The following is a 144,179-nucleotide window of genomic DNA, read 5'->3' as shown; positions in this document are numbered from 1 at the left end:
CTTTTTGTGGTGGCAAAGAATTGGAAATCAAGGGGATGTGCAGCAATTGGGGAATGGCTGAACAAGTTGTGGTATATGAATGTAATGGAATACTATTGTGCTATAAGAAAAGGTGAGCAGGAGGGTTTCAGAAAAACCTTGAAAGACTTATACAAGCTGACGGAAAGTGAAATGAGCAGAACCAAGAGTACATTTTATATAGTAACAGGAACACTGTGCAATGATTAACTGAATAACTGAGCTTTCCTCAGCAATACAATGATCCAAGACAATTCCTTGATGGAAAATGCTCTTCACATCCAGGAAAAGAACTGATGTAGTCTGAATGCAGATTGAAGTATACCATTTACACTTTCTTCCCCCCCCACAATTTTTTTCCCTTTTGGTATGTTTCTTCTCTCATAACAAATATAGAAATATGTTTACATGATTGCACATATATAACATATAAAGTTGCTTGCTATCTCAGGGAAGAATAGAGAAAATTTGGAACTCAAAATTAAAAAAAAAAGAATATTAAAGAGTGAGCTCTCAAACTCATGATATGATCACTCCAAAATACATCCAAATAATGCCATAGGACAATTCCTGGAGCAGCAAACCCCACAGAAGAATCTGCTGAAATCATCTTCCAACCAAGGATGGCTTGGAAGGTTGGAAGGAGGGAGCTGCTGTGCTGAGACAGGAGTGTAGCCCAACCCCACATTCATCCTGACACAGATCCAGTCCTAGGAAGGCCTCTCCAGAGAAAGAGACCCCCCCCCCCCCAAGCCTCTGAATCAGCTGCAGCACCAGTGTCGTCTAAGCTCACAGTCTGGTGAGAGGGCTGAGCCCTTGGCAGGGGGGAGACTACAGGGGTCTATGCTGGTGCTGAGAGTGTTGTTTAAAAATCTAAATGTGGGCTCTAATCTGTTACCCCAGTTTTGGGGGAAACTGGCTAAAATCACCGATAAATTCACCAAGAGTTTAGGCTTTTAAGGATTTATTAAAGCTTGAGTCTATTCTGTATAGCCAGAGAGACAGAAACCTTTCCTTTCCTAACAGCCCACGTAAAATTCTGCCACCACGCCAATGTCTCAAACCAAAAGAGGAAGATTTCCTCTGCCAGCGTCAGCTTCCTACTTCCTGTCCTCCTCCCAGAAATGGGAGGTTCTTCAAGTTGATTGACTGAGAGTGGTCTCACGTTAATGTAGCAGTCCATAGCCTCTGAGAACACGCCTTCTCACGGTTGGCTAAATTTAAATTCAAGATCACCTTTAAGTGGGTACTTAGTAGTTCCTCATTCACACCCAATTCAAACACTACTAAGTCAATCAAGTCAGACCCTTGGGCATCTACCAAATTCCATTATTTTAACACATGAGGCAGAACTTGGATTTTTCACCCCTACTGGGAACCAGGAGGTAGGCTTGAGTAGCAGTGGCCCAGATGTGGGAGGGGCACAGTCTCGTCACCACAACATGCAAAGCTGGTTGATTAGCAAGTTGGTCTGGGGTCATCTATGGACCAGGGAACAGGCCAGGCAAGTGAAGAACCTGATCCTCCTTAAATCATACCACCTGGGACCTCCTAAAGCTTGGGACAGTGCAGCCTGGAAACAGTGCCCCACTTTAAGGAGCTAAAAGTCAAGTAAAAGAAAGGCAAGATGAGCAGACAGAGAAAGGTGAGGACCACAGAAAGTTTCTTTAGTGACAAGGAAGATCGAGGTGCACCCTCAGAGGAGGATGGAAATGTTAGGGCCCCTATATCTAAAGCTTCCAAGAAAAATAAGAATTGATCTCAGGCCATAGAGGCAGTCAAAAAGGACTTTGAAGATAAAGTTAGAGAGGTAGAGGAAAAAATGGAAAGAGAAATGAAGGTGATGCTGGAAAGACATGAGAAAAAAGTCAACAGCTTGAAAAGCCAAATGGAAAAAGAGATACAAAAGCTCTCTGATGAAAATAATTGCCTAAGAATTAGGATTGAACAAATGGAAGCTAATGACTTTATGAGAAACCAAGACACAATAAAGCAAACCCAAATGAATAAAAAAATAGAGGGCAATGTGAACTATCTTCTTGGAAAAACTGCTGACCTGGAAAATAGGTCCAGGAGAGAGAATCTGAAAATTATTGGTCTACCTGAAAACCATGATCAAGGAAAGAGCTTAGACATCATGTTCCAAGAAATTGTCAGGGAAAATTGCCCTGATATTCTAGAAGCAGAAAGTAAAATAGAAATTGAAAGAATCCACCAATCACCTCCTGAAAGAGATCCCAAAAGGAAAACTCCTAGGAATATTATAGCCAAATTCCAGAGCTCTCAGGTCAAGGAGAAAATATTGCAAACTGCCAAAAAAGAAAGAATTCAAGTACTGTGGAGCTCTGGTCAAGATAGCAAAAGATCTAGCAGCTTCTACATTAAAGTACCTGAGGGCACGGAATATGATATTCCAGAGGGCAAAGGAATTGGGATTACAACCAAGAATCATGTATCCAGCAAAACTGATCAAAATCTTTCAGAGGAAAAAATGGGACTTCAATGAAAATGGAGGGAGTGCCCATGGCAAGGAGAACATGGGTACATTGAAATATTGAAAAGGAGTCATTATAGCTTCTGTAGTTACTGTTTTCATAATTCTTACCCAGAATTAGTTCCTGAGACTATATAGGGTTTGGTTTGGGTTTTTTTGGGAAATTTTAGAAACCCTTTTCTAAGAAGATAGATACTTTTCACAGCAATGGGTAGAGGTTGAATTCTTAACCAAATAAGGGATAGAGACAATAGAGAAAACAAAATAGATAATTACATAAAATTGAAAAGCTTTTGCATAAACAAAGCATTTGAACTATACATGAAGAAAATTGGTTGACTGGGGGAAAATCATTGTATAAAATATCTCTGATATAAATAAACTATAGAAATACGACCATGAAACATTACCAATAAGTAAATGATCAAAGGAGATGAACAAATAGTTCTCAAAAGAATTGCATACCATTAACAACCACATGAAAGAATGCCCTAAATAAGTAATAAGAGAAATGCAATTCAGAACAACCCTGAGACTTCAGTTTCCACCCTGAAAATGGGCAAAAATGACAAAGGATACGAAGAGTCAGTGCTGGAGGGGTTGGTGAAATACTGGCATACTAATGGGTTATTGGTAGAGTTGTAAATTGGTACAACCATTGTGGAAAGAAATTTAGAAATATGCAAAGAAAGTCAATAAAATGTCCATATCAGAGGTTCCACTACTAGGCATATACCCCCAAGGAGATTACTTATAAGAAAGCCCCCATATACAGCAAAATATTCACTTCTTGTGGTAGCAAAGAACTAGAAGAAAAACAGTAGATGCCCATTAATTGGAAAATGGGTAAACAAATTGTGATACATGAGTATGATGATGGAATAATACTGTGTTGTAAAAACAATGAATACAGTACAATACAACAAATAATAAATGTAAAAGTATGGAAAGACTTAAATGATGTGATTCACAGTGATGTAAGCAGTCAATAAAGCAATATGATTATAACAATGTAAATGGTATGTTGCTTCAAAATCATCGTCTTTCACATTGTTTTTATGATTTATTCTTTGACCCATTTGTTATTTAGGATTTCATTATTTAGTCTTCACTTGGGTATGTGTCTTTTATGCTCTCTGAATTTACTTTTTGTGTGTGTGTTATGGGTTATGAAGAATATGTGTTTTTTTCTTCCTTTTTCATATTTATTTACAACATCTCTTGTAAACATTTCATGTTGTGCTGAGAAATGTATATGCTCTTTAGAAGATGACATGAGTCACTTAGATATAGTTTCTGGATTGATTTTTTTCAATTCTCCATTTTCCCCTTTTGTTTGTTTTTCTGTTAATTAGTCCCAATTGTTACTATCTTCTTGTAATTAAATTAATTTTCCTTTTGTGAAATGTTATGACATTTAGAGCATATAAGTTTAATATTGATATTGATTTATTTTGTATAGTGCCTTTCATTATAATTTCCTTGTCTATATATTATTAATTTTTGTTTTTATCTTACATTATGATTGCCACTCCTGCTTTTTTGGGTTAACCTGAACCATAGTAAGTTTTGTTCCAGCCTCTCATATTTTGTTCTGTATTTATCTTTACTTTTTTTAAGGTTTTTTTTTTGGATGGGAGGGGGAAGCAACAGATAGTAGAATTTTGTTTTCTTATCCAATCTGTCACTCTTTTAAAAAACTGATTGTTTCACCATTCACATTTAAAGTTATGAGAGTTAATTTTATATTTCCCACTTATCTTTAATATTGCTTTTTTCTGAATTAGTATTTTTGTTTGTTCCTCTTCCTCTTTTAAGATAGTACTCTGTCTAAGAGAACCCTATTCTTAAAGGCTCTCTTCCTCTCACCTTCAAGCCTCTCATCTCCTGTTTGTCACACTTTTCTCTAATTTTGGAGTTTTACTTATCTTATTCTTTTTTTTCTTTTATTTAGTTATCTAATTCTTCCTCTCTTTTTTCTCTCAAGTAAGTATTTAAATTCTCCTCTTTCTCTTCCCTTTAACTTCTTTTATTAGTTTTTCTGTACCTTTTTCTAAAAAGGATTTTTTCTCCAGTCCTCTTCCCTTTCTATCCTAAATTTTTATTCTTTGATTCATGGTCTTTATACTCATTTCTTATTTGGTCTTTTTGTGTTCCTCAAGGAATTAAAACTTTAAAGTACCAATTTTCAGTTCCTTCTAAATGTCTGTTATTCCCTTACAGATCTTGCTCCCTTCCTCCCGTTTTTCCATCATGCATACCCTCAAAAAAGAAAATCAATTCCTCTAGGAGACAGTGAGATTAGAAGGATTGCCTCATGGTAAATACTTCTCTTTGTCACTGATCATGTGTTCCAATTCTCCATCTTGTCTTCCTGATGATAATTTTCTTCCATTTGCCATATCATCTCTCTGGGTCCATGCCTTGCCACCCTTTTGGAGCTAGTTGCCCCCAGGAATTCTGATTTTCTCCTGAGGCAGGATGTTGGTTATAGAAACATAACACTCTAAAGGGAGTGGTCTCTCTGAGCACCAAATCCCAGCAGATTATACCTATTGTAAGGACCCCATAGCTCATTACAGACTTGCTCTCTCTCTCCAGGGGGACCCCTTTGAATCACCGAATCCAAAGTTTACTCTTTCCCACTGTTTCAATCCCTCCCTTTGCCACCTCACTCATTCTCTCATAGTTCTCTTGTCTTCCTAAGAGATTGTAGGAATTATTTTCCCTTCATTATTTATCATTGACTTGATTATGGTTCATCACCTATTCTCTATCTTCTACCCTCCTCCTCTTTCTCTCCCCTTTTATGCATTACAGTTTAGTCTTTTTTCTTTTTTCTTTGGTGGGGCAATGAGAGGTAAGTGACTTGCCCAGGGTCACACAGCTAATAGGTGTCAAGTGTCTGAGGTGGATTTGAACTCAGGTCCTCCTGAATCCAGGGCCAGTGCTTTATCCACTGTGCCACCTACTGCCCCTACAGTTTAGTCTTACACAATACACTAATTCACCTGTAGGGAAGGGAAGGGAAGGGAAGGGGAAAAGTTTAGACTGAAGTATTTCAGGCCTGTTCCTTGCTTCTCCTATTTCTTTAAATTCTGCTCTCATCTTTAATCCCTTTTGTACTTTGAGAAATACCTCTTTATAGTCCCTTGATTTTTATTTTTTATTTTTTTGCAGGGCAATGGGGGTTAAGTGACTTGCCCAGGGTCACACAGCTAGTGTTAAGTGTCTGAGACCGGATTTGAACTCAGGTCCTCCTGAATCCAGGGCCAGTGCTTTATCCACTGCACCACCATTTAGCTGCCCTTTTATTTCCTTTTTTAACCCAATAGGTGTTTTTCTATTTTTGTTTTTGTTTTAATAGTCTCAATAGATGGGGTAATTTATTTTATTTCTTTGATGGTTGTATTTATTTATCTTGTGCTTGCAAATTGAATAATTAGCTCACTTTTTTTTTTTTTGGGTGGGAATTAGACAACAAGCATTTACTAAGAACTTACTGGGCATGGAGCTAAGCACTTGGTATACAAGGTCAGAGTGTCTCTGTGTTTTTGATCTCTCTTTACTTAGGCCTGGTTTCTAGGTGTCCTGTCATCTAATTTAAACATTTCAATTGTTGATTACCAGTTAGGGTCTCTGTGACCTGTCTCTGTTGATGCTGAGGGTTGATAGAGACAAACCCTTTTGGTTACTGTGGGGACCAATTTTTAATTGGGGAGTGCTAGCTAAGCGGCTGGCGGCAATATTGGGGCAAGAAAGGAAACCGGCAGCCTCCCTCAAAACAGAACAAGATTTATTTTAACAAGAACAAACTTAAAAAAAAAACCACACATAGGATCAGTAGGATCAAGGGAAAGGAAATAAAAATGGGGGAATGGAAATTATAATACCTGAAAAATACCACCACCCAGGAATCAGCTGAAAATATGCAGCAGAATGCCTGTCGCTTTCCAGCTTCCACCTAGAATACCCAATTCTCCTCCCCCAAACCTAGAAACACCCCACACAGTCCCAGCCAATGGGATGGCTGCTCTGACAGTCACATGACTGTCCTCACTAGGCTTCCAATCATTATAATTTTGCCAGGCCTATGTAGGCGTCGGCGAGTGGTGATGACTGAGGTGCCAGAGCCCTGGCAACGGCTACAACCAGTGGGTGGAGCACCGTGCGGTTTGCCGAGCCCCAGGCCAGTGCTCACCCAGGCATAAAAACCTCAAATAACAATTCTTTGCATTACTGTAAGAACACAAACCTTAGTTTCTCTGTTAACCCTTTTAGATACTATTAAATAAGGACTCAAGCCTCAGTTTATCTGTTAATCCCTTTTTGCCTCCTCCATCAGGCTCAGGTTTTCAGGGTATGTCATTTTGAGTTGCAGCTTGAGAACCTTTGTTTTTCAGAATGTATTATTCTATTCCCTCCTGCTGTTTCTTTTGGGTACAGAATAGTCTTGTGTTATTTGAATTTCCTTTTCTTTATGTTTGAATGTATTTCTTCTTGCAGAACTTGTTGTTTATCATTGGACTAAACCACTATGTGTCTCAGAATTTGCAAGCGTATGTTGTTGTTGTTGTTGTTGTTGCTGTTGTTTTTCCTGGTAGCAATCTGGACTCTTTTGATTAGTGTTTTGTCTTCTATGTTTAGGAGTTCTGGGTAGTTTTCTTGTATCATTTCTTAAATTATGGTGTTCAAGTCTTTTGGCTTTTCACATTCTGGGAGACTTATGATTCTTAAGTTGTGTCTATATAATGTATTTTGCTTGTGTTCATGTGTTATTTTAACATTGCTTTTCCTTTCAGATTGTCTTGTACTTTAGTATAATTTTATTCTGAATCATTTGTTCTCTATTTTGCTTCTTTGGAGAGATTCAGCACTGTGGACTCAAGCTTCTTTTTTTTGGCGGGGCAATGAGGGTTAAGTGTCAAGTGTCTGAAGTCAAATTTGAACTCAGATCTCCCTGAATCCAGGGCCAGTGCTTTAAAATCCACTGTACCACCTAGCTGCCCCCGAGAGTGTAATTCTTTATTTAGGAGTACCTGAGAACCTCCATCTTTCCCCCCATAACAGTCAGATGAGGGCCCAGTGTGTTTCCAAACTACAGAAGCTGCAAGGATATTGCTGAGTGGATCCCAGAGCACAAATCTGTTGGTTGGGTTGGGTGCCCTACCAGAGCTTGGGATAGGGAGCGCTGAGTGAGCAAAGCAGAGATTAGTGTCCTCTGCTGTTAATACATAAGGCTGTTACCTCATTAGATTTCTTGTTGTCTTGGCCAGCAGAAACAGCTGCAATTGCGTTTACCTCTTGCTCCTTAATTCTTCTTTTGGGGAATTTCAGAGTTAGTAGAATTTGGAGAAAATGCCTAGTCCCTCATCTTGTTGGTCACATGACCCAGAAGTATCTCTGAATGTGTGATTTTTGTGGTAATCAACAGCTTCATCTTCCCTCTATGCAGAGAAAAAACAATCTCAACTCTGCTGTGTGTCAATAAAGTTTCACTAGTTTTGTTTGCTTTTCAGGGGTTCTAAGGTAGTGTGATTAATTGGAAGATGAGGTCTTATCAGTTGCTTCTGCTCCTAGATTAACACTTTGTGATCTTGGAGCATTAAACTTTATTAAAGGGGTAAGGAAATAATAAAAAAAAAAGGGAGAAGGGCACAAAGAAAGTCTGATGTCCACCATAATGAATATATTGTTCAGTGCTGCATAGAGACAGAGGTCTACTCTCAAGGCTTTGAATGGAATCTACAAAAACATTTTCCCAGAGATAGCTTCATCTCACTGGAAGTTTGAAGAATGGTCCTCACAGCTCAGAAAATGCAAAGTTAGCAAATGGCAAAACAAAGACACCATTATGTTTGTTCATGGCCTGAATTTCTTTTTCCCCCCTTTTTTCCTTTTAATTATTATAGACTTGACAATCGTCAACAAATGAATATTTCCACATACAAAGAAGAGAAATAGAAGATTGTATATGAAACTGAATGTCCACTAGCTACAGATATTTTTGTGTATGTATTTTGTTTACAATTCTGATTTCAACACTTTTCTTTGTGAGCCTTCTTCCTTCTGCTCTCTTATGTATACACCTTAATGATTTATTGATGCTTCCTCCTTTTCCTTTCTTTTTTAAAATTTTTGTCTAATCATGTTGTTTTTATTATTTTTGCTGTTAATACAGTCTGTTCTGTTTATACTTTTTCTTATAAATCCAACCTGGCATGACCTGAATTTCTGATGTAATTTTAAATTTTCCTCTAGACCTGAAAACCTGATAACCACATAGGTTTGACAAGATATCATATGTGAAGTGTTTTGTAAACCTTAAAGCACTATAGAAATATTAGGTAATTGTGATATAAGACAGGCTAACATTTACTCAAGGGCTTTTGTTCAGTACTTCATACATTAGGGTATATTCCATCAAGGAGATGGATCAGCAAGCAAGTACAAAACCTAAAAACAAGACACTGAAACTTGGTCAAGAAATATATGTCTATGTGATTTCATGCTAATTAAAGAGATTTTTATTTTTTATTTTCATAGCAAATGTTTGACTTTAAAGCAGGAAATAGACTGTTCTTCCCTTCTTTTTTCTTCTCACATGCTTAATATTTCTGGGACTATCAACTTCCAGACTTTGAATGGTTCATTAGTGCAGTTCTAATCACTTCAAAAGATGCCTGATATCTCCCCTTGGCCCCCACCCAGAAATTTAGGCTTTCACTTCTCTTCCCTTATTTCAGAATCACTAATGAGAAAGATGGTGTTCTGAGGTGACCAAGAATGCTACAGAACAAATTTGGCTAAATATTTTTACTTACCAATTAAGGTCTCCCATTGAGGAAACAGTATCTTGGATTCCAAATATTAATAAATGGACTCTACTTGAGGTGGCTAAATTGTTGAAGATGAGAGCCCTTTCCTTGGCAATAGCAATTTTTTTTTTTAGTGAGGCAACTGTGGGTTAAGTGACTTGCCCAGGGTCACACAGCTAGTAAGTATTAAATGTCTGAGGCCAGATTTGAACTCAGGTACTCCTGACTCCAGGGCCGGTGCTCTATCTACTGTGCCACCTAGCTGCCCCGGCAATAGCAATTTTAATCATATTATTATTATTATTATTATCAAGAATTGTAAGGGATTTTCAAGATTGTCCCATCCAGTCTTCTTATTTAATAGATGAAGAAGCTGAGTCTCAGAGAGGGAAATGCTTGCCCAAGTTTACGCTGGTAGTAAGTGACAGCAAGTGTTTGAATTCAGGTCACATGAGTCCAAGTTCAGCACTCAGGATTGAAGGAGAAGGAAGATAGGCCATCACACACTAAGCCTTTCTCTCAGGGTAGCGTGTGATAGGCAAGTCACCTAACTTCTGTCTGCTTGTTCCCTCACTTTTTTGTTTTGTTTTGTTTTGTTTTGGTGAGGTAATGAGGGTTAAGTGACTTGCCCAGGGTCACACAGCTAGTAAGTGTCAAGTATCTAAGGTGAGATTTGAACTCAGGTCCTCCTGAATCCAGGGCCGGTGCTTTATCCACTGTGCCACCTAACTGCCCTTCCCTCACTTGTAAAATGGGGAAAATAATAACACCTATCTCACAGATAGATGTGAAGGTCAAATGAGATGATAACTGTAAAGTGCTTAGCATAGCACCTGACACATAGTAAGCACTATATAAATGTTAGGTACTACTACTATTTATTTATTTGTTTGTTTGATTTGGTGGGACATTGAGGGTTAAGTGACTTGCCCAGGGTCACACAGCTAGTGTCAAGTGTCTGAGGCCATATTTGAACTCAGGTCCTCCTGAATCCAGCGCTGGTACTTTATCCACTGTACCATCTAGCTGTCCCTAGGTGCTACTATTATTAAGGGTTTGGGAGGTTGAATTGGAACCCTTTTGACATTTCCATTTGTGATTTTAGTACAGCTTTGTCTTTTGTGGCATTTTTTTTTTATTCTGGCCCCAAAGTATAAAGAAGCCAGTGAAGCAAAAAGGAAAAAAGACTGAATTTATTAATTTCCCTTCTGGTACCTCCTTGGCTGTGCTGGTGAATGTTCTCTGTTAAATGTCACAACCAGAAGGTTACCTATCAGTTAACCTAGAATGGTTCCTTTACTGCACAGCTAAAAGACAGAGTAAAATTCTTTTGCCTCATGGCATTGGGTCAAGGGAAACACTCTGAGAACTATGTCTAAAACAAACCGTGGCTAGGTTGTCACCAGGAGAAAGCCTAAGGATAAAAGGAAGTATAGAATATGGAATATGGAGCATGGGAACTTAGAAAAACTCAGGAATCTCTGATCTGAAAAGGAACCACACCTCAAAAGTTATCCCTTCACTGAGTTCTCAGACAACAAAATATAATCTCAGCCTAGAAACTATGCTTTTAGATTTGCTGGTGGTAACTCTTATTGTAGAAGCTCAAAACTGCTCTCATTAAGTGGGCCCATCACTGGATAAAGACAGCTGGATCTGGTGGTAATTAAAAAGCAAACAGGCTTGCCCGGAGGGGAGCAATTATGATTAAAATAGCTGTTGGTATAAACAGTGGCTCAGCATGCTTTTGATTTACCAAGGGAACATCATGCTTTTGTTGAGAGATTTCTGTCCTCTAATGTAACCAACTGTAACAGGGACTTATGGTCAAGGTGATCACCTCTTTTTCTATCTGCTTACTCATTTTCCTTATTCTCATCTCAAGTTCTAAAGCAATCAAGGCATGTGTTTTGATATCTCCTTATTAATTACTGAAACTGTAACATCTTTTTTATTTATTAACCAATTAGCTCTGTACTGTACCAAAACAGTTTGTTAAATATTTCTTACTCTTTCCCCATAAGCTTTAGGTCATCCCTCTCTTTCTTAAATAAACCCTCTAATTTTCTAGGCTTAAATAAGGAGGAGAGGGGAACAAGTATTAAGTATCTACTATGTGCCAGGCATTGTGCTTAATGCTTTACAAATATTATCTCATTTGATCCTCACAACAACCTTGTGATCAATGTTATTATAATGTAGGGGGTGGGTTTAATTGATTGACTTGATTGTGAAGCATCCCAAAGAATTACAAGACTCAGTTTCCCAAGTTTTATTGAAAGACTGCTGACCACAGGGTGGGTGAGTACCCAAAGGAGATAGGTGTCTCCAATAGGGGGAAGAATAATAGTTATATTTATAGTGAGAAAAAGTAGGTTATCTCCTCATTATCTTAATCTCCTCCTTGTGGGAGGTTCATGGGAGGTTTTATCCTAATTTGGACTTCCTGGGGTCCTAATGATGTTGTGGGCTGAAATTTGGGGTCAAATTGATCGTGAGTTGTCGCAAAAGACTCAGTGATTCAGTTTCCCAAGTTTTATTGCAATACTGTGAGTGATCACAGGGAGAGAACCAGAATAGTGGATAGGTATCTCTCAAATAAGGAAAGGAAAGGAAGAGATTATCAGTCTCATTATAATAATCTCCACCTTTGGGAGGTTCAAAGGGGGGTTTATCCTAATTTGGAGTTCCTGGGGTCCTAAGCCAACCCCTGAGGTGAGTACCTTTTTCAGTAGAGGTGTGTTTTGGGGGTTTACATGTCATAAGGTGTATCTGGGGACAAATTTGGCCTTTTCTGCACGTCTCTTTCTGGTTCCCATGCTTAGTTTCAAAACATCTTCATTTTTCATTAGAATTTTTGTAGCCTGTCATTTTATTTAAGGTCTTCATGGCCTAGCTCCTTCTGTTCCCGTTATGGGTACAGATTACTATGGGTAAGATAACCTAGCATCCTGACTTGTAAGTTATCCATTAACTGGGATCTGAATCCCTTTTAGAGCTAATATCTGAATTGACACTTACTAGCTGTGTGACCCAGGGCAAGTCACTTAACCTTCATTGCCCCACAAAAACAACAACAAAAAAACAAAACAAAAAGAATATAAGCTTCTTGAAGACAGGGACTGTCTTCTTACTTGTATTTGTAATCCCATGCTTAGCACAGTTCCTGGGACATAGTAATGGCTTAATAAATGTTTATTTTACTGAGTCCCCCCAAGGATGTAGCTCCTGAAGAGCAAAGGAAGAAGTTGGTGTTGAGGTCAATGCCCTTGACAAGACTTTAGGTACCATCAGTGTGATGATTATGCTCCTTCTTTGGGCCCCACATCTTGTTGGAGAATCAGAAAGCAGTTGCTCAATGACCTCTTTGAGGAAGAAGTCTTCAAGACAACTGAGTCACAGAAATGAAGTAGGGTCTCTCCTATGGCCAAAATTCTCTAACTTTTTGGCTTGATTTTTAAAAAACTTTTTTATCCCACACATTTATTGAGCAGTTAATATGTGCAAGTGATTCTGTTTATGCTAAGCTAACTTTTGGGCCATCTGCAAGCAGCAAATCACCAAACCAGTCAATCAGTATTGAATTACTCTTGTGCACCCAGTGCTGTCCAATGGAAAGAATGTATCTATCTGGTCTGCTCCTATCATCACCTCTCTTCACAAAGATTATATTACTATATTTTCTCTGAGCTAAGGATGACATGCTAAGGTATAGTACTTGAGTGCAGCAATGTTAAAATTATGGCGGACAATTTCCACTGAAGAAAAGAGTACCCTATCCAAAAACATGAATTCCTTGGATAAGCCCTCAATAGAAATAATGTGAAATGTCATTCTATCTGTGTCTCTGGTGATTCATATCAACTTAGTCCTTAATTTGACCATCTCTTCTTTTTGTGGGGGGGAGGGATAACACTACTGCCAACTATTCCTTTTTAATTCCTCCCCAAAAATAAACCTGTAAGCGCTAAAATTAGCCTCGGGAACCCTGAATGGCTCCCTGCCCCAGCCCCCTCCCGGGGCACACAAGCCTTGTATGCCATTCCCCAGGTTCTTCTGCTCAGTGGAGATGCGCACAAAAAACCTCAGGGACATGCCAACTTCCTCTGTCCAGCCCCAGCTCCCAGCACATGTGGCATGGGGATCTGCTGCAGCCCTGGGGCGGCCAGCCTGAGTTTCACCTGAGAGAGGAGGTTAATAAGAGATGCGGGGAGATGTAAAAGGGGGGCTTTCAGTTAGGAGGGGAGGACGCTAGAAGAAGGGTTGCTATGGTGAAGCGGGGGTCACTACAGAGAGAGAAGTTAGAAGATGGGGATGCTACAGGAACGCTACAGAGACAGAGAAAGTTAAATGAAAGGAGAGACAACGAGACGAGACATAGTGAAGCAGAGGAGCGGCTGACAGTGAAAGAGCCAGACCAGAGAAGGAGTTTGGGTGGCAGGCGAGAGACACGCAGGGGGATAGGCAGCAGCAGAGTTTGTTGGCCAAGGTTTCAGGTTGTATATCTTGCTTTCCTGTATTCTTATTTCTGAATTGGTTCTCATAAATAAACCCATTTGCTTTAATTGAAGAAAGAGGCTTCCCAATAATTTTCTTATCAATTTGGGAGAAGCAGTGGGAGAATTTATAAATGACCCATACTAAATTAAGAGCAGTCAGATAGCCAGCCAGGAGTTTACAGATTAGGTCTAGCAGTTAAAATAAATTTTACATTGAATGGCAACCACAAAGGGATTTATGAACTAGTTATAATTTTTCATATAAGTCCAGTTATAAATTTTACAGATTAGAGATTGGTTATAGTTAATACTTTTTTTCCACAAACCATAGTCAAGATTAACAAATCCACACATTTACCATGTCCAAAAAGGTCTCATTCTGTACCAAATTCTATCATCTGTTAGTTTTTTGTTTGTTTGTTTTTTGTTTTTTGCAGGGTAATGAGGGTTAAGTGACTTGCCCAGGGTCACACAGCTAGTAAGTGTCAAGTATCCGAGGCCAGATTTAAACTCAGGTCCTCCTGAATCCAGGGCAGGTGCTCTATCCACTGCACCACCTAGCTGCCCCCTATATCATCTGTTAGGAGGAGGACTATGCCTAGTCCTCTGGAGTTGTGGTTGATCATTGTACTGGTGAGAATTATTAAGTCTTTCCAAGTTTTTTTTCTTTATACTATTGTTAGTGTACAAATTGTTTTCCTACTTTTGCCCATTTGATTCTCATCAGTTTATATAAGTCTTTGTATAAGTTAGGTTTCTCTGAAACCATGCTGTTGTAGACAACTCTGTAACAAGCATTAGTAGTTCAGGTTTGATAATGCAATGAAATGATGCACTGGTAAGTTATTTAATAGTTAATTATAGAAAGTTTATGTTGCCCTAATATAGGAAGGATATACAGTAAGAATACAGTAGCACTTATAGTCTCTGGATGGGACTTCACTCATCTTCATATGGAAACACATTTTTGTCACCAAGGGAAGAACATGGTGACTCATAAAGCCTAAGGGTCCTCTACTGTATATTGGTGGGACTTTTCATGCCTTTAGGTGACAAGGAGACTTCAACAATCAGGTCCCTGGAGAAGGACAAAAGGGGGAAGAAAGGGCCTAACCCATATTTGGGGGAAATGCTGGTAGATATTAATCCTTCACGCATGACTTTTGTCATTTGTAATGGAATGCTATTTTATACCATGGTTAGCTCAGCCATTTCTCAATTGTAGGTCTCTCCTTATGTTTCTAGTTCTTTTCTACAACAAAAAGAGCTACTATATTTTTGTATACGTGGGTCTTTCCTCTTTTCTTTTGATCTCTTTGAGTTATAGGTTTAATAGTGGTATCAAAGTTGTGGATGAAAGGTTACACACAGTTTAATGATTTTTTTAGTTCCAAATTCCTTTCCAGATTGGACCACTTTATGTCACCAACAACACTGTGCCAGTTTGCCCATCTTCCCACAAACCCTTCTATTTTTTTCCCATTTTTCCAATCTAGTTGGTGTAAGGTAGGACTCCAAAATTGCTTTAATTTGTATTTCTCTAAGTAGTAGAGAGTATATTTGGAAAAATTACTTGTTCATATCTTTTGACCAGTTATCAGGAATGTTTTTCATTATTATTTGTCTTGGATATGAGACCATTATCAGAGAAATTATCTGTGTAAAGTGTCCCCCCCCCCCACCAATTAACTGGGCTCAATATTGAGTGAAGTTGTGTTAATTCCAAAGAAGCATTCTATAGAGAGACATCCTTCAAGAAAAAGCATCTGCAAATTGAACCATACTATTTCTATTGGGTTTTTTTGTTGTTTTTCTTTTTTGAGATTTTTCCTTTTTGTTCTTATTCTTCTCTCATAATATGACTAATGCAGAAATATGTTTAGTGTGATTGTACATATATAACCTATATCAGATTACTTGCTGTCTTGGGGAGGGGGAAAGGAGGTGAGGGAGGGAAAAAATTTGAAACTAGAAATTTTATAAAAAAACAAATGTTGAAAACTATCTCTAAATGTAACTGGAAAATAATAAAATATTCATATGGAAAAAAATAAATGGACAGACCACATGTAAAAAAGAAAAGAAAAGAAAAAGCATTTGTTAATTAGCCTGCCCATCAGTCTGTGGCTCACACCTCCCCTAATCAGGCCCTCTATCACGCTTTTTTTTTTTGCCCTGCCTTACTTATTTAGGAGAACCGAATAATAGTCCAAGAAGCCCTTAAGTCTACAGGTGTTTGTGTTTGGGTTCACAAGGAGTTTTGAGAAGCAGAAGAGAAAATGCTGTTTTTCAGAGCCAAGAAGGTTGGATCTGGTGGGGTAAAGGAAAAGGTACAGATAACCTGCAGATTCACAAAGTTGGTCCAATTATCACTTGAGAAGGACAGAAAAAGATTCAACACTAGGCACTGGCAGAATATGTGGTACTGACAATATACCAACCTCTGCCTACTGCTCAGCTTCTACTTGAACCTATCCCTGCAATGCCCATTGGCCAAGGTTTCATTAAGAGTAAGGTGATTGGGGCAGCTAGGTGGCGCAGTGGATAAAGCACCGGCCCTGGATTCAGAAGTACCTGAGTTCAAATCCGGTCTCAGACACTTGACACTTACTAGCTGTGTGACCCTGGGCAAGTCACTTAACCCTCATTGCCCTGCAAAAAAAAAAAAAAAAAGAGTAAGGTGGTTGGCAGGTCCTGAGTTTAGACCTGAAAATGGCCAAATCAATGGCACATGGAGAGAAACAAGGGCTCTTGGGTAAAGGAGCATGTCTCTCTTAGAGGCTGAGCTCACACTAGGGGGACAAGGAACAAGCCTATCCCGTCCTCCATGCTCAGACAGGAAGTAGGCTAATTGGTTGGTTTGACTGTACTGCTGGGTCAGAGATGCTTTGTGTGTCTTTCTCTTTGTAGGACCAAAGGTCCCGGGCATGACCCATTTTCCCTCCCTTCCTTTTTCCACTATGACATCCTACAGTGCTTCCACTGTCTGCCTTAAGGCTGGTCCCTAAGGAGTTTTTGCTCCCAGGCCCCAACCCCATAGATGCATAGGTCAAATGTGTCTTCCCTAGTGAAGCGGGGAATGTGTCTTCCCAAATATGAGGTGGGAAAATATCTATAACTTTAGTTTTATAGGGGTGTTATGTGGGAAGGGACATAATTCAATCTGCTCCTAGGATGAAGAGTGGGCCTCGAGAATGTTCCTGGATTTCTGTTCCACACCTCCTCTCCCCACCCTACCCACCTGGGTCTTCAATTAATCCAGAAGTTCTCAGTCATGGGCGAGGAAGGTTACACAATTCCACCCTTGTCATAGAACTGCTTTGGGGGTGGGGGTGGGGGGGCTATCCCTCCTGTAAGAGCTCATAGCACCACCTGCTGGCACTAAGTGCAAATCATAGAGCATACAGGCCACTGACAGACTGTTCTTCCTCTGTTACTCGGATTTCTGGTTTCAGCTTTTCAGTAGAGGGAATAGCCAACATGGAACAGTTAGTGGTGACAAGAATCAGCCTTATCTCCAGGGAAGTTACCTAAGTTTGAGCTGGATGTTTTTCCTCCTTTCAGATCTAGTTAACTGGGAAAATTGGATAAGTCTTAGAGTTGGGTAGGATCTCCTCAGGCCACACCCTCTTAGGATTCTGAAGAGTTAGCTCCAAGGCCTGGGGAAAGAAAGTCAGGCATGTAGGTGGGAGTGTATGTGAGAAGTCCTGTAGACATAATCTAAAACCGTTTTGTAACCACAGATGATGATAACCATAGCAAACACTGATCCCTCTAGGGCTCTGACCACTGTCCCGTTCAGGTTAACTTTCCAGAAGTTTGGCTGGGAAAAAGTGCTAAAGCACAATAGCTTGAGGGAATGGGAGTATCAAGCACAAAGATGAGGGAGATCTGGGCATTTCTATAGATAGTGGGGAAGGAATTAATGGATAAGGAGAGATTGGAAATTAAAGAGAAGAATGGCTGAGAGGGTGAGTTCCTGGAGGAAAAGGGATGAATTTATTAGCCTCGGCAAGAAGAAGGTTCATTCATTTCTTCATCAGAAACTGGAGCCAAGGAGAGAGTTGGGGATGGTGATGAGGACTGAAGTATAGGGTGGGAGAAGTAGGTCTTCTGATGGATGGACTCTTATTTTCTTATTTTCTCTTATTTAGGACATAAGGTTCTCTGCCAAGAGGGAGGTTATGTCATGACTTGCAGTAAATTGGATTTAAGTGAGGGAGGGCTGTGCAAGATCACCAATCTCACTCTCTCCTCCGGACCTATATGGCTCCAGTGGCAAGATATATATCGGGGTGACTAGAGATGGCCCCAGATGTTTTAAGGCAATTGGGGTTAAGTGACTTGCCCAGGGTCACACAGCTAGTAAGTGTTAAGTGTCTGAGGCCAGATTTGAACTCAGGTCCTCCTGAATTCAGGGCTGGTGCTTTATCCACTGCACCACCTAGCTGCCCCTGAGGTGAGATTTGAACTCAGATCCTCCCAACTTCAGGGCCAGTGCTCTATCCACTGTGCCACCTAGTTGCCCTGTGATAGGGAGTTAATAAGGAAAGAACAAAAACATTGTTATTCAGCAATAAGCACCAAGTTGAGATTAGATAACAGAAATTATGACCTCAGTTGAGAAAGTCTCATGATTTTCTCCAGGAATGTTTAGCAGCTTCAAGTAGGAACAGAGAAGGCAGTTGGTAGGAGTGACCTAGGATTAGGGTTTGAAAATGCATGACTGAATAACAGGACAAAGGGGCAGGGGATTTAAAAATAGTTGATAGCATATAGCTGAACTGGTCAACCATGAAAGGGATCAAGACTGAAAAGTGGGAAGGGAGGCCATAGTAGGGGCGATGAGCTATGAGAAAAGAGAAGGACTGGAGGCTATGGAGAAAGAAGCCTGGGTGAAGGTTAGAATAAATTGAAGTGAGAAGTTTGATTAGATGGGGTTAGGGGTCCCAGCTCTGAGCATCTTTGGTCCTTTGGCTGTCCTCTTCCAGGCAGAGCTCTCTCTGGTGGAGAGTTGGAGTAAGCAGTGGATAAAGGCACTATTTGGGCCAGGGTGGACAATACTGGATGATGTGTGGGTAGAGCTGTGAGGTCAGGAATATCTAAGGGGAAGGAGAAGGGGAAATCTAAGGAGCAGGTAAAGAAGTAGCAAAGATGGAGGACTAGGCTAAAGTAAGTTATGGGGAAGAAACTAAGGAGACATCAAGCTGGGGGCAGTTTAAAAAGCTACTCTAGGGGCAGCTAGGTGGCGCAGTGGATAGAGCACCAGCCCTGGAGTCAGGAGTACCTGAGTTCAAATCTGGCCTTAGACACTTAACACTTACTAGCTGTGTGACCCTGGGCAAGTCACTTAACCCCAATTGCCTCACTAAAAAAAAAAAAGAAAGAAAGAAAGCTACTTTATCTCCAGGATAATTCACAGAGAGATACTGTGCCTATTCTTGGGCTCCTGAGTATATTCTTTCCTGTCCCCTGTCCTAGCAATTTCTGATCCAGTGCCTGCAGATCTTGTCTCAGCAACAGGATGGCTTGAAGAGGCACCTTATGTAAGGGAAGCAGGTGGTGTATCCATTCCTAACATGGGCAGCTCTAGATATGGGGCACTTGTGAGTACCAGTGATTCCATCCTCTTTCAGAAGGGCCTTCTTCACTGACTATAAACTCTTCAAGGATTATTTGGACAGTGTCCATGGCAGCTCTGGCTGTTGACCTACCCCCAACAAAACCAGCATCTCAAGCAACCCACATATCTTATCTGGAAACTGCCTCCATGTTGGCCAATCAGCTACTGTTTACTTGTTCCTTTGTTTGAATCCTACATAATGTGTAAATGACAGACACTCAAGGGGGAGTGCATCACTCTCTTCTTCAGCTCTCCCCTCTGTTAGATAACTTAATAGACTTCTAAATTATTTCAGTTTGGGGTTTTGTTCTCAGATAACAATTGGTGTCAGAAGTGAGATCTCAGATATGGTTGACCCTAGAGGTGAGATTCCACTTAGACATACCCATTCTGCACAGTGAGAACTGGGTGAGTATTCCTGTGGTTTAGGTGAAACATAATTAAGTTGTTCCTGCCCCAAGATAGGTCTTAGGACTGAGGACTACAGGTGTCCAGGAAGCTACAGGGCTGTGTACCTTTTTGACCTGGGGAATTACTCAGGAGGATTAGAAGTAGCTTGAGCAAATGAATAGTCCTTTTGGAGTGATCAACCAAGAACTCTGGGGAGTGGATCCTCCATCTGTTAATTCAGCCAGTCCTCCAATAGATCTTTCCCTTTTTCTCTATCTCTCCTCCTTCTTTTCCTGTACTTCTCTTACCTTACCATAACTGTTAGAAAATAAACTGTATACTTAGTCTGTGATTATAGGCTGGCAGCAGCAAATGCAAGGGCTGTCAGTTGAACCATATGACCTGCTGGGAAGGAATCCTTTATCTGTCTAATTGATCGAGTGACCAAGTAACATCTGTCCTATGTTCATTCACTTAGGATGACCCCAGATTAATTAAGGAAGTTCTTATATGAATTAGTCAAAATAAACTGTTGTCCAGGGCTGAGCCATTCTTAAGGTCAATGCTTATACATTATAAGTAGGGAATCTGTCTCCCTCCCACCCACCATGAACTTCTCAGGCAAACCTTTTGCTTGTGTCCTATCTAGTGCTGATTCTGCTACCTTGGAAGATTTCCAGAAAGACTGAGGAAGCCAGAAAGATTGCTGCAAAAAAACCCAGCCAGAGAATTTAGAATGCTGAGAAACATTAGTGAAATGCCATACTTGGAACAGTTCTCTAAGCTTTCTGTAATCTGCTGCTAAACTCTCCATCTCAGTAATCAGGGACTTACGCCCACTTCAGACTTTCAGCAGGAGATGAGGCTTTAGGCAAAAACAAAACAAAACAAAAATCTGTAAGATACTTTCTGTCATTTCAGTCCTGAACAGATTGGGGTTACAAATAATCAGAGAAAGAAAAAATTTTCCTTGTGTGCAGAAATTTGTGGTACTGTAAACGAGAGACCAAATATGTAACTGAAATGTAATATATTTGCTATAAATTTCCAAATTATGGCTTGAAGATTTTTGTAAATGCTGATATATATTTTAAGAAAGAGAATGTGAAATTACCACTGTAAATCTTTGGAAAAGAGCAAAATGAAAGCAGTGGGCTCCATCATTTGGGGTGTTGGCAGATAATCATCCTTGGGAAAATTAAGATTTTGAAATGATACCATTTATCATTGTAAATCCAGATTTCATTGAGTTTGTCCTAAAACAAAATTATAATGTGGTCCCATCTAAAGTGAGATAATTGTAAAGTTTGACCCTCTGTAGGGAGATCAGACCTTAATGAAAATACACTTGATATTTGGCATAAATGTGATATGTTTAGAAACTGTATAAATAAGAATTAGAAGTGTAAGTACTTTGTACTAGGTTTTGAATGTGATTAGTATAGAATGCCAAAGTGACAGATGAATAATGTGATTTCCTATGTAAGATAATTTGGACATGAGTACAACCAAATTGATATTGTTTGACTAGCAAAAAGTTTTTTGGTATGTTTTTAAAATACATAATGTTATTTATGTTATTGTTAGGATTCTAATTGTTCTTATATTATGATTTTTTGGAAAATAATTGATAATTAATGCTGTTAATTTTAAAATTGATGCCCAGAGGCTGATACAATTGTATCATTGGACAATTAACTTCTCTTTTGGTAGAGACTGTGGTCTTTATGGGTTTTTTTTTCTTCTTTTTTTTTTTTTTGGTGGGGCAATGAGGGTTAAGTGACTTGCCCAGGGTCATACAGTGACAAGTGTCTGAGGCTGGATTTGAACTCAGGTCCTCCTGAATCCAGGGCTGGTGCTTTATCCACTGTGCCACCTAGCTGCCTCCCTTTATGGTTTTTTAAAAGAAAAAACTGTCAAGAATTTAATTGGCCATATTTTCCTTATGAATAATAAGATAATTACTTAGAGTTTGGGAAAGTACCACAGACTTGCAAATATCTATGAAGTTCTTTGGAGACTTGCTGATTTTCATTTCCTTGGATCTTTAAACTTAGCCAGGTCATAAATCCTATTAACTATGAGAAAAGTTGCTGAAAGAATGTTATAAATTTCTAGAACAATGAAGTGGTTTGACAAAAAACTAGGATCTCTCACAGATCAAGTAAAGGAGCTTACAAGTTTATTTTATAGTTTTTTATCTAATAGATTGTTTGGTCATTGCTTATGAAAAATTTTAAAGTATGCCGGAAATAGCACATATTGAAGTTATATCTTTGAGTCAACTTAGTATTGACAGATCCCAGTTTTAGAGATTTTATTTTGCTTTAGGAGTAATATGCAATATTTTAAGAAGGATACCTGTCAGACTCAAGGATTAAAGTGGCCAGCAGGTTTTGGGGGGGTTTTGAGCGAACTATCATGTATTCATTTTATATGTAATCATAAAATGTGATTATTATTCTTACTTTCAAATTATTTATTTCTGCTCCAAGGTGGATTCAAATTGAAAAGGATAAATAAGGTACATATGTGCTTACTGTTAACTATTATTGCAAACAACATGTGAAAAATAATAGTAGGTATACCAAGCCCTAAGATCTGATGCAAAATCTCTTAAGATTATAATTTGATTTTGTTTGGAGTTTTGATTTCAGGTATGATTGTCTGAACTGTCATTAAGCCAATAATCTACCATGTAAGAGAAATGCTATTCACATGGAATGTGGTCTAAGAACTGCTACAGGTGCCTGGAAAGATTAAGAGGATGACCTTACAAGTGTAGTGGTAGGATCTTCTTGACTCAATTTCACATTGTGTTATTTTCTTCTGAACAGGAAATTTTCCCACCTGGTTAATTCCAAGTCTGACTATTGACAAATTTCTCTGTATGAGACATAAGACCTTTATCTGAGAAATGGTCTATACATTTTCCCCAATTTTCTGCTCTCCTAATTTTGACTATATCAGTTTTATTTCTACAAAAAGAATGTGGAAATGTTCTGTATGACTAGCTGTTCCAAAATAAAGGCTAACTATGACTCTTACCTGAAATCAAACAGAATAAAGTATGCTTTATGCCTATGTCAGGTCAGTTTGTACCCTTGAAGGGAATAGTCTTGATATTGTTATAAACATGTCCTTCCTTTTTCCTCTCATAGCAAAATTCTATAACAAGGGAAGGTAAACTATATAAAGTTTAGATATATGATAAATTCTGTTGATGCAATATTCAACATCTCTCAGTTTCTATAATGGGAGGCAAGTATGAAATATATTACTTATTTTAATTTTTCTATTGTGAATTTGTGGTTACTTTAGATCCTTAAAGTATCCATTCTTTCTGGGTAATTTGAGGTTACTTCTTCACCCTGAGAAAAATAATAAGATTAGACTGTTTTCTCTATGAACTAGAATATCTACTTATACACACACAGATATGTAGATTGTAGAAAGATAAAATTGGCTTTCAAAATGACATAAAGTCAAATTTAAATAATTAGAGAAATATTAACTGTTCATGGGTAGGCAGAGCCAATATAATAAAAATGGCAATTCTACCTACCTAAATTAACCTACTTAATAAATGCAATTCCAATTAAATTACCAAAAAAATCATTTTATTGGGACTATTGATGAAATATACTATCCACCTCCAAAGAAAGAACTGATATTGATTGAACACAGACTGAAGCATGCTATTTTTCACTTTCATTTTTTTCCTTTTATTCAAGTTTTCCTGTACAAAACGACTGATATGGTAATCTTTTACTTAATCACACATGTGTAACCCATATCTGATTGCTTGCCACCTCAGGGAGGGGGGAGGAGAAGGAAGGAAGGAGAACTCAGAACTATAAATAAAAATGTTTATTATTTAAAAAAAATTTATCCACCTAGAAAAAAATACAATTTATTTGGAAGAATAAAAGGTCAAGAATATCAAAGAAATTAATGAAAAAAAATAAAGGAAGGCAGTTTATCAGTACCAGATTTTAAAATCAAATTATAACGCAGTAATAATAAAAACTATCTGGTACTGGCTAAGAAATAGAAAAGTGAATCAGCAGAACAGAGCAGACATACAATACATGGTACTAAATGATTATAGTAATGTTGAATTTGACAAATGCAAAGATTTAAGCTTTTGGGATAAGAATTAACTTTTTTTGGGGGGCGGGGCAATGGGGATTAAGTGACTTGCCCAGGGTCACACAGCTAGTGTCAAGTGTCTGAGGCAGGATTTGAACTCAGGTACTCCTGAATCCAGAGCCAGTGCTTTATCCACTGCACTACCTAGCTGCCCCTAGAATTCACTATTTTATCAAAATTGTTAGGAAAACTGGAAAGCAGTCTGGTAAAAATTGGATATAGACTAATATCTTACAACATTTACCAAGATTAGATCAAAATGGATATACGGGGGTGTGGGGGGGCAGCTAGGTGGTGCAGTAGATTCAGGAGGACCTGAGTTCAAATCCGGCCTCAGACACTTGACACTTACTAGCTGTGTGACCCTGGGCAAGTCATTTAACCTTCACTGTCCCACCCCAAAAAATGGATATATGACCTAGATATAGAGAGATATAATAAGTAAATAAGCAGAACATGGAACACATTACCTGTCAGACTTATGAAGTATTTATGAATAAATAAGAGAGAAAGCACTGTGAGATGTAAAATGGATAATATTAATTACATTAAATGAAACAGTTTTTATAGAAATAAAACTAATATAGTCAAGATTAGAAGGAGAGCAGAAAATTGGGGAAAATTTTTAGACCATTTCTCAGATAAAGGTCTTATGTCTCATACAGAGAAATTTGTCAAATTTATAAGAATACAAGTCATTTCCCAATTAATAAGTGGTCAAAGGATATGAATAAGCAGTTTTTTGATGAAGAAAGCAAAGGTACTATATAGTCATATGAAAAAGTGCTCTAAATCATTACTGATTAGAGAAATGCAAATTAAAACAATCTTTTTACAATCATTTTACACCCATCAGATTGGCTAAAGTGATAGAAGGGGAAAGTGACAAATGTTGCAGAGGATATGGAAAAATTGAGACACTAATACACTTGGTAGAATTATGAACTGATCAATCATTTTCGACACCAATCTGGAATTGTGCCCAAAGAGTTATAAAACTATATATATACTTTGACCCAGTAATATTATTATTAGGTCTGTTTCCCAAGGTGATCAGGGAAAAAGGAAGAGAACCTATATATTCTAAAATACTTATGCCAGCTCTCTTTATGGTGGCAAAGAACTGGAAATTGAGAAGATGGCCATGAATTTGGGAATGGCTAAACAAGTTGTAGTATATGATTATGATTGAATACTACTGTCCTGTAAGAAATGATGAGTAGGTTGTTAGAAAAACATGGAAAGACTGGCATGAAATAATGGAGAGTGAAAGGAGCAGAACTAAAAGAACATTGTCTATAGTAACAGCAATATTGTTCAAAGAATAACTGTGAACAACAAAGTTAATCTAAATATTATAAATACTCGTATCAATTATAAAGGACCTATGAAGGAAGATGCTATCCATCTCCAGAGAAAGAACTAATAAATAGAAAAATGCATAGTATGGTTTTATACACACACACACACATACACATCTGTGTTAAATGGTAGCCTTCTCTAGTGCTGGGGTGGGGGAAGGCAAGGAGGGAGATGGTTCAAAACTTTAAAAGGAACAAAAAAATTAAAATAAAAATTTAAAAAGGAACAAAGATAAATATAAGAATATATCCATAAGGTTTGAACTCATTTTCACCACATGAGCTAGTTAATGGAAAATCATAAGAGGAACACCCCTCTAAAACCGCCTTAGGAGTGAGGCATATTCCAGAATTTCCAAGAGAAAATCATTCCAATGATTATATGGTTACATGGGACAGCTAAGACTCAGGATGAAATGTGATGATAAAATAAGTTTAATCTGTAACCTGACTTAGTTTACCCACAGGGTTTGTTTAGGTTTGTTTCCTTACCGGATATATGAGACTTTGACTCTGATTAAGTTTGTTCAGAGATTGTGAATTTGTCTTTTTATTTTTTTTTAACTTTTTTGCAATAATTGTTGCCATATGTATTCTTTCAATGCCTGGGAACTCTCGCTGTATTTTGTAGTTTCCAGGAACAAATTTAAATCCCCTGCTGCTTACCCAATTTGATCTTACTGACTACGAGTTGCCACCAGTCTGGTTCCTAATCTAATGCTCTTTGAAGGAATTCTATCAAACTCTCGATAAAATGATCTTGACCTAGCTATCTTCTGTGATAGCGCTTCTGCTAATTTATGAATGGTGGCTTTAAGCCCCCAAGGCGGGAAACTGTGGGAAAAGTTTATCACATTGTTTGAACTTAGCTCTTCAAGTCTGAGAAACCAGACCCGTTGCTTAGAGACCAGGTTTGTTTAATGCTTAACTCAGGACCCTAGGTTATGCGGATCAGAAACCCAGTCAAATCTGAAGATTGATGCTAGGACTGTGAGCAGTTTTCTCCCATTATACATCTCAAGCAACCCTTATGTCTTTCTATAACCTATAGACACTCAGGGGAAGTAGAGCGTCCCTTTTTCAGCTCTCTTCTGCTGGATGACTTAATAAACTTCTTTCTAAATTATTTGTTTTGATCTTTTCTGCTGCACTCACTTTTTGGGGGGCTGGGGTGGGGCAATGAGGGTTAAGTGACTTGCCCAGGGTCACACAGCTAGTAAGTGTCAAGTGTCTGAGGATGGCTTTGAACTCAGGTCCTCCTGAATCCAGGGCCAGTGCTTTATCCACTGCACCACCTAGCTGACCCCCTGCACTCACTTTTGATGCAACTGTGAATTGGTCCAACTATTTTGAAAAACAATTCAAATGTTATGAAAAAAATTACTAAAAATTTCGTAGTCTTTGATCCAGCAGTCCCACTACAGTTTATACAGTAAAGTCAATGAGACAAAGAAAGCTTTCAAATCTGAGGGCAGCTAGGTGGAGAAGTGGATAAAGCACCATCCATGGATTCAGTAGGACCTGAGTTCAAATTTGACTTCAAACACTTGATACTTACTAGCTGTGTGACCCTGGGAAAGTCACTTAACCCTCATCCCCCCCCCCCAAAAAAAAAAAGAAAGAAAGAAAACTTTCAGATCTACCAAACTATTCGTGACCATGCTATTTGTAGCAGCAAAAATCTAGAATCAAATCACATGCCTATCAATTGGGAAATGCCTGAAGCAGACTGTGGTATATGAATATGATGGAGAGAAAAACTTTATAACAATTAGAGTGATCCAAAAGTGCAATTTCAGGAGATAATAGTTTCTGCCATGTTAGAGGCTTTTAAGCAAAAGCAGAGGCCATTTATCAGGATGCTACAGAGGGTACTTTTGTTCTGGTAAGGGTTAGATAAGATCGCCTTTAAAGTCCTTTCCAACTTTTAATATTCTGTGATTCCAGGGCAATATTATTTTATTGTGCCACAGGCAAGAATTCATAGAAACAGGAAAGACGTTTGAATGGATGCAAAGAAAACAGAACCAAAAGAACAAGACACACAATTATTTGCAATCATATAGACAATACTAAAAACAACAGATTACAGGTCAGATGAAGTGGTCAATGTTGGGTCCGTGTGACTGATGTTAAAATAATCTTCCTTACTGTAAAAAATAATAAAATAAAAGAAACAGAAAGTTATATTGCTACTCATCACAATCATTACAGGAGACAGATTTGCTTAGTTGGTTCTGGAAAGGTGCTCTATGGGAAGTTTTACTGTAAGTTGCTGCTGATGCATCAAAAAAAAAAAGCATAAATAGAAATTTTATTTAAAAGTTGCTTGTCTAACATGACACAACATGGGCCCCTTCCTTTGGTAAGAATGAAAATATATGCTCTAAGGAGCCAGGTATGAATCAGGAACCTCAGCCAAATGGCCCAGTCTTCTGAGGAAGGTCGAGTTAGGAGCACAAGAAACTCCAAAGGTTTAAAATGGCCATCTATTTTGGAAGCCTCTCCTCTGATGGTGTGCTATGTCCCCCAGTGGCCAGGACTTCTGATCAATCTCTGACTCCTGGGGACCAATAACGTCATTCTCACTAGATCAGGGAAGGGGTCTGTGCTGTGCCTAGGACCTTTCTAACACTCTCTTTCTATCCCCACATACTGCTCCTGATTAACAGGCAAACCCAGAACTTAGAGGATCTGACTCTCTTTCCATCCTCTCCTAGCCCCAGGCTTGGCTCCTTTCCACTGAGAAAAGAAGACTCCCTTAGCCTGGAACATAAAATAAATTCTAGGGCTTTAAATTACTTTATACATTTTTAAACCATTGTCCTTCTTTCTTAATTAAAAAAAAATACATTTTAGGGGCAGCTAGGTGGCACAGTGGATAGAGCACCAGCCCTAGATTCAGGACCACCTGAGTTCAAATGCGGCCTCAGACACTTAACACTTACTAGTTGTGACCCTGGGCAAGTCACTTAACTCCAATTGCCTCACCAAAAAAAACCCCAAACCACGTTTTATTGATATTTTCTGTTTCTTACATTACTATAGTATCCATGGCTTCCTCTCCTTCTCAAAGAGCAATCCCATATGACAAATAGTATTTTTTGGAGAAGGAAAAGTCAGTACAACTGACTGATACATTGAAAAAGTCTAAAAACATGTGCAATGTATATAACACTTGTGGACCCCTCACCTTCATGAAGGGAAAAGCTGGGGTATCTGTTTAAATCTCTTCATTCAAGTCTTGTTGAACTTTTAAATTTCATTATATTTACTTTTGATTTTTGGTATGTAGTTGCTCTTTCCGTTTCTATTGTGGCAATTATTGTGTATATTGTCTTCTTGACTCTGCCCACTTCACTCTGCATCAGTTCATATAGATCTTTCCATACTTCTCTGTATTCATTACACTCATCATTTCTCATGGCACAATAATATTTCATTATATTCATGTACCCCAATTTGTTTATCTATTTTCAATTGATGGCATCTTCTTTGTTTTCAATTCATAGCTATCACAAATAGTGCTACTCTAAATGTTTTAGAGTATATGGGGACTTTTTTCTTATCAATGGCTTCCTTGGGTTATAACTTTGGTAATGGAGTCTATGGTTCAAAGGATATGGATATTTTAGGTACTTTATTTGCATAATTTCAAATTGCTTTCCAAAAGCAATCTTTGTATCTTTTTGCAGCTGCACCAACAATGTATTAGTGTACCTGTCATCCCATAACCCCTCCAACATTAACTATTGCCATTTTTGGTCATTTTTGTTGATTTTCAGGGTTTGAGATAAAAACCTCAGGGTTGTTTTGGTTTGCATTTCTAGTGATTTGGAGCATTTTTTCAAGTTGTAAATATTTTCAAGTACTTTTGAGAATTGTTCAAATCCTTTGAACATTTATCTATTGGGGAATGGCTATTGGTCTTAAATATATTTATCAATATTTATATATAACATAAAGTGGGAAAATATGGGCCCCCTTCAAAAGCTGATTGAAGCTGTCTAGAGAACAATTACTGTCTGGGAGGTGAATTTCAGCTGGGAGAAGGGTGCTTACTAATGGCTCCTTTCCTTCCCCCTCCCCAGCAATCAGAATCACATGATGAGAGGGACCCAGGGCTGGTCATGTGGGGGAGGAATTTAGAGGGCTTTTCCTGTCTCCCCTCTGAAGAAGAAGGGAAGAGTTTAGAGGGCTGCACCTTTGACTGTACTGCATTCCAATTGGCTAGCATTTGGCACCAGTGTCTTGGAGAGCAGACTGTGGCTGGGGAAGAAGGGAGGGGCCAGCTGGGTTGAGATAAAAGGGATCCTGAGTCTCATGCTTGCTGCCATTTCCTTTAGGGAGCTGGCCCATTCGAACTCAAATGTATAAATAAAGACCTTTGATACTTCTCCAACACTAAGTCCCAGAAATTTTTAAATAGGGTTTCTCACAGATAACAAACCCTTATTTGTTTCGTTTTTCTTTGTTTGCAGGGCAATGAGGGTTAAGTGACTTGCCCAGGGTCACACAGCTAGTAAGTGTCAAGTGTCTGAGGCTGGATTTGAACTCAAGTCCTTCTGAATCCAGGGCTGGTACCTTATCCACTGTGCTACCTAGCTGCCCCCGATAACAAACCCCTATAAGAGAAATTTGATACACAGATTTTTTCCTATTCAACTACTTCTCTTTTTATCCTACATGCATTACTGTTGTCTATGCAGAAACCTTTCAGTTTCAAGTTCCCTCTTCTGCTGGAAACATAGTATTATGTTCCTTTCCCATCAGATTTCCACCTTCGACACGTTTGGCAAGGGGGGGGGTGAGGAACTCCCTATACATTTTGAAGGAAATTTCTTATGGATCTCATTATTGTCACTTGTCTGCTGCATTTATTCACTTTTCTTGCATTTCTGTTGTTAGTGTTTGAGAAGCAAATAATCTTTGTAGTTCTAGTTTCTTTCTAAAAATGTTTCAAACTCTTTATTATTGAATGTCCATCTTTTGTCCTGTATAGTTAAGCTCAGCTTTGTAGGATCCTTTTCCTAGTGGGTGTAAAATGGTTTTGTGTTATTTTAATGCCCTTTCTTTTGTATTTGAAAGTTTTTCTCCTGATGGCTTACAGAACTTGTTTCTGAATTGCTAAATTTAAAAATGATGTCTTGGAATTTGCAGCCTTGGGTTTTTTTCTGGAGGCAATCTGTGAATTCTTTCAACTGGAATTTCATTATCCATGTTTAGAACCTCTTAGTAGTTCTCTTCTATTATTTCCTTCATTATGGTGTCCTTTTTGTCCTGTCCTGTTCTTTTGGGAGATCTATGATCCTTAGGTTGTTTCTACGCAATATATTTTTGAGTTCAATATGTTTCACTTTTACAGTAAGCATATTTGTTATGGGCCCATAGCACCCCAGAAGTTCTCTGGGGCACATCAAAGAACCTTCTCCTTGAGAAACTAAACCAGAGGCCTAGAGAGATAAGTGGAACCAGATCAGAGTGAACTAGCTCCGTGACCCCCATACTTCATTCTAGTCTCCCTCAACCCTGGGGCGATAAGAATAGGTGTGGCTGCTTCCTTTGTGTCCTGAGATGGCTTGAGAGATCTGCAGCCACCCCTCACTCAATTCCCCCAGACACCACCAGTGGGGGATGGTCCTCCCTCACTAAAGGAACTTTCCAGTCAGATGGTCAACCCCATCAGTCCTCTATAAAAGTACTTGCCAGTCTCCTGCTTGAGGAGATTGGTACCTCAGAGCCACCCTCTCTGTGCCATGCCTTTCCTCCCATGAGAAGTCTAAGGACTTCTTTCATGGTTTCTCTTCCCTTCTCTTCCTCATCTCCAAAATAAACTATTCTAACTGCTTTTGTGTGAAAGAGGGTGTAATTCTTTAAAGAGGAATTCCTAAGGACACCAAATCCCTAACCCCTTTCCCAAACCCTTTACCCCATTTTCCCCATGACATTTTTGGCGCCCAAACATTGAAGGGTACGGGAAATTCCCTCTTTCCTCCTGGCACACAAAACCTGGAGGGTAGGAACCTCCCTTCTGGGTTTCCTTTCTCCCTCTCGTACCTGACCCAACCTCCCATTTGAGTCACAGAGAGGTAGAGATGGTCAGCTTTTGCATGTGACAGCGGAAGGGCAGCCTGGGTCTCCCTCCCTCACTAAAAGCTCAGCCAGACATCTGGACCACGCTTGGCACACAAAACCTGAAGGTAGGAACCTCCCTTCTGGGTTTCTCTTCTCCTCTCACCTGACTCAATCTCCCATTTGAGTCACAGAGAGGTAGAGATGGTCAGCTTTTGCATGTGACAGCATACCGGCAGCCTGGGTCTCCCTCCCTCGCCAAAAGCTCAGCTAGACGTCCGAACCACACTTGGACCCTCGGACTCCATGTTTCTGGGTAAGAAATTTTGTGCTCGTGTGTCTATCCCTTGCCAGTGCTCTGCCCTTCCACAAGACAGGCAGCCAGCGCCTCTCTCCCTTGAGAAAGCTCAACCTAACATCTGAACCACATTCAGACCATTCTCCTTAGACAGGATGATATCTGAGTACAGCCATGGGACAGAAAGGGAGTTTTCCAAAAGGTTCACCACTGGGGTGCATCCTAAGAGATTGGACTAAATTAGAACTTACAAACTTGATAAAGAGATGCATGATCCATTATTGTAACACTGTCTGGCCACAGTATCTGCTGGGTCTCAAGAAAACTGACCTGTACATGGAACCTTTAATTATAAGACCATTTTGCAACTGGACAAGTTTTGCAGGCATGAAGGGAGATGGACAGAGATTCCATACATATTGGCCTTTACGGCTTTAAGCCAGAAGCCAAAAGCAAAGGATGAGGTCCTCTTGCCGGTAGAAAATCACTGCAAGTCTAAGCAATTAGCTAACCCTTCAGGCACCTCCTCTGGGACCCCATCCCCTCCTGCTCCTCAGATTCATTCCATACCTGTTTCTCGCTTCACTCCTTCCCCGCCTGCTTCCATCCCTATGGGTCAACCGCTGTCATACCACTCCATGACTGAGACTCCTCTTTGTCCACTGGCTGATTTCAGAACCAATCCCCTGTGCCCTCTACAGCTGAGCTCCGGCCACACTGGGAGTGGATGTCAGTATTTCTCTATTTGCCCTACCCAACACTGGTCTCCACAACCTATCCAGCCATACCCCTGTCACAATCTGGGGGAGCTCCAATACGTTCTCTATTCTCCTGGTTTTTTTTTTTTGTTGTTGTTTTTTTTGGTGGGGCAATTGGGGTTAAGTGACTTGCCCAGGGTCACACAGCTAGTAAGTGTTAAGTGTCTGAGGCCAGATTTGAACTCAGGTACTCCTGGATCCAGTGCTGGTGCTCTATCCACTGCACCGCCTAGCTTCCCCTATTCTCCTGTGTTTTTTCCATTCAGCAGCTGATCCCATCTGCTTTACCTAATATGCAGTCACCTATACCCATTCCTCCAGTCTCCTTTACCCCATCTCCATCTACTGCAGCCAAAGACTTCTACCCCTCCCCCACCTACCTCACAGACTAACCTGCTACCTCCACCCGAGCCATTAGCCTCCTCATCCCCTCCCCAACCGGCTTCACCCAGGCCCGTACCAACATCTTCCACTGCTCCCCTGCTTCTATTAAGGGAATTTCCCATTGGGAAGGGTACAACATTAATGCATGTTCCTTTTTCCATGAGCAGTTTATCTCAGATTAAAGAGAAATTGCGGTGTTACTCAGAGAACCTCACAAAGTTCATAGATGGCTTTAAGTCTGTGACTGTGCAGTTCGACCTTTCCTGGACCGATTTGCACATTATTCTTGCCATCTGTTGTACCCCCGATGAGAAAAAACAGATTTGGGACCTGGCGGTACAAGTCAGGGATGAATACTCGCAGGTTGGAAATTGGGCTGGGGTTCCTGGAACTACAGCTGTTCCAGCTGTAGACCCCAAATGGAACTATTATAACAGGGAAGACAGGGCTCATAGGAACCACATGGTCACCTGCCTGGTTGAGAGAATGAGAAGGGGAGTTAAGAAAAAAGTCAACTATAAGAAGGTGAAGGAGATCACACAGGGGCCTGAGGAAAACCCAGCTCTTTTCATGAGTTGCCTTGTGGACTCTCTGAAGAAATATACCAACCTGGACCCAGAAAGCGATGTAGGAATAACTGTCCTCAATATTCATTTTATCAGCCAATCTGCTCCTGACATTAGGAGAGAACTCCAGAAAGTAGACTAGGTCCTTCTGAATCCAGAGGTGGTGCTTTATCCACTGCACCACCTAGCTGCCCCCTAAGGAACCAAGGATGCCTAAAGGCAGTGTCATTGTCCCTGACCAGTCCACTTATATCAGTCTTAGTTCAGGCATCTCCAAAGGATTTTGGCCAGCCAGGCCAAGGCTTCTTGGTGGTCATTCTTCTTTTTTTTTTTTTTTTAAATTTTGTTCTCATCAAAGAGCTCCTTGTGTGGTCACATTAGTGCATACTATTTTTATTTTTTTTTTGGTGAGGCAATTGGGGTTAAGTGACTTGCCCAGGGTCACACAACTAGTAAGTGTTAAGTGTCTGAGGCCAGATTTGAACTCAGGTCCTCCTGAATCCAGGGCCAGTGTTCTATCCACTGTGCCACCTAGCTGCCCTGGTGGTCATTATTCTTAATGCTCCATAGCATAATCACATCTGACTCCAGTTGCTGAATACTAGGGGATAGTTTACTTCTTTATCTCACCAGGTCAATAGGGGAACTCCCTCCCTGTCCCACTGAGAGGACTAGAGGCAGGCAGCCTAGAACAAGCACAGGGAGCCAGGGATTATCTTCTTTTACATTTGTCTTTATCCCTTCCCCCATCCTTCCCCCACCTGAGGGCAGTGACATAATTTCACCCTTTCTCTCATGAAACTTTGAAATGAGCAGGAGTATGCTGATGATTTTTTAAACTGCTTTCCAAATATATATGTGTGTGTGTGTGTGTGTGTGTGTGTGTGTGTGTGTTGTAAGGGGAGTTTTAAAAGATCCGCCAGGTTCATTAAGCCCTATAAGGGGCAAATTTAATATGGGAAGAGCTGCCCTCTCCCCAACTGTTCCTCCCAGACTAATAAGAAACGAGATTAAAAAGCCTCCTTTCAATAAAAACAAAAAAACAGGGTTTATTGATGTGGAACAAATGTAGAAATAAGGACAAAGAAAAGTAAGCTTGACCACCGGACTCTATCTCCCTGCGCGTCCACCTTTAACTTTCTCTCTTGCTGTGAACTCTTCTCTCTCCCTTCTCCTTGTCTCCCCCCCACCCCATCTTCTCTGTCCCCCAGAATAAAAAAACCCTTCTCTCACAGGAAACTTGGGCCGACCACCCATATACCCCAAGCCAATTTGATGGCAACTCTAGGGGCGGCACCCAAGGCCGGCCAGGGCATGGGGCTTCCCTGTGCACCCCCGCTTGGTGGAGGGAGCTGGGGCTCTGGTTTTCTGTGCATATCCCCACTGGGTGGAGGGAGCAATGAGGGGCGCCTGAGGCTTGCAGGGCACGCCTGAGGCTTTCTAATTCGTAATCAATTCTTACAGTATATACATACATATGTATTTATTTGCATGTATGTGTATATGTATATATGCAAGACACTTTTAAGCTTAATCTGCATTATTAATATTTTTCTCTATCACTTTCTTAAATCTGGACAATTGAAAAAAACCACATACAACCAAATAAATAAAGCTCAGATTTGTAGGTTTTACCTATTTCTGAGGTTTCAATTGCTCATGGTGAAAACTTAACAATTGGCTCTCTCTAGCTGGTTCAAGCTAATTCCAGCACAGCCCTGAAAGTGAGTTATGAGATTATGCTTTCCTAAAAGGACATTTAAGTACATCTTGGAAATATCCAGCCACAGGGCTAGGGGGAGTGGTAGTGGTGATAGAACCAATATTAGTTCCTCCTTACCACAACATGAGTTAAGCTAGATTTTCCCTAAAAGACAACAAAGCTAGGACTTGATTGTTCTGGGGCTGGGGCAAGGCTCAAGCTGTGCCTTCCCTAATATAGCTTCTTGATAGTCTCTTGAGTGGTTGCCTAGTCACCTAGGGGTAGAAAAGGGCCCATCCACATAGGGTCTGTCTTTCAGATTTGGTGGATGTCCCAAGATCTTGAGTCATCAATATCTTGCCCTACATTTCCACATGGAGCCAAGAGTGGCCCACCACCAGAGCTAAGTGTTACTGTATTCTTATTGCATGTGTTTTCTACATTAGGGCCCACTAAACTTTTTTTTTTTGGTTATTTGTTCAATGACTTAAGAATGACTAATTTCTGTCCATCATTGAACCTGAACTAAAAGGGTGCCAGCCTGAATTAGGCGAGCCCCTAAAAGGGGAAAAGATTTCAGACCTTACTAGTTAAGGTCAAGTGACACTGCTCAGGAGTCTTAGAGACTACATTATTGATTTTGTTTTCTTTGTAGCAAGGAGTCTGGGGAGTCAAAATTTTAGGTTTTAATAGGAATAGTAGATTGTAGCATACATAGGATTTTTTTTTTTTTAGTGAGGCAATTGGGGTTAAGTGACTTGCCCAGGGTCACACAGCTGGTAAGTGTTAAGTGTCTGAGGCTGGATTTGAACTCAGGTACTCCTGACTCCAGGGCCGGTGCTCTATCCACTGCGCCACCTAGCTGCCCTATATGTAGGATTTCTAATGGGTAAGTAGTTTTTTGGGGTTATGTAAAATTGGGGAGATTAGGATTTCAAATGGGATGTAACATATGCAACCCAGATATCCTAGTTTGGGGCAGTTTTCCCAACAGCACTATGGTGATTCATGCCATATATGTGGAAGGAGATGTCTGACCGGTTGAAAGACTGAGGCAGATACTTTAAAGAAGGAATTCGAGAGAAGATGAGAGAAGCAAGTTCAGACTTTTGAACCTTCACTGAAAAGCCACTGCCCTGTGGGGAACCCAGATTCCAGTCCCTGACTTTCAGAGCTTGCAACCCTAGAGATTGCCAGGCTTACCCATATGAGCTCTGTCTTTGCTTAAACTCACCAACAGCTAAAGAGCTAATTTACTTTGTTGTATTCTATTATTTAACCTAATTTGTATAACTTCTCTAATTTCTGCTTATTACTTATTTTGATGAAAGGTATACTGGCTATTTGTGATGGTCTTTTGTGTAACCACTGTTTGGTGGGAAGGACCTAAGCTGGCTTCCCCTTGAAAGCAATCAGGAAAAGTGGTGCTTATAATAGGCCCCAAAGCATCCCTAGACTATAATATTTGAGGTATGGCCTTCTAGCTCTATGTCCATCTTGAAAATAAGTGAAAATGGGACAAATGGGACAAATGCCCAATCATAGGTCTCCTCTTGCATCTCACAAAGGCAGAAATCTGAGTTTCCTTTGAAGAGAGGGTAGACCAAATCTCAAATCAGATGTCTATCCATCTCACACAAGGGCCAACTGAAATTATTTTTAGCTATCAACCACATATATCTTTAAAGCTTTCTCTCTCTCTCTCTCTCTATATATATATATATACATATATAATATATACATATATAATATATCTATATATACATATTATATATATATATATGTTTTCTTTTTTTTTAGTGAGGCAATTGGGGCAAAGATACTGGAATGGTTTGCCATTTTCTTCTCCAGCTCATTTTTACAGATGAAGAAACTGAGGCAAACAGGGTTAAGTGATTTGCCCAGGGTTATACAGCTAGTAGGTGTCTGAGGCCGGATCTGAACTCAGGTCTTCCTGACTCCAGGCCTGGCTCTCTATCTATTGTCACCTAGCTGTCCTTTTTCCTTTCATAGCAAATTTCCATAATCCAGGCAGATGAACAGTAAAAGTTTTATAGTTGCAATACAAAATCTATTAATTGAAATATTAATACTAAAACATTTGATTTACTATAGTAGGATGCAACTATGAAACATCTAACTATTTTTAATCTGATTTTGTGGTCAACTCCATATCCTAAGAAACTAAGTAAATGAGTGTTTAGACTTACCATGCCCTTGCTAATAGCTATATATTCATGTATAAGACTAGGCCCTTGAAGTATGTCATTCTTTCAGGATACTATGAGAAAAGGAGACACAGACATACATATATATGAATGTATGTATCCTCAAAAGAGAGGGATAGGAAAAGATGTAGAAGATTTTTTTCATTTAATGGCGTAGTGTTGGGTATGGGCAGGGGCTCAGATGTATACCTCTCCTGTACCTCTGAGATAACAACTCGATGCTGAAGAAAGCCACTGGTAGCTCCAGGGTTAAAGAGATAGAATTTATTTGTTTGTTTATTTTCATCTATCTGTCTGTCTATCTATCTATCTATCTATCTATCTATCTATCTATCTATCTATCTATCTATCTATCTATCTATCTATCTATCTATCTATCTGCAGGGCAATGAGGGTTAAGTGATTTGCCCAGGCTCACACAGCTAGTGTCAAGCACCTGAAGTCACATTTGAACTCAGGTCCTCCTGAATCCAGGGCCGGTGCTTTATCCATTGCACCACCTAGCTGCCCCTGATAGAATTTATTTCAAGGAGACTGACTTACAGTGTCCAGGTCAGCCAGTCAATGTTATGTGAATTCCTGTCTAGTTCCTCCACAACCTTCCCTGATATTTATACATGTAAGTTATAAGTATACTTGGCAGAAAGCCTTCTCTGTTTGTGCAAGCACAAATCAGAGGTAAAGGGGCATGTTTTCAGGAGGCTGATTGGTCTAAATGTTGCATGACTTCCCCATGCTTGGCTAGGATACACTGAATATACTTTAAGGGCAGCCTATAGGGCTCTTCCTTATTTGGATATTCCAATATGCATGTCTTGGATCCCACACTCCACCTATACTTCCTTGGGAAACTATTAATAAGAAAGTCTAAGACTGTCAAGGACCATCTAGCTTTGTGGTAGTGTGACTAAAAGATGCACATGTATACATATCTCCCCTTATGTAATTGGGTGCATGAGAGGTCATATTTTTCCTTGTGAGACTAGACCATACAGCTAATGCCATGGTGCCCTGCAAGTAGTAAACTTTGAAAAAAAAGATAAGACTGTTTTCTCTAAGAACTAGGATACATACATGATTGGCTTCCAAATGTTTCTAATGGGATATACAGGCCTTGAGTATGTTTTAGTAATAAGTTCTCAAAATTGGATTAAGGATTTTAAATCTAAAATTGCTTTAATAATTGTAAAGAATTTTTAAATCACATTTTCCCCCTCCTATTTTGAGGTATCTATGTGATAACATAAAGAGACAAGACAAGCCCCTCGTGGATCCTTTTAAAAGATTCTCCCTTCAATCTCTTGATAGCATTGTCTATACCAGATTTGGGTAAAGATAGAAAGAGCGAGTTGTATGTAAAAATGGAAATTCTCTCAATTTTCAGGTGAATTGTGGGCTCCTAATTTGATGTTCTTCTTATAACTCTGTTGTTATAATAGGGTTTGATCCATAAGGTTTGAATTAATTCTTATCACATGAATTAGTTACTGGAAAAGCAAATTTAGGAAGCTATACTAAATTGTATCGAGTCTTATTACTGGCAGATTTTAGGAGAGTTACCTAGGAATGTCTACAAGTGACTTTGAACCAGAGAAACAGATCTACTAGGAAGAACCCCACTGAGAGCTGCCCTGAGAACAAGACCTTTTCCAGATTGTCTAAGGGAAGATGTTTCCAGAGACCAGACCGTTACATGTGACATTTGTAAAGTGCTGATTAAATGGATATTGGAAGTTGGTTACTAGGTTACAAGGAGATTTAATTTTATTTAGTATTGATGATCTTTATTGTATTACTATGGCTTTTTTTTTTTTTTCCAAAAATTGGTGTTTATGTTTGCCTGGAAGAGAGATATACCCTAATTTCTTTCATTAGGTGCTTGGAATCAGGGCCATTCCTCCCGTGACTTTTTGGTTAACTGAAAGTTTTCTGTTTATCTGACCAAAACCTGACATGTGGAATAATAATGTTAATTTTTACATCTTCCCCAGGTGGAAGCCAAAGGGAAGTTTGAAGCTCCCCAAAATGATTTCGTTACTACTCTTGTTAACTGTACAAAAAAGAATTTCCCTGACATTGAATTTTCTAGTTTACCTTGATGATATGTAAATTTCCCCTCTCAAATTAGTCTGTGATGTACCCCCTGAGTTTAAACTGTAACCTGACTTAGTTTACCTATAGAGTTTAATCAGTAAGGTTTGTTTTCCTTAAAGAATATATTAGATGATGACTGCTTAACTCAGTTGGTTCAATTAGTATGACATTTAAAAAACCATGGGATTATGATTTTTGTATTACTCATAGCCATAGTACACTTATTTATTTATTTTTTTTGGTAAGGCAATTGGGGTTAAGTGACTTGCTCAGGGTCACACAGCTAGTAAGTGTTAAGTGTCTGAGGCTAAATTTGAACTCAGGTACTCCTGAATCCAGGGCCGGTGTTTTATCCACTGCACCACCTAGCTGCCTTCGCTTATTTTCTGTTGTAAATTTAAGTCCCCTAGTTTATAGGCACTGATGCCTGCTCACATTGATTCAAGCAGCAGAGATTAGGATGATGCATTTGAGGATACAGGGTTGAAATAGATCCAATTGTGGTGCCGCACCATGAGTATGGTTAGCACCAAAGCAAGGATATTGTGTAAAATCAGTCACTAATGGGGGCAGCTAGGTGGCGCAGTGCATAAAGCACTGGCCTTGGATTCAGGAGGACCTGAGTTCAAATCAGACACTTGATACTAGCTGTGTGACCTTGGACAGGTCACTTAACCCTCATTGCCCCCCCCCACCCCCCCAAAAAAAATCAGTCACTAATGCAGAGTCATTCTGAAGTGACCTCAAGTTTTAACCTTGCTTGACTTTGGCTAATAGCCTGCAGGAGAGGGGCTTCTGCACGCACACTAATCATATTTCTTTAGTACCAATCTCATCTCCCTATAATGCTGCAATAGGAAAGGAGCTGAGGCCACACACACCATTTCCTTATTGAAAAGCGTTATTAATCAGTATTGTCTTTCCTTTATACTGAAGTTGTTTATCCCCATCTATAAAAGCTGGGTGCAGTTTGAATCGTCAGGACCACACCCAACACTGCTGCAGTTGTTACAGTTGTAATGCAGTTGTTGAAAATTTCCTGAGTTTACCTTATTAATTTTAGGGCCAGGCCAGAACAAAGATTTTTTTTTTTACCTTTTAACACTCCTAGGATACATTCTATATAATTTGATTCAGAAAATTGTTTTGAAGTTTGCTTCTTTATACAAAGTTATTTATATATTTTAAATGGTCTTATAACTAATGCTTTAGTATTTTTTTAAAAGAGCCCTGCTATTGAGCACAATAAAAGGTATATATTACATCTTTTTAGATAAAACATATGTGGCTCCTTTTGAAAATTGTGGGTAGTCTTTAGTTATCAAGGTTTTCTAAAAAGAAAATCAGCTTCTTTGTACTTAACCTCTCCTTTGCCTGAACAGTATTTATTTCTTCATTTTGTTCTAATCCTGTCCTCATCTCATTTTCTTATTGTGATATTTTTAGATATAGTTCAAGGTGCTAGGAAAGCCAGGGCAAATTTATCTAGCTTTTAAAAAAAAATCCTCCACTCCCTCATTCCTGCAGACCATGCAACATTAGGGTCTCTGATTATGTAATAATCACACTAATTTCTAGGTTTTTCCATGGTGAGATATTTTGCTCCCCTGTACAGTGGGCCTCCTCAAGAAAGTCTGGCCCTTGTACCAATCAGACTACCTAAAAATTATTTTACAGAGCTAGAAAAAATAATAACAAAATTCATCTGGAAAAACAAAAGGTCAAAAATATCAAGGGAACTAATAAAAAAAATGCACAGGAAGGTGGGCTAGCTGTACCAAATCTGAAGCTCTACTATAAAGCAGCAGTCATCAAAACTATTTGGTACTGACTAAGAAATAGAGTGGAGGATCAATGGAATAGGCTAGGCACAGGAGACACAGTAGTAAATGATTTTAGTAGTGTACTGTTTGATAAACCCAAAGGCTCCAGCTTCTGGGATAGGAACTCAGTATTTAACTGACAAAAACTGCTGGGAAAACTGGAAGATAGTATGGCAGAAATTAGGCCTAGACCAACATCTTATACTAAAATAAGGTCAAAATGGGTACATGATTTAGACATAAAAGGTGATCCATAGGTAAATTAGGAGAGGAAGGAATAGTTTACTTCTCAGATTTATGGAAAGGAGAACAGTTTATGACCAAACAAGAGATAGAGAATATTAAGAAATGCAAAATGGATGATTTTGATTACATTAAATTAAAAAGGTTTTTTACAAACAGAAACAATGCATCCCAAATTAGAAGGGAGGTAGAAAGCTGGGAAACAATTTTTATAGCCAGTATTTCTGATAAAGGCCTCACTTCTAAAATATATTGGGAACTAAATCAAATTTATAAGAATCCAAGTCATCCCCCAATTGAGAAATGGTCAAAGGATATGAACAGGCAGTTTTCTGATGAAGAACTCAAAGCTATCTATTGCCATATGAAAAAATGCCCTAAATCACTATTGATTAGGGAAATACAAATTAAAACAACTCTGAGGTACCACCTGACACCTATCAGATTGGCTAATATGACAAAAAAGGAAAAAAAAATAAATTATGGAGAAGCTGTGGAAAAATTGGAACAATAATGCATTGTTGGTGGAGCTGTGAACTGATCCAACAATTCTGGAGAGCAATTTGGAACTATGCCCAAAGGGCAATAAAGATGTGGATATCCTTTGACCCAGCAATACCACTATTAGGTCTTTTTCCAAAAGAGATCATAAAAAAGGGAAAAGGACCCACACATACAAAAATATTTATAGCTGCTCTTTTTGTGGTGGTAAGGAATTGGAAACTGAGGGGATGCCCATCAATTGGGGAATGGCTGAACAAGTTGTGGTATATGAATGTAATGGAATACTATTGTGCTGTAAGAAATGATGAGCAGGCAGATTTCAGAGAAACCTGGAAGGACTTACATGAACTGAAGCTGAATGAGATGAACAGAACCAGGAGAGCATTGTACACAGTATCAACAACATTGTGTATTGATCAACTGTGATAGACTTGACTCTTCTCAGCAATACAATGGTCCAAGATAGTTCCAAAGGACTCATGATGGAAAATGCTCTCCAAATCCAGAAAAAAAGAACTGTGGAATCTAGATGCACATTGAACCATACTATTTCTATTTTTTTTGTTTGTTTTTCTTTTTTGAGGCTTTTTCTTTTTGCTCTAATTCTTCTTTTACAGCATGAGTATGCAGAAATGTGTTTAATGTGATTGTACATATATAACCTTTAATCAGATTGCCTGCTGTCTTGGTGGGGGAGGAAGGAGGGAGAAAAATTTGAAACTAGAAATCTTATAAAAACAAATGTTGAAAACTATCTCTACATGTAACTGGAAAATAATAAAATAGTTTTATGGAAAAAAACAAAACAAAACAAAGTCTGGCCCTTCTAAGGTTCCTTTCTGCTCTAAAATCTTGATATGGGCCTGGGATAACTCAGAAGTTTTCTCCTTGAGAAGCAAAACTAAAGGAAAGACACACTTAAGAAGTAAGGGGAGATAAATCCATTAGGTGTGGCTACTACCTGAGTGCACCCGGCACCCCACCTCTTATTCAAGCTTCCCCCACCCCACCCCAAAAGGAACTTTCCATTGTCAGGTGGTCACCCCATCTTTCCTCTATAAAAGCTTTGGCCTTTCTTCTGTTCTGGGAGGAGAAAGATGTCTCTAAGCCATCTCCTCCCCTGGAGGCTAAGTCTTTGATTTCCCTCTTGGTCACTTTCTCTAGCGCCCAATAAAGGAGCATTTTAATTTTAATTGGACTATGTGCCAAAGAGTAATTCTTTACAGAGGAACACCTAAGGACCCCCACCACCTATTTTTCCATGACAATCTTATCCTATCAATTCAGGACCCAGGCTTCCCTTCCTCTCTCTTTCCTCTTTTTCCTTTCCTTTCCTTCTTTTCTTTTTTCTTTTCTTTTCTTTTTGTCTTTTCTTCCTCCTTTCACTTACTCTTTCCTTGGTTGTTTTTTTTTTTTCTGTGCCAAGTAGACACTCAGTATTTAGTGAAAGGACCTTATTAAAGGTGGAATGAGGGTATTTTGGACTGGTGACTCTAAAATATGTCATAATAATAATGTGTCTAATGTGTCATCCTGGCCTTTGAGCCACGAAGAACTCTGTTCATCACCAGACACATGACTGGCTATGAAACCCTGGAAAAGTCATTTAATCTCTAGATGCTCTAGTCAATTCCCCAAGATGATGATTTGTACAGAAGGTGCTGACTTGCACCGGTAGTGAGAATTCCCTCATCAAGGAGTTCCCTAAACCAATGAAATCACCCATCCGGGCTCTATCCCCTATCTTATCTTTGTTGTTGTTATTGTTGTTGTTGTTGTTTTGTTTTTTGTTTTTTTTATTTTTTTTTAATTTTTATTTTTTTGTGAGGCAATTGGGGTTAAGTGACTTGCCCAGGGTCACACAGCTAGTAAGTGTTAAGTGTCTGAGGCTGGATTTGAACTCAGGTACTCCCGACTCCAAGGCCAGTGCTCTATCCACTGCGCCACCTAGCTGCCCCTTGTTGTTGTTGTTTTAACTTTCAATATAATAACAAGTCCAAGTCCAAATCACTGCCCCTATCCCTAACTAGTCTAGAAGCTGTGGGTTCAGGAAGGAAGGAACTTTGAAAAGCAATGAAGGAGTATCAGCTGATTTTCCTTCTCCCTTTGAAAAACTGCTTCTTAAAAGAGAAACATCAGCAGTGAGGCTAATGACCGAGTTATTAGAATAGGAAATGCAGCCAAGTGGAACCTTTCTATAATGAGAGAAAGGAGGGGCTTGGGCCAAAGTGGAGTCTCACTTGTCAGTAAGAGTGAAAAAGTCATTCATCTCTTTCCTTAGGCCCTGAATTTTCTTCCCCAGGCATTACCAGCACTCACATTGAGTGGCTATTGTGGGTGGTTAAAGAAATTGGCTGCATAAGTCTCTTTTTTATTAGTACCTCAGTACCAGCTCATGGCATTTCTGCCCAGGTCCCTGACAGAGATATTACTGTAAGATTGCAAGATTGGCCTTTGCCTATATTACTCCCTCCCCACTCTTCCTTCCTCAGCTTGTATAAGTTGAGAGTCTTTTCAGATATTTAGCCATCCTAAGGAATGGTTGCTGAGATACAGGAGGCTGGCACCCTACAGTGTGCCTCCCTAGTTTCAGCTACCACCCCCACTTTTTTCATAATTGGGGCTTAATTTGTGTACTTTTCACATTGAAACTGTAAATTGGAAAATGAATAGAAAAGGAACATTTCTCCCAGCCCCAAACCAGCAATCAAGCTGTTCTGAACAATCTGCTCTGCACAAAACCTACTGTTTGCCAAGTAGATTTTATAAGCTTTGAGGATCTTCATTAGTACAAATCTCTTAGAAACCAACCCTTGGTTCACATGTAAATCAGAAATAAAAGAACTGAAAATTTAAGTCAAACTATGGCTCTGGAAAAAGGAAATGACAATGAAAGGAATTTAAGGGGAGTTGGAAAGGGTGGTGGTGTTGGAAGCTGTTCTAAATTGAGGTCAGAGAAGTAATCCCTGGGCTGCCCAAAGCTTTGAAATGCAAAATTTTTTTTATTTTCCCTTTTGGAATAAAGGTTTTCTATCATTTTTCCATCTCCCAGTCTTTCTTCAAGGATTCCTTAGGTTGAGGCTCTTACTCCTTCCCCAAACACTAAGACTCTTATTTCTCCCTTGGCAATACTTTTAATTTGCAGATCAAAGTCCATGGGGAGGAGACCGAGGGGCAGGGAAAGAGCAATTATTTGAGGTGAAAAGAAATTAAGACAACACTAACAACCAGCTTTGGAAAACCATTTTAAATAGTCCAGTAAGACAGAAAGCTGGTTTGGGCAATTTGTACACACACACACACACACACCCTTCTCACAGGCATCCACTCCATTATATTGTCCTATCTATTTTGTATCTCTTTATTTGTTGACATGATGCTTCTCTCCAGCAGGAACTGTTTTATTTTTCCATCTTTTCATCTCCGTGCCTATACTTAGTATATTAGTGTCAAATTGAAGTCGGAGAGAAGAGATAATGGTGGAAAATACCAGTTAGGCGGTCAGCACCAGTACCCATTTTCCCTGACCTTTAGGATTATCTGTTCTACTTATCTCCTCCTCTTGTTGCAGGAGTTGGAGAAATGAGTCAGTTCTACTGAGGAGACAATCTGAAATATTAAACTTTAGAACATTATATGGCTATGACATGTTAACAATTAACTCTGTGATTAGGGCCTTACTGCAAAAGAACGTCAATTAGACTTGCCCTAATTTAGTAACTGATTTCTATTTTTGTCAATCTAATTCAAAAACCATTAAGCACCTGTCTGCTTAAAGCACCCCCTGTGCATGGCACTAGGGGTACAAAGACAAAACAAAACACTCCCTGAATTCAAGGAGCTAACCTGAGTAGGGAGAAAGCAAGGAGAGAAAGGGAGGGAAGAAACCACCACATGTACAGAGATAAGCAAATACAATAAATAATCAAATACAAATATCAAAAAATAAACACAAAGTTGGAGGGAGGGGAAAAAGAACAAGACAGGAAATTAGGAAAGGGCTTTCTAAGTGACTGTCCTTGAGCTGAGCACTAAAGGGAGGTAAGGGTGGAAGAAGGGGAATTCCAGTAGTGGGCCTATAAAAAAGCATGGAGGGGGGCAGCTAGGTGTCGAAGTGGATAAAGCACCAGCCCTGGATTCAGGAGGACCTGAGTTCAAATTTGATCTCTGACACTTGACACTTACTAGCTGTGTGACCCTGGGCAAGTCGCTTAACCCTCATTGCCCTGCCCCCCCCAAAAAAATTTTAAAAAGCATGGAGGTAGGAAATGAAATTTCAGGTTTAAGAGCCTCTAGAAGGCCCTTGTGGCTGGAAATACAGTATTTCTTGAGAGTATCATCTAATTGTCCCAGAAAGATACACTGGAACCATATTGTGATAGGTTTTAGCACCAAACAGAGGAGTTTGTATTTATCCTAGAACTGGGAGCCACTGAACCTTCTTGAGCAGGTGCGTGGCATGGTCAGACTTATGCTTTCAAAATATCAAGTTGGCAATGATATGGAAGATGGAGTACATTAGGTAATACTGGATGCAGGGATCTCAACTGGCTTTTGGAATACTCTAGGAGAAATGGCATAAAGGTTTGAACTAAGGTGCTGGTTGTATGAGTAGAGAAAAATGGCACAGATGCAAGATTGTATCTCTATGGAATAAAACCCCAAAGACTTGTCCACTGTACTTTAGATCTGTTTTGCATATACTTATCTTTGTACACCTTTGTTGTTCAGTCATGCCCAACTCTTCCCTGACCCTATGCACTTGGGGTTTTCTTGGCAAAGGTAACTGGAATGGATTGCTATTTCCTTCTCCAGTGTGTCACCATTTTATAGATGAGGAACTAAGGTAAATAGGGGTTAGGTGACTTGCTTGAGGTCACACAACTAGTAAATGCCTGAGGCCAGATTTGAACTCATACCCTCCTGACTCCGGGGCCAGTGCTCTAGCCACTGCCCTTTGTACATGTTGTCCATGATAGAAAGTGAGATACTTGAAAGCAAGGACTATCATTTTTGTCTTTGTATACACAGTAACTGGATTAGTACTTAATATATAGTAGCTGCTCAATAAATGCTTAAATTGGATCTAGGAAGAGTGAAGAGTCAAGGATGACTCCATGGTTGGGAACCAGAAGGGTTCAGGAAGGAATGATACCCTGATAGAAACAAGGAAATTAGGAGGAGGAGTGGGTTTTGGGGAACATGCTGAATTTTGTGTGTCTATGGGACATACAGGTAGGGATATACAACAGGCAGCTGGAGATGGGGGACTAAAGCTCAGGAGAAAGAACCAGTTATGTAGATTTGAGAGTCCTCAATATAGAGATGATAGTGAACCCAAAGTAGTGAAGATATATTGTAAATACAGGTTCTTAAAGTTAGACTAGATGTTTGTAAATTCTACTTTGCTATTGACTTATTTTTTTGTTTGCAGGAGAGGTAGTATGCCATAGTGCATAAGTGAGCTGGTCTCTAAGCCAGGAAGACCTTGCTTCATGCTCCTCCTCAGACATGAACTGGCTCTGTGAAACCAATTTTAGCCTTCAATCTCTCAAGGTCAACTTTTTAAGATTATGAATTGCAAAGGGCCAATCTGCATTTGTAGAGAGAGTTCTCTCAGTTAGGAATTCCCTATAACAATTAAACACAGGTACGGCATTGATCTCTCTCTCTCTCTCTCTCTCTCTCTCTCTCTCTCTCTCTCTCTCTCTCTCTCTCTCTCTCTTTGTTGATAACTGTTTATTATTAACAGGTGTTTCAGTGAATTCCAAACTCATTTCAGTTGCCAAGGGCGGGGGAGAAGATGCAGCTACGTGATCTTGTGACATGTTAAAATGATGCTTTTGGGTCCAGACCTGGGGAGTGACCCACAGCTGGCAGAAGGAAGCAACCATCTTAGCCCATCCCAGGAAGTGGCCCAGGGAGAGGGTGGAATAGGGCAGGCAGCAAGACCCTTTCAATGCCTAATTTCTCCAAGGATAGACTGTCAGGAAGAAACTTAAGACTACTTCTGAGTTGTCTAGAAAAGAGTTCTTAGGGCCTTGTGAGATGTGGTGTTGCCACTTACTGGAGGTTTTCACATTAAACTTGTAGGCCTTAAAGGTAGGACCATCAAGTCGATTTCTTCTTCTTTTGTTTTTAACAGTGGAGGAAACCAAAGCTGAAGGAGGTAAAGGGATTTGCCACCCAAGGTCACTCAAAGAAGCAACTGAGGAAGATCCCTTTCCACTAACCCAAGGTTACCTATGGGCAGCTTTGGGTCTGAACTCTAACCTTTTTATAAATATGACACAATTTCAAAAATACATCGTCTTTGATTCTTATAGTACTTCAAAGAACACTGTCTTCTAACACTTAAAACTAAGTTTCCTTTTCAAATCTTGACTGCCCTAAGTTGGGAGAGATGCCCATACAATTTCACTGTATATATCATATGTATTTTACCTTTCAAAGCTATAGCTGCTCAGATTGTTGTAATCACTGTATACAGGGACTTTTCTTGTGAAACAGTGGATTTAAATGAGAATTTTCTATAGGTTAGCTTTTCACAATGTACCATTTTTAGGCTAGTAATTAAAAATTCAATAGAAGAACTTGCTGAATGTGCATATAGGAAACCCTTCCTCAGCTGGGAATAATCTATAGTCTTTCAAATACTAAGTATTCTAAGAAATACACTATGAGGAATAAAGAAGGAACAAGTTATAACACCATATAATGGAGCAGAAATATGCTGAATGTTTCATTGAAACACATCAGACAGAAAAGAGGAAGTATAGTTTAATTTACTCCAGAATAAAAACATTCCAGTTTCAAATTCCTCTCTAGTATGTATTTTAAGGAAAGGAAACAACCTTTTACAATAGAAAACTAGTCTCTTTGATACTGACACAATCTGTAGAAATGGGAACATCACTTGATTCAAAAAGGTTGCCTCAGTACCTTTATAATTAAAAAAGACTCCATTACAATCATAAAATCTTAAGAGCTTGAAAAGAACAGAACACTTATCCCAACACTGTCATGTGATGATGATGCTGAAGTCCAAGATCACTGAGCAACTAGATGCACTGACATTTTAGAATGTTTTCTTTCATACAACTTATTAAAACTGGTACCACATCCTTCCTGTTTGTTCAAAACCTAACTATACAAGTCATTCCTTATGTGTACACATTAATAATTAATAAGTTGCTTTTCAGTTGGAATGCTGTTTCACTGTTTTCTTTAAATATTTAGCATGCCATATTGTATAACAACAAACGTCTGTAAAGGCTCAAAACAAGACATCAGATTCACAGATTCAAAAAGTATGGCACAAAGGTGCTGGATACATCACAGGATTTTAAAAAACATTCAAAATACTTGATATAAAAAAGTGGATTTACTGGTGTCAAATGTCACTAAAACTCATTTACACAACATGTATATAAGTAATTTAAATATGAACATAAAAATCAAGGGAAAACTACTGCATAAAACCCCCTCTTTAATAATTAGCTCTATGTCCTACTAGCAAATATCTGGGTATTACTTCTTTTTCAGGTATAAAATGTCCTTGCAAGAAGAATCCCATTTCACATTCACAGTACAACTGGAATTACATTCACAATGGTCACAATGGCTGCTCTGTGCCAGGTTTTCTAAAATGAGGTAGGTAAAAAATTCAGGCGTTTCAGATGGCTAGGACTCATTTGTTTTAAATCTGCTCTTTAAAACTGCATTTAAAATGTTAACCATGTGGTTTAAAAAAACTTAATGAAGTCCTTGCCTAAAAAGAGAATAAACATTATTTCAAAAAAGGCAGACCATTATAAAATACGGATTCTTCTCTTCATTTAAGAACAAAATAAAACTGACTTCCCAACCCACCATATCTCAGGGCCAGATGACATGGACTGACCTCAAAGAGTCATTCACTGGTTTTGACCTAGGAGTATGGCACATAGAGTCCCAACAAACACTGAGTTATTCAGTTAAGGGATCAGACCAGCTGCTGCCCTTTATGACCTTTCACCCTTAGTACCCAGGATCCGACAGTTCTAAATAAGAATTGAATGAATTTCTAAATCAGGAGTGAATTCTCCGAGGATCTGACACCCGCAGGAAATTCGGGCATGGATGGACCAGCCCAGCACCGTAGGGACGCCTGGATTGGGGAATGGGGGGGACCAGGTATGGATGTCTTGGGGTGGTAGGCCAGGCGGTGGCGGCCAGACCGACGACTGTGACACAACGCGGGGCTAATGGTTCTGGAAAAGGTCAGTGCCTGGCCAGCGTTTGGACCCTGTGGTGGAGATCTGGGAGGAAGCCGACGGGAAGGCAGGGAGGCCCGGTCTGGCCTTGGCCTTCTTGCGGGGCACCATGGGGGAGGCGCCTACAAACTTACTGAAGGAGCCAGACTTCCTAATGCCGCGGGCCAGGTCCTGCAGCATCAGGTCATCGGCTAGCACGCCCAGGAAGGCACTGGTGGTGGAACTCAGAATGGAAGCGGCCACCTGCACAGGCCTCTTGGCCTGGACGCCGGGCTCGGTGGGGCTGCGCAGGGCGGGGTCGCCTAGCAACAGACGCTGCGCGTAGGAGGCTCCGGGCCGCAGGTACTGGTAGGCGCGCCGCCCGCTGTGGTCACGGACGCGCACCTGCGCTCCGAAGCGCTCCACCAGCAGGACGGCCACGTCCTCGTGGCCGTGCAGGGCCGCCAAGTGCAGCGGGGTGTAGCCGCCGTGCGAGCGGGCGTTCACGTCGATGGGCGCTCCCCCGCGGCGCGCCACTTCGAACAGCTGCAGCGCCATCTCGCGGTCGCCGCTCTTGGCGGCCCAATGCAGGGCCGTAAACCCAGACATGAAGTCGCGCTTGGCCGCCAGGCTCCCATCCCGCAGCAGCAGCCCATGGAGCTGATGAGTCCAGCGGCCGCCGGCCGCTATCACCAGCCACTCGTGCTCGGCTGGCTCCAAGGGCACGGTGGACGGCGGCTGCGGGACGGCGAAGGGCAGCTCCTCGGCCTCGGGGCTTAGCAGGCGCGGGCCGGCTCGGGACAGACGCCGGAGGTGAGGGGACCGGCCGCCCCCCAGCAAGAGGCCCAGGCCCGGCTCCTCCACCGAGAGCCGCCGCCGCAGCCGCGGGGAGTCCCCCGGTACCCGCAGCAGGGACGTCGCCGCCACCACCGGCTCTTCCGACAGCTGCCGCCGCAGGCCCTGCTCCTCTGCCCGGATCCGGCTCACCGTCGGGACGCAGCGGACGGGCAGCATGCAGGGCTTCCGCGGCTGGAGGGGGGGCAGCCCCCCGGGAGCAGCCGGGACCTGTGGAGGGGCGGCGGGCGTGTCACTCGACGGCAAGACCGGAGCTGGGGCGACCGCAGGGGCAGCGGATTCTTCTTCCCGGGCTGGGGACGGGGACCGCTCCTCCGACGGCGGGGACAGAGGAGAAGCGAGCTCCTGGGCGGCGGCTGGCCCCGAGGATGCTCGAAGGGGCCGCTCAGCCTGAGGGTCCGCGGCCGGCTCGTGGGCCTCCGAGGTCGGCGGGTCCTCCGAGAGCGGGTCCTCCGGAGCTTCGGTGGGCGTCGGGGGCGCGGGCCGTGGGTCGCAGGAGGCGCGGGGCTTCTTGCGCAGCACCACGAACTTGACTCCGTCCAGCTCTTTGACCACCGCCACGTCGTTGACAAACTGCTTGAAACGGTCCCTGCGGGCGGCCCGGCCGCCCGGGTCCCCGGCGTCCAGCAGCGGCTTGAAGCGACTCACGAGCTCTGAGTTGCGCACCTTGCCCCCGCGCTCCTGCAGGAAGCCCAGCACAGCCGCCTGGCTCACCCCCGCGGCCGCCGCTGCTGCCGCCGCTGCCAGCGCCATCCTTGCCGGCCTCGGGGCTTTCCGGACCCTCTCCTGGCCTTGGCAGCTCCCTCCCGATGGCGGGCCCCTCCCCCCAGCTCTCCTGGAGCCTGCTTCCCACCTGTCGGCCCTGGCTGGCAGCTCCTTCCTCGGGGCGCTGTTCCCAGTCTCTGGCAGGTGGGCTCTGTCAGAGTAGGATGTCTGCCGGGGAGGGGTGGGGGGGGGGAGGATCCACAGCAGAGGAATCTGGGAGTTGTAGTCTGGGAAGGCTCAGGCTTACCTGGGTTTTAACCTTTGCAGTGCTCCCCTCCCTTTAGAGGGTGTTTACACCTGCCCTAGGTAGACCCAGGGATTCTCTTTCCTCCTGGTTTTTTAGTTAGCTGTTTACAATTCCAATGGGTGCTGAAGCTCTGCCTACTCTTGACGGTTTATACAGACCGAGCTGTGAATTGGGAATACCCTGACTTCTCCCCTTCCAACCCTCTGGGAATTCTGGCGCACCTTAATGCCTACTCCCCCTAAATCCCCTCATAATTGGTTGCTATTCCCCAGGGAAGTCCAATAACTTTTAAGTGCCAAATGTCTTTATTGCCTCCTTACTTATTCATTTAAAAAATTAAAAATGGATATAAATGATGCTTACTGCTGCCTATAAGGTAATGTGTCTGTATTTGTTTATGTCCGAAAGAATATTCAGGCTTGATCAAGACAGTCTGTTAATATATCAGGTAACTATAGAGATGTTAGGTTAGTTTTAAATCACTCATTTTTAGTTATACTCAAGGCACCTCAGGAACCCATGTACATTAAAAGAACTCTGAGGGATATCACCTAACAACTATCAAATCATCCAAAATAGTAAACGATTTAAAAAAATTCAGTGTTGAAGGGGGCAGCTAGGTGGCACAGTGGATAAAGCACCAGCCCTGAATTCAGGAGGACCTGAGTTCAAATGTGGCCTCAGACACTTGACTAGCTGTGTGACCCTGAGCAAGTCACTTTACCCTCTGCCCTGGAAAAATAATTCAGTGTTGGGGGCTGCAGGAAAAATCACTATTATGGCTGTAAGGTGATCAGAATGTTTTGGAAAGCAATGTGGAATTATGTACGTTTTAAATTTCTCATATTCTGTGACCCAGCAATTCCACTATTAGAATTATATTGTATAAGGAGGTTGATGACAGAACGAAAAATCCTATTTCTACACCATAGAACTATGTAAATAGCAAAATACAAACCAACAAAAACCCACCACAACCCCCCCACACACACACAAACAAAAAAAACAAAGAAAGAACGAGAAAAAGAAAAAACAAACTATTCCCAGAAGGGGAATGGTTTAATTAAGTTGTGGTGTGTGAATAAAGAGAGGCCACTGAGTAGAATGGGTGTCTTAGCTTTGGAATCTGAAAGACCATACTAGCTGGACAAGTAACAACTTCTCTTCTCAGTAGCAAAGGCCACTTTATGAGATACCAATTACAGAATAGCTGCTGATTTACATCAGTGGAAAAAGTTTCCACATCAGGGAGTTCACTTCACTTAAAAAAAAATCATAGGTTTAGTCTCTCTCTGTCATTAATTTAGTGAAATATTATATGATAATTAGCAATCATGAAAAATTATTTTTAAACTGAAGACTTTGGAAATAATTTAGTAAAGAAAGCAGATCCCACAACATCTCTCTTTCTTTCTTTCACTCTATCTCTTTCTCTGTCTCTGTCGCCTTTTTCCTTCTATTTCTCTCCTTTGAGGGACAAGGTTCACACTGATACCACGTTCATTTTTTTTTTTTGGAGCATTATCATGAAGTTTTGGTGTTTTAAAAAATCTCATTGAAGGCAAAATGCTTTGTTCTTTTGGTGTTACTGAGCATAAAGAAGAAAATGTACCTTTGAAAAAGAGAATTACCAGGATTAATCTACCATGTACTAATAAGAAGCTTAGATTAGGATGGTACTGATAGTAATTTGGTAGTTATTTTTGATTAATAAATCAGTTACAGCATTATATCATCTATAGATAATCTTAAATTTATTTCAGCATCCTTAAAGAGCCAGCTCAGATCTCTCATCTCTGTCAACCCTAGTTATTTATGGTAATCCTCCCCCATTTGAACTCATATGGCTTATGGGTAGGTAATAGAATTTAGAACTGGAATTTACTTCAGCAAGCTTTTATTAAATCCCTATTGGGGTGGAGCCAAGGTGGCAGAATAGTGGGAAGCAGTACAGCTTATTTCCCCCCCCCCAAACATTTCCAAACAGAACTAGAAAATGCACCAGACCAAATACTGATGGGGAAGTCCATAAAAAGTCATGATGAGTCATTTGTCCACCTCAGATCGGCATAGGGAGACAGACAGAGATCTGCAGACACTGGGGACTAGCTCAATGCTGCCTGGGTGCCAGCACCCAGAGAAAAGCTGTGCACCAAAGCAAGACAAAGTCCTAGAATACCAGGGTACCTCCAGACTCAGACCAGAACACTGCACTGGCAGCTTTGTTATCCACTCCCCACGGCAAGTGAGAAGGGGACTTGTACACAGTGTGTCATTCCTAGGGAAACACTGCACTGCATCAAAAAAAGAAGAAATTCAAAAGCAAGCAGCAGCAGTGTGGCTTATAGCTCAGGAGTAGAGTGGAGCTCAATTCCAGCATCTAGCCCTGCCTACAGAAGAATAACTGAGGCAGGAATCCCAGACCAAAAGAGAGCCTACCATTGCATCACTCAGAACCAGAAGAGTTGTTGAGACCCAAATCCTAAAGTCAGGAATTTGCAGAGCTCAGAGCATGGAGGCAGCAATGAGATTTTGCTCTGGATCAGACTACTTTGAGAACATTGAAGCTTATAAATCTCTAGACTGTCCTTGAGATCCTGGGTTAAAAAACATTCAGTACCCAAAGAAAACAGAAACAGGACCAGCCTAGATCTTCCCTCTAGAAGTATGGCAGATTTCAGCCCTAGTATTACATCTAAAGTCAGGAAGTAGAATGGAAGCAGATAGCAGAATGGATTAAAAACCAAAATCCTACAATATGTTGTTTTGGTTTTGTTTTTTTTTTGGGGGGGGGGCAATGGGGGTTAAGTGACTTGCCCAGGGTCACACAGCTAGTAAGTGTCAAGTGTCTGAGGCCCGATTTGAACTCAGGTACTCCTAAATCCAGGGCCAGTGCTCTATCCACTGCGCCACCTAGCTGCCCCCAATATGTTGTTTATAAGAAACACATTTGAAGCAGAGAGATACATACAAAGTAAAAGTAAGGGGCTGGAATAGAATCTATTATGCTCCAACTGAAGCAAAGAAAAGCAGGGGTAGCAATCTTGATTTCAGACAAAGCAAAAGCAAAAATAGATCTAATTAAAAGAGATAAAGAAGGAAACTGTCTTCCTGAAAGGTACCGTAGACATTGAAGTCATATCAATACTTAACATATGTATGCACCAAATGGTATAGCATCTAAATTTTGGAAGTTTAATGAGTTACAGGAGGAAATAGATAATAAAACTATACTAGTAGGGGACCTTAACCTCCCCCTCTCAGAACTAGATAAATCTAACAAAAAAATAAAGGTCAAAGAAGTTAATGAAATGAATAAATTCTGGAAAAGTTAAGAGATGATAGATCTCTGGAGAAAACTGAATGGGAATAGAAAATATACATTTTTTCTCAGCAGTACATGGCACCTACACAAAAACTGACCATGTATTAGGATATTAAAACTTCACAACCAAATGCAGAAAAGCAGAAATAATAAACATCCTTTTTCAGATCATAATGCAATAAAAATTACATTAGATAATGTACAATGGAAAGAGATTAAAAATTAATTGGAAATTAAATCATATAATCCCCCAAAACAAATGGATCAAAGAACAAATCAAAAAACAACCTATAATTTTATTAAAGAAAATAACAACAAAGAGATAATATATCACAATTTATGGGATGTAACCAAAAGAGTACTTAGGGGGAAATTCATATCTCTAATTGCTTACATCAATAAAATAGAGAAAAAGCAGATTAATGAATTGGGCATGAAACTAAAAAAACTAGAAAATGAACAAATTTAAAGTCCCCAATTAAGCAACAAGTTGGAAATCCTGAAAAATCAAAGAAGAGATTAATAAAATTGAAAGTAAGAGAACCATTGAACTAGTAAATAAAACTAGAAGCTGGTTTTATGGGGAAAAACAATACAATAGATAAACTATTGGTTAATTTGATTTAGAAAAGGAAAGAAGAAAACCAAATAACTAGTATCAAAAACAAAAGGAGTGAACTCACTACCAATGCAAAGGAAATTAAGACAATTGTTAGGAGCTTTTGTGCCCAATTATATGCCAATAAATTTGGCAATCTAAATAAAATGGATGAATACTTAGAAAATATAAATTACCTAGATTAACAGAAGAGATAAAATACTTAACCCAATCTTAGAAAAAGAAATTGAACATACCATCAATGAACTTCCTAAGAAAAAATCCCAGGACCAAATTGATTTACAAGTGAATTCTACCAAACATTTAAAGAGCAATTAATCCCAATACTATATGAACTACTTGGGAAAATAGTTGAAGGAGTCCTACCAAGTTCTTTTTATGAGACAAATATGATGCTGATACCCAAACCAGGAAGAGCCAAAACAGAGAAAGAAAATTATAGACTGATTTCCCTCATGAATATTGGTGAAAAATCTTTTTTATCTTTTTTTTTTTTTTGCAGGGCTATGGGGGTTAAGTGACTTGCCCAGGGTCACATAGCTAGTAAATGTCAAGTGTCTGAGGCCGGATTTGAACTCAGGTACTCCTGAATCCAGGGCTGGTGCTTTATCCACTGCGCCACCTAGCTGGCCCCCCCAAATTTTAAAATATTAACAAAGATATCACAGCAATATGTCACAAGGATCATAATCTATGACCAGGTGGGATTTATACCAGCAATGCAGGGCTGGTTCAATATTAGGAAAACTATTAACATAATTGACCTTATCAATAACAAAGCCAACAGAAATCATATGATTATCTCAATAGATGCAGAAAAAGCCTTTGATAAAATACAGCATCCATTCCTATTAAAAACACTAGAGGGGACAGCTAGGTAGCACAGTGAATAAAGCACCGACCCTGGATTCAGGAGGACTTGAGTTCAAATCCAGCCTCAGACACTTACTAGCTGTGTGACCCTGGGCAAGTCACTTACCCCTCATTGCCCTGCCCCCCCAAAAGCAACAACACTAGAGAGCATAAGAATAAATGGAACTTGCCTAAAAATGATAAAGACTACTTATCTAAAACCATCAACTAGCATTATCTGTAATGGGGCCTTCCCAATAAAATCAGGGATGGAGAAAGGATGCCCATTATCACCTCTTTTTACTATTGTATTAGAAATGTTAGCTATAGTAATAAGAGAAGAAAAATAAATTAAAGGAATTTAAATAGGCAATGAGGAAACAAAAGTATCACTCTTTGCAGATGACATGATGTTATGAAAATCCTAGAGAATCAACTAAAAAACTACCTGAAATTATTAACTTTACCAAAATGGCAGGATACAAAATAAACCCACATAAATCATTAGCATTTTTATATGTTATCAATAAAGTCCAGCAGCAATAGGTAGAGAAATTCCATTTAAAATAACTGTAGGGGGGCAGCTAGGTGGCGAAGTGGATAAAGCACTGACCCTGGATTCAGGAGGACCTGAGTTCAGATGTGACCTCAAAGACTTGACACTTAATAGCTGTGTTACCTTGGGCAAGTCACTTAATTCTCATTGCCCCTCTAAAATAAAATAAAATAACTGCAGACAATATCAAATACTTTGGAGTCTACCTGCCAAGACAAGCTCAGGAACTATATGAACACAACTTAAAACACTTTTTCACACAAATAAAGTCAGATCTAAACAATTGGAAAAATATTAATTGCTCATGGATAGGCTAAGCCAATATAATAAAAATAACAATCCTACCTAAATTAATTGATTTAGTGCCATACCAATTAAACTATCAAAATAAATATTTTATAAATCTACAAAAACTAATAACAAAATTTGTCTGGAAGAACAAAAGCTCAAGAATAAAAAAGGAATCAATGAAAAGAAATATGAAAGAAGATGGTCTAGTCATACCAGATCTCAAACTGTATGATAAAGTAGTATTTATCAAAACAATCTGGTGCTGGCTAAGAAATAGAGTGGTGGGGGCAGCTAGGTGGTGCAGTGGATAGAGCACTGGCCCTGGAGTCAGGAGTACCTGACTTCAAATCCAGCCTCAGACACATAACACTTACTAGCTGTGTGACCCTGGGCAAGTCACTTAACCCCAATTGCCTCACAAAAAAAGAAAAAAAAAGAAATAGAGTGGGGGATCAATGGCATGGAATAGGTACAAATTACACTATAATAAATGACTATGGAATCTAGTATATGATAAACCCATATATCTAAGCTTTTGGAACAAAAACTGATTATTTGACAAAAACTGCTGGAAAGACTGGAAAACAATAAGGCAGAAACTAGATATAGGCCATATTGTTAATGTATACCAAAATAAGGTCAAAACTAGATATAGATATATTTGTATACCAAAATAAGGTCAAAATGGGTTCATGATTTACACATAAAGGGTGATACTGTAAGCAAATTAACAGAGCATGGAATAGTTTGTCTGTAAGATTAATAGACAGGGGAAGAATTTAGAACCAAAGAAGATATAGAGAGTATTGTAAAATGTAAAATAGGTAATTATGATTATATAAAATTTAAAAGATTTTGCACAAACAAAACCAATGTGACCAAGATTTTAAGGAAAGCAGAAATCTGGGAAATAGCTTTTCTATCAAGTATCTCTGATAAAGTCCTCATTTCTCAAATATATAGAGAATTTAGTCAAATTTATAAGAATATAAGTCATTCCACAATTGAGAAATGGTCAAAGGATATGTACAGCTTTCAGACAAAGAAATCAAAACTATCTATAGTCATTTAAAAATGCTCTAAATCACTATTGATCAGAGAAATGCAAACTAAAACAACTCTGAGATAGAACCTCACACTTATCAGAGTGGCTAATGTGACCAAAAGGGAAAATGTTGGCTGTTGAAGGGAATGTGGGAAAACTGGGAAGCTAATCCACTTATTGGTGGAGTTGTGAAGGAATCCAACCAGTTTGGAGAGCAATTTGGAACTATGCTCAAAGGGCTATAGAATTATGCATACCCTTTGATCCAGCAATACCGCTTCTAGGTTTATATCCCAAAGACATTAAAAAAAGAGAAAAGGACCCATTTGTGCAAAAATACTTATAGTAGCTCTTTTTGTGATGGCTAAGAATTGGAAATCAAAGGGATGCCCATCAATTGGGGAATGGCTAAGCTGTGGCATATGATTGTAATGGAATATTATTGTGCTATAAGAAATGACAAGATGGATTATTTCAGAAAAACCTAGAAAGACTTACATGAAGTGATTTATACTGAAGCAAACAGAACCAGGAGAACATTGTGCACAGTGACAGCAATATTGTTCAGTGAAGAACTGTGAATGAGTTAGCTATTCTCAACAATACAACGATCCAAGATAATCCCAAAAGACTAATGATAAAGCATACTATCTGACTCCAAAGAAAATTGTTGAATACAGACTGAAGCATGCTGTTTTCCACTTTATTTAATTTTTCCTTTTATTCTAGTCTTCTTATATAAAATGACAAATATGGAAATGTTTTACCTAATTGTACATGTATAACCTATATCCTATTGCCTACTGCTTCAGGGAGGGGAGGGAGGGAAAAGGGGAGGAATAGAATGTGAAACTCAAATCTTTAAGTAAAATGTTAATTTTTTAAAAGTCAGGAAGTAGTCTGGAAGAATAAACAAACAAGCAAAAAAAACCATCATAAAGAGCTATTATGGTGGCAGGAAAGCTCAAGGTACAAAATGAATGAAAGAATGACTCTAAAATATCTACAAGCAAATCCTTATAGAAAAAAACAGCTTGGGCATGAATTCAACTAGAATTCCTGAAAGAGGTGAAGCAAGAGTTTTAAAAAAAGTTAAATTTTTTTTTGACAAATGAAATGAGAGCTCATAAAGATGGAAAAGAAATGAATTATGCAGGAAAGAATTGAAAGAGAACTAACAGCTTGGTGTAAGAGGTACAAAACTACTCAAGCAACAAACTCCCTGAAAATTCAAATGGCTCAAATAGAAGCCAGTGTCTCCATGAGGCAACAAGAAATATTTTTTAAAAGTCTTCAAAAGACTGAATATATCTAAGAAAATGTAAGCTATTTCATAGCAAAAACAAATGACCTGGGGCAGCTAGGTGGCGCAGTGGATAGAGCACCGGCCCTGGAGTCAGGAGTACCTGAGTTCAAATCCGGCCTCAGACACTTAACACTTACTAGCTGTGTGACCCTGGGCAAGTCACTTAACCCCAATTGCCTCACTAAAAAAAAAAAACAAAAGAAAAAAAAAAGAAAAAAAAACCAAATGACCTGAAAAACAGGAGGAAAAAAAATTTCAAAATCATGAATGCCATGATCAAAGAAAAAAGCTCAGACAGCCTCTTTCAAGAAAACTGCTCAGATTTCTTAGAATCAGAGGGAAAGACAGAAATAGAATTTACCAATTACCTCCTGAAAGAATACCAAGATGAAAACTCCCAGGAATATTATAGCCAAAAGTCAGCATTTTTTTTTATTTTGTGGGGCAATGAGGGTTAAGTGACTTTCCCAGGGTCACACAGCTAGTTAGTGTCAAGTGTCTGAAGCCAGACTTGAACTTGGATCCTTCTGAATCCAGGGCCAGTGCTTTATCCACTGCGCTACCTAGCTGCCCTAAAACTCAGCATTTTCAAGTCAAAGAAAAATTACTGTAAGCAGCTAGAAAGAAAGAATTCCAAATAGCAGGGAAGCCAGTCAGGATGACACATAATTTAGCAGCTACCACTATAAAGGAGAATATTGCAAAAGGCAAAAGCAATGGACTTACAACCAAGAATACCTTACCCAGCAAAACTGAGTATAAATGGAGTAAAAATGGGTCTCTAATGAAATAGAGGACTTTTGAGCATTCCTGATGAAGAGGCGAGGGCTGTGTAGAAATTTTGAAATTCAGACATAGGCTTAAAGAGAAACATAAAAAGGTAAACATGAATAAGCAATGATAAAGGACTAAACAAGGATAAACTGCATGTGTCCCCTCTGAACTCTATCATCACAGGTCATAGAGAATCTAATTAGACAAGTCTTGGGAGTGGTTCTGTTGTGTCTTAATCTTAAGAGAAGGATGAAAAAAGTGGGGAAGAGGAATACTATAGGTGAGAAAAAGGAAGGAAAGCTAGGGGGAATTTTCTCACATAATTGGAATGTAGAAATCTATACAAACAAGGAAGATGGTGGTGGGAATGGCCAACGTTCAAATCTTACTCTTGTCTGAACTGGTCAGAAGAAGGAAGAATACACACACAGAGTTGGTTACAGAAATAGGTTTCTTTTCTTTTTTTTTAATAATATATTTATTTAGAATTTTCTCCAAGTTACATATAAAAACAAATTTTCACATTGATTTTTTTCTTTTCTTTTTTTTTTTAGTGAGGCAATTAGGGTTAAGTGACTTGCCCAAGGTCACACAGCTAGTAAGTGTTAAGTGTCTGAGTCTGAATCTGAACTCAGGTACTCTTGACTCCAGGGCCAGTACTCTATCCACTGTGCCACCTAGCTGCCCCTCACATTGATTTTTTTAAATAAAGTATTTCATTTTTTTCCTGTTACATGTAAAGATAGTTCTCAACTTTTGTTTATACAAGCTTTCCAATTTCAGATTTTTCTCCCTCCCTTCCATCCCTCCCCCCCCCCCGAGACAGCAGGTAATCTGATATAGGTTTTATATATATATATATGCATACATACATACATACATATATATACATATACACACATAATAACATTAAACATATTTCTGCATTAGTCATGTTATAAGAGAAAAATCAGAGCAATGTCAAAAACCCTCAAAATAGAAAAACAACAGCACCAAAAACAAAAGAAATAGTATTGTTCATTCAGCATCTATACTCCACAGTTCTTTTTTTTTTTTTTTTTACTGGATTTGGAGATCCTCTTCTATCATGAGTTCCCTGGAACTCTTCTGTACCATTGCATCAGTGAGAAGAATATAGTCCATCACAGTAGATCAGCACACAATGTTGATGATACTGTGTACAATGTTGTTCTGGTTCTGCTCTTCTCACTCATCATCAGCCCATGCAAGACCCTCCAGGTTTCTCTGAACTCCTCCTGCTCATCGTTTCTTACAGCACAATAGTATTCCATTACATTCATATGCCACAACTTGTCCAGCCATTCCCCAATTGATGGGCATCCCCTCAACTTCCAATTCCTTGCCACCACATAAAGAGCAGCTATAAATGTTTTTGTACATGTGGGTCCCTCTCCCCTTTCCATGATCTCTTTGGGGAAAAGACCCAGTAGTGGTATTGCTGGGTCAAAGGGCATGCACAGCTTTATCGCCCTTTGGGCGTAATTCCAAATTGCTCTCCAGAATGGTTGGATCAGTTCACAGCTCCACCAACAATGCATTAGTGTTCCAATTTTTCCACAGCTTCTCCAACATTTATTATTTTCCTTTTTTGTCATTTTAGCCAATCTGATAGGTGTCAGGTAGTACCTCAGAGTTGTTTTAATTTGCATCTCTCTAATCATTAGAGATTTAGAGCATTTTTTCATATGGGAATAGATAGCTTTGGTTTCTTCATCAGAAAACTGCCTGTTCATATCCTTTGACCATTTCTTAATTGGGGAACCTCACATTGATTTTTAAAAACTTTGTGTTACAAATTCTCTTCCTCCCTCCCTCCCCAACCCTCCCTAAGAAATCAAGCAATTCAATATAACTTATACATGTGCAGTCATGCAAAAACATCTCCACATTAGTTAGGTTGTGAAAGAAAACAGACAAAATAACTTTAGAAAGAGAACTGACAAAAAATTATACTTCGATCTGTATTCAGATACCATCTGTTCTTTCTCTGTAGATGGATTGCATTTTTTATAAGTCCTTCTGATAGCATCCTGCTCATCATTTCTTTCACAGTTACTATTGCTAACTGTATTACCCTTCATCCTATTTCCTCTCCTTGATATTTAGTCTATTTTCTATCTTTTTTCACCCTATTCTTCCTCAAAAGTATTTTGCTTTTTACTGCCCCCTCCCCCAATCTGCCCTCCCTTCCTTTACCTGTCCCCCCTTATTCCCTTTCCCTTCCACTTTCCCTCAGGGCAAGATATATTACTATACCCACTTGAGTGTGTATGTTATTCCCTCTTTGAGCCAATTCTGATGAGAATAAGGCTCATTCACTCCCCCACTCCTTCTCCATCCAGAAATACATTTCACTCAACAGTGAAATAGAAGAGGGGAGGGGAAATTAGAAGGATCATAAATTAAGGGAAGGATTAGCCCTAAGCAAAACAAACTAAGGATGTATAAAAATACTTATAGCTCATCAGATTGCTTGCTGTCTTGGGAAGGGGGGAGGGGGGGAGGGAGGGAAAAAAATTTGAAACTAGAAATCTTATAAAAACAAATGCTAAAAACTATCTCTACATGTAACTGGAAAATAAAATACTTTTATGGAAAAAATACTTATAGCTCTTTTAGAAGTGGCAATGGATGGGAATCTGAGGGGGTGCTCATAAATTAGGGAATAGATGAACAAATTATGGTACATAAATGGGATCTAATACTATTGTTCTGTAAGAAATGATGGTTTCAGACATCTATGAACTGATGCAGAATGAAGTGAACAGAACTAAGAGATCAATATAAATAATATCAACAATATGATAAATACAAAGAACTTCAACTTTTATCAGCCATGATTCCAGTAATGCATAATGAAACATGCTACCTACCTCCTGATAGGTCAAGGACTCACAGTGTAGAATGCGACTTTTTTTTTTTTTTTGGACTGGCTAATGTGGAAATTTGTTTTGATTGACTATACATATTTGCAATGGATTTTGTTTTTCTTTTCTCAGTGGGGGGTAGTGGTGAGAAGGTGGATTTTTGCTGATAGAAACAAATATTTTGGGGGGCAGCTAGGTGGTACAGTGGATAAAGCACCAGCCCTGGATTCAGGAGGACCTGAGTTCAAATCTGGCTTCAGACAGTTGACACTGACTAGCTGTGTGACCCTGGGCAAGTCGCTTAACCCTCATTGCCTCACACACAAAAAAGAAAGAAACAAATATTTTAAAAACTGATATTAGGTACAAGGTAGAAATACTAAGATAAAATGGAAACATTCCTACCCACAAACAAGTTATACTGGGGATAGGGAAAGAGGGAGGAGGGAGAGAAAAATAAAGCATGTACATAGGTAAGTCATTACAAAGTATATATGAAATAAATATAATTCTGTGGGGAGATAGGAAAGGTCATATAAGAGGTGCTATCAATTAGATCTGAGCCTTCAAGGGAGTTAGATATTTTAAGAGGTTGAGATGAGAAGAGAGTACATTCCAGGCTTACCCAAAGTCACAGAAGTGATAAATAGTATCAGGGAAAAACAAGTAGCCTAATTTAGATGGAACATGGAGCATGTGAGGAGAAGTAATGTGAAATCAGTCTGGGAAGGCTAGAACTATATTTTGAAAGACAATGCTAAACCATTATATTCTAGAACTTACAAGGAACCACTGCAGCTTCTTTTTTTTTTTTTTTTTTTGTGAGGCAATTGGGGTTAAGTGACTTGCCCAGGGTCACACAGATTGTATCAAGCATCTGAGGCCGGATTTGAACTCAGGTCCTCCTGAATCCAGGGCCAGTGCTTTATCCACTGTGCCACCTAGCTGCCCTTGAGGAGACTTTTGAGAGATTTTGCGAGTCCCTTGGACGGCAAAGAGATCAAATCAATAAATACTTAAGGAAATTCATTCAGGCTATTCACTGGAACATCAAATACTGAAGCTGAACCTTAAATATTCTGGCAACATAATGAGAAGATGGGAGTCAATGGGAAAGATTGAAGGTAAAAGGAAAAGGGAAGGGCAGAGGTTAAGATGGATAGGTAGTATAATGGCAGCAATGATCATGAACTTAGACAGACTTTGAGAGATAGCAGAGAATAGAAGGGCCTGGTGTGTTTTGGTCCATGGGGTCATGAAGAGTCAGAGATGACTGAACAAATGAAAAACAATAACAATTCAATGGCCAATTCAAGAAGTAAAATAATGATTGTTATTATAAAATTTTAGTACAACAAAGTAATTTGGATAATCCCTTAAATTTTTTTTTTATGATTAGATTTAAACGTTTTCTTATTTGTTGTTGTTGAATGGTTTCAGTCCTGTCTGACTCTTTGTGACCCCATTTTGGGGTTTTCTTGGCAGAGATATTGAAGTGGTTTGCCATTTCCTTTTCCAGCTCATTTTACAGATGAGGAACTGAGGCAAACAGGGTTAAGTGACTTGCCAAGGGTCACACAGCTAGGAAGTGTCTGAAGCTGGATTTGAACTCATGAAAATGAGTCTTCCTGATTCCAAGCCCAGTGCTCTTATCCACTCTACCACCTAGCTGCCCAACCATTTTCTTTTTTATAAACATTAAAAAATTAGTTTAATATTTAATTTTCCCCCAATTATATGTAAAAACCATTTTTAACATTAATTTTAAAAATGAGTTCTCTTCATCCTCCCTATTCTCCCCCTGAATTGAGAAGGCAAGCAATGTGACATTGGTTATACATGTGTAGGCACGCAAAAAATATTTCCATATTAGTCATGTTGTAACAGAAAATAGACCAAAAACCCCCAAGAAACATAAAGTAAAAAAAACTATGTTTTGATCTGTATTCAGACACCATCCGTTCTTTTCTGGAGATGGATAGCATGTTTTATTATAAGTGGAATTGTCTTGGAGGATTGTTTTCCTGAGAATAGCTAAGTCATTCACAGCTGATCATCATACAGTATTGCTGTTACTATGTATATTATTCTGGTTCTGCTCATGTTCCACATCAGTTCATGTAAGTATTTCCTGATTTTTTTCTGAGAGCATCCTGCTTGTCATTTCTTATAGCACAATAGCATCCCATCAAAATCATATGTAACAACTTGTTCAGCCATTCCCCAGTTGATGGGCATCCCTTTAATTTCCAATTCTTTGCCACCACTAAGAGAACTGCTATAAATATTTGTGTACATTTAAGTCCTTTCACTTTTTTTTTTTAATTTTTTTTTTTTTAGTGAAGCAATTGGGGTTAAGTGACTTGCCCAGGGTCACACAGCTAGTAAGTGTTAAGTGTCTGAGGCTGGATTTGAACTCAGGTACTCCTGAATCCAAGGCCGGTGCTCTATCCACTGCGCCACCTAGCTGCCCCTAAGTCCTTTCACTTTTAAAAAATCTCTTCAACATTTGTCCTTTTCCTTTTCTGTCTTATTAGACAACCCATTAGATGTAGGATGATAACTCAGAGTTACTTTAATTTGCACTTCTCTAATCATAGTGATTTAGAGTATTTTTTTCATTTGACTATAGATAGCTTTAATGATTGCATCTGAAAACTGCCTGTTCATATCCTTTGACCATTTCTCAATTGTATTTGTATACATTTTACTTAGTTCTCTATATATTTGAGAAATAAGGCCTTTATCACAGAAACTTGCTGTTAAATTTTTTACAGTTATGATTATTTTCCCTCCATCCTATTTCCCCCCTGTTCATCCTATTCTATCTCCTTTCACCCTGTCCATCCTCAAAAATGTTTTGCCTCTGACTACTGCCTCCACCAATCTGTCCTCCTTTCTATCACCTCCTCCCCCGTCCCCATCTCTTTCTCTAATCACCTTCCCCTACTACTTTCCCATAGGGTAAGATAGATTTCTATATGCAGCTGAGTATGTGTGTTATTCTCTCTTTGAGTCAATTCTGATGAGAGTAAGGTTCAAGTGCTTCCTCTCACCTTTCCCTCCATTGTAAAAGCTTTTTTTTGCTTCTTTTTACTCCATTCTATCTCTCCTTTCCCCCTTCTCCCAGTGCATACCTCTTTCTCACCCTTTAAAATTTTTTAAGGCTATCATCCTATCATATTCATGCCCTCTGTCTATGTATATGATTTCTGACTATCATTAAAGCATTTAGGAGTTATAAGAATCATCTTCCCCTGTAGGAATATAAACAGTTTAACCTTATTGAATACCTTATTATTTCTCTTTCCTGCTTACCCTTTCTTGCTTCTCTTAAGTCTTGTATTTGAAAATCAAATTTTTGGCCAGAGGGCTACAAAACAATGCATACTTTTGACCTACCACTACTAGATCACTATCCAAAAAGAGTTAAAAAACAAAAAGTTAAAGACCTATATGTACAAAAATATTTATGGCAGCCATTTTCTGATACAAAGAATTTGAAAGTGAGGAGATGCCTATCAATTGGGGAATGACTGAACAAATTGAGATTGCAATGGAACACTGTTGTGCTATAAGAAATGATGAGCAGGATGCTCTCAGAAAAACCTAGAAAGACTTATATGAGCTGGTACAAAGTGAAATGTACTGTATACAAAGTAACAGCAATATTGTAAGATGATCAGCTGTGAATTACTTAGCTATTCTCAGCAACACAATGATCCAAGACAACTCTGAAGGACTTATGAAAAACATGATCCATTTCCAGAGAAAGAACTGATGGTGTCTGAATACAGATTGAAGTATAATTTTTTTTTTTACAGGGCCATGGGGGTTAAATGACTTGCCCAGGGTCACACAGCTAGTAAGTTTCAAGTGTCTGAGGCCCGATTTGAACTCAGGTCCTCCTGAATCCAGGGCTGGTGCTTTATCCACTGTGCCACCTAGCTGCCCCCTGAAGTATAATTTTTTTTTTTAGTTTCTTTTTAAGTTTTGTCTGTTTTCTTTCACAACCTGACCATGATGGAAATGTTTTGCATGATGACACATGTATAAATTATATTGAATTGCTTGAATTCTGAAGGGGGTGGGGAGGTAGGTAGGAAGAGAATTGGGAACACAAAGTTTTAAAAATGAACATTAAAATTATTTTTACATGTAATTGGGGAAAATAAAATTCTAAATAAATGGAAAAAAGAAAGTCAAATTTTCTATTCAGGTCTGGTCTTTTCATTAGGAATGCTTGAAAATCCTTTATTTCATTGAATATCCATTTTCCCCCCTGAAAAATATTATCAGTTTTGCTAGGTAGGTGATTTTGGGTTGTAACCCTAGTTCCTTTGCCCTCTAGAATATTATATTCCAATCCCTCCTGTCCTTTAATGTAGAAGCTGCTAAATCTTGAGTTATATTGACTATGGATCCACAGTATTTGAATTATTTTTTTCTGGCTGCTTGCAATATTTTCTCCTTGAACCAGGAGGTCTGGGATTTTGCTAAAATATTGCTGGGGGATTTCATTTGAGGAAGTGATTAGTAGACTCTTTCCATTTCTAATTTACCCTCTGCTTCTAGATTATCAGGGTAGTTTTCCTTGATAATTTCTTGAAAGATGATGTGTGAGATCTTTTTTGATCATGGCTTTTAGGTAGTCTAATAATTCTTAAATCATCTCTCTTAGATCTATTTTTCCAACTCAGTTTTTTTTTACAATGAGGTATTTTGTATTTTCTTCTATTTTTTCATTCTTTTAATTTTGCTTGATTGTTTCTTGCAGTCTCATGGAGTCATTAGCTTCTACTTGCCAGTTCTAATTCTTAAGGGATTATTTTCTTCATTGAGATTTTGTATCTCCTTTTCCATTTGGCCAATTCTGCTTTTCAAGGAGTTCTTCCCTTCAGTGCATTTTTGTGCTTTTACCATTTGGCCTATTCTGTTTTTTAAGGTGTTACTTTCTTCAGTATTTGTTTGTGCATCCTTTACCAAGCTATTGACTCTTTTCATGACTTTATCTATCACTCAAATTTATTTTTTAATGATCTTTGTTGTGCCTTGACCAGGGTCACACAGCTAGTAAGTGTCAAATGTTTAAGGCCGGATTTGAACTCAGGTCCTCCTGACTCCAGGGCCAGTGCTCTATCCACTGCACCATCTAGATGCCCCATATTTTTAAATGATGTTTAAAATTCTTTTGGAGTTCTTCCAAGAATTCTCTTTGGACTTGAGACCAATTCACATTTTTCTTTGAGGCTTTGCATGTAGCAGTTTTGACTCAGTTGTCTTCTAAGTTTGTGTTTTGATGTTTCATGTCACCACAGGAAATTCCTATGGTCAGGTTCTTTTGTTGTTTGATCATTTTTCCATTCTGTTTTTTGATTTTTAATTTTATTTTTAAGTTGGGCTTTGTTCCAAGCATTAGGTTTTTTTGTGCAGCTATTTACAGAGCTAGTTCTGGGGCTCTAAATTTCCCCTATGATCTTGAAGTTCAATTATGAATACTGACTTTTCTCTTTTCAAAGACCCTATCTGCATTTTGACATGGCTTTGCCTGCTGCCATCCTTGTTTGTGGAAAACTTCAGCTATCTGAATTCCAGGAATGTACTGTAAAGATCATTAACCCCTTTGGACTTTTTCCTCCAAAGCTAGAAGCCATGGGCTCCCACAGTGCTCTGTCTGCCCCATGCATAGTTGGACTGCCTCACTTAAGTGCTGTTTTCTTTTTCTAAGCCCATGTATGAGGACTTTAGATTGCTCCAGCAGGACTATTGTATTGTTTGTGGTGACAAAGCTGCTGAAGCTGGCTAAACTATTAAAGGTCTCTGTAAGGGTCCTGCCTTTTTTAACTGCAGACTATTTTTTGAATACAAACCTCTCAAAGATGCAGAAAAAGTCAGTCATGGAGGAAATCCATCAATGATTGTCAAATCACCAAATCCACTAAACAAGATTACCCAGCCTGCCACCTTAAACAGTGTTATCAAGCTGGTATGACTTCCCAAGGCTCCAAAAACCACCTGGTGACTTCCTTCGCTAACCTTCTGTGGTCCCTATATTCCAAAAAAAGTAGTGTGTGGCCTCCTTTGTACCTAATTAATTGTTATTGTATATGTTTCATATTACACTTTGCTTTCAGTAGTGGAAGCCTTCCTCCAGCCTGTCCAGAAATAACCCTGCCTCTAGGGGGCAGCTTGGTAGAACAGTGGATAAAGCACTGGCTCTGGAGTCAAGAGGACGTGAGTTCAAATCTGGCCTCAGACACTTGACACATACTAGTTATGTGACCCTGGGCAAGTCACTTAACCCTCATTGACCAACTAAGAAAGAAAAAAAGAAAGAAAGAAAGAAAGAAAGAAAGAAAGAAAGGAAGGAAGGAAGGAAGGAAGGAAGGAAGGAAGGAAGGAAGGAAGGAAGGAAGGAAGGAAGGAAGGAAGGAAGGAAGGAAGGAAGGAAGGAAGGAAGGAAGAAAGGAAGGAAGGAAGGAAGGAAGGAAGGAAGGAAGGAAGGAAGGAAGGAAGGAAGGAAGGAAGGAAGGAAGGAAGGAAGGAAGAAAGAAAGAATCTTGCCTCTGCTGCACCTCAAGCATGGATGTCTCCCAGACCAAACAGAACAATGAACATATGTTCACCTCTCCAATGTCTGAATCCAAGGAGCCCACCTGCACCTTAGTCTCCCCTGAAGCTCACTCTAAAGCTTCTACATCTACCCCTTCTATTCCCTCAGATCTTTCTTGTGGAGTTTGTGGAGATTTTGCTCTTGGGTGGCTTTGTGGAGCTTTTGCTTGTGACTACTATAAAGTGTTTTCCAGCAGAAGTGTGGGAAAAGAGCATCTCCTTAAATGTATTACCCTAATTACAATTGTGTTCTTGATACACATAGCCAAAAGAAGTGTGCTTCATGTCATTTATGAAAATGTTATTTAGATATGAAAAAGAGGAAAAGGAGTAGGAAGCTTATTTCATCATCTGATCTCCTAAAGCAGTTAATTAGACAAAGGCAGGTTCAAATCATAAGAACTTCTAAATGAGCCAAGACTGCTTCTAATCTATCACTAGAGATAGGGATGTCCTATTTTTGCTTTGTCTGTCATCCCTCCTTATTTGGTTTGTGTCCTTTCTTCTCTCCCACCCTGCCTGCCTGCCTAACCATACTCCCAGATCATCCTCCCAGCAGGTTTCAGGACTTTCTTGCCCTGCAGTGGTGAAACTCTCTCCTTGTCATTTAATCTCTCTTTGTGTGGATTGTGGTTGGTTTGCTTCCAGCTCTGGTTATGGGACCCTGTATTGTGATAGCTGTACATACTTCTTTAAGGCTGCAGTGAAGAAAAGGAATCTTCCCAGGTGTTAAGAACAATAACGATTGCTCCATCACCCTTGACTACCCGCCTAGATTGCCCAGCATGTCCCTGGAAAAAGTCATGTGTTTTGGATTATGCAAGCGCCTCACTATTGCCAAACATCTCACATACCTTAGTGGTCTTATTCATGTACATTTGCATGTTTGTGAACATGAGGACACTGACCCCACTGCTACTTCCTCTAAGCTTGCCCCTCAGCCGTCTGGATTCCCTGTCTCCACAAGTGGCTGTGGTTACATCTACTCCTGTTTGCACCTCGGTGTCTCAACCTCCCATGCCCGCCTCTTCATCATATACTCTAGCAATAATTGAATTGTGTCACAACCCCATTCAACCTCCTTCTACCCTGCTGGTTCATGAAATCTCCTGTACCCAATGACTGTGATTCTACATTGTCTGTAAGAACTTGACACCTACTGTCTGCAAGACTTGCCACTATCACTTCATTAAATACAGGAAGAGACATCTTTTGTGCAGTGCATCCAAACGGTGTGTTACTGAAGCGCACCATGATTCTTCCAGCCCTATCTATATCACTTGCAAAGCTTTCTGTTGTTTATTTATTATTTTTATTTCAAGTTTTGAGTTTCAAATTTTATCCCTCCCTCTTTCCCTGCTTCCCCTTCCCCTTCCCTGAGGCAGTAAGCAATCAGATATAGGTTATACATGTTCAATTAGATAAAACATTTCTATATTTGTCATTTCATATAAGAAGACTTGAATAAAAGAAAAAATGGGGAAAAAAGTGAAAAACAGCATGCTTCAGTCTGCGTTCAATCAATACCAGTTTTCTTTGGAGGTGGATAGTATCCATCATTAGTCTTTTGGGATTGTGTTGGATCATTGTATTACTGAGAATAGTTGAGTCATTCACAGTTCTTCATCCAACAATATGGTTGTTAGTGTGTGTGATGTTCTCCTGGTTCTGTTCACTTCACTACACATCAGTTCATGTAAGTCCAGGTTTTTCTGAAATCATTCTACTTGTCATTTCTTATAGCACAATTGTATTCCATCACAATAATATACAACAACTTGGTCAGCCAATTCCCAGCTACTTTGATTTTCAATTCTTAGCCACCATGAAAAAAAAAAGCTGCTATAAATGTTTTTGTACAAATAGTCCCTTTTCTTTTTTTGGAATATCTTGGGATATAAACCTAGTAAATTGTATTGCTGGATCAAAGGGTATATATGCACAGTTTTATAGCCCTTTGGGCATAGTTCCAAAGTGCACTCCAAAATGGTTGGATCAGTTCACAACTCCACCAACAGTGGATTAGCGTCCCAGTTTTCCCACATCCCCTCCAACATCCAACATTTCCCTTTTTTGTCATATTAGCCACTCTGATAGGTGTGAGGTGGTACCTCAGATTTAATTTGCATTTCTCTTATCGATAGTGATTTAGAGCTTTTTAATATATGACTATAGATAGAAAAGTTTGTTTTCTCTTCAATAATAAAATTTTTATTATAGTTTTGAGTTCCAAATTTTATTCATTGCAAGGCTGGGTAGGATCTGACCAAGATTGGGGAGAGTTAATTCAATCTCATTATCAATAATGCTCTATAAGGAAAACTGGACTAAGTCAGACTTTGGAAGAAGTAGGGGAGGATGTCTCTGAATCTCCCCAAGATATTGGTTATTAATAATCATTTCTCATACTTAATTAGTACTGGATCCACTTTTTGTTATCCACTTTTCCTAGTAGCATATCAGACACCTTCTGACCTGATGGGTACATCTTTTGTTGTTATATATTCTATCATTTCAATACTGTCTGTGGGGCTTTTTGGGGGGGGGGGCAAAGATACTGGACTGGTTTGCCATTTCCTACTCCAGTGGATCACCTTTTGTTAGAACTCTCTATTATGACCTCTCTATCTTGGATAACCTTGCACAGCATAGCTCATATTTTCATGCAAGCCCCTCTGCCAAGATAAGGCAAGTGATCCAAGAAGGGCATCATCATTTCACTTGCTCAAATATATTTACCTTTCTATATGTATCTAAATATATCTACCTTCTCTTATGTTTTATGTCTGAAAGATTCTACATATCTCTGGTATTTTCATCAGGAATACTTCAAAATACTCTATTTCCTTAAAGATGTATTTTTTTTCTCTGTAGGATTATGCTTAGTTTTGTAGTTATTCTTAGTTGTGAGTCTTTATCTTTTACCTTTTAGAATATCATATTATAAGATTTTTTCCCTCCTGCTGCAAAGTTTTGCATGATTCTGACCGTTTCTTTGGTACCTGAGCTCTCTCTTTCTGACTGCTTATAATATTTTTTCTTTCACTTAGAAACTCCAGATTTTGGCTGTTATTTTTCTGTGTATTTTCAATCTGTAGTTTCTTTTAACAAGTATGTTTAGTGGATTCTTTCTATTTTTACTTTACCCCTTTAGTTCTAATAGATGTGGTTAGTTTCTATTTATGATTTCTTAAAATACATTATCCACATTTTCTTTTGACTGATCATTGACCAGGTGATCTGATGATAACTTTATTTTTTCAACCTTTTGACTTGTTCTAATCTTTCTTATTATTTCATGAAATCAATGAGTTCTATTTGCTCCATTCTGTTTTTTTTTCCCAGGGAGTGAACTCCTTGGATAAATGTTTCCATATAATGTTGAAAGGTATTTATTCTCCTTCCAATTTTTAAGAGCTCCAATTTCAATTATACTTTAATTTTTTATCTTTTTCTTAATTTCTTCTAGACAATTTTGGAGTCCATGTGGCAAAAGGCATTCTTTTTTTGAGATTCTACTTGTATTTGTGGAGTTACACTCTTCTTCTTGGTTTACCTCATGGGTTTCTCTTAACTCATCATATTTCTTCATGGTGTTTGGTGGTTCATTCTGTTTCTTGAACTTTATTCCATGTCCAGACCCCATTCCTTCCCATATTCTTAGATAAGGTAGGCTAGTACTGCTTTGTCTTAATTCCTCTGTTGTCTGGATACCACTTCTGATACAGTTCTGGATTGGATGATTAAGGCTAGCTCATGCCCTCTGCCTATATCCCTAGCTTCTGGGTCTGTCTCCTATTGACCCAATATAGATTTTGGCTTTATTCCTTCTCTGTCTTCTTATCCTTATACAACCCTAACCACTGGTTGTCTCTGTCTTTTAAAAAATTTTTTAAGTAATTTATTTTATTTTTTAAAAAGTTTTTTTCCAATTACATGTAAAGGTGTTTTTTGAGTTCCAAATTTTTCTCCTACTCTCCCTTCCCTTCCTCCTCCTAAAGCCAGCAATCTGATAAAGGTTATACATTATAATCATGTTAAACATATTTCCACATTAGTCATGTTGTCAGAGAAGAATCAGAACAAAAGGAAAGAAAAATTAAAGAAAGAATAAACAACAACAAAAAAGCAAGAACAAAAGTGAAAATAGTGTGCTTCAATCTGCATTCAGACTCCATAGTTCTTTTTCTGAATGTGGAGAGCATTTCCCACCATGAGTCTTTTGGCATTGTCTTGGATCATTGTATTGCTAAAAAAGAGTTAATTCTATCATGGGCAGTCATCACACAATGTTGTTAATACTGTGTACAATGTTCTCTTAGTCCTGCTCATTTCACTCAGTATCAGTTCATGTAAGTCTTCCCAGGTTTTTCTGAAATACATCTGCTTATCATTTCTTACAGCACAATAGTATTCTGTTACATTTATATGCCACAACTTGTTTAGCTAGTCCCCCAGGAGATGGTCATCTCCTCAATTTTCTTTTCTTTGCCATCACAAAAAGAGTAGCTATAAATATTTTTGTATATGTGAGTCCTTTTCCCTTTTTAATGATCTCTTTGGGATATAGGGTTGTCTCTGTCCTTTGCCGTGACCCTGACAGACTCCAAACATAAGTCATAAGTTGTGCTGGAGCTGACTGATCAGTCCAGCCCTGAATTTTGCTCCAATAGGAGTTGTAGTTTAAGGCTTCTTATGATGTCCACCCAGTGCCAGACCTATCTGGGTGCTGTGTTGGCTCTGCCTTCTGCTATAGCTCTAGTGTTGGTTTATCAGGATGTTATGGTTCTAAGTGCTGGATTCAACCTTCTTGCTGGCCCCTGGCAAGGGGGCCTCCAACTATGGCTCCAATATAAGCTGCCAGAACCTTGGCTTTAGGCTTCTAAGAAAGCCCCAAATGAATTGTACTGCCTAACTTTATTCCCATGTTCAGTGAGCAATGGAGATTGACTCTCAGCCCTGTTGCTTCAGTAGAAATGGGATCTCACTGCATTGGGAGACCGGACTCATGGTACTGACTTTCTCTTCCTCCTAAACCTTGTTTCTTCTTTTTTTTCTTCGTAATTTTTTCTTATCTCAATTGATAAATGCTCAAAAGATATGAACAGGCAGTTTTCAGATGAAGTCATCAAAGCTATCTTTAGTCATTTGAAAAAATGCTCTAAATCATTATTGATTAGAGAAATGCAAATTAAAACAACTCTGAGCTATATCACCCCATATCTATCAGTTTGGTTAATATGACAGAAAAGGAAAATGACAAATGTTGGAGGGGATGTGGAAAAATTGAGGCACAAATGCATTATTGATGGTTATTAACTGATTCAACTTTCACAGGAAAGGACCTATATGTACACAAGTATTTATAGTAGCTCTCTTAGTGGTGGCAAAGAATTGGAAATTACAGGGATGCCCATCAATTGGAGAATGGCTGAACAAGTTGTTACATATGATTTGTGATGGAATACTATTGTTCTATAAGAAATGACAGGATGACTTCAGAAAAAACTGGAAAAACTTACATGAACATCGATGATGTAGAATGAAGTGAACAGAACCAGAAAAACATATGCAATTACAGCAATATCGTATGATGATCAGCTGTGAATGACTTAGCTATTCTCAGCCATACAAGGATCCAAGAAAATTCTTAAGGATTTAGGATGAAAAATGCTATCCATCTTCAGAGAAAGAAGTGATGGAGTCTAAATGCAGATTGAAGCCTACTTTTTCTTTACTTTCCTTATTTTTCTTGGCAATTTTTTTTGTGTGTTTTTTTCACAACATGACTAACATGGAAATATGTTTTATGTGACTGAACATGTATAACCTATATAAAATTGTTTGCCTTCTTCATAAGGGGGAAGGTCAGGGAGGAAGAGAATTTGGAACTCAAAAATCTTTTAAAATGAAATGTTATAAATTGCTTTTACATGTAATTGTGGGGGGAATAAAATATTAAAATATTCTAATATACTTTTATTGATATTTTATGTTTCTTATACTGCCATGGCCATCCCAGGAGGTTATCCTTCCCACTCCCTCTCCTAGAGAGCCATCCCATATGACAAATAGTGGTTTTTTTAGAGGACAAAAAATCATCACAACTGATCAATGCATCGAAAAGTCCAAAAATATATGCAATGTATAACACCTGTGGGCCTCCCCCCTACAGGAAGAAGTAGGTTGGAAGTATCTTCTCATATCTTTTCATTTGGGTCCTGCTTGATCTTTATAATTTTGTTATATTTACTTTTGACTTTTTGGTGTGTGGTTTTCTTTCCATTTCCGTTGTTGTAATTACCGTGTGTATTGTTTTCTTGTCTCTAGTTCATATAGATTTGTCCATACTTCTCTGTATCAATCACACATATAATTTCTTTCTTTTTTCTTTTCTTTTTTATTTTAAGTGAGGCAATTGGGGTTAAGTGACAGGGTCACAAAGCTGGTAAATGTCAAGTGTCTGAGGCTGGTTTTGAACTCAGGTCCTCCTGACTCCAGGTCTGGTGTTTTATCCACTATGCTACCTATTTGCCTCACATACATAATTTGTTAAAGCACAGTAGTATTCTTTTACATTCATGTGCTACAATATGTTCAGCCATTTTCCCAATTGAGAGGCAGTTACTTTGTTTCCAATTCTTAGCTATCACAAAAAGTGCTTCTATAAATGTTTTAGAGTATATGGGGACTTTTTTCTTATTGGTAGCTTTCTTGGGGGAGGAACTCAGGAATGGAGTCTCTAGTTCAAAGGGAATAAAGTTTAGTACTTTATTTGCCTAATTCCAAATTGCTTTCCCAAAGGATTGTACCAACAATTTAGTAGTCTGCCTATCATCCCACAACTCCTGCAACCTTGACTATTGCCATTTTGGTCATCTTTGCCAATTTGCAGGGTGTGAAGTGAAACCCTCAGTATCAAGCATGTGGCAACAACAGCACTCCCCAACATGTCTAGAACTAGATCAAAATGTAATTGGAAAATATTTAACAAAATAAATTAAAATAAAACATAAATAATGTTGCATTTTAGAACTAAGTCCATGTGTGGCTCACAGAAATCCTTATGTATGAATTAGTGGCCCCCATTTCTATTTGAGTTTGACATCACTGATTTAGAATGTGTTCTTTTTTGGGGGGGTGGCGATGAGGGTTAAGTGACTTGCCCAGGATCACACAGCTAGTAAGGCCAGATTTGTATTCAGGTCCTCCTGAATCCAGGGCTTTATCCACTGCGCCACCTAGCTGCCCCTAGAATGTTTTTTAAGGAGTTTAGACAAGAAGGGGAGAAAAGGTATAAGTTGGTAGCTAACTGGGATGATAAAATCAAGTGAGATTTTTTTTAAGGATGAAAGAGACATGGGTATGTGTAAATTGTTGTTATTGTTGTTTGTCTTTCATTCCCAAAGAGGATCATGACATCGGGGTGATGTCATGATTTGCACTGAACTGAATTTAAGTGAGGGGGGCTGTGCAAAGTCACCAACCTCAATCTCTCCTCCACAGGAGCCATCTGGGTCCAGTGGCAAGATATTCATCAGGACAACCGGAGATGACCCCTGATGTCTTAAGGCAGTTGGGGTTAAGTGACTTGCCCAGGGTCACACAGCATACTGGATCCCCAAAGCCTGTCCCAGCTTAGAACACTACTGTACAACTTTTAACAACTGGCTAAAATACTCTTACACCACTTGAAAGACTCAAGCTTGATCAATTCATTGATAAATCATGAGATGATGAAACACAGTAACTACCTTGTTACCTTCTGACAAAGGTGATGGATTTAAGTCCAGGGACAGTAAGATACACATTTTCAGATGGGGCTGGTGTAAGAATTTGTTTTGTTTGTCGATGTGCTTATTTGTTAAAAGGTAACAAACGATTTCTTTTTCTTTTCTTTCTTTCTCCCCCCCATCCCCCCCCTCCCCCCAGTGGAGGATGGTTGGGGAAGGAAAAAGAGGGTAAATACAGGGTGGCCAGAAAGGAGGGCCACTGAACTTTTTTTTTTTTTAAAGACACAAAAGAGAACAGAAAATTGTCTTAACATAGCCTTGGGGAGGTTTAAAATACCAAATTGCTGTACTGGGAAGAGCAGCAATCTCCTTTATCTGCCACTTAGATTACCTGGAGGAAAAGCCCAAGGGGCATCCAGTTGAGTAGGGCTCCTTGTTAGGGCTTGCTGTCAGGGAAAAGGAGGAGGAGGACTCTGCGGATGAGGCATGTGATTTCCAAATCAGTCCCTGCTTTCTACATTTCCTAAGTTAAAAACCTGAATCACTAGTCACAGTCAGTAATAGGCTCATGCTTCTGCAGAGAATTGGCTTGTCTACAAGACCTAGCACCACTGGACCCCAAATGAGTGAAGCAGGTTGGGTTTTATAGGATTCTTCTCTAGGTCAAGCAGAACCAGATATTGGGAGCAGGGATGGAGAGCTCAGGATTCAGGACTGGTGCTGACCATGCTGGGGCGAATAAGGGAAGATTTGCAGCTCTTTAATTTTTAAATTCCCTGATGATAGGAAAAGGGGGTTTTAGACCTTTCAGACCTTGTTCTGACTAGGTGAAAGGTGTTTTGGTTTTTTTGTTTTGTTTTGTTTTGTTTAATGCTTCCTGGGGCTTCTGAGTTTCATGGGTTGGGGAAAATTACTTTATTCCTTCTAGAAGGCCACAAAGAATCACAGACAAGCAGGTTGTTGTTTTTTTTTTAAAGCAAGTATACAATAGGTTTATGGCTTCATATAAAATCCTTTTTCTATTCTAGATTGAGGAAAATGCTCAGCTTATTTGGTGTTGGTTAAGTTCAGAAAAAAATACCCCACTTAGTGAAGGTTTACTCAAGACCAGTAGTTCTCAATGGAGATGCCTGATGGTCAGAATCCTTTTCATAAGAATGCATGATTTGAGGGGCAGCTAGGTGGCACAGTGGATAGAGCACCGACCCTGAATTCAGGAGGACCTGAGTTCAAATCCGACCTCACACCCTTGACACTTACTAGCTGTGTGACCCTGGGCAAGTCACTTAACCCCAATTGCCTCACCAAAAAAAAAAAAAAAAAGAATGCATGATTTGCCTGTTAAAATTACTCCTCCATTTACTAACTACAGATGCTGCTGCCAACAACGATGATGATAGCTAACCTATATCACCTACTATGTGCCAGGCACTGTGCTGGGTGCTTATTATTATTTCATTTGATCCTCACAACAACCATGGGAAATAAGTGCTATTATCTCTATTTCACAGATGAGGAAACTGAGGAAAACAGAGGTTAAATGACTTGCCCAGGTTCACACAGCTAGTAAATGTCTGAAGCTGGATTTGAACTCAGGTCTTCCTGACTCTGAGCCCAATATTCCATTCAGTGTGCCCCGTAATTGATATCTGTGTGATGATGTTTTTCTTCAAAGACTTCAAATAACATATCTCAGCAGATTGAATGGTGAAGCAGATATAAGAATCTATCTATATTCTATTAAGCCAGACATTAAAGAGAGTTTCAAAAATATGTAAAACCTCCACTTTATTATTTTAAAATTTTATTTACTTATTTAGAATTTTCCCCAAGTTACACGTAAAAACAAATTTTACATCGATTTAAAAAATTTTGTGTTCTAAATTCTCTTCCTCCCTCCCTCCCCACCCCTCCCTAAGAAATCAAGCAATTCAATATAAGTTATACATGTGCAGTCATGCAAAACATAACAGACAAAAAAAACTTTAGAAAGAGGAACTAACAAAAAAAAATCATACTTCAATCTATATTCAGATACCATTAGTTCTTTCTCTGTAGATGGATTGCATTTTTCATAAGTCCTTCTGATAGCATCCTGCTCTTCATTTCTTACAGCACAATAATGTTCCATCCTAATCTCTGCTTCAAATTTTTTCAGTTACTATTGCTAATTGTATTTCCCTCCTTCCTATTCTCTCCTTTTGATATTTACTCTATTGTCTATCTCCTTTCACCCTATCTCTCTTCAAAAGTAAAACCTCCACTTTAAAGAGCTTGCCAACCCAGCTTCACTACAGACTTCTTAATCATGTTTCTGAACTTGGTACCTCTGCCTCTTCTTCAGTTTCTTTCTTTCTTTCTTTCTTTCTTTCTTTCTTTCTTTCTTTCTTTCTTTCTTTCTTTCTTTCTTTCTTTCTTTCTTTCTTTCTTTCTTTCTTTCTTTCTTTCTCTCTCTCTCTCTCTCTCTTTCTTCCTTCCTTCCTTCCTTCCTTTCTTTCTTCCTTCCTTCCTTTCTTTTTTTTTCGCGGGGCAATGAGGGTTAAGTGACTTGTCCAGGGTCACACAGCTCATAAGTGTCAAGTGTCTGAGGTCGAATTTGAACTCAGGTCCTCTTGACTCCAGGGCCAGTGTTCTATCCACTGTGCCACCTAGCTTCCCCCCCTTTAGTTTCTTTTCATGTGTTATGTCATGTCCTTTCCCCCCTACTCTTTGTATTTCATTATTTTCTAACTTGTATTATAGTTATTTATAAGCTCCTAAGAACAGGGACTTGGTCCTTTTTCATCTTTATACTTCCTTATTGTTCTCCATATCTTTTCCCATAAGAACTATCTTCTAGGGGCTTCAATTCCTATCTTGGCAACATCTACTGACAAAGAAGAGTGGCGAGAGTCTCCTTAGCAAACATGTACCTCTATATACTTCGTCTCTATGATAACTGAATATATTCATTAAGCACTTGTCATGTGGCTGGTCTTAAGCAGTGGGGACACTAATACAAAAAGCAGCATAGTCCCTTGTCTTGAAGAAGTTTGCAGTTGATTGGCACATCCTTTCCTGGAATGGTGGTGTTGATTTTATTACTATTCCCAGAGCAAAAGATGAAAAGGAGTTGGACAGAAAACTTTCATATAAATGGCAGGAAGATAGCTGGAGTGCATCCTGTTAAGTCTAGAGGTATCTAGATATGGTGAACTCTCAGAAATCAGGAACAAAGGGACCCAAAATGGCAGTTGGGGTTCAGTAACATTAACATTAATTCTTATTCATTATTGAGTAATTAATATTAAAATAGTAAAGACCCACATTTACATGTTATTGCTTTGTCTGATTTTTTTGCTGCCTCAGGAAGCAGGGAGGGGAGGAAGGGAAGGAAGGATAAAAATTGGAACCGAAAACTAAAATATTTATTACCCCCCAAAAAAGCCTTCTGTGTATGACAGTGATTCTTACATTCTTTTTCCTCAATTTGTCTTCCAAGTCAGTTATTTTGCTATGAGATCACATTTTCTTCTATTTTTTTCAGTCTTTTGACTTTCAATATTTCTTGTTATTTTCATGGAGTTTGTTGCTTGGGTAAGGTTTTGTACCTCTTGTGCCAAGCTACTGATTCTCTTATCCATTCTTTCTTCCATAGCTCTTTCTTCTAATATTTCTTCATTTATAAAACATTTTTAAACTTTTTAGGATGCTTTATCTCTTCCAAAAATTCTATTTGAATTTGTACCTCAACTGTGTTTTTCTTTGAAGCTTTACTTATACAGATGTTTTGGAGTAATTATCTTCTGGGGTTGTGTCTTTAGTTTCCCTGTTATTATAATAGCTTTATATGGTGGGATTATTATTTTGTTTGCTCATTCTTCTAGCCTGCTTTCTGACGTCAGACTTTATGTTAGGGCCAGGCTCTTCATATTTCTGGAGGGAAGATCTAGGTTGGTCTTCTTGTAGCTGCTTTCTTGGGAATATCGAGAGTCGTGTTATTCTGGGCCCTCAGGGACAATTCAGGCTGGGGACATGGAAGCTTTTAATGGTCCTCAAGTGGTATGTTCAGGACAGAGTTTGATCACTGTCCTTCTGGTCTGAGCTCTTCAAGTTCTTGACCTGGATTTGGGTCTGAGAAATAGTAGGCTACTCCCAGACTCAGCCATTGTCAGTCAGAACTGTTGGCTTCCCTCTAGTCAGGGATTCCTGCTCTGGATATTCCTTTGCAGGCTTCAAATTGGATTTCTCGATCCTTATTCAGTCTAGTGGAAATTTCTGGGTTTTGTGGAGTTTTGTTTGTTTGTTTGTTTGGTTTTCATCCATTGCCAGAGATTCAGTTTTCATCAGTCAACAGTTGATTCTCAGATCTCTCTGGCATGTGCTCTCTCTCTCCATAGATAGATAGATAGATAGAGAGTTAGAGATAGATATAGATATATAGATATAGTGTATGTGTGTATATATATGTGTGTATGTATGTACGTATGTATGTATGTATGTATCTGTCTGTCTACCTATATCTATATCTATCTACATAGTTGGGTTTGTTTTTTTTTTTTTTGCTGAGCTCTCTAGGACTACATTGCCAATCAACTATTAGACATTTCCAGCTGGATGTATTGTAGACATCTTCACCTCAACATGTGCAAAACAGAACTTTCTTTCTTCTTCAAATACCCTTTCTTCCCTAAATGTGCTCTCTTCCTAAATTCTTATTATTTCTGTCAAATATAACATCATCCTTCCAGTTACCAAGTTAGTGACCATTATTTCTTGCTATTTATGAGCTGATTTGACATTTATTTCCATCATCCATCATCTTAATATTTTACAAACAAGCTTATATTCTAAATCAGCATTTCTTTTCGTTGATGTGTTTCTCTGTTTAACAAGGAGAAGAAGCATTTCTTGGCTAAGGCAGTTTCTACGTTCTTTTGTTATTGTGGAAAATAATTATCATTAAACTTCAGGATATAATAAAAATCTATGTTTTTAATAACATTTTCCCCAATTACATGTAAAAACAAGTTTTAACATTCATTTAAAACTATTTACAGCAGTTCTTTTGTGTGGCTAAGAATTGGTAATCAAAGGGATGTCCATCAATTGGGGGATGGCTAAATAAGCTCTGGTATGTGATTCTGATGGAATATTGTTGTGCTATAAGAAATGACCAGCAGGATGATTTCAGAAAAATCTGGACTTTTATGTACATGAACTGATATATAGTGAAGTGAATAGATCCAGGAGTATGTTGTACACAGTGACAGCAATATTGTTTGATGAAAAACTGTGAATGACTTAGCTTTTCTCAGCAATACAATGATCCAAGACAATCCTAAAGCACTAATGATGAAGCATACTATCCACCTCCAGAGAAAGAACTGATATTGATTGAACACAGACTGAAATATGCCATTTTCACTTTCTTACCTTCATTTTTTTCTTTTATTTGACTCTTCTTGTACAAGATGACTAATATGGAAATGTTTTACATAATTGCACATGTCTAACCTATATCTGATTGCTTACCACCTCAGGGAGAGGGAAGGAAGCAGGATACGATTTGGAACTCAAAACTTTTTAAATAAAAATGTTTAAAAGTTTAAAAAAACATTCATTTAAAAAATTTTGAGTTCCAAATTTTCTCCTTCCCACCCTCACAACACTCTCCCTAAGCAATTTGACGTAGGTTACATATGTACAGTCATGTAAAACCCATTTCCATATTAGTCATGTTGTGAAAGAAGCAGGCTAAAAGAAAAGAACCATGAAAAAATAAAGTGAAAATAGTATGCTTTGATCTGCATTCAGACTCCATCAGATCTTTCTCTGGATGTGGAGAGCATTTTCTATCCTAAGTCCTTTGGAACTGTCTTGGATCACTGTACTGCTGAGAAGAGCTCTCATTCCTAGTTGATTATTATTTTTTTTTGGTGAGGCAATTGGGGTTAAGTAACTTGCCCAGGGTCACACAGCTAGTAAGTGTCAAGTGTTTCATGAGGCCGGATTTGAATTCAGGTCCTCCTGAATCCAGGGCCAGTGCTCTATCCACTGTACCACCTAGCTGCCCCAAAATGAGAAGATTACAATAGATGCCATTTACTTTTTTTTTCTTATTTGGTTTTTCTTTGCAGGTCAATAAGGGTTAAGTGACATGACCAGGGTCACACAGCTAGTAAGTGTCAAGTGTCTGAGGCTGGATTTGAACTCAGGTCCTCCTGAATCTAGGACAGGTACTTTATCCACTGTGCCACCTAGCTGCCCAGATCCTAGTTGATTATTATATGATATTGTTGATACTGTATACAATGTTCTCCTGGTTCTGCTCACTTCACTTTGTTCACATAAGCCTTTCCAGGTTTTTCTGCTTGCCATTTCTTATAGTACAATAGTATTCCATTATGTCAATGTGCTACAACTTGTTCAACCATTCCCCGATTGATGGGCAGCATCTCAGTTTCCAGTTCTTTGCTACCACCAAAAGAGATGCTATAAATATTTTTGTACATGTGGTTACATGAAAGTCAGCTGAAAGGTTCTGTATCTGTATGAAAGGAATCTGTATCTCCCTCCATGAGGGCTGGTGACTTGGCATTTTCTGTTATGTTCCTCTCCTTGGTGGTATGTATGGGGGGAGAATATGGCAGATTTAGGGTCACATTCAATGCTGCTTACTCTAGGTGCCAAAATTGATAGTTACATCCGATGCTTCTCCTTCCATGGCTTTGTGGTCACAAGGCAGGTATTCACTACTTAATTGTTGCATATCAAAACCTAACATAACTTCTTATCCCATTCTATTCTTAGCAAACACAGTTTAGGGCTTCTGCAGATGCAACCCCTTTCCCATTGGCCTTATGCTTTCTGAATCACAATAATAGTGGTATGTACTGTGTATGTGTGTGTACATGTGTTCTGTTCTGTTCTGTTCCCCCACCTCTGCTCTGTATCTCCTGAGATCTAGTGGTCTATCTTCTCCTTCTTCCAGGGGACACACTACTCAGGAAATCCCCTTCTCTCTCTCTCTCTCTCTCAATATTTTTTTTTACATTTTGGGGGGGTAATAAACATTTTTATTTATAGTTTTGGGTTCCAATTTTTATCCCTTTTTCCCTCCCTTCCCTCCCTCCTCCCCCAGGCAGCAAACAATCGGAAATGGGTTATACATATGATTATGTAAAACATTACCCTATTTGTCATTTTGTACAAGAAAACTTGATTTAAAAAAAAAAAGAAAGAAAGTGAAAAAGAGCAGGCTTCAGTCTGTTCCATCAAAATCAGTTCTTTCTTGGGAGATGGATAGTATCTTTTATCCATAGTCCTTTGGGATTGTCTTGGCTCATTATATTGTTGAGAAGAGTCAAGTCATTCACCATTCTTTAAGAGGATAGCTAGGTCCATGAATATTCAAGGCTGGGATTACTGGTGAGGCAACGCACAGGATTAGGGTCCAAGAAATCTCCCTTCTAGGTGAGGTTTTAAGATTACACTGCTGAGGAAATCAAAATCTACACAGGATGTTGGTGAATCCCAACAGGAACACTGTTCATAAACTCCTGCCTTGGGCCACATGGACAAAAACATTTTGTCTTTGTCTTATGTTTCCTCAGCACTTCTTGATATGACCCTGACTACTGCCATCTCTCGGCAATATACCCTTCAGGAACCCCGGCATGCATGGATATGTCTGCATTTGCCCTATGTTTCTTCCCCAAGGCTGACATGAGCAGCTCTTTTAGAGAAAAGATTGTGTTCCTGTATAAGAGCACTGTCTTCACATCTGAATTTAGGTCTTCTTTGCTCGCTCTGCCTCCTGTATTTGTAGGCCCCATGAGAAAGGAAAAGTTGAAAAAAGACTGAGCAGATCTCTGGAAAGGAGAACAGTTTATGACCAAACAAGAGATAGAGAATATTATGAAATGCAAAATGGATGGTTTTGATTACATTGCATACAAAATTAGAAGGAATGCAGAAAGCTTGGAAATAATTTTTATAGCCAGTACTTCTGATAAAGTCCTCATTTCTAAAATATATTGGGAATTAAATAAAATTTATAAGAATCCAAGTCATTCCCCAATAGAGAAATGGTCAAAGGATATGAACAGGCAGTTTTCTGATGAAGAAATCAAAGCTATCTATTGCCATATGAAAAATGCTCTAAATCACTATTGATTAGAGAGATGCAAATTAAAACTACTCTGAGGTACCACCTGACACCTATCAGATTGGTTGATATGACAAAAAAGGAAAATAATAAATGTTGGAGAAGCTGTGGAAAAATTGGGACACTAATGTATTGTTGGTGGAGCTGCGAACTGATCCAACCATTCTGGAGAGCAATTTGGAATTATGCCCAAAGGGCTATAAAGCTGTGCATACCCTTTGACCCAGCAATACCACTACTTTTCCCCAAAGAGATCATATAAAAGGGAAAAGGACCCACATGTACAAAAATATTTATAGCTGCTCTTTTTGTGGTGGCAAGGAATTGGAACCTGAGGGGATGCCCGTCAATTGATTAATGGCTGAACAAGTTGTGGTATATGAATGTAATGGAATTCCATTGTGCTGTAAGAAATAATGAGCAGACAGATTTCAGAAAAACCTGGAAGGACTTGCATGAACTGATGCTGAGTGAGATGAGCAGAACCAGGAGAACATTGTACACAGTATCAACAATATTGTGTGTTGATCAACTGTGATAGACTTGACTCTTCTCAGCAATACAACGGTATAAGATAGTTCCAAAGGACTCATGATGGGAAAGACTCTCCAAATCCAGAAAAAAAAGAACTGTGGAACATGGATGCAGATTGAACCATACTATTTCTTTTGTTTTTTGGTGCTGTTGTTTTTCTTTTTTTGAGGTTTTTCCTTTTTGCTCTGATTCTTTTCTTATAATATTACTAATGCAGAAATATGTTTAATGTTATTGTACATATATAACCATATCAGATTATTTGCTGTCTTTGGGAGGGGGGAAGAGAGGGGAGGGAGGGAGAAAAATTTGAAATTAGAAATCTTATAAAAACAAATGTTGAAAAATGAAAAATAATGTAGATGTGATTGTGAAAAAAAAAAAGACTGAGCAATTCTACAAGCTAATACTAACACCAAGCTAGCACAAAAGGATGGCACTTCCCACAAGTCTATTCCCCTAAGCATTCCGGCTAACCAACCACATTGGTGGCATCCCCCCAACTGAAGCCTCAGTCACTAGGAACCAATCAGGAATTGTCTTTGCCCTCTTAATATATTCTGCAGGGGGAGAGGTATACTTATCACATCGATCAGGAAACTACTCCATGAACCCTTTTTTTTTTTTTTTTTTTAGTGAGGCAGTTGGGGTTAAGTGACTTGCCCAGGGTCACACAGCTAGTAAGTGTTAACTGTCTGAGGCCGGATTTGAACTCAGGTACTCCTGACTCCAGGGCTGGTGCTCTATCCACTGTGCCACCTCGTTGCCCTGCATCAACCCTTTTAAAGTACCAAAGGGCATGTCTGTATGCCATAGGGACAGAGGTATGCTTATCACATTAATCAGGGAATACTCCTGACACATTGAAAGCCCAGTAGAGGCTCTGCTAGACCAGCACCCATTGAGATGCTGAGACTCCCCTAATACTCAGTCTTGGGCCTGAAATCAAAGGGTTTTGTAACTTATAAACTACCTTATTTTATGGCTGTATATCTATCAACAGCAAATCCTAATTGCTTTGGTGTTATATTTTTGTTACAAACGTAAAATCAACAGATGAGAGGGACAGTAGGGGAGGTACAGTTATATTGTCTACTATGTGCCCAGCACCGTGTCAAGCACTTTACAAATATCTCATGTGTGAGAGAGAGTGGGGAGTTGAAGATGACACCTAGATTGTGAGCCTAGGTGACTGGGAAGATGGTACTACTTTCTATGGTAATATTAGGGGGAGTTTAGTGGGGAAATATAATGAAGAAGTTCAGCTTTGGACATATTGAGGTTAAGATGTATATAGGAAATTCAGTTCAAGATGTCCAATAAGCAGGTAAAATGTGAGACTGGAGGTCAGTAGAGAGGTTAGGGCTGGATACGTATATTTGAGAATTGTGAGCATAGGAATGATCATTGAATTAGTGGCATCTGATGAGATCACCAAGTAAAATAATAAAGAAAGAGGGCCCAGGACAGAAGCTTGTGAGATACACCTGGTTAGCTGGCATGATGTGGATTAAGATCCACAAAGGAGACTGAGAAGGTGACATCTGGTAGGAGGAGAGAGTGTTGTCCTGAAAACTAAAGAAATCAAGTTATCAAAGAGAAAAGAGTGATCAATAGTGCCAATGCCTGAAGAGATGTAGAGAAGAAAGAGCACTGATAAAGGGCTATTAGATTTGGAATTAAGCAATATCAGTAACTTTAGAGACAGCAGTTTCAGTTGAATGATAAGGTCACAAGCCAAACTGTAAAGGAGAGTTAGAGGAAAGGAAATGAAGGAACCTGTTGTAAATGACCTTCTCAAATAGTTTAGCTGAAAAGAGGAGAGATAATAGGATGAGAAGTAGCTAGTGGGGATGGATAGATCAAGTGAAGGTTTTTTTGAGAATGGAGGAGACAAGCAACTTAATAGATAGGGAGAGATTGAAGAAAACTGAGAAAGTGGAGAAGATAGAAGGGACAGCCTACCAGAGAAGACAGGATGGAGTGGCATCATGTGTGCATACAATGGCATTTGTCTTGCAAGGAAAAGGGCTACCTCATTATGAGAGGCTTGGGTGAAGGAGGAGATAGTGGCAGAAGGCATCTGGGTAATGTGAGATGAGAAGAGAAGGGGGAGCTCTCATCAAATAGCCTTAACTTTTCATTAAAATATGAAGCAAAGTTCTCAGCTAAGAGGACAGGTAGAGAAGGAGCCTTGGGAGGTTGAGAAGGATGAAAAGGTTGGAAAGAGCCAATGTGGTTAATTAGGAAGGCATTAAAGTACTGCTTTGCAGCAGGGAAGGCCCAGTTTAGGTTATGTAAAATACATTTGTAGTGGACCTGGTGAGCATGGTTTTGTGGTTTTCTCTGGCTTCATTCAGGGGCACATTTGTAGGGGTGAAAGTAGTGGATGGTGGGATTGATCCAAGACTGAGGCTCAGGGCAAGGTGGATGATAGAATAAGGGGGTAATAGACATGAAAAGAAGACAGGGAGAGTTGAATTGGTTCACCAAGGGATCAATATGGGGAAAAGAGGAGAGTATACATAGTGTAGGGATGGATGGCCTTGAAAAGAACTGAAGGATTGGGATTAGAGGTCATGATGTGGACAAAATACAGGGGTTGGGGGTGCAAGCCAGATGGACAGGTGGAATGACAATAGATTGTGATTGGACAAGGGAGTTTCAGAGTTCATAAATTTGGAAGTGGTGCATTTGTGGGTGATGATAAGATGGCAAGATAAGGACATGGCCATCTTTCTGTATGGCCAAGGTGGGGTGGAGGAGTAGGATATTAAAAGTGATGAAAGGGGGGCAGCTAGGTGTCGAAGTGGATAGAGCACTGGCCCTGGATTCAGGAGGACCTGAATTCAAATCTGACCTCAGACACTTGAAACTTACTAGCTATGTGCAAGTCACTTAACCCTCATTGCCCTGCAAAAAACAAAAAAACAAAAACCAACCAAACAAAAAAACTGACGAAAGTAAAACCAACCCCCCTCCAATATATACATTGACCACAGCTAAGGACAACAATAATGGCAGCAAATGTATGTTATATGTATACACTAAAGATCAAAGAAGGATTAAAAAAATAAGAGGGTAACCAACAAGCCTCCAATCTGTCAGTGAGTCAGGGGTATGTCCGCCCCAAGCATATAAAGACTTTCCCTGGTACAATGGATGGATGAGAACAATTTGTTCCAATGGCTATGAAGGTGGATGAAGCAAGCACTATGGAGCACTGAGAGCTTGGTCAGACATTGAGGATGTCAAGGTCATCCTTGCATCCTGAACCATCGACATTTGTCTTGACTTTGATGACTCTGAAAGAAGAGAGTGAGGCTGACGACTTTGAGCAACTCTGCCTCCCTTAAATCCAACTCGCCCTCAAGTCAAGATGTCACTGGGTACAGTGGGCGGAGTCAGGGGAGCTGGGAGGGGTTGAGCTCTCTTCCTGACAGTGCTTCTGCCTCCACCGCCATGGCCAGCCCAGAGCACCTGGTCCCTCCAAGATGACTCCAACTACGGCACCAGCGTGTCTTTGGCCACCGTTCACATCTGAATGGGTTTTTTGGGACAGTCTACAGCATTTTCTCCAAGTTCTCTTAACTACTGTGACATCATCGATTTTTATGTACTTTGATAACATACAACTATTCCTATCTAAAAGCCCTGCATTGATTTTGGAGTTTCTCCTCGGGTCATTGGGTTTGATTCTGGCATAAATATCCTATTAACTTTTACCTGCTCTTTGGATTGACACTTTTGGAATCTTTGTTGCTATAGCTGTGACATTCCATGATGTGTATGTTGTTCTACATGCTTTGATGTTGACTACTGAGTATTTCTTGGTTTGACTCCATATACTGTCCAATCCAAGAGAGATTTCAGCAAACTTGGAGCAGGACTCTCCGCCTTTTTGTTTATTTTGTTCTTGTCAGGGTTCTTGGGGTTATTCTATAATAACGAATTAGTGGAGGTAAACTTTTCTGCCATGGGAGCCCTTCTGTTCTGTGGATTCATAATTTATGATACTCATCTACTGATGCATAAACTGTCTCCTGAAGAGTCCACATTGGCTGCCATCAACCTCTACTTGGATATCATCAATCTGTTCCTGCACCTATTGTGTTCATTAGAAGCATTTAATAAAAAATGATTGAGAATAAAATGTTTAATTAAAAAAAACAGATGTCACCCTGTGATGTCATTGGTCCTCTTCAAAAGCAAAGGACAAGGGGCAGCTAGGTGGTGCAGTGCATAGAGCACCGGCCCTGGAGTCAGAAGTACCTGAGTTCAAATCCGGCCTCAGACACTTAACGCTTACTGGCTGTGTGACCCTGGGCAAGTCACTTAACCCCCATTGCCTCACTAAAAAAAAAAAAAAAAAAGGACAAACAACAACAAATATCACAGAATTTTAGCATCTTTGAGGTCAAAAAGACCTAAGGCAGCCAGTCTAACCTCTCCCAGAAAGACCTTCATTGATAGGAACTTAATCCATAGAGGCAGCCTGTTGCACTTTAGGATAGCTCTATTTGTTAGGTAGTTTTTCCTTTAAAAGAGTCAAAGTTTGCCTCTCTGTATCTTCTATTCCTTTATCCTCATTCTTCAAAACAGAACATGACAGCTTTTCAGCAAACTGAAGGTTAGGAATTATCTCTGTTGGCACCCTATCGTCTCCAGTATCAAAAATAAAATCTAAAATTCTCTGTTGATCAATGCCCTTTATTACCTACTCTGCTCCCCCTTTCTTTTTTTCCTATTTTTTCCAGCTTTCTTATCACTTATAACCCCTCTTCATCATTTGTCTAAGATTCAGTGACACTGACCTCCTTGCTGTTCCTCAAACAAGCCCTTTCATCTCCTGACTCCATGCCTGGAATACTCTTTCCCCATTTCTATCTCCTGGCCTTCCTGACTTCCTTCAAGACCCAGATAAAAATCCCTTCTCCAGGAAAATTCCCTTCTACAGGAAGTTTTTCCTGACCACCTTAATTCTAGTACCTTCCTTGTGTCCAATTTATCTGCATAGATCTTGTTTGTACATAGTTGGTTGTAAGTTATCTCCCCCATTAGACAGTGAGGTCCTTGAGAGCAGGGCTGTGGCTTTTTCTTTCTTTGTATTCCCAGGGCTTAGCAGAATTCCTTGCACATAGCAGGGGCTTAATAAATGTTTATTGACTGTCTGACTTCCTGTACCGAGGCTAGAGATGTCCTAGTTTCAAGTCTCCTCACCACCATGGTTGCTTTCCTTATTGTGGTTGCATGGCTGCAGTTCAGGTGTGGTGTCTGAGGTAGGTAACAAGCAGGGCATAATCAAATCCATGGACTTCAAGTGGAAACTTAGGCTGAATCTCTACAATTCTACAGTGGTTTGTCTTAAAGTGGCTTTCGACTCAGCTGGGCATTTATATACCCTTTGGATCTAAATTTTATATTTAGGCCTTTGTATTTAGGCCATACCTAAATTTGACAGTGTACATGGGCCAAGTTCTTTGAAGATCCTTCAGCTCCACTGGGAAGATCAGAGGTCTTCTATGGAAACCGAGTTGTCTGTACTTTGGACAAAGTCGATGAGACAAAGCATTTGAGTCTGACATACCCTGAAAGGTCTTCATTCCTACTTGTTGGAAATGACATGTTGGAAATTCCTGTTGGACTAGATGGTCTCTTTGATATCTTCCAACTGTGAAATCCTGTAATTTTTGTGATTAGGCAGAGGGAACCGTATATATGAACTCAAATTGGCTCTCAGGCTCCAAGCGGAAAGCCAAGGGTGTGAAAGGAAGGACAGTAATGGTATACAAGTGTGGCATGTGCACAGGGTTTGGATCTTGGCTCTGCTATTGATTATTTTGTGTAGCCCTGAGCAAGTCATTACTCTCTGGGCCTCAGTTTCTTCATCTGTAAAAAAAAAAAAGATGGGGGGGCTTCCACTAGATGATGCAAAAACTCTCCGCTAGCTCTCTAAGACGTATGGCAAACCCACAACCCCCTCCTGGCACATTGGTCCAGAAAGCCCATTCCTGAAGAGAGATGACAGGTTTTCCCGCCCGCCTCTTCCCAAGCCCGGCCCCTCTCCTTCCCTCCCCAAATTTAGGGAACTACAAGTCCCGGCATTCTGTGCAGCAGCCCAGTTGTTGGACCCAGGGTGGGCTCCCGGGCTAAGCAGAGCCCGGGGCTCCAGCTGGGCTAGAAGGCGGAGGCCGGAGCCGCAGTGGAGACCGGCTTCCCCCGGGCTGGGGTGGGCAGCCGTGGCGGGAGGCGGCCCCGCAGCCTCTTCTCCTCTCCAAGGGGAGTTTCCAGGAAGTGGCCATATTGGATCCATTCAGCCGCAGCGACCCGAGCGGAGAGCGAGCCTCAGAGCCGGCTCCGATCCCACGGTTCCCGTCTCCCAGCCTCCCTCGAGTCCGTCCATGGCGGCTCCGGACCTGGAGCGCCGCTCGGTGAGGGGCTGGCGGGCGGCGTGCGCGGCTTCCCGGGGGGCGGCAAAGTTTGAGTGGCGGGTGGGCGGGGGGGGGGGGGAACGCCGCGGCGGGGGCCGGGCTCTGCCTGTCTGCGGTCCACGCCGGGGGCGCGGGGGTCTGCGCGGGCGGCACCCAGCCTGGCTCCAGAGCCGCCTCTGCCTGATGCCGGCTCCCTGCTGCGGGGCAGCTCCGGAGCCCACGGCTCGGGTGGGCGCGCGATCCTGACCTGCGGGGTGGGGCGAGCCCCTGGTGCGCTGCTGGCCGGCACACCCAGACTCCTCTTGGCGTCGGGGACCCCCGTGGGAGGGGGCTCTGATAGAAAAGGTTACGATGGGTGGAAAGACCGCCCTGCCCCTTAGAGCCAGTGACTGGCAAAGACTTCTGAAATTCCGACAGGGACCCCAGACTCCCTTTAGCTGCATCTCTTCCACTGGGACGTTTTTCTCGGCCCATGTGATGAAGCGCCCCATGTTTGTGTCACTGTGTGTGGGTAGCAAAAACCATCTGATCAAGGCCTCTATGGTTTGAATTGAGACCCCCAAAACAGATTAAACCAGAGCAGCAGCAAATACCCAGGTAATAAGGGCTCCTGTGGATCTGGCCCTGCCTGTCTCCTGGGAAGGGATAAAGGATGGAGTCCATCCGTGGGATCCACAGATGGGTGTGGATAAATAGATATGGCGTGAATGACTTGTGAGGCCTCCGGTTTTTAGGTCTGTGGCAATTTCTCCCTAGTCAGGTTGATCCCAAATTCAAAATGAATGAAGGTTTGGTCCACATTCAGGGTTACAGGGTGCCTCCTAGCTTTGAACTGGTGGAGTTCGTCTATTGGTCTGTTTCAGCAGGTAACCTCATAAAGCTTTTTTCTTTTTTTTAATTCACCCAGACTTGGATTTATTCCAGTGCCTTGTTAGGAATTTCCCCTTGTTGTCTATGAAGTGCATCTAGGTATGACAGCGCATGTGTCTGTGACAGTGAAAGCCCAGGTGGGGCTGACTCAGAGGATTCCTTAATTCACTGGAGACTTTGTAGAATCATGTAGAATGTAGACCCCTGGTCTTAATGGGCCAACACTGGTTTAGATTTGATCCACAGAATGAACCACAAGCCCAAGTGGTAATCCAGAGCTGTGAATGGTAGATTTACTGCTTTTTTGTAGTATGCATGTTTTCCTATGTGATTACTGCCTAAAAAGTGATTCCTGAAGCTGTTCTATCACTAGAGTTCCCACTCATCCCTTCTCTGCACATATATCCTGTGGCTAATGATGGGTATGAAGATTGGCCCTTTGTATGTGAAAGACCAAAAAAAAAATCATTATTTTCTATTAGATTGTGTTCATCTCCTATTCTTTACCCCATTCTCCAGGCTCTTATGACCAGAGACACCCTCTCCCATCCTAGTAAGTGATGTCATTAGCAACCTCACAATGAAAACTAATGAGATGGCATTTATCAGGTTGTGGCTTGGCAAAGTGATCTCAAAGTACTTTTCTAGGGTCTAGCCTTTTCCCTCCCCCCTCCCATTTTACAGTGGAAGAAACTGAGACCTTGGATGAGTGAAGTGACGTGGCCACTATCACACAGCTAGTAAGTGAAAGACCCCAGACTTGGATGTAGGCCTCCTGATTGCCCAGTTCATACCATGAGGGTGCCATTTGTTCTCAGATAATTACTGGGGAGGACTGAGCCCTAGAGAAGGGGAGTGACACAGTCAAGGTCATATAACAAGGAGCTGTGACCCAAATCTGAGTTACCTGTGTTCTATTACTTTGCTTTATGAAATGGGCCTCTTTTAAAATGAGCCTTGTGGGAAGCAGATACCTCCCTGCTTTGGGCCATCTGACAGTGATGGACAAAACCAGGTCTGAGAAATGGGAATCTTACTCCAGCTTCATCTGACATATCTTGGAAAAGGCACTTCATCCTCCTCTGGTTGCCCCATATCTTTCCTGGTCCACCTAAAAGGTCTGGTTGTGATAGGTTAATTACTTCAGTGCTTCAAGGTTATGTGATTTTGTGAGTGTAGATGATAGCCCCTTTATGACTGGGTAGAGGGCTGCTGTGGCCCCAAAGAGCATCACTTTGCAGCCGACCTGATGGTGAGCCTCTTTGAGCTTAGCTACATTTGTCTCTGGTAGGCCATTGCTGGCCCAGTATTCAGCGCTTTTGCAGGACCTTTCAAAGCTTGAGTAGCCTTATCGAAGAATCCAGGCTTCCCTCTATACCATAATGAGGCATTGGAACAGGATTTTGATGGAAGTTAAATTACTGTTTCTTAAATGCTTTGAGCTGCATTTATGAGTATCCTCAATGCCAGCAAATATGCTGTTATTTATGGCCATTTCTTCCAAATTGCAACCTTGGTGGCCTTAGTACCTGCTTTCTAGATTAGCTTTGTGATTAACCCTACAGATGGGCAGGAAACCCTGCTTGGCAGGCTGGACTGGATGCTGCCCTTGGGGCTGGGAGTTGTTTGTTATGGAAGACGTGGCAATTTAGGGCCTTGTTGGGCAGTTCTTTGCCTTAGTGCTTAGATGGATTTGGGTTGATGGTGCCTTAGAACAGGAGAATCTGATGTTTCTTGTTCTGATAAATGGAAAAAGTAGAGTTGTCTTCTGTCTAGCCCTGCCCTTCAGTCCAGCCCCATCTCTTCTAGTTCTCAGAGGTTAAAAAAAAAAAGAGGTCTTTGGCTCCTCTCTTTGGTACCTACTACTGTGCTGTTCACACAATGTGACTTTTTGTGACATGTCACACCTGCTTGTACTTTATGATATAGGTTTCTACCTATCTCACAGAACTTGTCTGTGATTATGAGCTAGACAAGAGGGAAAAGTGAGTTGGGCAAGTGGGGAAAGCTCAGAGATCGGAAACAATTCTGCTTTTTGGCAGGACTGCCTCTTGCCTGGCATCTCTCCTAGTCAGCCTCCCCCCACAATATCTCTGCTTTATCCCCAGTACCATCTGCCACTTCCGTTGTCGCCCTGGTAATCCTAACACTTCCCAAAGCACCAGTGTTTTCTTGGAGTTCCTGTTCCCACTCTGAAGCCTGTGAGTGGGAGGAGAAGAAAAGGAGAAGGAATGGAGAGAGGTGGGGACTGTTCTCCATCTTTACCAAAGAGGACCCATGGCTCCATCCCTATTTCCCCATTATCTCTGTCTGTGGTGGCCCACTGTCTTCCCTCTCCTGTGTTTTCCCTGTGATTGTGTGAACTCTCCCCATCCATGATGATCAATTGTCCTTTGGTATCTGGGGCACAGCAGGTCAATTTTCCCACTCTTCCTACCAAAAACCAAAAAATCATTGATTACTGTAAAAAAAAAAAAGCAACACCAAAACCAAAAACCTCGATCTGTTGGGGGTTGGGTTTCACTTTTACTGACTCACTATTACCTGAGGTGGTCACTGTACTTTAGTTTCTCTGTCTGTCAAATGGGGATAATAACACCCACTCTTCCTATCTCACAGGAGTCGAATGAGGAGCAGAAGTGGCATTCAGATGTGAGGGATCATTGTTATTAAGGGAGGACCTAGTGCTTCAGGGGGTGAGCTCCAAGAAAAGACAAGACTGTGTTCTATTCTGTCCTACCCCACTTGGAGTATGTTCCCCATACTGGCTCCCTCAAAAAGCATTAATAATGGGATTGGTTATAAACAAGCATAGGACTGATCAGAACAGTCTCCGTGTGGTGTACTGAATAAGGTGTGGGAAAACTTGAGTTCATATCTTGTGTCTGTTTCCTTGGGCAAGTTAGTTAGCCACTCTGTGCCTGTTTCCTCATCTGTAAAATGGAGATAACAATATAACCTATCTCAGAGGGTTGTTGTGAGGATCAAATGAGTTAACATATATAATGCAATTTGCAGACCTTAAAACATATAAATTCTAGCTATCATTTTTGTTATTATTATTATTATTATTCAGCCAGCAGCCCAGTTGAGATGGGAACATATAAAATAAAGAGGAGTCCTTGACCTCGAAAGGTTTAAACTCTTGTTTGGCAAGACAAGTCATGAAATAGATGTTTAGAGAAGGGAGAGATCAGTAGAGGGGAGAGGAGGCAGAGTCATGAAGGAGGCCAGATGTAGAATCAGGACATCAGAGCTGGAGGGGCCCTTGGAGATGAATCCAGTCCAACGACTAGAGAGGTGAAGTAAGTTGTGCAGAGTGGTTGGGAGGGGGAGGGTTGGGACTCGTGATTGCTGATCCAGTACTCTTTTCACATGGCCTCCTGAACTGGCTCTTGAAGGATGGGTAATTGGAGAGGAACAAAGAAGGCATTTTGGTTAGGGAAAGCAAAGTGACCAATAGAGAGGCAGGAATGAGCATGGCATGTTCAAGGACCAACACTGGAGAGAGCGAATGATGAGAATGTGAGGCGCCCTGGCTAAATAAATTATAGCCTAGAAAATAAAGTAGAGAAGTATTTATACCAGATGTGATAGTCAATGGGGAGCCATTAAAAGTTTTTCACTACTTTTGCAGCAAATGTAGGATGTATTAGGGGAGGCTAGGAACAAACTGATTGTTAGGCTTTGGTGTAATCCAGGTGTAAAATGGTAAGGGCCTGCCTGCCTACTGTAATGGGACAAAAGGGGGAATGGAAAGCAAGGACGAGATGGGAAGATATTGCAAAGGAGAAATCAGTAGGACCTGGACAAAGTGGATGTAGGAGTGATGATGGACAGGGAGGAGTCAGAGTTGAGGATCTGAGCCTGGGATCTCTGAACCAGGGGCTAAGTTTATGTTTTGAGCGGTAACTAAAACAAGCTCGTCTGTGGCCCACGTCCAGTCCATTGGAATAAGAAGCAGCTGCAGAACTAGAGAGGAAAGGGTCTAAGGGTTGCCCTGTCTCTTAAATGCCTTGAACATTCCCACCCTCTCTGCTCCTTGGTTGCCCCATGGGGCCCCTCGGGGCCTTTTGCTAAGGCAGATGACTAGACCAACCAGAGCAATACAAACAAATAGTTGGAGTTATTCATGGAAATCGAGGCATCCAAAGTGCCCTGCTCCAGAACTACTCCCACGACTGAAATGACTGTATATTTCATTCCTCAAGGTCCCCATGGAAGAGATGGCTTTCATCCCCCTAGGTTCTCACTCCCCTTATGTTCTCAGGGGTTTGGGGATTAAGGAAGGGGATCTGATGTATAAGGTACCACTGCCAGGGAAGGAGTCCAGAGGCTATAGAGGTGCTCTGCAGAAAGCTTATTAGGGGGAATATGATAAAAACCAGAGATGTCAGAAGCTTTGGATCTGCCATTTTGAACCCAACAAATCCCCTTCCCTGATAATAGAGGGTGAAAACATGAGTAGAAGAGTCCCTTGTAGGGCAGGCAAGTACTATGTATGACTAGCTACAATTCTCCTGATGTTCTGTGTAGTCATGACACTTAGTTAAATATTTCACATTTCAGCCCTCAGAGTAGACTGTATGTCTGGGTTCTGGCTCCTATCCTGTTGGTTTTATCCTACCAGACCTAACTCCCATCAATTTGGGGATCTCCAAGCCCAGATCCTGTCATGCTGAACCCACTTTATGATGATGCCCCATCAGACTCAATCCTTTCCATGCTGATCCCTATCATGATGGGAGCTCAGTTTTTTCAGACCCAGGCTTTGGGCAGAAGCCCAGAACTGAGTGGGGGGAGGAGATATTTGGGCATGTCAGAATGGCTAAGGGCTCATGTTAGAGCATGTTTAAGACCCACACTTTCTGGCTGATGGTGCTGTTGCTTAGCTGAGAGTCACAGAGGTCCTGAGGCCTGAGGGTGATCGGTGGTCAAGTGGAGTGGACCCATATTACTCTGAGACCATTGCCTTCTCAACCCTAATCTACTACTTAGTGTGGTACATTGAGAAAATAGCACCACACCCCACCTCCATCGCTTCATGAGTTATCCTGGCTTCTTACTGCGCCCCTGACATGGAGAACAACTGCTGCAGAGGAACAGCCCCTGATCAGAGAAACCTGGAGGGAATCAGAAAACTTCAGGGAATCCAGTAGGTCTATTTATGTGTAATTGTATGGACCTTGGTGGAGGAGGTGGGGCAGAAGATGGGAAAGAATTTGGGAGGTACCTGCCCTTTTGGTCCTGCCCCATGTTCTGCTGGCAGGGAATGAGGGCAAGCTTGCTTCAGGTAGTACAGGGGCACCTTGAGCCTGACATACCCACATTTACTTTCTTTTTTTTTTTTTTAATTTTTGTGGGGCAATGAGGGTTAAGTGACTTGCCCAAGGTCACACAGCTAGTGTCAAGTGTCTGAGGCTGGATTTGAACTCAGGTGCTCCTGAATCCAAGGCTGGTGCTTTTTCCACTGAGCCACCTAGCTGCCCCTCCACATTTACTTTTATACCCACCATATTAATTCAGTACTAAAAGGCTTCATGGTGGGCTTAGGGCAGACAGATCTATTTTGTCTGATAGAAGAATTCAGGCTGCCATAACTGGTAAATCATATATGAGTAATGGAGAACCAGATGAGGGTTTCCTTCTTGTGGTGACACCTGAACCATGGCCTGTGGCTTTGAGGTGTTTGTGGCAGCCCACCCTTCTGTTGGGATGTAGGAATACTGTAATTGGTTTTCTGATCCCATACAACTAAGGGCTTCCTCCTCATCTTCCCAGTTCCAGACTGGGCCACTTATTCACAGCCTTTGAAACCTCAAAACTATAGCGGCTCTTGCATGGTTTTGTTTGTAACAGATACCTTGGCTAGGCAGGGACTGCGAGAAACCCAAAGAGAAAGCCCAGTGGGGAAGAGGTGGAAACACAGACTACCTTCACTTCATTTTCTAATCTGAAGTCAAGCAGGCAACATAATTGTTGTTAATAGCACCTAGCAGAGCCTTGCACGTAGGAGGTGCTTTATCATTGGTGGCTGAATTTAATTTGTTGAACAACCACTTCCCTTGCAGCCCTATTTGTCACTCTGGGCAGACCCTGTATGGGGAGCAAGAGCGTGTCAAGATCCCTTATTGCCTAATGGAGGAACTGGAGGCTAGCCAGCAGTTCACATGAAAAAGATTGGGGCTTTTAGTGGACTGCAAGATTGAGTCAGTGGCGTTGTTTGGCAGCCAGAGAGAACAAGGCTCCATTAAGAAAAGGTAGGGTGTCCAGGACAAGAGAGGTGACTGTCCTGCTGGCCTCTGCTCTGCTCAGACTGGATCTGGAATATCGTGTTCGGTTCTGGTTGCCACCTTTTAGGAAGGACATTGCTAAACTGGAGAGGACTGCAGCGACTGGTGAGGGCTCTGAAGACCTTGTCACTTGGGGATTCGTTGAGGGAACCGGAGGCATGTTTGGCCTAGATAGGACAAGTTTTAGGGGGGACCTGATGCAAGGATTTGAAGGGTTGTCACGTGGAAGAAGGATCGGACTTTCTGCTTGGACCTAAAGGATAGAATTAGGAGCAGGGATGAAAGTTGTACGGAGGAAGATTTAGGCTCAATGTAACAGAAAAACTTCCTAACAGTTAGAGCTATATCAAAGTAGTAGGGGCTGTCTAGAGAGGCAAAGAGTTCCCCTGACTAGAGGTCATTCAGAGAATCTCAGAGTAAGAAGGTATCTCAGAGGCTGGCCCATACCTGAAAAGAATACCCTTTGTACTATTCCCAGCAAAGTCATCCTCAAACCAGGGAAATGGAACTGTGTATATGGAATCGACTTAAAATGCCTTTTTTTTAAAAAGGAGGCCTTGGGAAAAGAGTGAATAAAGTACTGGACTTGAAGTTAGGAAGAACTAGGGTCCAAAACCATCATTGTCACTTACTAGTCATGTGACAGGTCAGTTAACCCTCAGTTTCCGCATCTGCAAAATGGGAATAACCCACAATACAATCTTCACACAGGGTTGTTGTGAAGCTCGTGTATGTACGTGTGTGTGTGTGTGTGTGTGTAAACTTGGTACCTGTTACAAATTTTGGTTATTATTGTTATTTTTTTTTTACTGCAAGTTAATAAAGTGCAAACTATGTTTCAATGTTTAGGAAAAAGGAGGTAGTGTACAGCAAGATAATTTGTCTCCGGGGCAGCTAGGTGGCGCAGTGTAGAGCAACAGCCCTGGAGTCAGGAGTACCTGAGTTCAAATCCGGCCTCAGACACTTAACACTTACTTACTAGCTGTGTGACCCTGGGCAAGTCACTTAACCCCAATTGCCTCACTTAAAAAAAAAAAAGATAATTTGTCTCCAAGTGAAGGTAAGGAAGACAAAGGAGCATGCTGAAGCAAGTTTGGCTCTGGTTACCCTAGGACTTTTTATGGTCTTATTAAGGAATTAGTCTAGTTAGATGCCTTTTGGGGAGATGGTAGCACTAACTAGTCTTTGACTCCCATGTATTGGACTGTTGGAAATAAGTCTCATTAGAACCTTAGGGTCTCATTAGATGTCCAGTGGCCCATGTGCCCTGATGGTGGCTCCAATCTGCGTTGAATAACTACAGAATTAATTTCTCTAATGATCTAGCCTGGCTTGGGAAATTTGGAATGAGAGTCCAGGCAGTCTGGGAAAACACTTGGAATTCTTCCCAGAGCCCAGGGGGAGTTCCGTTTCAGTCTGTAAATTTGCTGGCTACAGGCTCCCCTACTAAGGTCAGGCCTGGGTGGAATGACTAGCAGGGCCACGGCTAGGGAATAGAGGTTGTAAAGTAAACAAGGCTATTCAGGGACCAAAAGAACCTCCGATTCTGGGAGCATAAGGGCTAAGAGATAGGATTGGAAACTTGGGTTTTATTTTTGAATTTGCTGTTGAGTTGCTGTGCTAGGCATTGAATCTCTCTAGCCCTTATTTTCCTTTTGTATCAGGCTAGTGAAGCCACATCTATTAGGGAAAGAAATGTACAACAGATCCTGACTGTGATCGCTCCTTCTTTTTTTGCTCTTCAGCTAACTCAAACAACTATTCAGTATCGGCTCGGTGCTAGGCAAACAACAAAATAGGCTTTGTCCTCAAAGAACTTACACTTGACTCTGGGAGGCAAGCGGATTCAGATATAACATGGACACAACTAAGTAAATAAAAGGAATATTCAAAGGAATTTCAAGAAGAAGAGACTGCTACTAACATGAATTGAAGATGCTACTCAGATGATGGTACAATGTATCTCTCTCTGGAGGAGGAAAGGCCTGATGGGTAAACTAGGGCACTTCAGTTGATCTTGACAGCATTTGGGGCATCAGAGAGTTATGAACTCTGAGCAAGAGGTTGAGTGCATGTTTGTATACCCGATGCATTTCTTTTTGTTGTTGTTTTGTTTGTTTGTTTTTGTGAGGCAATTGAGGTTAGGTGACTTGCCCAGGGTCACACAGCTAATAAGTGTTAAGTGTCTGAGGCCGGATTTGAACTCAGGTTCTCCTGACTCCAGGGACAGTGCTCTATCCACTGCACCACCTAGGTGCCACCCCGGCCCCCATGCATTTCTTTTTTTGGGTTTTTTTTGTTTTTTTTTAGTGAGGCAATTGGGGTTAAGTGACTTGCCCAGGGTCACACAGCTAGTAAGTATTAAGTGTCTGAGGCCGGATTTGAACTCAGGTTCTCCTGACTCCAGGGACAGTGCTCTATCCACTGCACCACCTAGGTGCCACCCCGGCCCCCATGCATTTCTTTTTTTGGGTTTTTTTTTGGTTTTTTTTAGTGAGGCAATTGGGGTTAAGTGACTTGCCCAGGGTCACACAGCTAGTAAGTATTAAGTGTCTGAGGCCGGATTTGAACTCAGGTACTCCTGTCTCCAGGGCCGGTGCTCTATCCACTGCGCCACCTAGCTGCCCCTCCCCATGCATTTCTAATGACAGTCTCTAGAATGTAAAAGAAAACCGGGAAAGCTGGTTTTAAGTTCTTTTTTTTTTTTTCTTCCCCTTTTTTGTGAGGCAATGAGGATTAAGTGATTTGCCCAGGGTCACACAGCTAATAAATATCAAGTGTCTGAGGTCGTATTTGAAATCAGGTCTTCCTGAATCCAGGGCCAGTTCTTTATTCACTGTGCCACCTAGCTGCCCCCTGGTTTTAAGTTCTACTATGAGGTATAAACTTTAATCGTAGTCTTGTGATTCTTTCCATCCCTTTCCCTACTTTAAACAGAGGGAGGGGAAATATCTAGATCAGTCAATTAATCAGTCATTTATTAAGCACTTACTTTATGCTAGTCACCATGCTAAGAGTTGGAGATACAAAAAGAGGCAAAAGACAGTCTCTACCCTTAAGGAGCTTAAAAGCCAGTGATTATTTTGGGGAAATAGCTGAGACTCCAAAAACCTACCATGCAATCGAGATGCTTCCTTATTGGTTGAGAGTGAGCCAAGTGTTGTAAAATAGAATAGAGAGTTTGATCAAAAACACCCAGTTATGGGGCAGCTAGGTGGCACAGTGGATAGAGCACCGGCCCTGGAGTCAGGAGTACCTGAGTTCAAATCCGACCTCAGACTGTGTGACCTTGGGCAAGTCACTTAACCCCAATTGCCTCACTAAAAAAACAAAAAACAAAAAAACAAAAAAACCCCACCCAGTTAGGCAATACCAAATTTGGGATGAAGTGCTCTGGCACCATGACCTTGCCAGTCAGCTGATGAAAGCTCTAGGTCTGGAGAGGGTAAGGGCCAAAGACCTAGTGCCTTAGTTCAAGATTATATTGGAAAGCTTTGGCTCTATCATTCTGGGACTGGGTAGTTTTACATACCTCTCTTTCTTTCTCTCTTTCTTTTTTTAAATAGTATCTTATATTTTTCCAATTACATGTAAAGATAGCTTTCAGCATTCATTTTTGTAAGATTTTGAGTTCCAGGTTTTTTCCCTCTCCTTCCCTTCCCCCTCCTGAAGCCAGCAAGTAATCTGATATAGGTTATACATTACAATCATGTTAAATATTTCCACATTAGTCATTTACGTACACTTCTGATGACCTGTCCTGTGTGCATTATTTCTAAATTTGTATGTTATAGCTCATAGGATTATAGATTTAGAGAGAGATGAAGGAATTTTTGAGACCAGTCCAATCCCTACCCCCTCCCCAAGACAGAAAGCAATCTGATATAGGTTATATATGTACAATCACATTAAACAACCCCTTTGTTTTACAAATGAGGTTAAGAGATTTGTCAGAGGTCATATAGGTAGCCTGTAGTAGGGATTTTGCTTATAAGTAAATCCTGGAAAACCCTATTCTTGTAGTCAGTCTTTAGTGCATAGCAGTCAGGGATTTATGAAGGACAGAAAAAGCAGAAATCAGAATCGGACATGCAGCATAGTTGCAGCAATGATAGTGAGAACCAGCAATTAGGACTTAGGTAAACTCAGGGAGCCAAACAGCCTTAGGAATCAAGGAATGCCAGGAGGCAGGGTGGCTTGAGTTGGGGTTTGAGGAGGCTGCATCATCTGAGTTATAATTACCTTTCTTTCTTCTGCTACTGCAGCTGTACTACTTTTATAGTTGTGGGGGCCAGGAAAAAGGAAAACTTTTTGATTTTATCTACAGCACCAACTCCCAAGAGTGTCTGGAATCCCTGGGGAGTCAACTTGCATTGGCAAAGACTTTGGCATATATAGAGCAGTCGGGAGTTACTTCACAAGGGCTATTGATATTTTGTCTTGCATCTTGCACCTTGCAGGATGGTTTTTTGTTTTTGTTTTTGTTTAATTTTATTATTAATTTTTTTTTGGTAGGGCAATGAGGGTTAAGTGACTTGCCCAGGGTCACACAGCTAGTAAGTGTCACATGTCTGAGATTCTGATTTGAACTCAGGTCCTGCTGAATCCATGGCTGGTGCTTTATCCACTGCTCCACCTAGCTGCCACCTTTTTTTTTTTTTTTAATTATTTTTTGTGTGCGCTTGTTTTTGTTTGTTTTTTGCGGGACAATGAGGGTTAAGTGACTTGCCCAGGGTCACACAGCTAGTAAGTGTCAAGTGTCTGAGGTTGGATTTGAACTCAGGTCCTCCCAAATCCAGGGCCAGTGCTTTATCCACTCTGCCACCTAGCTGCCCCCCGGGCTATTGATATTTATGGTGGTTGTTTCTTATGTGAAAGCTGATTGGTCCAAACATTGGAGAATGATGCTAAGGATCTGACCCTTCATCATAGGGTATTCTTAATAAATAGACTCCATATCTATATCTATATCTACATCTATGTGTATGTATATGTATGTATGTATGTATACACACACACACACACACACACACACACACACACACATATATATATATATATTCTTAATATACAGCTATAGACTGACCCCAAAACCTGGACTGAACACTCCCTGTGGCCTTAGCTTTGCTTGAGGTGCACATAATTAAATGTTACCACTTAGTTATGTTGTTGTTGAGTCATTAAAGGCATGTCTGACTCTCCGTGATCCCATTTGGGGTTTTCTTGGCAAGGGTACTGGAGTGGTTTGCCATTTCTTTCTCCAGCTCATTTTACAGATGAGGAAATGGAGGCAAACGAAGTTAAGGGAGTTGCTCATGATCACAACAGCTAGTGAGTTTCTGAGACCAGATTTGAACCCATGAAAATGAGTCTTCCTGATTCCAAGCCCATTCCTATCCACTGTACCACACCTAGGCTATACCCACCTGGACACAGCAGCTCTTTGCCAACATGTTACTGCTTTGTTGTCTGTAAAGTCCAGTACCAGCTAAGTCATTTATAGAATTGGGATACCATGCCGAGGGTAGGATTTGGGGATTCCAAGGGTACTTTTTTATGATTATAACTGAACCCAGGGTGAGGGGTGAAGGGTGAGGGGACAACAACATCTATTTTTTCTTTCATTCATATCTCAGTGATTGGGAGGTGAGGAGTAGTGAAGGGAGCTGGAGGAGGAGGGGTGATTAGTGAGGGATACACAACAGGGCGGGGAGGGTTCTCAGTACAGCTGGCTTCTTGGGCTTTGGCTGAGCTACAGGACGTTAGATCATGTCCCGATTGTGTCACCCTTGGAAGAAGGAAGATGAACAAACACAGCAGCCATCTGTGCAAACATAACACGTCTTTAATTCTGGGCATTTTTAGCTTCTCCATTTAGAAAAAAAAGAAAAGTTACAGATTCCGTCCTCCTTGTGAGCCATTGAAGGTTTATCAAGGAGAAATTGTGTGACTTGAGTTGTTCATTTTGAGAAATGGTTTTTAATAAAGGTAGAGTTGGGAGTAAGGAAATACTAGAGACAGAGAAGATAGCTAGGAAGCCATTGCAGTAACCCAGGTGTGAGTTGTGAGGACCTGGATTACATGGTCGCTTTGGAGATGGAAAGGAAGGGATGCATGTGAGAATGGTGATACCATTAACAGAGACAAAGACAAGAGGACCATTTATTGCTAGAGAGTATTGGATTTAATCTCAGACATGCTGAGTTTGAAATGACTGTGATACAGACTCAGGAGTCAAAAAGCCCAAGAGTTCAGCAATTGAATGGTTGAGCTTTCTGAGAAAAAAGTATAGAGAGAGGTGAGCTGGGAAATTCACATTTTTGAAGCTGGAGGAAGAAGAGGTAACAAAAGAGATAATAAAGGCTTGTGATTGAAAAAGGAGGAAAACCACAGTGCCACATAATACAGGATCAAGGAGGACGAAGAAATTAACTGTTGGGTAGTTAATTCATGACCTCTGAGTGAATGCTTTCAGGAAAATGAAGGAAGGCAGATTGCAGAGTATTGAGGAAAGAATGGGAAATTTCAGAGTGGAGGCTGTGGTAGAGCCCAAGAGACATTTAGCATGAGAGAGAAGAGAGAAATAGAATTGTAACCAACAGGGATGGCAGGGTGAGGCCTCTTTTTTTTTTTTTTTTTAGGATTGTGTAAAACTAAGAAGTGGAGAAGGAAATGGCAAACCACTCCAGTATCTTAGCCAAGAAAACCCCAATGGGGTCACAAAGAATGGAACACAATTGACACAACCAAAGAACAACAAAACTAAAGCTAGAGTGTACAGGATGAAAACCCGAATGATTTTATGTTGTGAAGGCCAGGTGCCATACAGTGTCTTTACCCCTCTACAATATCCCTTCCAGTCTCATTGATTTGGTCCTTTCCTTTGCTAAGTATACTCCTATTTCTTTTCTCTCTAGAAAACCTGTTCTGAAATCCTAAGGTTGATGCTGTTGCCTAGAAACTCTAGTTCCTGGGGACATTTTCATTCTAGTTACAACCATAAATAGTTACTCTGTTTGCTTCCTCCCTGGAGCTGGAGGAAGTGTGGGTAGGCTTATTGTCACTGATGATCTCTCTTCTGTTGTTAATACTCTTCCCAATAAATTAATCTCTGAGGATGGGGAAAGCGACCGGGAAACTGGAGGGGCTTTGGGACCAAGAGAGATGTTGGTTTTAGATACAGATTCCCAGGGAAGAGAAAGATTTCCACTGGGCAGTGGAAAGTGGTTTGGGCCACTTTCATTCACAGAGTCACTAAAACATAGCCTTCTGAGCCAGGGAACAGACTCTTAGAGGATTGTAGTTTCTGAGGGCTGACTTTTATCTAAATTAGAGTTCAGCTCATTTAAATTACAGAATCCTAAAGAAACAAACAAATAAAAAAATCTTCCCTGGCCTCAGCCCCTTTCTTCTTTTTCTTGCATGTCTGATAGTATTTTTGTACTGCCTTGTTCTTCCTTCCTTCCTTCCTTCCTTCCTTCCTTCCTTCCTTCCTTCCTTCCTTCCTTCCTTCCTTCCTTCCTTCCTTCCTTCCTTCCTTCCTTCCTTCTTTCTTTCTTTCTTTCTTTCTTTCTTTCTTTCTTTTGGCAATTGGGGTTAAGTGACTTGCCCAGGGCCACACAACTAGCAAGTGTCAAGTGTCTGAGACCGAATTTGAACTCAGGTCCTCCTGACTTCAGGGCCGGTGCTCTATCCACTGCGCCACCTAGCTGCCCCTCTGCCTTGTTCTTTCTCTCCATGGGACCAAATACAGCTTCTGGTTCTCGTTCTGTCCAAAACAGTGACCTCCAGGCTTCTGGATCTAGAAGGGGATCTCATGGCAAGAACCTTGGATGTGCAGGCAGGGGTAGGGTTGTGGTCTTTCATGAAGCAGATTTTACGATGATTCTTTTTGTCTTTGTTCACTTGTCACTCTTTCTTTCTTTCTTTCTTTTTTTAGTGGGGCAATGAGGGTTAAGTGACTTGCCCAGGGTCACACAGCTGGTAAGTGTCAAGTGTCTGAGGCTAGATTTGAACTCAGGTTCTCTTGAATCAGGGCTGGTGCTTTATCCACTGTGACACCTAGCTGCCCCCTATTTGTCACTCTTTCTTTCTTGGTCATCCTACCCAGTAGTGCCCTGCCCTAACCTCTCTCTCTTTTAACAGAAAGAAGAAATGCGCCTTCTGACTCTGGGAGGCCATGTGGGCTTTGACAGTCTCCCAGACCAGCTGGTCAGTAAGTCCATATCTCAGGGCTTCAGCTTCAACATCCTATGTGTGGGTAAGTCTTTGAGAAAAACTGGCAAGACAATAGTTTCTGGACCACAATTAGAGGAAATGACTCTGGAGATACTGAAGATGCAAGCCTGGTTCCCTATGGGACTGTCTAGTATGACTGTCATAAAATTTGGAGAGCAGTGTTTGGTTCAGAATTCAGGGTCACATGTATGTCAGAGTTGGGGTACAGTAAAAAATGACCAGCATAAAATAAACCTGGGGGCAGCTAGGTGGTACAGTGGATAAAGCACCGGCCCTGGATTCAGGAGGACCTGAGTTCAGATTTGGCCTCGGACATTTGACACTTAACTAGCTGTGTGACCCTGGGCAGCCACTTAACCCTCATTGCCCTGCAAAAAAAACAAAAACAAAAACAAAAACCAAATAAAATAAACCTGGATATCAGGGTAATAGAGGGAGTCTAGAGGGGACTTATGATCCTTAGTGTAGAGAAGAGAAGTCTAGGGGAAGTTAGGAGAAGTGGTTTGGTAACTTCGCATTTGAAGGTTATTGTGCAGGTGACCATGGAAGCCAGATGGGCTTAGGTAGCAGTGAGAGACATTTAGATTCAACATATGGAGGAACTTCTGGGCTAGAAAGGGTTTTTACTATGGCAGATCATTCTTTTTTTTTTTTTTAGTGAGGCAGTTGGGGTTAAGTGACTTGCCCAGGGTCACACAGCTAGTAAGTGTCAAGTGTCTGAGGCTGGATTTGAACTCAGGTACTCCTGACTCCAGGGCCGGTGCTCTATCCACGGCAGATCATTCTTTAAGGAGGCTTTAGAAGACCGAGAGAAACTAGAGGCATGAAAATGGTGGGTGTCTTCTGGAGGGACCTCTATAAGCCCATCAGAGAGTTTGAGTAGGGATATGGATACATGTGGTTGGGGTTGTGCTGTCACAGCGTGAAGACTGGGGGGTTGGGGCATTATCCAGAGACCCTAAGGCATGGCTCGGGTACAGTTCCACAGAGTTAGAAGAGATAAGCATCCACCTTGGCTTTCCCTTCATCTTTAGGAATAAATGCATAAGGCCCTGAGCTATGGGGAAGAAGGCTGCTGGAAGCCGGGGTGGACTTAGAGACTTAGCCCAGATGAGGCTCCTCCCTCCTTGTCTCTAGACAGTGGTTGCCTTGTTTTATTCCCTGCTGCGTGGCCTGTGGAGGAGATACTCAGTGATAGGATACAGATAAACACATTTGCACAGGCAGCATGTAAGTGCTTGCCTCACACCCCAGAAATTACATCATACGTGTTACACACATCTTGAGTTTTCTTAGCTTTTAATTTTTAAAAAATCTATATGCTGGGCCCGCTAGGTGGCTCAGTGGATAAAGCACTGGCCCTGGGTTCAGAAGTACCTGAGTTCAAATCCGATCTCAGACATTTGACACTTACTAGTTGTGTGACCCTGGACAAGTCATTTAACCCTCATTGCTCTACCCCCCAAATCTATATGCCTAAGTTAGTGGAGATTGAAGGGGAAGTTACTCTGTGTGGGAACATTGATCAGAGAGACTGATTCTTAGTTTAGTTGAGTATGTGGCTTCTGTCACAAATCAACTTCTACCCTGATCTGACCTGGTCAGACTGCTTCCCACATCCCTCATGCTTTAGCTTTAGCCAGAGCTCTCTGAACCTTTACACAAGAAGCTTCTTTTTGTTGTTTGTCCTTCATTCTTGAAGAAGACCATGACATTGGGGTGATGTCACGACTTGCAGTGAATTGGATTTAAGTAAGGGAGGGCTGTGCAAAGTTACCAACCTCACTCTCTCCTCCAGAGCCATCTGGGTCCAGTGGCATACATATATACACATGTATGTATGTATGTATGTATGTATGTATGTATGTATGTATGTATATATACACATACATACATATATACACATACATACATATATGTGTGTGTGTGTATATATATACACACACACACATATATGTCGTCCTAAGAGATATATATCTCTTAGGACGACTGGAGATGGCCCCAGATGTTTAAAGCAATTGGGTTAAATGACTTGCTCAGGGTCACACAGCTAGTAAGTGTCTGAGGTCAGATTTGAACTCAGGTCTTCTCGACTTCAGGGCCAGTGCTCTATCCACTGCACTACCTAGCTGCCCCCTGGACAAGAAGCTACAAACAAACAAACAAAGCTGTCAGAGTACAAGAGGCTGGGTAATACCTTCCCAAACTTCAAAATTTGCTTTAAAAGTTAGGAGGACAACAAACATCCCTTCTCCCCACTGACAGCATTCTGTACTTCCCCAGGGGAGACAGGCATTGGGAAGTCTACACTAATGAACACACTCTTCAACACGATCTTCGAGACAGAGGAGTCTGGACACTATGAGGCCTGTGTACGCCTCCGGCCACGTACTTATGACCTCCAAGAGAGCAATGTGCACCTCAAGTTGACCATCGTGGATGCAGTTGGTTTTGGAGACCAGATCAATAAGGATGAGAGGCAAGTGGTGTGATGTTTGATTCTGCCTCATCCCCTTTTCATCACCTGTTGTTTTAAGAAACAGTGTCTACCATGGTCAAGCTTTGGCCACCCAGGTGTTGGGGCCCCTCCTCTGCCGTCATTCCCCAATTAGTTAGATAAGTTCCAGGAATTCTATGCTATAGATGCACACAGGATCCCTGACTGCAGTGCTGTGGATTTGTGTCTAGGACAGCTCATCCCTAGGTGGATAGAACGGTTTAGAAAAATTCAATCTGTCAAGATGGTATATGATGGCCCTGTCTTTAAAATGTTGTATCATTGAAGAGAATGGTTTCCCCATGATTCTGCCTTCCTAGGAGTTGAAACAAATTTCACCAGCTGTGGATTTTTTTCCACACAAAGTAGAATGATGACAATTTGGAAAAGCCTCTTTGACCATATTCTACTCAAAGTGAATTACCCATTTCTGTCCTTTTCATCAGACTCCAAGGAACCAAATTTTCAGCATGACTAGGGCTGGTTCAGTATGGCCTCTCTTAACGTCCTAGAGGACTTTTCCATAGGGAATTATCCTTTCTGGTCCATCCCGTGTAGACAATCCATTGGGGTTTGACCTGTGAAATCCATCTTGTGAAAACTACCCGTTTCATGTGACATGTCCCCTGTGACATTTGTCCTGAACTCGGTGAAACAGAAGTTTGCTTCATGTGAGGGGCTGAGGGGCAACTTAGATTTAGAGATTCATAGGATGTTAGCGCTAGAAACAGGTCTTTGGGCTCATATAATCCGAACTCTTCTTTTTGCATATGGAGAAACAGCCTGAGAGGCAGCATCCTGGCAGGGTGGAAAAAGTACTAGAGTTAGAGTCACAGGAGCAAAATCCAGGCTGTGTCCCGACACTGGCACATCATTGAACTTCTCTGGTCTCAGTTTCCCCATATGTAAAATGAGGTGGTGGTCTAGCTAGCCTCTGAAGCCCTTCCAGCTCTAAATCAATAATTCTAAAACCCTTTAATCCAAGAAAGTGGCCGACCTCTTCTACTTGGGAGGTACTTTTTCTCTCACTGGTCATGGATCTGAACTGGACCTAGCCTGCAGAGCAGCCCTAGCCAAACCAGGCCCTTTCACTCCCCGTGGCACGGCTGTAGTCTGGGCCTGTCTGCTGGCAAACTCCAGTGGGTCACTTCCTTTCTATACAGATCAGGTTGAGCCCTGTGCTTGCAGGCTTGACAGGGTTACTTTTTGAGGTGGTAGAGGAAATAGAGGCCCCAAAGGAACTCTTTGGTTTCCATCTTAGAGCTAGGTCAAAACATCCTTGGGTCCCATTGCTACTGGAACAACATACCCCAAGGGTTTTAAAGCAAAGGCCTTGTTCTCCTAAGGGAGTGAGAGGCAGCTGTGGTTCCTGGGCCTTTCACCAGGATTTGGCCTGGCCTATTTGTCTGTCCATCCCTAGGCCTGATGGAGTCTGTCTGTAGTTACAGGCCTATAGTTGACTACATCGATACGCAGTTTGAAAACTACTTGCAGGAGGAGCTAAAGATTCAGCGCTCTCTGTTTGACTATCATGACACGAGGATCCACGTCTGTCTCTATTTCATCACTCCTACTGGACATTCCCTCAAGTCCCTGGACCTGGTGACCATGAAGAAGCTGGACAGCAAGGTGGGAAGCACCCTTCCCCCCTCCCCGCTCTGCAGCGCCCCCACCCCAGGGAGGGACCCTGAGCTTAAGTTAGCACTTGCCTGGTGGAGTTGGTGCCAGGAGTCTGATTATAGACCTTGTTCTCCCAGAGCTGAAGGACCTGCCATTGTCGTCAGGGGGCTTTCCTCTGAGTGTGGCTTAGGACCTTCTCCATGGCTTTCTCAGCCCTGCTTTTGAGTTCCTCACACACTGCTCTCCACTATTCATCGTCTTCCCTATATCCAATTTCTGCTACTGAATGACCCTTTTGTTTCTTCCTCCACTGACCCTTCCCCAAGTCAGTTCCATTTCTAATAAATATTCTCAGCTGATGCCATTTTTCAATCCATCCATTCTCTCCTTCTGTACTCCATGCTGAGTTGATCTACCACCTTCTTCTGCCTTTTCTTGGCTCTCCTCTTTCCCTCCTTGACTCTCTCTATTCCTTTATTCTTGGTGAGTTTGAAACAACCTCTCTCAGAAAGCTCCTCATTTTCTCCCCCTCCCCACCCAGATCCATCACGGACCCTCCCTTGCTTAGTGCCTTTTTCTCAGCTCTCTTCTTTCTCTCTCCCTCCTTTTATCCGTCCATGAATATCCCTGTTTGTCCCCAACCCACTGAAAAAAAGATTATTAGTGAGCAAATAACATAAATAAGGATCCCTCTCTGTGTGTGTGTGTGTGTGTGTGTGTGTGTGTGTGTGTGTGTAAGGACTAGGACCATGGGAGTCCTTGACTATAAGAATATGTATGCATATATGTATATACACATATAAGTATATACACTTATGTATATAAACACATATACATATAGATAAAATAGAAAATATCTGGGAAGGGTTCTTCCAAAAGAGTACTTGCCAATCATCAGGTGAGAGACAGTAGTGGAGCCTCCTTGCTCTGCCCTTTGCCCTGGGTGGAGGAAGGTTCTTTGTTGCTTCAGTTTACCTCTCTGAGAAGTACGATTGCAGGGTCCCCAGGTTAGAGCTCAGCAGAATCTCAGGGGTGATCTAGACCAATTTCCTCCTCCTAAGAGGAGAAACCTGAGTCCCAGATTTGAGGGTCACACAGATAACAGGTAGCAGAGCAAAGATTCAAACTTGGGACCTCTGACATCACATCTTCCTCTTTCCACTTTGCTCCACTGCCCGTGCTGCTTACTCTGAGATGTCGGGTTTTTGTGAAGGTGGAGCTGCCTGGGCGATTGGGCAGGGATTGACTCCCTTTAGAATACGTGTGTTCCGCAAGCCCATCTTACCCTCTTGGCTAGAGTAATCCTTCCTGGACTCAATTGCTACTGCTGCCTTTGGGCCTCATTTAGTTTAGGGGTGGTTAATTTCCCCAGAAAAAGGATTTCTGTCAGGCATTGCAGTTACTTCTTTTGCAGCTGGAGGGGGAGGGGAGTGGATCGGATATATTTTTGTCTTTGTATCCCCTTATTTCTGGAGCTGAGCTATTCAGCAATTGTGCCCTGCCTAATTATGGTGTTACAGCTGATCATGGGACATTCAGAGGAACCTACAGAGGGTGGCTCTTTTTGCTGCCCCTCCCAGAGCCCCCTTCTAAATCCCAAATTGCCTCTCCTTGCCAGGTGAACATTATCCCTATCATTGCCAAAGCTGATACCATTTCCAAGAGTGAACTGCACAAGTTCAAGAACAAGATCATGAGTGAGCTGGATAAAAATGGGGTCCAGATCTACCAGTTCCCTACAGATGATGAAGCTGTGGCAGAGATCAATGCTGTCATGAATGTGAGTAGGACTTGTGCTTCATAGATTTGGGGACTGCTGCAGGGGCAGGGGTGGGACACTAAGCAGACATTGTTATGGCTAAATTTTTGGACCTTTGGGCCAGACCCAAGCCATGGTCACAAGACAAATGGGGTTCATACATAGCTGGTATGGACCTAGGGGGTGGAGGTACGTCTGAGTACCCCCATGATGTGGTTTTTGCTGCCTCCAGCTTCAAGGAGAGAAACTGAGGCCTAGAGTGTAGCTTAGAGTCTGGGCTTAAGGGATCATGACAGATATTCACATGTTACCCCAGGAGTTTCCTGTTGTTGCTTAGCTTGGGGACACAGAGCTGAGGCCCAGACCTCATATCATCCCTAATCTTCCTTGTAACTCCAGAAGCTGGATTTTTGAGGGAAGCTGAGAATCTATCTGCTCTGAATTCCCTTAATCCTGATCTCTCTTTCAGGCCCATCTGCCCTTTGCTGTGGTTGGAAGCACTGATGAGGTAAAAGTTGGGAACAAACTGGTTCGAGCTCGGCAGTATCCCTGGGGTATTGTGCAAGGTGAGTGAGGGTGGCGAAGCTCAGGGACCTTCCTCCCTCTTGCTTCCAGGAGTGTGGTTTGGTTTTGGCAGGGGTCGGGGGTGGGGTGGGGGGGTGTTCACTTTAGAAGAAATTAATTTACTCACCTCTTTTCAGGAGTACTACTCTTTTGCAAAGTAAGGTGCACATGTACTCGTACAGTATTTTATTTTATTTTATTTTTTTATTATTTTGGCGAGGCAATTGGGATTAAGTGACTTGTCAACTTTTAAAATACCACATGGGGGCAGCTAGGTGGTGCAGTGGATAGAGCACTGACCCTGGAGTCAGGAGGATCTGAGTTCAAATGTGGCCTCAGACACGTAACACTTACTAGCTGTGTGACCCTGGGCAAGTCACTTAACCCCAATTGCCTCACTTAAAAAAAAAAAGTTGATCCATCTATACCATATCAGCTGTTTTTAATGATGTGGAAATAGACCTAGTATTTATACTCAAAAGAACGTCTTTGGGGAAGCTAGGTGGCATGGTGGATAAAGCACCAGCCCCAGATTCAGGAGGACCTGAGTTCAAATCCAGCCTCAGACACTTGACACTTACTAGCTGTGTGACCATGGGCAAGTCCTCACTGTCCCACAAAAAAGAAAAAAAGAAAGAAAAAGAAAAAAAAGAACATCTTTATTTTTGTGACTAGAAAAGCAGCAGTCCCAAAGCCCCTTCACTCTTTGAATGTTTGAAGTGTTCATGAAACCTATCTCTGCTTCAAGTTTAGAGTATGACTAGACATTTTGGACTAGGAAAGAGAAAGGGAGAGAGGAAAGTTTTTGAGGAGAAAACTCCCAAACTTATCAGATAAGGTGATCACATTGCAAAATGGATTCCTTGTTTGAGCCCAAACTCTGCTTTTCTTCAGATCTTGGTTAGATGCTTTTAAACTGGGTATCCAGGGGTTTCACAGAATTAGGAGTAAGGTGAAAGAGTCTCATAGTGGACGGGTTTAATTTGTGTCTGCTTAGGACCCGAACAGCAATGTGGAGGGGGAAGGATGAAGTGTGGTGTTAGACCAAGAACGCTGAACAGTGGGTCTGAGCCCTAGCTTAGGCATCATAGCGTGATCTTGTGTAAATCATGTCACCCTTAGCCTCAGATTCCTCATCTGTAAAACAGGAGGAGTTAGGGGGCAGCTAGGTGGCGCAGTGGATAAAGCACGGGCCCTGGAGTCAGGAGGACCTGAGTTCAAATCCGGCCTCAGACACTTGACACTTACTGGCTGTGTGACCTTGGGCAAGTCACTTAACCCTCATTGCCTGAAGAAAAAAAAAAAACACAGGAGGAGTTAGACTATGTGATCTCTAAGGAGATCTTCGGCTCTGAGGTTCTGTGACTTTATGAGCGTTAGCTTCTCCCTCGCTGGATGTACCCTCATAGGGCTCTAACCCCATCCCTGCCCCATTTGTTTGCCCTATGATCACCAGCAGGTACCCCATCTGTCTGCTCTGTAAACCCTGAGTGCCTGTCCATTTGTCCCCTTTGAGTGCCTGTGTCTGTCCCATGCCCTCAGTGGAGAATGAGAGTCACTGTGACTTTGTGAAACTTCGAGAGATGCTGATCCGCGTGAACATGGAAGATCTCCGAGAACAGACACACAGCAGGCACTATGAACTGTACCGGCGCCACAAGCTTGAAGAGATGGGCTTCCAGGACACAGCTGCAGAGAGCAAACCCATTAGGTGACACCCGGCTTATCCCACACAGTACCCTTTTCCCATGGTAGAACAAAACCCTCTTAGTAGGCCCCTGTTTTTTAGGGACCATGGATCTAGATCACCCCAGTCAGCAGGGGGAGGGTTTGGCCACCTTCATTCACTAGAAAGATAGGGTTATCAAGTTTGGCTGACTCCCTGGGTTTTTATTTGCTCTGTCTCAGGTTGTGGGACCCTTAGAAAAGACTTTCTGCAGCCCCTTTCCCTCCCCTCACCCCCAACCACATTATACCTCCTCCTTTACTAGCTACCTAGTCCTTCATATCACTGGTGACCAGACTTCTCTTCACTGTTAGAACTCTCCCTTCTAGTCATCTGCTATCATTCCGTAACCGTCCCCCTTTGGCCCCTTTCCCTGGGCAATGCCTGGCCTCTTTAGCCTCCAGGAGACCTATGAAACTAGGAGGAAGGAGTTCCTATGTGAGCTGCAGAAGAAAGAAGAGGAGATGAGACAGATGTTTGTGAACAAGGTGAAGGAGACAGAGTTGGAACTGAAGGAGAAGGAGAAGGAAGTAAGTGATGAGTCAGAGGTCCCTGACAGGGGTATGTCAGTTGGCTGAGGGATGGGACAGTGTGGGGGGATGCTCCGTTGGGGTGGTGGATAGCCCGGAAAGACTTCTGCCCTATTCTTACGTCTTTGGAAACCCACCGCAGGGGCCTAGAAATTGGGCATACGAGTTAAGACCCACAAAAGAATCAACCTGGGAGAATAGGAGGCATCCCAGGGACCAGGTAGGATCTTGGAGGAGGACAATTCTTCCAATAAGCAGATTTCCCCTCTAGCTTCATGAGAGATTTGAGACCTTAAAGAGGACCCACCAGGAAGAAAAGCGGAAGGTGGAGGAAAAGCGACGGCAACTGGAGGAGGAGAAAATTGCTTTTAACCGGAGGAAGGCAGCTGTTGAGGCCATGCAGGCCCAAGCCTTACAGGCCACCTCACAGCAACCGCTGAGAAGGGACAAAGACAAGAAAAAGTAAGTGGCTGCCGCAATCCCACGTGCTTTCCTACTTTCTCTCTGTCCATTGCAGTGACCAGGATCATCCCCTTGGCAAACCTTGGTTCTGGCCTTTGGTTGTAATGACCGTGACTTTCAAGCCCAGAACCACAACTGAGGCATTTTAGTGGTGCGGTATCATAGGGGGCACCTGCCTGCCCTCATTTTTTTCCCCCTGCCTGATTATTTGAGGAAGGAGGTCAAAGTTAAGCTGTCTTGTCCTGCCAGATCAACTGTGTGGGTGGCAGAGCTGCCTCAGGGAGGAGACAAGCAGACTGGAGGATAGAGATACCTGCAGCCTGAGGGAGACACAGATTGAGGGCCAGGCAGTTTTCCAGATGATGCCAGATGATATCATGGTTGCCCAGCCCAGTGCCATAGGGGCGAGGGCACTGCCCCCAGTCAGAAAGGAGGGCCTGTCTTTAAAGCCTGCCTTGCACATTTGGTGTCTGTGGGGTCCCAACAAACCATCGAACCTGCCTGTGTTTCAGGGTCTGTTTATATGGCCCCTTCCAGCTCTTATACCTAGGAGGCTATGAGCCCTGATCCTGCTGACATCTGCTTATGGCTGATTATCTGTAGCAGGGAGACGGGGGGCCACTTGGGCATGCGGATGTATAAATCAGGTTATTTCAGTGTCAGCTGGAAAATGTGTGAGTAGGAACGGTTTGAAATGTTTTTCTAGCCAGGATTCCCTTATTAAACACCCCAGCTAGTGCCTAACTGGTTTTTTTTTTGGTTTTTGTTTTTTTTAGTGAGGCAATTGGGGTTAAGTGACTTGCCCAGGGTCACACAGCCAGTAAGTGTCAAGTGTCTGAGGCCAGATTTGAACTCAGGTACTCCTGACTCCAGGGCCGGTGCTCTATCCACTGTGCCACCTAGCTGCCCTACTGCCTAACTGTTCTAAAGACAGTCATGGTTCTAGAACTGGGTGCAATGACTCTGCCTTGGGGGCTTTGAGAATCAAGATCAGGGAAAACATGGCCTCATCATGGTAGAGAGAACACCTCAAGGAGAGATATGTGCAAGGACCCTTCAGGAGATAGAAGGCCAAGGCTGGGTCCTGGTTGGAGGATTCTTAGGAGCAGTAAATGACTTACTCCAACTCTAGGGTGTTCAGATTTACTGAACCTCAAAGTCTTCTTGGACTCCTGTTCCCAAAAGGGCTGGGGATGGCTCTGAGCCATTTTCCTCTCCCAGATCTGGAGTCTCAGCATAGAACCATACTGTCCACCCCGACTATGGTTTGGAATGAAAGCTCCATCGAAGAGGGTGGAAATGGACAAAGGTTCCTTGCAGTTTCAGTCTCTGGGGTGTTAGACTTGGTCTCAGGAACCATAGATGTCTGTCTCTTCTGGGCTTTTGAGCCTCAGAGATGAGGAAAGAGGAGGCAGAGTTCTTCAGGTATCGTGCCCTCTCCCAGGCTGCTGCAAACTCTGGGTAGTTACCCTGTTGGGGAAGGAGTGGAGATGAGACTCTGGGTTGGCAGAAATCTGTGTTAGCACGGAGCAGACAGTCTGTAAGGAACCAGAAGGGTACCAGAGGATGTTGGAGGAGGCTGGACACTGACCACCACTTTACACTTTACACTTCTCTTCTTAATTTACTTCAAAACGATCCTTCTGCTATGGGCTAACCCATGAGATCTGACTCTATTTAATGTACTTCAAGCCATTAACTTTTTAGTTAACTCAGATTCCTATTTGCATATCGATTGCCCATTTTAAAAAATCATTTGTGATGACTGTAGTCCTGGCCCAAGCCTCTAAGATATCTTTTCAGTTCAGTTGGTATAATGAAAAGATGGCCAGATTTGAAAGTAAGGAAAAACTTGGGTTTGAATCCTGCCCCTGACACTTAATAGCTGTATGAACATGAGCAAGCTAATTTTTTTTGAGCCTTCATTTCCTCAGCTATAAGTAGGGTTGCCTGTAGTATACTTCTCATAGAGTGACTATTAAAACTCAAATGAGGGCCAGCTAGTTGGCTCAGTGGATAAAAGCACCAGTCCTGGATTCAGGAGTACCTGAGTTCAAATCTGGCCTCAGACACTTGGCACTTAACTAGCTGTGTGACCCTGGGCAAGTCACTTAACCCTCATTGCCCTGCAAAAAAACAAAAAAACAAACCAAAAACCTCAAATGAGGGGCAGCTAGGTGGCGCAGTGGATAAAGCACTGGCCCTGGATTCAGGAGGACCTGAGTTCAAATCCAGTCTCAGACACTTGACACTTACTAGCTGTGTGACCCTGGGAAAGTCACTTAACCCTCATTGCCCTACCAAAAAAAAAATTTTTTTTTTCAAAAAAAAAATTTAAACTCAAATGAGGTCATATTTATAAAGTGCATTATAAACCTTCAAGGACATTATGTCAATATCAACTATTATTTAAAAACATTAAATTTTCATCAAAGACTTATCTTTAGGGACCTGTGCTAGTGATACAAAGATGTGATGTAGACCCTGCTCTCAAGGAGCCTATGTTTAATGGAGAGGTTGGAGGAATTGTCTCCAAATACTGTGATACCTGGGAGGTGGAGATGAGAACAAAGGAAGAGGTTCAGACAAAGTGCAATGATAAATTTGAGGAGGGAGAGATCTCTTTGAGCTGGGGTGAGGGGGAAGGTGGGTCAGAGAAGACTCCATGGAAAAGATGGCATCTCAGGCCTTGAATGAAAGGGATTTCAATAGCCAGATGTGGGGAGAATCCTTTCCAAATATCAGTTAAACAACGAGTATTTTTTAAGCTTGATGGGAGAGACAGTATAAGCAAAGGCATGGTGGGAGAGTACCGGGGGAGGAGAAGGGAAATGGCGGGTAGTCTCATTTACATAGGCTATAAGGCAGGAAAAGGCAAGTGCAGAGCCTTGGATTCTAGGACTGAGTTTATGCAGAAGATGATGGAGAACCACTCCAAGTTTCTGAATAGAAGACTTGACATCCATTAGCCCATGAGGAAGATGGGTGGCAGTGAGGGGAATGGATGGGAGACACAAAGAACAATTAGGAGACTGTTCCAATGTCCAGGAGAAAAGAGGTGAGGTCCATTGTGGTTGGGGTAGGAGTTTAGAGGAAGGTCTAGCTATAAAAAAATACTTGGAAATAGAATGAATATGCATTAGCCCCTGATTGGTTACGTGGAGTGAGGGAAACAGGAGTGAAAGATGACTCCGAGGTAATGAGACTAGAAGGATGGTCGTACCATCAACAAACAGAAAAGGCAAGGGAGGGGCAGCTTCTGGGTAGGCAATGATGATTTCAGCTTAGAACATTTTGACTTGAAGGTGCTACCAGAATGCTCAGTTAGAAATGGTGAACATTAATAGGAAATACAAAAGCAGAGTTCTGGAAGAGCTCGGGGCATCCCCTGCATAGACACAGGTCATGAGGGTGGCATCAAGGAAGAAAGCAGAGCACACATCGACGATAAGGCTGAACCTTGGGGGGATACACATGTTTGAGGGGAGAAGGAAAGTGAGGGGCTTGAGAAACAAGAGAAAAGGGGCCATTGGTGGAGTTACTGCCCATCAGTGGAAGTTCAGGGATTCCAACACAGTTAGTAAAATCTGTCTACCCCAGAGGACGTAGATGGGATTGTTCGGGCTTGACCTTTCATTGTTAGAGATAATCAAGAGTTGACTGTAAAGCCTTTTCTGTGTCTGTCAATGAGTCTGTTGATCTATTTTCCAGATGTTTTTAGTAATAAGAGATGGATATTTCCTTGTCTTCTCTTTCTCCTTCCAGCTGCTTTCCTCCCTTGGATCCCCAGAGCCAGCCATTGCTTCCTGATTCCAAAGCACTGTTGCTTGTCCCATGTGTTTAGGAAGCATTTCTTGTCTCTGCCTCCCTTTGTTGACAGTGTGGCAGAGCATCCTTGGTTAGGGTTTGAGCCCCTGAGGGGCATATTCTTTTTTTTTTTTTTTTTAGTGAGGCAATTGGGGTTAAGTGACTTGCTGAGGGTCACACAACTAGTAAGTGTTAAGTGTCTAAGGCCGAATTTGAACTCAGGTCCTCCTGACTCCAGGGCCGGTGCTCTATCCACTGTGGCACCTAGCTGCCCCTAGAGGGGCATATTCTAATCTCAAATTGACATAAACTTGCTATATGACTCTGGGCAAACACCTCTTCATGGAAGGCACATGGTACAATGGATAATGCTGGACATGGACTCTGAAAGGCCTGGGTTCAAATCCTGCCTCTGCTACTTAGTAGGTGTATGACCATAGACAAGACATTTACCTCTCTGAGCTTGTTTGCTCATTTATAAAATGGGAAGGAGAATGCCTATTATACCTATAGTACCTCCATCACAAGTTTATGGTGAGACTCAGATGAGATCATTCAAAATGCTTTGCAAACTTTAGCATGCTATATAAATGTCAACTGTTATTATTGTGTATTTGGGTTGCTTCTCTACCCTCCAACCCTCCTCAGTGTAAGAAGAAAGACCAAGGGGATTCAGGATAGAACCTGAGATGTACAAGGAAACAGGACAGGCTTAGGGAAGCCCAGCATCTAGAAGGAGGATTTCATTCCCACAGCACCTGTTGCCATAAAGAAGACACCTGTGCTCTGGGATGAGCTTTGCCACCTAGGGAACCTCTCTCTCTCTCTCTCTCTCTCTCTCTCTCTCTCTCTCTCTCTCTCTCTCTCTCTCTCTCTCTCTCTCTCTCTCTCTCTCCCTCCCTCCCTCCCTCTCCTTCTCCCTTCCTCTCCCTCCTTCCCTCCCTCCTTCCTTCCCTCTTTCTCCCTCCCTTCTTCCCTCTCTCTCTCCTTCCCTTCTTTACTCTCTCTCCCTTCCTCCCTCCCTCCCTCCCTCCCTCCTCCTTTCTCTTCCTCCATCTCCCTCTCCTTCTTCCACTCCTTCTTCTCCCTCTCCCTCCCTCTTTTCCTCTCTCCCTCTGTTTCCCTCTCCTTTTGACTACCCAGGCTTGCCCTTGCTATACCCATTCCCTTATAGCTGTACAGGGAACTGTTTCAGGGACAGTTGTCTAACAAGACAACGAAACCCTGTTTTTGCTTAAGGTAACATTTATTTTAAACCCACCCTCTGAAGTCTCCTCCTCACTTCTAGTTCTTCTGTCACATGGAATTTACTGTTGTCTCACGTCTGCCTCTCACCCTGGTCACCTGATTTCCATGGAAGCTCACCACCATGTTGGCCTTTGTGTCTGCATTCTGTTTGCCTGGCAGCAGATGCTCACGGAAATCCATTTTCTTCCATAGGCTGTAGCTGCTAGTGAAGCATCCTTAGGAATCATGGGAAGCTATTTTACTTCTGACCTAGAAAGAGGAAGTGGAGGAGTAATAGGCTGGTACCATTCTGGGGTAATCAGTATAGATTCTTGGATTAACTTTGCTAAAAAAGAGATTGGGGGTAAGGGCTAAAGCCTGCATAGCAAAGAAAAAGCATATGATTCCATTCAGGAAAAAAAAAAAAAACCCACCTAAGAGAAGCGGCAGAGGCAGTGCAAGTTCTGGGCTCAGGGGCTGGGAGGAGGGCCAGCCTAGGGCAAGAGTTTGAGCAGCCAGGCCCAGCTAGCGGGATGCCAGTTTCTGAGGTGGGTGGCAGATGAGCATCCCTTGGGCCAGCTGGTCAAACAGAGACACTGAGCCCTTCTGATAAAGTTGGCATAAGAAAGCATTCTTATCAGTGACTTCTGGGGGCACAAAGTAGTTCATGTTGCTTCCTGTTCCTTTATGCCTTGTGTTACTCAGCTAATTTGCATTTTCATTTGGGTTGGAACTTTGAAGCCCAGGCTGATTTTTGTTTTTGTTTTTAAAATTGTTAACTGGACATGGTAGAAAGCTTCAGTCAGTTTGAGCAGTGCTGAGCAGTGGGCTAAGGGGAAACCCCATCCCTCTCATCCTGATGGGGAACAAGGAGTGCTGAAAGCCTCACAGTGGGTACTGAAGTTATTCTTTTAACAACAGTGTCTTCAAAGGTTTTGATTAGTTGTAATCGCTTGTTAAATATTAATCCATTTTTACAAAGCTACTTACTTCCAATCAGCTCACAATGCTCAGCCTGGGCCGTTACAAACTATTTCTCTGATTCGGTTATCACAAATGCTAAACTGACTGCTCTTTCCCACTGTCTGTCTTGCCATATTTTGCTTCTCTTTGATTTGGTCTGCATTTCTTTTAATGTCTCTGTTTTTTTGTTTATTTTTATTTTTCAGTTAAAGCACGTACAGATATACGTGTCGAGTGGACTTTAGACTTTCATGTGTTAAGTTGCTTGAGTTACGTACCACCTTGTGATCCTTCTCCCATAACATGGTGTGAGGACAAACTGAGAGCCAGTACAGACTCCAGTGTTTACACCAAAGGCTGAATACTCCTCATGGGGGCTGCAGCCCGTCAGCCCCCCCACAGGCTGGGCTGCCCCCCCAAGCCCCATGAAAAGACAAAAAGTGATCTAATGTTGGAACTGAAACTGACAAGGTTTATTTTTTTCAGAACCAGTGGTTGGTCTTCCATTTATAGTGTCACCATCTCTTGATGGAGCAGTTTGTGCCGATTTAATGAAGCCCCACGACCCCAGCTACGTTGTATTTAACTGTTCAAAGTTGAGATGGCTACTTACAAGGTGCCTGCCCTAGGTGTAACCAAACAGTCTGGTATATGCGCTGTGCTGTGAAATTCACTTGAATTACTTTAATTTTTCTAATCATAGTTTAATTTTTCTAAGAATTTTTTAAACACTTCTAAATTTGTATCTTGATGCAAATAAAGCCAAGTAACCTCCCCCCCAATTATTTCTTACAAATAACACACTTCCCATTAAAACAAACCACTAAAATTCTCTAAGCTTTTCTTATGTATTATTAAAACATATACAGAGAGACGGGTAATAAACTTCATATTATGACAGTGCTTGGAATTTCTTTACTGACAAAAGTGATACATAAAGTAGGGTCCTTTCTACTGTGGGTGTAAATGGAATGACAGATGATAATAGCATTATAGGTATGACCAGTGGTACTTACTGCAAATGGAAGAATAATTAGCACTGTGTCTTTTAAAATTCTTATTGTCATTTGAGATACAAAGTCTGTTCCATAAACACCTATAGAGAAGAAGCTAGTCAGCTAAAAGAGTATGTTGATAATATTCCTTCTAAAGTCATAATTTAGTGTTCGTGACTGAAATGAAGAAGGAAAATTATGACAATATCTGATTTATACAAACAGTATAGGAATAGTCAGGAGCACTGACTTCTCTCAGCTAGCTGCAGAGACAGCACAGTTTGGTTTGCCCGATATTGGAGAGATTGGGGTTAAAACCCTAAAGAGCAAGGCACTCAAACGTGCTATTGGTTATTATGCTGAAAGGAAACAAATGTCCTTTCTCCTTGGTGCCTTTAGAATCTTTCATTTATTGTTTGGGCAATGGTGTTTTTGTTTTGTTTTGTTTTTGCCAGTGCAGAGATGTGGGTTTATTGCATAACTTTTAGTGGATGGTCTCTAAAGAAAAATAAAGTCTTTATTCTTCTTTCTTTATTTTCCCTCCCCTTCTCCCGTCTCCCTGCCCCATACGCTCATCTGACCTGTTTTAAGAATTCCCAGAACATATTCTTGGGTTCTTCCTTGCTCCCATCCAGGACAGTTTTCCACTTGTGCCTGGCTTTTGTTGCATCTGTTCTCAGAAGCAGCAATGGGAGCTGAGCTCACCCTGGGATAGAGCAGACGTACTAATTCTCAAGTTATCTGAGAAGAGAGGTTAGCTATTTTTTATGAATTTCACATTATTGTGAAAGCGGAGACCTCAAGAGAAAACAGGGCAAACACATATATTAGACAGTCATGGTAGGGTGGGACTTGTTGTCTCTCCTTTAATATTTTAGGTCCAATTCAAGAGTTTGCTGAGCAAAAACCATTATGACTTGCTTCTCAGCTAAATTTGTTGAAAAGTAGGAGGCCTAGTGGCTCAATACATTCACAGGTTCTGTAGAAAATAGAACAATGTGTTTATTACTAGATAGAGAGTGGGTGTGAATCTTGGGACTTGAAAAAGAGCCAGAAGACCAGTCAGCAACTACTGGCTGCCCTTGTGAGGCCGGCAATACTAGTTCTGGAATGTGGATATCCAAAGGATTGAGATATAAATAACTGCATCCTGATTGGCTTCCCACAAGCACATGGATTCCAGATGTTTCTGATAGAAAAAAAAGTGAACTTTGAAGTTCCATCCAGGCTGTCTTTGTTTCATGAAACCTTAAATCTCAGTCTCATTAGCTATTACCTGCCCCATAGCAAGTCACACATGTCAGCATAAGCTTATGTGCATGTATTAATTTGTGTTTGGGTTTTTGTTGTTGACTTTTTGATTGAGGTGTTTTGTTTTGGGGTTGTTTTCTTTTTTAATTGAAACCTGACTAGTCGTCGTGGGTGCATGAGGTGAGTTGAAAATCTGTCTCATTTAACAATTTTCCATTATGGTATGACACTAATCCAAACGACTCTCTCATTGCTTGACATATAAAGGGTGACTACCCATTCCAAAGGGCCATTTGTGGGGAATGGATGACCAAGGTTTACCATCAGCATATGTCTATTGCTTGGGATTATAAAGATGCTTTTGGGGATCACTTTAGCATTTCCTATCATGTCTTTTGTGAAGTAAATTTACATGTAAAATGATTTTAGATGATTTTAATTTTGCAGACTTTCTACATGTGTGTGTTTGTATAAATGTGACCAAGACAGTAAACATAAAATGGTATGAGTGTCATTGTGTAAGGAGAATGACTTTTGATTTGTAACATTAACATGCTTTTCCAAACCGCTTCATTCATACATTCATTTGTTGACTGTTTTTGTACCTTTCTGTTCACCTTGTACTCATTTCTTTTATTAAATTTCACATTTTTTTGAGTTTCGTGGTGTCTTTTTTTTTTTTTGGCAATAACTTCTTCAACCTAACAGCGTTACTAAATATGCTTATTTGCTATAAAAACCAAGAGCAGTGGCATTTGTACTGAGTTAGACAATAGTGTGCTTGCCTGGCCATGTGAAAGCCGAAAGTGTTGGATATTCAAGGGCAAAAAGGGATATGGGATTCCTGCTTCTTTGTGCCACTTAGCTGTTTTGCTGATTGGTGAAGGAAGGAAATGGGGAATGGGGAAGAAGAGTGTATCAGCCAATCCACAGGTATTTATTGATCCTTTCTTGTGTCCTCAGTCCTGTTTAAAGCCCTGTGGGCCAGACTGAAGGATAAAACACAAACCCTACCCTTGAAGAATATGTATATAAATTAAGTAAAGAACAATATAAAACACTATTAAGTGTTAAAAAGAATAGATTCATACAAAAGGAGGAGACCAATCTCCTTCTTCTGTGAAGTAGTCAGGAAAGATTTCATAGAGGAAACAGGACTTCCTGGTAGGGATAGACATAAAATAGTCAGTGAGCTATGTAACTTCACATTAGTAGTCTGTGTGGTAGCTTATGATCAGGCCCTTTGGGAAAGGCCCATGATACCTGCTTCCTGCATTTGACCTTGCCACCCTTCCTTTTTAGTGCATACACCTATTAAATTTAAAAAAACATCTGGGAAGTGTTTACTATATGTAGGGTTCTCAAGATGCTGTCACATGTTTCCATCCACAAATAAGGTCTCCCAGAAAATGTTTTGCCAGCACAGTTGTAAGACTTCTACATCCTTTCTGTTTATTCTCCTGGCAGGTTCATTCACAACCTGAGTATTAATTTTGCATGATTCTTCCTGGCACTCTTGCCTTTGGGTTTCATAGTACATGTCCTGAATGTCAGAGAAGACTCAATTGCAAGATTCATTAAAGGTTAGATAGCAGGTGTTGGGAATAAATGCTCTGTCATGTCATGGTGGAAAGGTATGCTGTAGAGGGATTATAGATGGACTATGAGCACTTCCTGATCCCTGTAGGCTCAGAACATCTGGTTCTCAGCATGAAACCTAAGGCTTGGCAGCACAGCAGCCCCTTGAGTTTGGTTACAAAATTTGGTCTCCTATGTTAATTTGGTTTCAGTTAGAATTTATGAAGCTGGCAAATCAACCTGGATTACACTGTTTGATGATGGTGACCAATTCCATATAATGCAAAATCCAATAGAGGTTCCCCTTCTCTGCCTGATGATTTGTCTTGGCCAGTTTGGGTATTCCCAAGTATGACTGTTACTTACACACTGGACATTTTGCCATCAGACCTGTAGTCTGTAAGTAAGAAATGCCTCAGCAAGAAGCAAAAACAGCTAGGAAATTAACAAAAGGATTCAGTTATAAATGAATACCCCCTACCCCCACCCTAGTGTGTATTTCCCTGGTCAAACCATCCAAGGAGGGTATCAAGAGTTCCAGAAAATGAGGCCATTCAAGAGAATGGAAGACATTGTCAGGCCAAAGAGTACAACATTTAATACGCTCCACTCTTTCCTTTTGTGGGGATACTGTTTGAGGGCACCAAAAGGGCAGGAAAAGTCACTCCCAAAGCTGAGTTTTAAGCCCATTATATTAAAATGTAGACAATTCATCCAAAGAACCATTTAGATGCCGAGCCAAGCCATGGAACTTTCTAAGTAGGAAGACATTTTGACTGAGCCTTTTCATCCTCCTTGAGCAGATGTATTGGGATATTGGCCTTAAATCAAGAGGGCCAGAGATATATCGGCCTAGACTACAATATCACTTTCATTGCCTAGATAGTTATGGAAGAGTGATTTGTTCAGCAACTTCACAGTAATGTTCTGTGTGAGACTGAAATGGGCAGGGGAGGGTAGGCTCTGATCCCAAACAGTAATACTGAAGTCACAAGTGTTTTTTTATCTCTACAGAGTCTCTAATGGAGATGGTTGGAGACCAAAGCATGTTTGATGAGTAATGATTTGAGATAATCAGTTTTAAAAAGAGGAAATGAAAGAATTGTTAGTTTTCTCTGCCAAGCTGTGAGATATCTAGATAGACAGACAGACAGACAGATAGATAGATGTTTGTCTATTTATCTGTCTATTTTGCAGCCAGGCAGGGGAAAAATATATATGTAAATTTATTTTTACTTTTATATATTTATGTAAATTTACATAAATAAATACATGCCATATATACATATATCTGTATAACACTTACAAATATATATGTGCATGTATATATGTATATGTGCCTTGAATTGCTTAATAATGAATCATTTCAGATAACATTTCATCACATTTAAAATTTATACAAAGTGACTGCTTCAGTAATGAACTGTGTCATTCAGTAGAAAGAACACTGGACTGGCCATTGGGAGACATGGGTTTTTTATTTTCTGTCCCTGCTACTGATTGTCCATAAAATGGCTGGTCACTTCCCCTCTTTGGGTTCAGTTTCCTCAACTATAAAAAAGTGTTAAACCTGATCATTTCTAAAGGTGCAGTCCAGCTCTAACATTCCAGATTCATTAACTAAGTGTATGCATTGATATAGAAGTTGTTTTCTTAAAAACAGTGAAGTAAAACTAAAGAAAAGCACCACACTGACCTTACAGCCAGACCAACTGAAAAAAATTGTGATGCATTTACATTTGACTGTACAAACCTATAAAACCAGGGAGCAAGGAGGAAAAAGAGAGAGGGTATTTGGGCAATCCTAGAGTACATACTTCCTACAAATAGGGCACAATGAATGGTAACTCCTTGCATGCCAGTTCCTTGGGTACAATTAAATTATGATCTCTTCCAGGTACTACTGTGGCTCCTGGTTCAGATATTCAAGAGTTTACATGTGCGAAAGGACAGAATTTAATAATAGCCAATAACTTTTTACTAGCCTCTGAACATTTGGTTGAAATTCATTCACTACTTAAACAAAGATGAAAATATCACTGGCTAGAGAGAACAAGTAAATACTGATGCTTCAGAATTAAATACTTAGAAAGGCAACTGGGTTTTATGGAAAAAAGAGAAAAAATACAGTATTCCTTTCCTTTGGGTAAATGCATGCTACATGCTACTCTTTTCAAATCCTGCCAATGCAGTTAATCTTTCCTTTAATAATGCCTCTTTATGTTGCTGGCTAGAACAATTGTTATAAGCAAAGTAATCTGTAACCATCAAGGAACAGTACACGATTAATGACAAAGGCAAATATTCATAAAAACTTGTTTTTGTTTTTGTAAGAGTGGATGCATAATTCCCTTGTTCATAATGTACAACCTTGCCTTGGTGACAAAGAGAGGACATAAATCACTGTTGAGCAAGTGATACGGTTCACTGTATCTATCCATAGTGATTTGGTCCCATTTGAACAAATTGAACAAGGTATTTAAGGTTTGATTTCTTAGGTCTCTTTCAGTTCTCACTCTTGGAATCATTGGGACCTTCTCTTTTTTTTTTTTTTTTTTTTTTGCGGGGCAATTGGGGTTAAGTGACTTGACCAGGGTCACACAGCTAGTAAGTGTTAAGTGTCTGAGGCTGGATTTGAACTCAGGTACTCCTGAATCCAGGGCCAGTGCTCTATCCACTGCGCCATCTAGCTGCCCCCAGGACCTTCTCTTTAAAGTGTTTCTATAGCCATCTAGTTTAGATTATGGAAACAGATAGGACAAAAAGGGTTGGTGAGGCCTCAAAAGGCCATGAGCTGTCACCCCAAAGAGACCTTCAAAATCTGGATAAAAAAAGCTACATAAGAAGGCCATTCATTCATTGCCTTTAGGAATAGCTGGCTGTGGTCATTCTGTTCTACATGGGCTTTTGTTTGCTCTAGCTTCACGTTCAAATTTCCTCATAAGAAAACACTAAGCAAAAGGTATATAATAATGACAGTAATACCTGGTGACCCATATATGTAACATTTTTAAGGTGTGCAAAGCTCCTTTTTTTTTTCCTGAGGCAATTGGGGTTAATTGACTTGCCCAGGGTCACACTGCTAGTAAGTACCAAGTATCTGAGGCTGGATTTGAACTCAGGTCCTCCTGATTCCAGGACCTACACTCTTTCCACTGTGCCACCTATCTGCCCCCTCAAAGTTCCTTCTTTACATACAGTTCATTTGATGTTCCCAACAATCCTGTGATTATGTTTTCCCCATTTCACAGATGAGGAATCAGGGCTCAGAGAGGTTTGAGTGACTAGAGGACCTCTCAGGGTCTCTTGGGGGCAGGTAAATGGTATTTTCGGTGGATTTATTGGCCTCTGTATAAATGACCAACTTTGACAATAGCCATTTCCCTAGATATAACTTTCTAGTTTGTTTCAGGGTAAAAGAGTTTTCTTTTGATTTCTCCATCCTATATTACATAGATGCTCAGACTGAAGAATTCAGAATTGCATCAAAACTGGAAGTTAACAGATTTAGTTTCTTCCCTGGGGTAGGAATCCTGCCCCTTGTGGCAATAATAAAAGAAGGTCCTCGTAAAACAGGGGCAGGAAGCCTAACTGAAAAGTTAAATATACATGTGGTACCAGGCAAAAAGCCTTTTTAGCTGCTGATCTATAAGGAATTAGAGCAGCCATGACTCAAGCTCTGCCATCTTACTTTCAGAAAGTAAATGTGTACCCGCATCACCAGGGGTTTCATGTGGGTGCTGGACATGTCTGATTTTAGGACAGCAGCTTCATCTTTAACAAAAAAAGCAATTAATCTTCCATTTTAAGCACATTCATCTCCAAAATCAATAAAATGGCCATCAGCCTTATGTGCATATTTCATCTTAACACATTCATCATGAGGGAATCTAACAGTGTCAGAATCGATTTCTCTTTCCTGTTTTGTAACTCCCACAGTCACATCCCTGGGGGTAGGAAAATGAATCTAGGAATTAAATTCCAATCCTAACCCCATGTCAGACAATGCCCTGCTCTGAATGAGACAAGTCTCTCAACCACAGCTTTCCTTGATCTAAGATGAACTTTTGATGATCAAGAGAGAAACAAAGACCCAAGCACATGGTATAATAGCAAAGGAGCTGTTTTAATCCTGTAGTCTGACCACCTATCCCCTTGGAAGAGGAGCAGTCTATAGCAAGGAGTATAAACTTAGGCTGAATTTTCCTGAAGCATCAGCACTTTTGTAGAATGAGCACTTTCAAGGATACAAAGGAGGCTTGCATGCCATTGGGGGGGTGATAGTCATAGAGCAACTGTCGGAGAAGCTGGTCTGGGGTGATTTTGATTGCTACCTGTGCTTTCTACCTTTCCAGCTCTAAGGGGATGATCACAAAGTCCAACGTGGAGCCCTTAAAGTACAGTAGCTGGTGGCAAGCCATACAGTGCTGCTGCAACTGCCTGGTCAAGAATCCGACGGGGCAGGAACGATTCCTCTGAGGCAGCTCATTTAGTAGACGGGGACAGTTGGATAGCACCATAACCTGGAACTGGAGTGAAGAGATTTTTTTTTCTAAAAAAGCAAAGAAAAAAAAATTAGAACATCAGCAAACTCTTTACTTTAAATATATTCATCAACCCAAAGTACAAACTAGTTCAGATTCGCATCAGGGAAATTCAGGGGTTGCCCAGCCCCCATTACAAAGGGCGACAACACCACAATGTCCAACTCAGTGGAGTACAAATCATTCAAATACAGTTAAAGAATCCCTGCTTTCTAACAAGCTTATAACCTCACAATCCCGAAATGCGAGATTGCTGAATAGCAATGGGAACTTCCAAGCTAAAAGAAAAGTTATGTATGTCAGTTTCACATGACAAGAAACTTCTTAGCTTGGTGGTCACCCTTTCCCCAAAAGAAATTGCTCCTGGTGACTTCTTATCATTCATCATCACATCATGGGCTTTTTCTGTTCTATTCATGTTACATAATTTTGCCTTACTAACAAATCATTTCCCTAAGGAAGACTATCATTCCCCTTACAACAAAACACAATAAAACAAAACCACTACCTTTTTATTTTAAGTGCCAGATCAATATGGTCTAATGCCTGAATAAAGGTCAAACATATGGGTGAGTAAAAAGACAGCTGAGAGAATGTGTGTGTAAATTATAGCAATCTGATAGCTTTTTATGTACAGTATTATTAGAATGGAAAAGTAGAAATATTTTTGCAGTGTGTATTTTAAAAATGAGAGGAAAATTGATCATTATAGTGCCGTCTAAAATATTTGTAAAGTTAATTTAATCATCTTTTAAAAGTGGGATTCTGGTTGAATAATATTTTAAATATTGGTATATTTAAGGTCTATTTTCCACTGTTGCATTCTTCATAAGACATGCAGATAGTTTAATTCATGTGCAGACAGACCCTTTGTGTGCATCTGTGCTTTGTCCTCTTACTTGGGAAATAGCTGCTTAAACCCAAACAAACAAGCCAAGAACTGCCCAAATTCCCTTGCTTATAGGGAATAAGAAGTCCACCAGTATCGCTGTAAAAAGATCCTAGAGCAGATTGCCTAAGATGACCTGCATTCTCAGCAGCTCTGTAGGAGTACAGTGATGATACATAGTAAACATCATCACGGGTGGTATTACCTGTAAAGAGATGAAAATAAAAAAGACAAATTCCTACCAGGGGATGTGGTGGTTTGTTTTTTTTTTTCCTTTTAAAACCATGTGCAAAGGGAGCCTAATTGTCTTAACATATCTAGATTTGTTTTCTTCTTTCCTCTGCCCCTACCTAGTCATCCTTTAACTCTCTTGAAAGGAAAAAACAGAATTGGTCTTGGTTAATGGGTAGATCTACCCATTGACAGACACGCAATCCCTCAACTATATGCAGTGTCAGATTTCTTCTTTGTACCAAATCAGAATTCTGAATAGAGGTGTGGTCACTCATGCCAAGACTCCAACCCTGCCTTTTCTTTCAGGAAACAGAGGTTTTCAAAATTTGGCTGTACCATCTCCTTTAAAGTTATGGGATTCCTCCAGTAGATGTTAAATTATCTTGACTTTTCCATGATTGTCTTCATAGTTTTATAAGGTCACAGTTTAGAACTGGAGGGGATCAGAGGTGATGTAGTCCAATCCCTTCATTTTACAGGTGAGGAAACAAAGCACACAGACATTAAGTGGCCTGTCCAAAGTCAAGAGAATAGTAAGTATGAGAACCAAGATCCAAATCTAGGTCCTCTAACTCCATGTGTGGAGATGTGGGAAGTGCAGGAGCACAGCAGAGACAGCTGGAAGGCAAAAGAGCACTGATTCTTGAGAGAAAGGGGACCCTGGGTTTCCAATTTCCTTCCCCTAGATTTTACTCAGGGCAGCAGGGATCCTGATAGGCCAATATCTGTACCCTCTTAACATAAGGAGGCTAAGGACGACTAGCATACTTCAAATCCCTGTATTTTCTGGGACCAAAAAAGACTTCTCCTGCCCCCTAGTCTGAAACCTATGGTGGAATAACCAGGACAAGAACCCCAGAACCTGAGAGTTTTGTCACTCTGAACAAGCAGAACTTACTAGAGGGCTAATGGTAGCTGAGTCTCACAGCAGTCGACTAGAATTTCAGCCAGGGGTTAAAAACCATATTTGCTTATTGACCTTTCTGGAAATGATGCCCTACCTCTCTGCTCCCCTCCTTCCTGGTACATAGTTTAGTCCAGCAGGTAAAATTACCTGCTTCCTTCCCTCCACCCCAACTCCCAAAGGACTTGAAGTAGCTTTTCCATATTTTTTTCTCATTTCATTTATTCTTGTTTCTAATATTAAAAGTACCGAGGATACTTGCCTTCAGGTGCCAAAATTATTTATTAAGAGCTCAAAATTTTATGTTAATATAGTGGTATATACCACCTGGTGTTGACATTTCATAGCAAAAAGGACTAACCAAGATGGCAGAGTAGCAGAAAGAAGTATAGCTGAATTCTCCCACACAACTCTTCCAAAAGATATAAAAAACACACCAGACAGAGACCTGACTGGGGAGAAGAATCAAAGTGAATAATTTCAGGGTGGCTAGGTGGTGCAGTGGATAAAGCACCAGCCCTGGATTCAGGAGTACCTGAGTTCAAATCCGGCCTCAGACACCTGACACTTACTAGCTGTGTGACCCTGGGCAAGTCACTTAACCCCCATTGCCCCGCAAAACAAAAACAAAGTGAATAATTTTCCCAGCCCAGTTCAATACAGAAATAAAAAGAGGTCTAAGGATACTGATGTAGCATCTAGCCAGGAGCAATCCCCACAAAGCTTTCCACTATAGGGACCAAATGAGGGAATTTCCTGTGGTTGTTCACCAGGGCAAGAAAAGGTCCTAGACTCACACATAGGGAACTAACTTTGTTTAGGGAGCAGAAACAATTGACAACTGGCAACTCTCACTCACCACCCATTGCCAGGTCACAGATCCAGTGCAGGACTGAAGGGAGGACCTGTGCTTGTAGAAGGTATGGAAGGAGTATCTATGTTCCTAGGCTGTGTGCTAAGCAAGGAGCAAGTATAGAAGAAAACACCAGCCCAGACTCCAGGAGTAGGATCTGAATTCCAGGTCCCAGCCTGTAGTGGAATAACCAGGGCAGGAATCCCAGAATAAAGGGGAACTTGAAGTTCTGTTACTCTGAGCAAGCAAAATTTTCTAGTTGGCCAATAATGGCTGAGTCTAGTAGCAATCTAATGGGGGTAATTCCACAGTTTCTCAGATCACTAACTTGTAGAGCTCAGACCAGGAGAGCAGCACTCAGACTTTGCCCTGCCTCAGACCACTTTTAGAGCACTTAAAACTTACAGGTCTTCAGCCTGAGCTATTCCTAAAATTGTGGAATAACATAGCATTCATTGTTCCTAGAAAGCAGTAGTAGGACCAAAAAGAACACAAGCATGAACTAGACATTCTCTCTAGAAATGTACATTGGCTTAAAAAGAAAGCCCTAAGTTCAGAAATAGGGTAGAAGAATGATCAAATAAAATGGAATCCCATCATAAAGAGTAATTATGGTTACACTGACACTCAACCCACAATCCCCCCAAAAAGAGAATGAGTCCAAAACAGCTATAAAGAAGAGCCTCAAAGGAAAACACAGTTTGGATACTAGTTTAGTTAGAATTCTTGAAAGAAAGGAAGCAAGAGCTTACAAAAAAAAATAATATAAATGAGAGCACTGAAGTAAAAAAAATTGCAAAAGAAAGGAGCCCTATGAAATAAAAGATTGTTAAGAGAATAAACAGTTTGACAAAAGAAGTACCAAACTTTACCAAGGCAATAGACTGCCTGAAAATTGGGTGACCAAATAGAAGTTAATGACTTCATGAGATAGCAAAAATATTAAAACAAGGTCAAAAGACTGAAAGACAAAAAAAAACCCCAATGTTATGTAGTATAAGGAAAAACAACTGCTCTGGAAAACATTGAGGAGAAAAAATTTAAGAATAATTGTACTGTATAGAATAAATTAAAGCTGAGACCAAACAAAACAAAAACAAAAACAAAAGCTAGACATATTTCAAGAAAGTTGCCTAGATTTCTTAGAACCTAAGGATAAAGTGAAAATAAAAACAACTCACTTCCTTGAAGAAAATCCTAAATAAAACTGTAACATTAGAGCCAAAATCCAAAACTTCCAGGCTAAAGGGGGAAAAAAGACAGCAAATGGTCAGAAAAAAAAAAAAAGAATTCGAATGGGGCAGCTACGTGGTGCAGTGGATAAAGCACCGGCCCTGGATTCAGGAGGATCTGAGTTCAAATCTGGTCTCAGACACTTGACACTTACTAGATGTGTGGCCTTGGGCAAGTCACTTAATCCTCATTGCCCTGCCCCCCCCCAAAAGAATTCAAGTACTGAAGAGCCACTCTAAGGGTCACATAAGATTTAGTAGCCACAACTACCATAAAGGAGCCAAGAGATTAGATTATGATATTCCAGAAGGCAAAAAATATAAGCTTACTACCAGGAATAATGTACCCAGCAAAACTGAATATAATCCCAAATGGTAGGGAGCAGGAGAGGAGGAAGAGGTGTGTGTGGTGGAAATGGATCTTTGTGAAATAGAGGAATTCCAAGCATTTTTGATGAAAAGACAAGAGCTATATAGAAACTTTGAAATAAAAACACAGGAGTCAAGAGAAACATAAAAACATAAACAAACATGAACAATCATTAGGAACTTAACAAGGACAAACTGTTTACATTCTAATATAGGGAAATGACACATGTCCTCTCAGAACCCCATTATCAGGCATTATAGAGGAAGTTGAATGACAGAAGGCCTGGGGGGTGGTTTTATTATATTTGGATGATCTTGAAGAAAGGGAGGAGAAGAGGAATGCAGGGAAGGTAGTAACAAGAAGAATGAGGGAAATTATCTCATATAATAAATATGTGCTGTAGAAGACCATATAAAAAGGAAGGGGGTGGGGGGGGAGCAAGTGCCACTTGAATTTCACTTTCATCTGCACTGGCAAAAGAAGGAAAGAATACATAAACACACAGTTGAGTTCAGAAATACATGTCACTCAAAAGGAAAACAGGAAGAAAAGGAGAAGGAAGAGGGAGTAGAATAAAAGGAAGGGGGGCGGCTAGGTGGCGCAGTGGATAAAGCATCGGCCCTGGAGTCAGGAGTACCTGAGTTCAAATCTGGCCTCAGACACTTGACACTTACTAGCTGTGTGACCCTGGGCAAGTCACTTAACCCCCATTCCCCCCCCCCCAGCAAAAACAAAAACAAAAACAAAACAAAAAGAATAAAAGGAAGGGTAGATTAAGTAAATTAAGGACTAATTAAGTAAAACAAACTAAGGAGGATGGACCATAAAGGAGTTGAAAAGAAAGGATGAGAACTTGCTATTGGGCTCTAGGTAAACAAGAAAAGGGTCAGGGGAGCAGGAAGTAGATTGCATCAAACCTAGAGCACTAGTGCTGAACAGCTCCTTTTTCACCACACTCTTCATTATAAAGTGGGGATAGGAGAAAAAGAATAAGAGCATAGCATTGAAAACAATACCCTGTCTCTTCCCATTAGAATGTAAATTCTATGAAAGCAGGGACTTTGGGGGGACTTTTCTGTGTAGGTCCAGCCCTTTGTATAGTGCCTAGTACATAGTAAGTGCTTCACAACAATACACAGTTAATAATGGAATAATAATAATGGAATAAAATCACCTATAAAATGGAAGAGGATAGTAGTATGGCTTAGAAAGCTAAATCCAACATGTTTACAAAAAATGCATTTGAAACAGAAAAATGAACACAGTTAAAATAAGGGGCTAGAGAAAAATCTATGGGGCAGCTAGGTGGCGCAGTGGATAGAGCACCGGCCCTGGATTCAGGAGTACCTGAGTTCAAATCTGGCCTCAGACACTTAACACTTACTAGCTGTGTGACCCTGGGCAAGTCACTTAACCCCAATTGCCTCACTAAAAAAAAAAAAAAAAGAAAAGAGAAAAATCTATGCTACAGCTGAAGTAAAAAAACCCAACAAGGGTAGCAATCATGATCTCAAAGCAATAGGAAATATAATAGATAATCAAGGAATGAATAGATTATCAAGGAAAATAGATAATATAGATATTAATAATCAAGGAAATTATATTTTGCTAAAAGATGCCATAGACAATGAATATCAATATTAAATTTATATGAACTATAGCATAGCATCTGAAAACTTAATAGAAAAACTAAATGAGTTACAGGAAGAAATAGTAAAACTAAATTTAGTAGAGGGCCTTAATTTACCCTCCACAGACCAAGATAATTTTTTTAAAAGGCATTATGCTTATTTGGAATCTGAATTCTAGTCCTTTTTTTTGGTTCAATTTTTTTTTTTCAGTTCCAAATTCTCTAACTCCCTTCTTCCCTTCTGCTGAGAAGGCAAGAAAAACAAAACTCATTACAAATATGTACAGTCATTCAAAACAAATTCCATTATTATCCATATCCAAAAAGAAAGAAAGAAAGTATGCTTTCATTTGGACTCTGAGACTATTTGCTCTGAAGGTAAATAGCATGTTTCATCATGAATCCTTGGTTATTGTGTTGATCAAAGAGTTACCAAGTCTTTCAACATTGATTAGCTTCACAATATTGCTATTATTGTATAAATTGTTCTCGTGGTTTTACTCATTTCACTTTGCATAGGTTTATACAAGTCTTCCCAGGCTTTTCTGAAACCCTCTCCATTTTTTACAGCACAATAGGATTCCATCATGTTCATGATATAACATGTTCAGTCATTCTCCAATTGATGTGCATCCCCTTAATTTCCAATTCTTTGCCACTACAAAAAGATCTGCTATAAATATTTTTTGTACATATGGATCCTTTTCCTCTTTCTTTGATCTATTTAGGGTATAGACCTAGTAATGGAATCACTGGGCCAAAGGGTATGCACAGTTTAGTAGCTTTTTGGGCTTGGTTCTGTAACAATTGGAATGACGCCACCTGCTGGAGAAGTACTGTAGGAAAACTCCACCATGAGGAGAAGGTGTCTGAGGGCAAGCCATGTGGTCAGGTCCTTGGTGTCCGGAAGTAACATTTGCTCATGGGTACTGTCTATCAAAACTACCAGCCAATCAACTTGAGGAGCCTCCCATTTCTTTTAATTTAGATGCATTGGTTTTATTTGTGCAAAAACCTTAGTTTTACATAATCAAAATTATCCTTTTTACCTTCTGTGAACCTCTCCATCTTTTGTTTGGTCATGAACTCTTCCCCAGTTCATAGATCTAACCAATTTCTTTGGTGCTCCACTAATTTTCTTATAATATTGCCTTTTATGTCTAAATCAAGCACCCCTTTTGAGCTTATATTAGACCAAGATAGATATAACCAAAACATAAAAATGTTAAAGACCTTAACAGAATTTTAGAAGACTTAAATATGCTAGATCATTGAAATTACTGAATGAGAATTGAAAGTAGCATGCATACTTCTCGGCTCTGCATGCCAACTTCACAAAAACTGAACGTATGTTTGGTCAAAAATAACTTTGCAAATAAATGCAGAATGAGCAGAAATATTAAATGTATCTTTTATTGACTACAATGCAATAGAATAATATTCAATGAAGGGCTCCTGAAGAAATTATTTAAAATTAATTGGATACTGACAATCCAAAAGAATGGGTGGATCAAAGGACAAATCATAGAAACAATAATTTCATGAAAGATGACAAAACAAGATACCTTTCAGTCCATAAACATTAAGAGCAAACAATGTGCCGGGCACTGTGTTAAATGCTGGGGGATACACATGTGAAAAAGAAAGTCCCTGCCCTCAAGGAATTTACAACCTAATTGTAAGGAAGGGGGAAATCAAGGTACAGAGGGAAGCCAAAAGGATGGGGAGGGAGAGGTATCTGGTAACATGTTGGAAGTCTACAGCCAGGTGGAAAATGAAGAGATGGCTGGCCTTGGGGCTCTTTTTTTTTTTTTCAGGGCAATGAGGGTTAAGTGACTTGCCCAGGGTGACACAGCTAGTAAGTGTCAAGTGTCTGAGGCCGGATTTGAACTCAAGTCCTCCTGAATCCAAGGTCGGTGCTTTATCCACTGTGCCACTTAGCTGCCCCTCTTGGGACCCTTCTTAAATGGAGGGCTGGGGATTAGGTCTCTACCCCTCAAGTCCCCACACCATCACCACACATCATCATCCCACACCAACCTCTCCCTTTCTTTCATGCGGCTGGACAGAATTTGTCTGCTGCTTATTGTGGGTTGTGGATTTGAATGGGCAGAATCCAAACTGAGCTTAAGTGGGATTTGAACCCAGGTTTCCCTGACACCAAGTCTGGCACTCTATCCACTAAGCAACATTGCCCAAGAGCTTTAAGAAAGCTTTCATACATATGGTGCAGTGAAATATCACTGAATTTTAAATCCAAGGATGTGTATTTGAAACAATGTTTGCAAACTTTTAGGATATATAATAAACCCAAACAAGTCACAAGTATTTATGTTTATGAAAACCAAAAGGAAAAGACAGGGAAATTCTATTTAAAATAACTACAGAATGTGTAAAATACTTGGGAGTTTAACTGCCAGGACACATCCAGTAACTATATACAGACCAAATCATTTATTACACAAATAAAGGCAAACCTAAATAATTGCTGTAATATTAATTGTTCATTGGTAGACAGAAATATAATAAAAATAATACTACCTCAATTAACTTATTTATTCAGTGCCATACCCAATCAAACTACCAAAGGGTTACCTTATAGAGCTGTAAAAATAATAAAACTCATCTGGAAGAACAAAAAATAAAGCATCTCAAAGGAATTAATGAGAAAAAGTAGGAAGGAAGGTTATTTAGCAGATTTCAAGCTATAATACAAATCAGTAATCATCAAAATAGTTTGATACTGGTTAAGCAAGGGATTGATCAATGGAATGTATTAGTCACACAGATTAGTTATACAGAAGCAAATGAGTATGGTAGCCTAGTGTTTGATAATACCAAAGATCCCAGTCATTGAGGTAAGAACTCATTATTTGATTTAAAAAAAAAAAACTGGGGCAGCTAGGTGGCTCAGGGGATAAAACACCAGCCCTGGATTCAGGAGGACCTGAGTTCAAATCCGGCCTTGAACACTTGACACTTACTAGCTGTGTGACCCTGGAGAAGTCACTTAACCCCCATTGTCTGACAAAACAAAACAACAACAACAACAACAACAAAACAACTTCTGGGAAAACTGGAAAGCAATTTGGCAAGCATGAGATTTAAACCAATATCTAACATTACATGCCAAGATAAGTTATAAATGAGGAACATAAGGAGTGATATAAACAAATTAGAAGAGCAAGGAAGAAATTGCCTGTTAGATCTATGAATAGGTTTATGAACAAATAGGGCATAGAGATGACCACAGAGGTAAAATAGACCATTTTTTTTTTTTGCAGGGCAAAGGGGGTTAAGTGACTTGCCCAAGGTCACACAGCTAGTAAGTGTCAAGTGTCTGAGGCCGGATTTGAACTCAGGTACTCATGAATCCAGGGCCGGTGCTTTATCCACTACGTTACCTAGCTGCCCCAAATAGATCATTTTTAAAACATAAAATTTAAGTCTTGCACAAACAAGACCAATGTAGCTAAAGCTAGAAGAGAAACAGGTAAATGGGGGTGGGATCTGTAGCAAGTTATATAGGAAACTGATTGAAATTTATGAGAATAAGTCATTCCACAATTGATAAATGGTCAAACGATCTGAACCAGAAGTTTGTAGAGGAAGAAATTCAAGATATCAATAACTATATGAAAAAACACTCTATATCAGTGGTGACAAACTCAAATAGAAATGACAGCCCCTAAACTGTACTTAAGGATCCCTCTGGAACACATAGAGAAACACATACACATACATACATAAGTGTGTGTATGTGTGTATCTATCTATCTATCTATCTATCTATCTATCTATCTATCTATCTCAACACATTGAACTCAGGAGCTACAATTTTATCTGATTCAGGCCACAATCAAGAGTGCCGTGGGTTACATATGGTTGGCTATGTACTTGATACTTGTGCTTTAAATCAGCAATAGAGAAATATAAATTAATGCAAGTCCAAGGCATCCTCTCCAGCTATCAAATTGGCAGTGTTGGCAAAAAAAAAAAAAGAAAAATGACAAGTGCTAGAGAAGTTGTAGGAAAATATTAACATTAATACACTGTTGGCAGAGTTGTTAATTGGTGTAGTCATTTTGGAAAGCCATTGGAACTATTTCCAAAAAGTGATTAAACTGAATATTCTTTGGCCTAGTGATACCATCACCAGGTCTATACTCCAAAGAGATCAGTGAAAGAGGAAAAGACCCTATATGTATAAAAATATAGCAGCTCTATTTGTGGTAACAAAGAATTGGAAATTAAAAGGGTGTGCATCAGTTGGGGGGGGTGGCCGAACAAGTTACAGTATATGAATGCAATGTAATACTATTATGCTGTAAGAAGTGAGAAGGAGGGCAGCTAGGTGGCACAGTGGATAGAGCATCAGCCCTGGAGTCAGGAGTACCTGAGTTCAAATCCGACCTCAGACACTTAACACTTACTAGCTGTGTGACCCTGGGCAAGTCACTTAACCCCAATTGCCTCACTAAAAAAAAAAAAGAAAGAAAAAAGAAAAAAAGAAAAGAAGTGATGAAGGGAAGGGTTTCAGAGATACCTGGGAAGACTTGTATGAACTGATACGGAATGAAGTAAGCAAAATAGAATAGTTTATACAATAGTAACAATATTATAAAGACAAATATTTTCAAAAAACTTAAGTACTCTAATCAACACAATTACCAATCATAATTCCAAAAGACTTATGATGAAACATGCTACCTATCTCTTTACAGAGAGGTTATGGACTATTTACAGATTGAGACACATTCTTTTTTGACATGGCCAATGTGGGAATTTGTTTTGTTTGCCTGTACATATTTGTAAAAAGAGTTTGTTTTTCTTTCTTGTTTGATGGGGAGAAGGGCAGGTGGGGAAGAAAAAAAGTAGGTTATCATTTGTTGTAAAACATTTTTTTAAAGATGGGACCCCAAGTTAGAGAATTGCTTGGCATCATTAAATGCACTATATAATTTCTAAAAGATGGTTAACAGATTTTGTTATATGAATGTAATGGAATATTATTTTGCTCCCTGAGAAGATGAGTACCACTTCATTGAGAGTGAAGTAGGCAGATCCCAGAGAACACTTTATACAATAATTATAGTATTGCAAAGAAAAACAGCTTTGAAAGATCTAAGAACTCTTATCAATACAATGACCAACTACAATTCAGAGGATTGATGGGGAATCATGGACCTCACCCGGACAGAATTAATGGACTCAAAGTGCAGAATGAGATATTTTTGGACACTGCTAATGTGAGAGTTTGTTTTGCTTACCTGCATATCCAGTTACAAGGGTTTTGTTCTTTTATCTTCTTTCATTTGGGGGCCGGGGTTCGAAGGGTGGTGAGAGAGATTATATATAAGATTAAATATAAGATTATAAAACACACACATAGGAAAAATGTGTAGCTCTAGGATCGTGGAGGATCAACATACCTCCAACGGATTACTTCCAGGAGACTAATCAGTTGTTCTTAATGCAATCAACACAATGTTATCTACAAACAGGAGCATTTGTTGTACTTCATCACCTATAAGGAATCCCTCTCTGATTTGAATCCTCTGTTGGATATCATCCATAATGGTGGCAAAGACCTTTGGAAAATTATCTGGTAAGTAGTCAAAGAATATGAATAAACAGTTCTCAGAATAAAAATTGCAAACTATTAACAACCATATGAAAGAATGCTCCAAATCATTAACAATAAGGAAAATGCAGATCAAAACAACTCTGACACTTTACCTCATACCAGTAATCTGCCAAAGATGAAAAAAGTCTTCAATAGTTAAGATTGGGGAGTTGTGGAAAGATAGGCACACTAGTGCATTATTGGTAGAACTGTGAGTCGATGCAACCATTTTGGAAAGCAATTTGAAATTATGCAGAGAAAATTACTGAAATGCC

General features: G+C 40.6%; 2 protein-coding genes and 1 pseudogene across 6 annotated transcripts; 2 read left to right on the top strand and 1 right to left on the bottom strand.

Annotated features, from left to right (window-relative positions):
* Nucleotides 1-48,821: 48,821 nt before the first annotated feature.
* On the bottom strand, nt 48,822-52,045 carry SOWAHA (sosondowah ankyrin repeat domain family member A). Its single transcript, XM_043985384.1, has one exon. It carries the CDS (start codon nt 51,867-51,869, stop codon nt 50,271-50,273), a length of 1,599 nt encoding a protein of 532 aa, XP_043841319.1. The 5' UTR covers nt 51,870-52,045; the 3' UTR covers nt 48,822-50,270.
* On the top strand, nt 51,926-90,953 carry LOC122738739 (annotated as a pseudogene).
* A 1,949-nt stretch (nt 90,954-92,902) lies between these two features.
* Nucleotides 92,903-133,300, top strand: SEPTIN8 (septin 8). 5 transcript variants are annotated; one of them, XM_043981465.1, is made up of 10 exons: nt 92,903-93,243; nt 108,552-108,666; nt 110,928-111,123; nt 112,590-112,770; nt 114,380-114,541; nt 114,990-115,086; nt 116,627-116,795; nt 117,208-117,340; nt 117,612-117,802; nt 131,979-133,300. In XM_043981465.1, the coding sequence occupies exons 1-10, from the start codon at nt 93,214-93,216 to the stop codon at nt 132,100-132,102; spliced, it is 1,398 nt and encodes a 465-aa protein (XP_043837400.1). In that variant the 5' UTR covers nt 92,903-93,213; the 3' UTR covers nt 132,103-133,300. The 5 variants fall into 5 exon arrangements, with proteins under 5 accessions (XP_043837400.1, XP_043837403.1, XP_043837401.1 ...); XM_043981468.1 differs by lacking the exon at nt 131,979-133,300 and adding an exon at nt 124,286-126,703; XM_043981466.1 differs by lacking the exon at nt 131,979-133,300 and adding an exon at nt 124,286-126,703 and having other exon boundaries at nt 112,584-112,770.
* Nucleotides 133,301-144,179: the final 10,879 nt, after the last annotated feature.

This window comes from Dromiciops gliroides, chromosome 2 (genome assembly GCF_019393635.1).
Source record: "Dromiciops gliroides isolate mDroGli1 chromosome 2, mDroGli1.pri, whole genome shotgun sequence".
Classification (NCBI taxonomy): domain Eukaryota; kingdom Metazoa; phylum Chordata; class Mammalia; order Microbiotheria; family Microbiotheriidae; genus Dromiciops; species Dromiciops gliroides.
The sequence above is the reverse complement of the archived record's forward strand: the minus strand, read 5'-3'. Positions and strand labels throughout refer to the sequence as shown.

What these genes read in the sequence shown, in the direction of transcription:
- SEPTIN8 (XM_043981464.1), top strand. Translation starts at nt 93,214, where the DNA reads ATGGCGGCTCCGGACCTGGAGCGCCGCTCG. An exon ending in CTTCAACATCCTATGTGTGG is followed by an intron (nt 108,667 to 110,927) that starts GTAAGTCTTTGA and finishes GTACTTCCCCAG; the next exon opens with GGGAGACAGGCATTGGGAAG. An exon ending in TGAAGAAGCTGGACAGCAAG is followed by an intron (nt 112,771 to 114,379) that starts GTGGGAAGCACC and finishes TCTCCTTGCCAG; the next exon opens with GTGAACATTATCCCTATCAT.
- SOWAHA (XM_043985384.1), bottom strand. Translation starts at nt 51,869, where the DNA reads ATGGCGCTGGCAGCGGCGGCAGCAGCGGCGGCCGCGGGGGTGAGCCAG.